This window comes from Mus musculus, chromosome 12 (genome assembly GCF_000001635.26).
Source record: "Mus musculus strain C57BL/6J chromosome 12, GRCm38.p6 C57BL/6J".
Classification (NCBI taxonomy): Eukaryota; Metazoa; Chordata; class Mammalia; order Rodentia; family Muridae; genus Mus; species Mus musculus.
Window position 1 is genome coordinate 82035849 of NC_000078.6, and position 144179 is coordinate 82180027.

At 45.8% G+C, this 144179-nt stretch overlaps 1 protein-coding gene and 1 long non-coding RNA gene across 23 annotated transcripts in view; both read left to right on the forward strand.

Moving 5' to 3' along the window:
- Positions 1–33679: 33679 nt before the first annotated feature.
- Gm30799 lies at positions 33680–87222 on the forward strand. Of its 5 annotated transcripts, none has more exons than XR_001780654.1 (7): positions 33867–34179; positions 34580–34674; positions 37633–37779; positions 53185–53272; positions 55941–56051; positions 57817–57965; positions 86668–87222. It is a non-coding gene; the product is annotated as a predicted gene, 30799 (long non-coding RNA). The 5 variants fall into 5 exon arrangements; XR_001780653.2 differs by lacking the exon at positions 86668–87222 and adding an exon at positions 64049–67903; XR_381760.3 differs by lacking the exon at positions 86668–87222 and adding an exon at positions 64753–67903.
- A 46306-nt stretch (positions 87223–133528) lies between these two features.
- The window catches only part of Sipa1l1 (signal-induced proliferation-associated 1 like 1), a 282410-nt gene continuing 271759 nt past the window's right edge, over positions 133529–144179 (forward strand). For 4 of the 18 annotated variants that reach the window (XM_011244060.3, XM_011244067.3, XM_011244068.3 and 1 more), the window contains exons 1-2: positions 133529–133655; positions 134168–134228. The gene's annotated coding sequence lies outside the window, so the exon portion shown is untranslated. Of the gene's footprint in view, positions 133656–134167; positions 134229–134267; positions 134578–144179 lie in introns of those variants that run through there. The other 14 variants (NM_001167983.1, XM_030246652.1, XM_030246656.1 and 11 more) reach the window with 8 other exon arrangements.

A 144179-nucleotide genomic window follows, 5' to 3' on the forward strand; every position in this document is an offset into this window, starting at 1 on the left:
TTAATGGATTGAGCTGCTGCTGCTAATCTGTGAACTGCCACTCCCTGCCCCCCACCCAGTACCCTTTCTTTCCCACTACCTCTGGTAGGTGGTGGGCTAAAAGGGAGGTTAAAGTGTTTAAGAACCATCATTAAAATTAGGGTTTGAAAAAATTAACGTTACACATACAGTGGCCCAGTTCCATCAGGATGGAAGGTTTCTGACTGAATTCACAGATTTAGTTTTAAATCCAAAAAGAGGAACATTAGGCAGGGGTAGGTGATCTATATCTCATTAATGGGTTCTATCTCTGGGGGTCTGGGTGACAGTGACTCAGACTTCATGCCTAGGAGGGGTAGCTCTTGACCTTTTGGCCACAAGCTTGACTAACAGTCCTTTTGCAAGCTGGGGAGTAGTCCCTTTTACTGCAGTTGTTCCAGTAACTGACTTGCCCAATTCTGGAAAATAGAAACTCAGGCCTGGTCTCCTGAACTGCTAGTTTGCAGCCTGTCATGGAATCAGCCTGTCTCAAGCCAATTCCCTCCTTTCAATATCTTCCTGAACATAACAGTGAGTCTTCACTGGAGGAGAAGGCTGGTAGAAGAGGAGTTGTTTCCTGATACTGAGAGCCCTACTAGCCTTACCTGCACAGTGATGAGCAATTCCAGACATCCCCAGCCCCTCTAGCATCGCCTAGGAAAAAGCTGGGGAAATATCTACCTACTCTAATTTATTTTGTTGTTGTTGTTGTTGTTGTTGTTGTTGCTTATGATTTTTGGTGTTGTTGTGGGGATGTTGTTGTTTTGGGGTTTTTTGTTTTGGGGTGTTTTGTTTTGCTTTGCCTTTAGATTCTACTTTGCTACCCAGGTAAGTCTTAAACTTGTAAGCCTCCCGCTTTATCCCCCAGAGTCCTGAGATTACAGTAGTGCATCCCTGTGCCCAGCTACACTCCTTCTCTTTAAGCCCCCAACTCTGGAGCTCCTAAATCCCCTTGACTAAAATACAATCACATGGCCATATGGATGCTGGGAAATGTAGTCTTTACTCTGTGTAGCCTGTGCCTACTAAAATGTAGGGTCTGCAGGACTAGAGAAAGCACAAGAGGCTGATTGCCAAGAACCATTGAGCCGCTCCCAATAAACAAACACAAGGAGATATGTGGCTATCAGGATGCTAGCTTGCATCCTTTGTTGTCTCTGAAGAGTCTGACTGACACCTATCAAAAGCAGTGATTATAGGATGCTGCACTTGTTCTGTGAATTAATATGCAATCAGAAAGAAAGAAAGAAAGAGAGAGAGAGAGAGAGAGAGAGAGAGAGAGAGAGAGAAAGAAAGAAAGAAAGAAAGAAAGAAAGAAAGAAAGAAAGAAAAGGAATGAAGGGGAGAGAGAGAGGGGGGAGAGGAGAGGAGAGGAGAGGAGAGGAGAGGAGAGGAGAGGAGAGGAGAGGAGAGGAGAGGAGAGGAGAGGAGAGGAGAGGAGAGGAGAGGAGAGGAGAGGAGAGGAGAGGAGAGGAGAGGAGAGAAATGTGGTGGTGGTGGTATGGTGGTAGTGGTAAAGATGGAGGGTAGAGAGATGTCCCAGTGGTTAGGAGTAACTATTGCTCTTCCAGATGATCCAACTTCAGTCCCCAGCACTCCCATCAGGCAACTCACAACTACCTGTAATTCTAGCTCCAGGAGATCTGACACCTGACCTCTGAGGGCACCTGCCCTCATGAGCACATAGACACACACAGATCTGTACATACACACATAACTTTAAAATAATAAATCTTTTTTTATTTAAAGAACGTGGCCACGCATGTGAGTTTATGGCCAGCCTGATCTTTGTAATAAGCTTCTGACCAGTCAGGGATGTATAATAAGAGCTTGTATTTAAAAAAAAAAAAAAAAAAAAGAATGTGATGTGGTAGATATTTATTTATATTTGAGTATTGTATTGGTTTAAGTAAGAATGGATCCCATAGGCTTATATGTTTAAATACTTGATCACTAGTTGGTGAAACTGTTTGGAAAGGATTAAGAGGTGTGGCCTTGTTGGAGGAGGTGTATCACTGGGGGATGGGCTTTGAGGTTTTAAAAGAGGAATGCCATTCCCTGTGTGCTCTCTGCCTTGTGCTTGTGGTTTTGAGATGTGAGTTCTCAACTGTTCTTGCTGCCATGGCTTTGCGCTGCCATCATGGGCTCTGTTAAGGCCTAGATGGAATGTTAAGACCTAGGTAAAATGTTTAGGCCTAGGTAAAATGTTAAGGCCTAGGTAACTGTTAGCTGGCTGGCCTGCCATTTTGTGCTGTTTCTAATATTATAAGCAAACTTCCTCATATGTTGTTTCTGTTCTTACTAGGAAACTTTCTCATACCCAAGTTGATTCCATATTCTGCTCTGTTCTGTGCCCTGGAAAACCAATCATGATAGACGTCAGTAGAACTGCTTTGTATAGCAACCCATACTAAGCAAGGACTGAACCAACCACCCAGCAGCACACACTGCTCCTGTTTATAAATTTTTATGGTGTTTGATTTTGTAAGCTGACCCTAGGCTGTATCCCAACATAAGACCTGCATTTATTTAAAATAAGACTTCCATTTTGAATGGGGGTTGAGTAAAGTTTGAGTTCCCAAGACCTTCCTAGGAACTGACATCCTCCTACCTAGCAGAGAGGGACATGTATGTGGGAAACTGACGTCGTGGTTGGCAAGTTAAGACATGAATGTTAAACAAGTCCCCTGGCACAGTTGAATACCCCAACCAATAAGAGCAGGACAAGTGTACAACAAAGACATGCTCTTAAGCAAATCCCCTGGCTCTTATTCCTGATTGGTGGAGTAACTTGGCCCAGATGTTTGTAGTAGCTCAGGCTTATTAAGTCCTATAGGATTCTGATTCGAGGTCACAGTTGAGCTCCCAAGTCCAGAACGTGGCCCTGATTGATCAGTCTTAGGGTGTGGCATTCAATAAACCATCCCTGTTTGACTAAGATTGATGTTTGAGTGGTTTCTGTGGTGATTTCCTGACCCCAACAGACTCTAACCCTCTGGAACCATAATCCTAATTGAATGCTCCCCTTTATAAGTTACCTTGGTCATGGTGTTTGTCCCAGTAGAAAAGTAAGCAATACAGGTGTCTAGGGTATATGATATGAGAAAGTACAGTGATAATACTGATTTATAAAAGTTAAAACTATAGGGAGACATGAATGAAGTGCCTAGACAATGGAAGCATACTTCAGCGCAAAATGAAGCCAGCAGGCAGGAAATGTCACCGTCTGTTCCCCGTGTTCCCCCTGGAGTCTTACCAGATGCAGGCACTACTTTTTAAACTGTAGAATAAATTTTTAGAAAAGGAGACAGACTTATAAGTACTCATTTAGAAAAAACTCCCAATACGTATCAAGCAAAAAGCAAGTTTGAAAATTTAGTGGCATTCAAGGGTGCGTCTTTGTGTCTGTGTGTAAATGTGAAAAATTAGTGGCATTCAAGGGTGCGTCTTTGTGTCTGTGCGTAAATGCAGATTAACACCTGCACCTAGTAGGCACAGGTATGTGGTCTGCTATTATTCCATGCCTATAACTGCGTGGGACGGTCTGAAAGCACACAGCAGACTGTTTATCACAAGACAGGGTCCCACAAGGAAGGACAGGGAGTTGCTGGCAGAAGATGGTGGGTCATGTCAAAGGTGTTTCCCTCTTTGTTAAAACATTTGCAGTGTTTTAATTTGTACAGACATGCATTGATTGTTTGATTGAATGGTTTTGGGTTTTGGTGGTGGTGGTGGGATTTGGTTTTAGTTTTGGTTTTAAGGTGGTCTCATGTAGCCCAGGATCACCTCAAAATCACTAACTAGCCAGGGCTGAGTTTGAACTTCTGGTCCTTCTGTTTCTGCTTCCAGAGTCCTAGGATTGCAGTCTCATACCACCACACCAGGCTTATGCTAGGGATTGAACCCAGGGCTTCCTGAATATTAGTGAGCACTCTGATGATTAAGCTACATTCCCCAGCCCTTGTCTTATATTTTAATGGAAAACAAAAAACACCTGGTAATATGTGCAAAGCTCATGACATTCCACTTACTTGGGACAAGTGCATACAACTCAGGATCTTATTTGCCTCTTACCATCCTTGGTGGCCATGTATCCCCTGGACATCTAGATAGCCAGCATTGAACTCTGCCTGCATCCCTGGAACTTTGGATGCTTTTCCTACGTTCCTCTGGGTGTCCTTTATCACCCAGGCCCTGCACAGTGGGACTCAGCTGCTACCTCCTCTGCCATCACCCTGTCCTGTCAGAGCTGAGTCACTGGCTGGCTCTTGCTGAGTGAAGCCTGGGTTGAGAGAATCAGAATGAGGAGGAAGAAGACCTAGAACTCCTGAGATCAAAGAGATATGATGAGGGCAACGTACCGTTTCGTCCCCTGATCCCTTGGATGGAAGATGGGTTAGCAGCACCACTTCCTAAGCTGTGAGGCACTAGGAACCATGGGGTGCAGCATCGCGTTCTGTCTTGCAGGATAGACATACAGACATGTTCCCTTTACTGTTCAAAATGCATGGCTCACAGCCTGTCCTGATCATGACACGGACTGTCTCTTGATACATCTACTTGAACACGGACTTAAAGCAGAATTGGCTGCAGGCATTGGGCCCGCTGCAGTTTCCCTTGGGAAGGTGGCATCAGGATATACTTGTTGGCTTGGAGGAGGAACCTGCTGTCAGCCAGGGTCTTACTAGAACATAGAGTGCCCTAGTACTGTCTTCCTTTCTCCTGCCTTATGGGTTTGTGGAAAGCAAAAGTGGCATCTGAGAGGCACAGTCTCCCACTGGATGCTGTAAGCCCTGATCACCCCAGTCTCAGAGCTCTCAGAGATGTGAAGGGAGGTAGCCATGACTGAAGAGTATGCCACTGCACATTCTATTGGCCCCCATTTACATGACCTCCAACAGGGGCCCTGGTCAAAGCAAGATGTGTCTCCTACTTGGCTCTCCTCCCTCTCTCTCTCTCTCTCTCTCTCTCTCTCTCTCACACACACACACACACACACACACACCCCTCTGGTCCTTTTCTACTGTGCAGTAAACTAGATATAAAGGTTTCTAGTCTAAGTCACCACATTCTCTCCTTCCCAAGCCCCTGAATTTTACCTCTGTGCTTGTGTTGCTGTTGTCGCTGGTTTGGTTCGTTCTGTTTTGAGACAGTCTCAGGCTGTTAGAGAGGAAGCTGCATCCCCAGCCAAGTCTCTGATTTCTGGCCAGTGATATCCTCCTTCCGTGGAAGCCATGTTGCTGTCAAGGCTCACTGGAATTCTCCCAGGTGATCTATTCCTGTTCCAGGAACAGCACCGTCCTTGTCTCCTGTGTATATAAAGCATGTAATATGTCTAATATATAAGTGGGGCTCGCCAGTGGGGTTCATAACTGTGGTTGCTTGATTTCTGATTATCCAAGCCTCGTCATTAATGCTTTCTCCATCCTCCAAGGGCTGGCGGTTCAATATGGTAAAATTGTCCTTGGTAATTGTTGACATTGTCGCAGTAAATATGGGGCATACAGTGAGACCAACTTGACATGTTGCGGGGGCCCCGTGTGTCATGCTGCAATTAAGCTGATCTGCAGCATACCCCGAGTAAAGGAGTGGAACAGGGCCGTTTTTATGGCAGTCTGAAATGGCTTTGGATGCAATTAGAATGCTCTCAAGGGTAGGGAGAGGTGAAAGGTGAGGGGAAGCCTCTGCTTTGAGCAGCCTAGTGACCTCCCTCCAGTCAAAGAGCCAGATCCCCCGGGAGAGGATGCTGCTGAGACTAAAAACTGGGAAGGCGTGCAGACTGGGAAGGCGTGCGGGGTGGGCGGTACTTCAGCATAGCTAAATCTGGGCTTTTTAGGTAAATGACTAGCCCCAACCCCTCACTCCTCCCTGGGTCCAAACCCTTGCCTTGGCCAAGTGATAAAGTGATAACTTTATGTGTCTTTGTGTCTGTGTGTAAATGCAAAATAACACCTGCACCTAGTAGGCACAGGTATGTACCTTGTGCCTAGTAGGCACAGGTATATTTTTGACCTTGACCTTGGCTGTGTGTGTTGAGTTAGCAAATGGTTCAGGGTTGTAAAAATTCCTTCCCTGAGAAGACAAAACAGTCTTCCATCTTTATGTCCCCCAGACAAAGCAAGGTTCATTCTGGCTTATTTACAGAACAATGAGTGGGGAGTTATAAGCAGGAACTGGGATGACCCCAAAGCAGCCATTCAGGAAGATGGGCACTCAGCATGAATGGTGGCCTTCCCATGGCTACACAGTCAGAACTTCCTCAGCTTATATACTCCAGCACCTTCCAGACTCCAGGGCCACATGCAATTTAACTGCAGGTAAATGACTGAGAGAACCTCATGTGAGGGTCTGACCCTTTCTCTTTCACTGAGGGAAATCAGCAGTCCACAGGCCTGCTGCTGATTGCAAGCAGGCATCTGATCTCATGAAGGTGGCAGCTGTTTCACACAGAGGATCAAACTGTACAACACATGAACTGGGGGTAACAGTGTGTCAGAGGCTTGGCTTGCCACTGCTGCATAAGTAACTACATCTGGCAGCAAAGGCTCCAACTGATTACAAAGCATCGTCACTGCAGCTGCCACGGTGTGAGCCTAACCTGGGAGAGGCATCCCCTTAGCCAGAATTAGCAAATCAAGCAATAATAAATTTCCCTAGAAGACCAAGGAGTTGCACGTTTTGGCACAGTTTTGAAAAGGACATAAGGTGTGTCCTGTTAGCCTGCTTTGAGGCTTTAGGGTAGGGTTTTTGTTTCATTGTCTGCTTTTGAATACTTGTAAGCTAAAGCCTATAGCCATGGTGGCTAGACTAGGGTACATCCTCAGAGGCCAGCCTTAGGGAGCATCAGGCAGGAGCTGGGAAAATGCTGCAGTGGAGATAGGGTGCCAGTGAAGAAGGACCAGACTCCCCAGTTGTCCTGTTGTGTGTCAAAGGCCAGTTCCTGGCTGATCAGATGCTGGCCTGCTCTCTGCCTCTTGATTTGTTTTGGTTTTGGTACCCACACTTGTCCAAAGACAAGGCCCAGAGCAATATGCCTCTCGACTGAATACCTACACTGCTCCAAACTTCCCTCAGGGCCCTTTCTGCCACCCACCTCTGGCACAATGTCATTGCCATCTTAGGCAGATGTGTTCTTCTGCCACACTGTAGCACACAGTAGATGCCTGATGGACAGACATGACCAGCTGCTTCTTGGGACTTTATCAGAGCGTGCGGAGCAGGCCTCCCTTATATGTGTGTAGTAGGTCCTCCTTATTTATGGCTTCCCTTACCTGCTGCCAACTATGGTCTGGAAGCACTAAGTGGAAAATTCCAGAAATGAGCAATGTGTGCCTTTTATCTTATGAGCCACTCTGGGCAGCCTGCTGAAGTTTCACATTGTCCTTCCCAGGACATCCCTTTCCCAGTACATTCACACCATGATGTTATCCACCCATGATAGAAACCAATTAATAGCTATCTTGGTTAACACACCACCCAAGGCAGTATGATAGCATAGACTTGTGTTCTAGTTGCATTTTGTGCAGACCTGTGTTCCTTGTGTTCTATCTAGTCTCCTCGTGACCTTCACTCTACTTAATAAAGGCCTCCAGCCAGGCAAGGTAGCCCCCGCCCACAATCCAAGCAAAAAATAAAGTCCCTACCCCCCAAAAGAAAATCGAGCGATGATCAACAGCGCAGATACCAGCAGCAGGAACAGTGTGACCGTTTGTGGTTGATCTCCTAGGAGCTATTGTTATTTACCCCTTTATCCCTTGACTAATGAATACATTAAAGTTTGTCACTGGTATGCCTGTGTGAGAAAAATGTGTCATATATACATATATATTATATGCATATATATGCATGCATACATACATATATACATACATATACACATGCATACAAACAGATGGTTTGGTACTTGGGGCAGCTTCAGGGGGACCAAACCATCTACTGGGGTCTTAGAGCTGGTGGATGTGGATGCTAAGGCGCAGACTGAGCCCGTGGATAGAGGCTCCATATAGCATGGGCTCTCACCAGTGGATAGAGGCTCTGTATGGCATGAGCTCTCACCAGTATTCCTTTGGCCTCCTTTGTCCATCTTCCCCACGCAAACTCCCTCCACACTGACCGCCCTTCACCCACCCTTTGGTCGCAGTTCTCTTGCCACCTCCCCAAGGGGACATGCTCTTCCCACGGTCCCACTCTCTGTAGCTCTCCAGGAGCTGTTCTCTGCACCTGGGCTTCTTCTCCACCCCATGTAGGTTACATGTCACTTATTCTTCATGGAGCCCGGCAGGAGTGTGCTCTGTCACTGGGCTCGCAGGTGTTGAGAACAAGGAGTTCAGAGGCGGCTGCTTCTGCAGATGGCTGCACACTCTAGCTTATCTGTTGCTGGCATCGTGCCAGGGTTAGTCCTCCCCAGGGTCTCCTCAAACCCCCTCCTTCACCCACCATAGGTGTCAGGCCTCAGAGGTGCTGAGCAGGAGACATATGGCACCTGTCCTCTCCCAACAGTGGGGGGTCCACTGTGAACAGCTGACCTCAGCCAGAGTGTGACCTTCCCACTTAATCAGCAACTCATGGGCTTCTCTTTGGGAGCAGGGGTGCAGGTGATGGCAGAATTGCTGCTTTTGCAGGACCAGGGCTCTGAATCGAAAGAAGCTTAGAGTCCTGTCTTAGTTACTGTTCTGTTGTTGTGAAGAGATACAATGACCAAGACAAGTTAGAAAAAGAAGCATTTAATTGGAGGCTTGTGTACAGTTTCAGAGGGTGAATCTATGGTCACATGGAATTGGAGCATGGTAGCAGGAGCAAGATAGATAGATAGACAGACAGACAGACAGACAGACAGACAGACAGACAGACACACAGACAGACACACAGATAGATTGCCCTGGAGCAAGATAGATAGATAGACAGATAGACAGACAGACAGGCAGACACATGTGCCGTTGCAGGGTGGCGCTGGCCACCACGCATACATAGGCAGTAAAGTTTTTTTTGCCAAGATGAGGTTTTGAGAATTAACCAATCAGATGAGAGACAAGTTAACCAATTAGATGAGAGACAAGTTAACCAATCAGATGAGAGACAAGTTAACCAATCAGATGAGAGACATGTTAACCAATCAGATGTGAGACATGCAAATGAGGTGGTAAGCATAACCCATGCATAACTAATCCGGGTGTGAGACACGCCTCTCCTAGGCCTATATAAGCAGCACCAGTTCTGGGCTTGGGGTCTCTTCACCTCTGCAATCAAGCTCTCCCAATAAACGTGTGCAGAAGGATCCTGTTGCAGCGTTGTTCTTGCTGGTGAGTAGGGCGCGTGCAAGAACAGATAGACAGACTGGGCCTAGGGTGGGCTTTTGAAACCCCAAAGCCCATCACCTCTGCTGACACACATCCTCCAACAAGGTCCTATCTCCTATTCCTTCCTAAACCATCCACAAACTGAGAAACAAACTTACAAATATATGAGTCTATGGGGCCATTCTCATTCAAACCACCACAAATTCTTCAGCATGACTACCTCTCTCTCTCTCTGTCTCTCTCTCTGTCTCTCTCTCTGTCTCTCTCTCTCTCTCTCTATCTCTCTCTCTCCCACCTTCTGCTTGGAGATGAGTTGTAATCCCTCAGCTATTGTTCCAGTGCCATGCCTGTCTGCCTGCTACCAGACTCCTGCTTCATGATGATAATAGATTTGCCCCTGAAACTATAAGCAACTCCTTCCCCTGGAGGCACCCACTCCAGGAGCACCAGTCAAGGTTTTCTAACCAGGGCAGAAAGGTCTAGGTACAACCAGTTGATGGATCAGTGTGAGAACACCACCCCACAGAGTTTATTAGACATTCAGGATTGGGGGTCCCCCTCCCCTCCTGGATCATGCTGTGCATTTGAGAGAAGCTCCAGCTGTGCACTGATACGGAGGTAGGATCAACATTTCACCCGTGACCACTCAGGGTTCTGGTTCCTCCCAGTGTCTGATCCTGCAGCACCAGGCAGGCAATGTGCCAGCAGGTCAAGGCAGAATGTTTGAGGGAGGGAGCATCCTCGAAGTTTGCTGACTGCTTTATGGTCAGAACCCAGAGGTGTTCAAATACAATCTCATTTCTCTGCCCAGAAAAAAAAAGGGGGGGGGAGTGGGGACAGGGGGTTCAGCAATTCAGAGCACTTGTTACGTGAGCACAGGAGCCTGAGTTCAGCTCCACAGTGTCCACATAGGAAGGCACGCGTGACTCCTCACACCTCCAACTCCAGCATTGGGGTAGGCAGAGTTAGGATGGCTGCAGCTTGCTGGCCACCAGTCTAAGTGAGGGACCTGCACATTCACACAGGCACACACACACACACACACACACACACACACACACGCACACACACACGCGCACACACACACACACACACACACACACATACACATACACACATATACACATACACACCACACATGCACACACACAGGCACAGAGGAACAAGTAATATAGGAATGCCTCATTTTTTATTATCACTTTTTTTTTTGTTTTTTGTTTTTTGTTTTTTTCCGAGACAGTGTTTCTCTGTATAGCCCTGGCTGTCCTGGAACTCACTTTGTAGACCAGGCTGGCCTCGAACTCAGAAATCCACCTGCCTCTGCCTCCCGAGTGCTGGAATTAAAGGCGTGCGCCACCACGCCCGGCTTATTATCACTTTTTAAAAATTATTTTAAATACATTTTATCCTCTCTTACATTGCATCTAAAACACAGTTACCCCTACCTCTGCTCTTCCTAGTCCTTCCCCACAACTCCCCTTTCCCCCAGATTCACTCCTCCATTTGTCTTTCTAAAAAGAAAGAGAGAGAGAGAGAGCAGATCTCTCGGGGATATTAACTAAACATGGTATAACAAGTTACAGTAAGACTAGGCACAAACCCTCATACTAAGACTGGATGAGGTGACTCAGTAGGAGAAGAAGGATCCCAAGGGGAGGCAAGAGAGCTAGAGAACCCCACTCCCACTCTTAGGGGTCTCAAAAGAACACCAAGCTACACAACCATAACATATATGCAGAGGACCCATGCTCAGACCCATGCATGGTCTCTGTGAGCCCCATGAGCTCTGCTTAGTTGATTCTGTGGACTGTGTTTTCATGGATCCTTGACCCCTCTGGGTCCATGTGGAGCCCAAGCTCCAATACTCGCCCCCTCTTCTGTGGAGTTCCCCTGGCTCTGTGTGCTTCATTTTCGTAGCACCTGAGTGGCAGCTGGTGATCCCTTTGCAGGTGGGGGAACCTAAGCAGGAGGAATGCACAGCTGCTGTCTCTCACCCTCCCCACCCCCACCCCACCCCCAGTCTCTCATAGCAGAGACACAGAGCTGGGGACAGAGACCCATGCCAATCCCCATCCCAGGGTGATCCAAAGTCCCAGTGCCCTTGCCATATAAAAATAGTCTTAGTTAGGGTTTTACTGCTATGAACAGACGCCATGACCAAGGCAACTCTTATAAGGGCAACATTTAATTGGGTCTGGCCTACAGGTTTGGAGTTTCAGTCCATTATCAAGGGAAGAGCATGGCAGTGTCCAGGAAGGCATGGTGTAAGAGGAGCAGACAGTTCTACATCTTGTTCTGAAGGCACAGGCATCTGGGACAAGGGTCTTAAAGCCCATGCCCACAGTGACACACCTACTCCAACAAGGCCACACCTTCTCCAACAAGGCCACACCTCCTAATAGTGCCACTCCCTGGGCTAAGCATATGCAAACCATCACATTCTACTCCCAAGCCCCCATAGGCTTGCTTAAACATATGAGTCTAGGGGACCATACCTAGTCATAGCATAATACAAAAAGGTATGTTTAGAGGAACTCTCAGAGTCCCCATAGTCTATAGCGGTCTCAAGAGTGTTAAAGTCCAAAGTCACTTCTGAGATTCATCAAATCACTTAACTGTAATCCCCAAAGCAAGACAGGAAACCTGCTGGGCAAACTCCAAACTCTGCATCTCCATGTCTGATGTCAAAGTGGTTTTCAGATCTCCACTCCTTTTTCATCTTTGTTGACTGCAACAAACTTTTTTCTCCTGGGCTGGTTCTACTCCCTGTTAGAAGATGGCCCATGGTTTTGGCATAATTAACATCATGGGATCTTCAAGTCAACTTCAGCCTCACAACTTCTTGTACCTATAGCTAGAATCCACACATGATCTTCTGGGCTCCTCCAAAGGGCTGGCATCACTTCTCCAGCTCTGCCCTCAGTAGCACTCTAGGTTCTGGTTGACTCCACTCCATTGCTGATGCTGTTCTTGGTGATCATCCCATGGTACTGGCATCTCCAATATGCTGGGGTCTTCTGCTGCAACTAGGCTTCACCAATAGCTGCTCATAGGCACTTTTCATGATGCTAAGCCTCAACTTCTATCAATGACTCCTTCAGTCCTGGGCTGTCAATTGTACCTGAGGCTGCACCTTCACTAATGAATGGCCTTTCATGGCCTCTTACAGTGCCAAGCCTCAGCTGCTCTTCATGACCCCTTCATACCTTCAAAACCAGGACCACTTAGGTGACTCTTACACATTACCAAGTACAACTGCAGCATGAGGTACAACTACAGCTATCTCTGGAAAACAGCTTCTTTGTGGTCTCAGAAAACACTTCCCAGATTTCACCTCAGTGGTGATGCTCTCTAACTAATCACTGCTAATTTCTTAGCTCCAGCTAACCAGCATCAGTTGTCCCAGTAGTCCCTTCTGTTCTTGACTCTGAAGCAGAGTCACATGACTGAAGCTGCCAAGTTCTGCTGCTTGGGAACATGGCTCCCTTGTCCTATTACATTACCACCAGACTTCTGTTTTCCAACTCCTTCACTGCTTAAGCTAGTTGTCCTGGAACTTGTTCTGTAGATTGACCTTGAACTCAGAGATTTCCATCGCTCTGTCTCCTAGGATAAATGTGTGTACCACCACACTTGGACTTAAGCTTTTCTTTACCTAAAACTTAATCTGTCTCAGACTGACCTTGTACTCAGTGATCTGCTTGCCTTTGTCTCCTGAGATTAAAGGTGTGAACCACCATGCCTGGGCCTAAGGTTTTCATGGCCACTATGCCTCAGGATCCGGATCAAAAAGCTGTGTCCTCCAACCTCAAGATCTGGATCACAACTATGCCCTCCAAACTGTTTCTTCTTCAACTGCAAACACAATAAGAAACTGGGATCTTGCCCTGAGATCACCACTTCCTTAATCTCTTTATCTCCTTGAACATAGGATTCAGCTACATTTCCATTCCTGGTGCCCTTTAATACTTGAACCATATATTTTATATTTTTCCTTTCTAAGCTCACTATACTTATCCAAAATGCTCTTCATGAGACTTAACCAGAGAACAAAGTCTATGCTGGGCGTTTCTGAGACTTCCTTTGTCAATGCAGTTAATCTGAGTCTCTTCACCTTAGCTTCAGGCAGGTCCTTCAGAAGGACAAAAAGTAGCCACATTCTTCACCAAAATATCACAAGAACAGTCTCTAGGCCACATATTAAGTTTCTTCTCCCCTGAAACCTCTAGAGCCAGACTTCCACAGTTCAAATCACCCTCAGCCACGAAGTCTTCCATATTCTACTAAGATAGTCCAGTAAGCCCCACTTAAAGTGTTCCGTTGCCTTCCATTTCCAAACCCCGCAAATCCACATTCTTCCAAACAAAAGCACGGTCAGGCCTATCACAGCAATACCTGAGTCCCTGGTACCAACTTCTATCTTAGTTAGGGTTTTACTGCTGTGAAGAAACACCATGAGCAAGGCTATGCTTATATGCACAGTATTTAATTGGGCACTGGCTTACAGGTTCAGAGGTTCCGTCCCAGATGGGAAAAATTGCACAGAGAGGTCAATAAGAATGCCAAAACAGACCAGCTGAATTTACCACCTGGCATGTCAACAGTCATGGCCATGCCACGAAGTCTTCATAGACACTCCAGAGGTCAGGTCTCAGAGAGCTTCCAAGACAGCAGAGCACTGGAGGCTCCTGGCGGGTGATATTCCCAGAGGCGCCTCTTTCTGTGTGCCTCATCTCCCGTAGCCTTCACAATATCCTTTCTGTCTCTATAATATCCTGTAGCTTTCCTTGAGGCACTGGAGCAAAGGAATGAGAGCCAAGGAGATGAGTTGGGGGACTCAAATGTGTAGGATCAGAGCGTTGAGACTACAACCTGGGGCTTCAGACCGGTGTTGAAAGTTGGGCGAGAACTGAACCTGCCTTTGGGATCAGGTGCTCTCTTTATCTCCAAGTACAGTGTCAGGACCCAGTTAGCAAATACCAGGCTGGTGCCAGTGTTTTGTAACTGGTCGCTGCTGGCTAGAGCTAGCCTCATACCTTGCAGGGTCTCAGCTCCTGTGTTGGTGGAACCTGGATTCTCCTAGATACGTGGGATAACGGAACACAGTTCTTCCTGTACTTTCTCTGTGTTCTTTTGAATGTTGTTGTTGTTGTTGTTGTTGTTGTTGTTGAGACACTGCTTTATGTAGCCCAGGCTGACTGCAGCCTCATTGTGTTACCAAGGATGACCTTGAACTCCCGATGTTCCAGCCTCTGCTTCCGGAGTGCTGGGGTTACAGACAGGCATCGCTGGGCCAGTGAATGAACTTCTAGGGATTCAAACTCAGGGCCTTGTACACGCTAGACAAGCATTCTGCCCATCAAACCACAGCCTCAGCCCTTCGTTGCCATTTTGAAGTTATTTCTTTCTAAAGCTTTGCTGAGTTAGAATCTACCTAGCCCAGAACCCACCTGTATTAGTCAGGGTTTTCTAGAGTCACAGAATGTGACTTGCAATCCACTTGCAATAGGCTGTCTCAGTTAGGGTTTTACTGCTGTGAACAGACACCATGACCAAGGCAAGTCTTATAAAAACAACATTTAATTGGGGCTGGCTTACAGGTTCAGAGGTTCAGTCTATTATCATCAAGGTGGGAGCATGGCAGTATCCAGGCAGGCATGGCGCAGGCAGAGCTCAGAGTTCTACATCTTCATCCAAAGGTTGCTAGTGGAAGACTGACTTTCAGGCAACTAGGGTGAGGATCTTAAGCCCATACCCACATTGGCACATCTACTCCAGCCAGGTCACACCTATTCCAACAAGGCCACACCTCCAAATGGTGCCACTCCCTGGTCCAAGAATATACAAACCATCACACCACCCTTTGACATGTGCCACTTAGGTTGTGCGACCATAATTCCAGGTCTACCTGACAGCATTTCTGTCACTCTCGGGAAGCCTGTGTCCACTAGCGGTCAGTCAGTTGCCCAGCAGCCCCACCCTAACAACCACCAAGCTACCTGCCGTCTGTATAGATTTGCCTCCTCTGCATGTCTCGTTAAAATGACAGCACACAATCTGAGTGTCCTTGTGTCTGATGCCTCTCACTTGGCAGCAGATATTTGAGGCTCCTCCATGTACTGGCACAAGTCAACATCTTCTTCTTTTTGTTGGTGTATAGTGCTCCATTGTATGGACATACCATATTTGCTTTACCCAACTGCTGCAATGCCTGTGGCAGCAGCTGAGATTCAGTGCGCAGTCTTCCCACTGTACTGACTTCTTGGCATCTGTCTCAGGAACAACAGCTAAAACATCCTCCTTAAAAATCTGGCTCTCCCTTAAACCTCCAAGCAGGAACTATTGCAGCCTTATGCCCTTCATATCCATCGCCCCGGGCAGGTGCTAATTCTGAACTGCAAGTCCCCTTGCCTTCCCAGTTGTTCAATAGATTAATCAATATTAGAAATAAGTGAATCTATAATTAGAATATCTTTATGCTGGTTTCACTCTGTATAATGGGCACGATTTCCTGTTGCTCACTAGTCCTGATTCGGATGTGCAGGCAAACTTTCTGTAACTCCGCCTCCTTGGAACTGGATGGCCCAGAGTCAACAGTACTTTCTCTGTTGGTGAAGGTGGCCACTGGGAGCTGCCAGATCTCTAGCTCCAACTGCTTGGGCAAGCTGCCCTAGAGGACAGCTGGCAGCGAGAGCAGAGGTGACACCCCCTCACTCAGAGCATCTTCACAGCCTGGAGGGCTCCCCGTAGAGATTCCTGATGCAACCTTGTTCTGCCTTCCCTGGCCTGATTGTGTGAGCATGTCTCTCTCTTTCTAATAAATGCTACCCCCTTCCTCACATGCTGACTCAGCTGAGTTGGGGTGCTATCTCTCAATGGAAAGTAATGCACTGAGAACTGGAGATGGCTTGAATCTTCCCAGTGCCCATCCTCAGCCCATTGGCACTGCACCACTTTCTCTGGTTTGTGTCTGGATGACAGCGTCCCCTCAGGTCCACAACTGGCTGGAATGGCAGCCCCAGGGCGTACCTAGACTGTCACCTGACAGATGTGTGTTATCTCTTCCTAGTGCAAAGATGTGGCTGGCATGAGGGGTCCATCTTGGTGGCTACTACAGGAATCAAATTAGAGGCTTCAGACCTGGTCCGTCTCTTGTCTTTCCTCCATGACACTGTGGCACTCAGCTCTGTAGAGGAAGACTGCAGCTGAAAGCCCTGCCCAGGAGACTTTCTCCTGGGGGGTTCCAGGGTGGGGGGTAGTGGGAGGTGTACTGATGGCTCCGTGCAGACAGCAAGCTCAATGCTGACCATGGCTCTGATTGGTAGAATGGATGTCACTATCTCCTCCACCCAGTGACCTGCAGGTTTCACGGATATCTATTTTTTATTTTTTATTTATTTTTTATTTTTTTATTTTTTTTGGTTTTTTGAGACAGGGTTTCTCTGTGTAGCCCTGGCTGTCCCTGGAACTCACTCAGTAGACCAGGCTGGCCTCAAACTCAGAAATCCACCTGCCTCTGCCTCCCAAGTGCTGGGATTAAAGGAGTGCGCCACCAACACCCGGCTTTCACGGATATCTAAATTCTACTACAGTCCTGTCTGTCACATGTGGAAGCCCTTCCTCTTCTATGGTGTAGAAAGGACGTTGAAGCCAGAACCTGGACTGAGTCATTGTTTACTCCAGAACACACAGCCCAGCACATGCTGACTGTGGTACTGAAGACGGTGGAGTTGCCCTTTAGTGAATGGTCACCACCTGCTGTCCGCTGGGCTATGCACCTCCTGTGCATTTTAATTTGAGAAGCAGGTAACCTTTTCAATCAATCTTACATTTATATCAGTTTTAGATTTAAAGAGGAATTACAATGACAGTGCAACGTGTTCAAATACACCACACAATCAATTTCCCCCTTAGGGACATCTCATGCTACTATGTTACTTGTCACAACTGAACATTCAATAGTGACACATCGTTATTGAAGGTCCATTCTTTCCCCATATTTCCTCAGCTTTGATAGTTTTCCATCATGACCTTCTCATGATTTTTGTTTGTTTGTATGGTTTGTTTTGTTTTCAGGATAGGGTCTCCCTATGTAGCTCTGACTCCTGTAGACCAGGCTAGCCTTGAGCTCACAGAGGTCTGCCTGTCTCTGCCTCCTGAGCACTGGGATTCAAGGCATAAGGAACTCTTTGGTTTTGAGGCGTCCCAGTCAGGATGTTTCTGTAAAATGGTCTTGAGCTGTAATTTCACTGGTGTTCCTCTTGTTATCAGACTGGTTGTGTCTAAAACGGGAAGACCCCAGAGGCAAAGCATCTTTTCATTGCATCTTGTCAGGAGCACACACTAGGAATATGATCACTCACCGTGTTTACTGACCTGAGCGTGTGCCTGAGAAAGCCGGCTTCAGGACTCCACCCCAGAGCTCTTCCCCTCATTCCTTCTGCACTCCCAAAAGAAATCATTGCATGTGGTGTACCTTTAAGGAACACCGAGTAATGCTTGACCTTCTTGAGGGAAGGTGAATCTATCCATCCATCTACCCATCCATCCATCTTCCTTCCTATCTGGTATATCATCTATCTAGTATCTATTGATCATTGTTTCTGTTACTTTTCTATTGCTATAATAACATACCATGATCAATGCAACTTATAAAAGAAAGTGGTTTGGGGTTTTTTTTGTTTTTGTTTTTTTGTTTGTTTGTTTGTTTTTAGGTTCATTTTGGCTGGTATGATTGGTGCTAGGGCAGTAGCTAAAAGCACACATCTTTATCCACAAGCATGAGGCAGAGAGCTAACTGAGAATGGCAAGGGGTTTTGGCACAAAACAGTTTCTCCTACTGGGGGGGGGGACCAAGCATTCAAATATATGAGCCTTGAGAGTCATTCTCATTCAAACCACCACAGTCATCTATCACCTAACCACTATCTATTACCTAACTACTATCTATCATCTATCTATCTATCTATCTATCTATCTATCTATCTATCTACCTATCCATCCATCTATCTATCTATCTACCTACCTACCTATCTATCTACCTATCTACCATCTAGCTATCTACCTATCTATCGTCTGTCTATCTATCTATCTATCTATCTACCATCTATCTACCTATCATCTATCTATCTGTCTATCTATCTACCATCTATCAATGAATCTATGAATGTATTTATGCATGCATCTATCTATCTATCTATCTATCTTTCTATCTATAGTTTAATTTCCTTTTTTTTCAAATAGTGACTCACTATATACCTCAGGTTAAACTTGAACTCAAAATCCTCATGCTTTTAGTTTTCTGATGCTAGGACAATAGGCAGGGGTCACTACACCCAGCAAATTCTTTGGAATTCTTTGAAATTCTTTTTTTGTTTGGATTTTTTGTTTGTTTGTGTGTGTGTGTGTGTGTGTGTGTGTGTGTGTGTGTGTTTTCAAGATAGGGTTTCTCTGTATAGCCCTGGCTGTCCTGGAACTCACTTTGTAGACCAGGCTGGCCTCAAACTCAGAAATCTGCCTGCCTCTGCCTCCTGAATGCTGGGATTAAAGGCGTATGCCACCACCGCCTGGCTTCTTTGGAATTCTTATGTGAGTTTATTTGTTTATTTGCTTGCTTGCTTGCTTACTTACTTGCTTGCTTGCTTGCTTGCTTGCTTGCTTGCTTGCTTAGTGTGTGTGTGTGTGTGTGTGTGTGTGTGTGTGTATGTGTGTGTGTGTGCGCGGGCGCGCGCGCGCACATACTATTAGCAGGCATGTGGAAGTCAGAAGACAACTTATGGACATTGGCCTCTCTTTCCACTGCATGGAACTGGAACTCTGGAATCAAACACAGATCCTCAGGTGTAGTAACAAGAGTCTTTACCTACTGAGCCACCTGCCTGTCTCTAGTTTGGAATTCTTTTTATTTTTTTCTGAAAAAATATTGCATATATATGAGTATTTGACTTCATGGATGTATATGTACCATGTGAGTAGCTGGGGCAAGTGCTCAGAAGAAGGCATCAGATTCCCTGAAATCGGAATCACGGATGGTTGTGAACCATCAGATGGGTCTAGGAGCTGGACCTGTGTTTTCTATAAGAGCAGCCAGTGCTCTTAACTGCCCTTAATTCAAAATTCTTGTGCATGGAAGATTTAACTCTTCTTGCCTACTTATTGACTCCTGTAATTATTTCTTTATATTAATATGAGCTGGTGGATGTGTACTTTGTATTTGGGGTCATAATCTAGCACCCCTTCACTCAGTTACAAACGATTCCAACACTGGCTCCTGGCTCTTCCTCTTTTATCATGGACCTGGTGTTTTCTTTAAAATGATGTTTTCCTGCCACAACCCTAGAATCAGCCATTTCTTCCAGGAGCCACGTTGTTCCTTATACTGGAGAAAGTCCTAGAAAGTCTGACCTGGGCTAGAAGTGTGCTCTGGGAAGGAGCATGCTCTCTCTCACTCTCTCCATCTTATGAAGAAGGAACCAGAATCTTGGAAAGCTTCAACAACTGACCCAAAGTCCCACAGCCCTTATGCTTAACTTGGCTCATTTTGTTAATAAACGTAATCTGTCTACCTCGTCCCTCAATTATTAATCTCACACTAACCACAGTGTGTTCAGGTTGCAGGAAGAGAGAGACCGTGTCCATAGTACCTCCTCCTTATGAACTCTAAGGCACCATAGATGAGAATTGTGCCTCTCATACTCCCTGCTTCAAGTTCTCCTTGGATAATGGAAACACTGTGTACAGGCCTAGGGTCTCCCAGGCCTTAATCATATGCCATGAGCTGCCAAATCAAATGGGAAGTTGCCCAGCCTCCTGGGAACTCAGACCCAAGTAGGGCATCACCTACAGAAGAACTGAGTGTTCTCTGAGAGTCTCTGCCAGGACCCCTGCAGTCCTGGGGCACAGAGATAGGTCGGCCATACCAACAGCACCTATATCTGCCAGCTGGTACCCCTCTGCCACACAATCAGAAGCTACCAATGGGAAGAAAGAGATTCATTTCTGGAAATTACCAGAACTTAGCCTATAATGTAAACAAGAGCTGAGCTATGAAAGATAGAGCCAGCCAGAGGCTAAGGGGAAACTACAGGCCTCTGTGGAGCCTTTTGGTCTCTGCTCCCTCTCCTGACTCTGATGGCTATCCAAGGTTGGTGGCTGAACAGGGACAGTGAGACCTGTGACATGCTGGCTTGGGGTCCTTGAGCAAGACCTCATCTTCAGTCCTTTGCCAATCCTCCTGCAGCCAGGCAGGTCTTCTCCAATGGGCCATTTCCTTCCCTTTGCCTTTGAAGTTTCACATAGGAGAGGGCCAAGGGAAAACTGTTGTGGCTTATGACACCAGGAGACTCTGGGTGATTTCCTCTACTACCCACATTGCCCCTGCACTCAGCAGGATGTCCCATGGCTTTAGGTGTCCCTGTGGGGGGCCTGAGTGGTAGCAAAGAGTCCAGTGCAAGGAGATCTTGGGATTCCTGAGTGCTGTGTCAATTGCTATTTATCGCTTGTGAAGGCAAACAGACCCAGGACTCTGAGCCATGAGTCGAGCAGGCAGTACAGGAGACAGCTTTGTCCCTTCTCTAGTCCTCTAACAAAGAGCATGGCCCCAAGGAACAAACCCAGCACATCATGGCAGGCTCATTCGTGATGTGGCTCAAGTGTTCACCTCCCTTCTCACTTGGCACTGGCTGAGCTCAAAAGAGACCACAAAGCTGCTACTGCAGGAGCTCTGGGGGTGGGGGGAGGGCAGTCTGCTTGGCAGCCTCCCACTCTGCCTGGGCTCTGTCTGGGTAGCTCACCCTTTTTCTTCCTTTTGGAATGGATCTGCCTCTGCAGCTGCCTGGGATATTGTCCCACATCCCAGCAGCCACATTGGCACCCAGCACCCCAGCACTGGCACGGCTCCTGCAGACCTGAGGTTGGAACGCTAAGCACACTAGCATCCAGCAAGACACACCCTTGGCTCTCCTGGGGCCTCTCACTCAGCAGGAAGGCCTGAGCAGAACTTGTCTTCTGTCATGCACCAATGTTCTCCTTCCACAAGAAGTTTCTGAAGAGCCTACCACGTGCCAGGTGCCCTGCTAGGCACTGGGCTAGGCACCAATACGTGCATAAGAATGAAGCTTGCCAAGGAAGGGCATGACTGGTGGCTTTCCTCTGACACATAAGGGTGTCTCGCATCTGCATTGCAAAGAACTCTGCCAGAGCTCTGCAGATGGAAAAGAAAAGACTTGGTCCAAGGGCTTCCTAAGCAACAAAAAGACCAGGGTTTGCCTGGGGTGGGCAGCAGCAAGGCTGGCATTGACAAAGTAATTGTGGGGGTAGGGGGGTGGGGTAGGGGGGTGGGAATAAAGTGCCTGGGCTGGTGGCCACTGGGGGAAGACTGTCTGCTTAGATTCATCAAGCTGTGCATGTTACAACTTTGTGCTGTATGTCAATTCCTCAAGAAAGCAACATCCCCATCGAAAAACAAACAAACAAACAAACAAACAAAAAGCAAGGACTCTCTCAATAAGGTAGCAGTTTCTCTCTTCTGAAAACCTATTCTAGATGGACAGACAGGTCACCATCTGTGTATCCAAAGTGAGCCACTAACTCCCAGGGCCAGCCAGTGAAGCATGAGTGCAGTTCTCAGAGACAGCACGCTGAGCAGCGTCTTCAGAGCCATACCTAGGAGTGGTGGCCACAGCTTCTGCTCGCATTCAGTGGGCTCCACCCCTCTGTCATCAATGAATTGTCACTCTCCAGCTAGTGAAAGATGGGATGGGTTTGGGTGGCAGATGTTATCAGTTTCTACAGTGGCTCTATTAATTCACACTCCAATGGATCCCTTTCCCTCAAACCTTTATGGATGTTTGTTTGTTTGTATTCTTGACAATAGCCATCCTGGCTAGGGTGAGATGAATTCTTTCTTTTTTTTAAGATTTATTTTTGATTTATGTGTATGTGTCCCTGTGAATGTATGCCGTGCCAGTGTGCAGGTGCTGGTGGAGGCCCAAAGAAGACATGAGATCACCTGGAGCTGGAGTCACTGGGAATCATGATTGGCCCAGTGTGAGTGCTGGGAACAGAACTCAGGTTGGTAGAGCTGTAGTCTTAACCACTGAGCCAGCCCCCCAGCTCCCTGGTGTAGTCTTGATTTGCATTTCCCTAATGACTACTGGACCTGGGTTATTTTTTCATATAGTTATTGGCAATTTGAACTTCTTTTATAGTCAGTTTGTTCGGTATCTTTGCTTATTCATTGATTGAATTACTTATTGATTTGCTGCTGCTGCTGCGGCTGCTGTTGTTGTTGCTATTTAGCTCTTTATATATTCTGGATGTTAATCACCTATCAGAAGACAGAAAGCAGGTTTTCTGATTCTGCATACTCTCTTTGTCCTATTGATTGTTGTGAAGAGCTTTTAATTGGATGAGGCCCCATTGTCAATTCTTGCATAGTTTCTTAAAAATTGGAGCACTGTTCAGGGAAGATGTTGTCTATTCTTGTATCTTGAAAGATTTCTCTTATGCATGAGAGAGAGAGAGAGAGAGAGAGAGAGAGAGAGAGAGAGAGAGAGAGGAGCTTTTACATGTTGATATTCAGTTCTTTCAGAAACCACATGTTAAAGGGGATTTTTAGTCAATGTATGATATTTTGGCACAACCGGGGGTGACTATAGATGTATGAGTTTGTCCTTGGATCCCCTACTATTGATCTATCCCGTCTATTGATTCTGTCTGTTCGGCATTATGCTGGTTTTATATACCATGATACATTTGAAACTGGGTATTGTGATAAAGTTTCTCTTGGTCAAGGTTGCGCTGGCTATTCAGGCTCTTGGTTATTTTGGGGTCTGTCTGTCCCTTCATGTACAGTTTGACTTATTTAGTAAAATAGGACTTCAACAATATATGGTGCACATATATTTGCAGTTACATCTTCCTGGTGGGTTATTCTATTCATAGATCTATAACAGCCCCTGGGTCATTTCTGATATATGTTGACTTAGAATACACTTTGATGGATGGACTTAAGCCACTCTAGCTTGCTACTGAGCTCACTCTGCGTGGGATGCAATCTCTTATCCCTTCACTTTCAGTTTGTATGTCAGGGGGGTAAGGCTCTTGCTGTGTTTTATTTTTCAATCCAGCCTGCCAGGGAATCCTTAAGTCAGAGAATTAGCTAGTTTCATTTAAATAATGGTTTTTAAATTCATCAATGTTGTTATCATGAGTCTATTTTATTACTGTTGCATAGAATTTCAATATATGAAAACCACCTGTTGTTTATCCATTCTGCTTGTATTCGCTTCTTGGCTATTAGAAAGAGTGGCTACTGACTGTGTCTCTGTATTATAAAGGTATTCTATTGACATGTATATAAATATATAATATATATGATTGTATATTAATCTATAATTAACTGGTTGTGGATGAAGGTGCCAAAATCATACATTGACTAGAATCCCTGTTAACATGTATCTGGAGAAACTGGATATCAACATGTAAAAGGTTCTCTTTCATTCATATATATATATATATATATATATATATATATATATATACACACACATATATATATATTCTCTCACACACATATAAATATATATATATATATACATACATACATATAGATACACACAAACACACACACACATGCATACATACACATACACACACACACACATATAAAATCTTTCTCAGCTAATTTCTGGGAGTGGATCAGCCATGTCACAGCTTAGCATAATTAGAAATTGTTACACCATGCTCCAACATTCACCCCGGCGGTGCACGAGATGGTCTTTTGCTCTTCATCAGCACTCGGCATTGCCTCTCACTCCTGTTCCATTTTAGCCAATCAACTCAGTAGTAAGGAGTCCTCTCATTTTCGGGACATCGTTACATCAATTCTGTCGTTACCCTACTGCAAGAGAAGGTGGAAAGGCGGGTACTTAAAGAACTCTATTCATTTCTTATCCTCATCCAGCCAAGCCGTGGGCTCTCTGAGGAGCCCTGGGCAGGCAACACTGGTGACGTCTCTAGAACAGAGCTCTGTGCTGTTTGCCAGATGCTTATGTGCAATGCTTCATTTCATTCTCAGAGCAGCTCCAGGGGACTTACACGTTTGTTTGTTTATTTACTTTAAAGAGAGAGGCCTAGAGGGGGTGGAAAAGATGCTCCAGCAAGGTAAAGCAGGGCTAGGCGTTGAGCTCGGCAGTCTGAACCTGGTGCTCACCGTGACTGTCACCATGCCATGTGACAGGCAGAAGCTCTGGCAAGTGTCGTGACCAATGCTAGTGGTCAGAACAGAGGCCACCACTGCAATTTCTCTGTGGCAAGCATTTAAGACGGCGCCATGACACAGTCCTGTGAGTGAGTCCTGCAGAGTTTCTAAGACTCTGGCTCGGGTAGTTAACAGGTTGTGTGGGAAATAAACAGCCTTACCCACAAGGAGCTCTCCCTGAGACAGTTCACAGGAACTCTAGGTTCTTGCAGATGCAGAATCCTCTGAGAGATCACAGAGGAAGCACAAAGCGAGGCAACCCAGGGGGTCAGAAAGAATCCCAGAGGAGGTCGCATTGTCCAAGTGAGGATCCAGGGAGTCCTGACAAGAGGCGACAGACAGACAGAACTTGCAAGCTTGTGTCAAGCTTATGTGTGGATCCGTGTGGATCCTGTGGAGGGTGGAGAGAGCCAGTGCCCCTGGGGGCCTTTTGATGAGACACACCAGCTTCCATCACAGAGGCTAGGTAAGGGTTAAGTAAGTCTTCAGTTGGCTGGTGACTGGTCACCTGGGACGCTGCTGGCTCTGACTAGAACTCTTGTGGCATTCCCAGGGAAAGAACTTCCCACAATCCTCTCTACCTGCAGCTCACCAGGCTGGCCCTACTCTGCTGGGATAGGTTCCTGGGGAAATAGTCCTGGCCAGAGAGGCACGTGGGCTTTTTTTTTTTTTTTTTAGATATCTTCTTTGTATACATTTCAAATTTCAAATGCTATCCCGAAAGTTCCCTATACTCTCCCCCTGCCCTGCTCCCCTACCCACCCACTCCTGCTTCTTGGCCCTGGCATTTCCCTGTACTGGGGCATATAAAGTTTGCAATACCAAGGGGCCTCTCTTCCCAGTGATGGCCGACGGGGCCTCTCTTCCCAGTGATGGCCGACTAGGCCATCTTCTGCTACATATGCAGCTAGAGACACGAGCTCTGGGGGTACTGGTTAGTTCATATTGTTGTTCCACCTATAGGGTTGCAGACAGACCCCTTCAGCTCCTTGGGTGCTTTCTCCCTTGGGGGCCCTGTGTTCCATCTTATAGATGACTGTGAGCATCTACTTCTGTATTTGCCAGGCACTGGCATAGCCTCATACAAGACAGCTATACCAGGGTCCCTTCATTGAAATCTTGCTGGCATATGGAATAGTGTCTGGGTTTAGTGGCTGATTATGGGATGGATCCCTGGGTGGGGTAGTCTCTGGATAGTCCAGTCTTTCAGCTTAGCTCCAAACTTTGTCTCTGTAACTCCTTTCATGGGTATTTTGTTCCCTATTCTAAGCAGGAATGAAGTATCCACCCATTGGTCTTCCCTCTTCTTGATTTTCTTGTGTTTTGCAAATTGTATCTTGGGTTTTCTATGTTTCTGGGCTAATATCCACTTATCAGTGAGTGCATATCTAATGACTTCTTTTGTGATTGGGTTACCTCACTCAGGATGATATCCTCTAGATACATCCATTTGTCCAAGAATTTCATAAATTCATTGTTTTTAATAGCTGAGTAGTACCCCATTGTATAAATGTACCACATTTTTTGTATCCATTCTTCTGTTGAGGGACATCTGGGCTCTTTACAGTTTCTGGTTATTATAAATAAGGCTGCTATGAACATAGTGGAGCATGTGTTCTTATTACCAGTTGGAACTTCTTCTAGGTATATGCCCAGGAGAGGTATTACTGGATCTTCTGATAGTATTATGTCCAATTTTCTGAGGAACCTCCAGACTGACTTCCAGAGTGGTTGTACAAGCTTGCAATCCCACCAGCAATGGAGGAGTGTTCCTCTTTCTCCTTTTATCAGCTGCCAAATTGAGTTATTTTAGTTTTTTTTTTAAATGTTGTTTCAGGCAAGCCCTATCATTCTAGGATGACACTGTCCAGTAGAAGATTCAATGATGGTGATGATGATGGTGGTGGTGGTGGTGGTGGTAGTGGAATGTTCTATAATCCACTCTGCTCCCAGTATGACAACCACTAGTAGCCATACAGCTATCATATATTTCAAACATAGCGAGTGCAACTGGGAGACTGATTTAAGTTTTGGTTAATATACATAGCAGCACGTGGCTAGTGGCCACCATGTTGGGGTAGGGATAGAGAGTCTTGGGTGGAAGGCAGAACCCCACCACGGAGCCCACACATAAACAGGTTCTCAACTCTTACTTGGCATTTTTCAGGACCCTGACGAAATGGATGGATATAGACAATGTTTCGTGAGAGTGGACAAGGAAACGAAATCTCTCATTAATGTGCATGGAGCTCTCTACAGCTTGGGATCCGTTATCAGAATCAGATGGTCAGCCATCTTGGATGTGGAAAACAATGGGCACCAGAGAAAGCTGTAACCATAGGCAGAGTGCCCGCTTTCATCATTTCCGTCTCATGTAAGGCTCCACCTCCTATCCCCCTAAGACTATCAAGTTTCATCTTTTCTTTTTCTTTTGAGGCAGGGTTTCTCTGTGTAGCCCTGGCTGTCCTGGAACTCACTCTGTAGACCAGGCTGGCCTTCAACTCAGAGATTAGCCTGCTTTTGTCTCCCAAGTGGTAGGATTAAAGGTGCTCTACCACCAACCCATTGGTACAAAACTTTTTGTTGTTGTTGTTCAGACTAATAATGACTTCCTCTCATTGAGACCTGTGGTGTGCCACTCCCTTAACCTAAATAATCTCCACTACCCAGCCAACAGCTCAAGCTGGGAGTTATGGAGTCCATTTGTACTGAGATAATTGAAGTGGAGAGGATTGGCCTCAAGAGCTAGAGGTAGCATCACAGTGGGCGGTGTTTGTTTGTTGTTGGTTTTTTGTTTTTTTTTGTTTTTTTTCCATGCTCTGAGCTGTCCCATCCTCTGGAACACAGTGAAGTGACAGCCCAGACACCCACAGGTGCAAAAGGTAGCTGGATGTTTACCCCATCATGTTTTGATTGGGAGAGCTGGGTGGCAACTCTCTGATGCTTTAATTTAGATGCTTTCCATGGGAGATGCTACAGACTGTGCTAGCTTCCAGGCACGAGTTAGCACTGCTTGCCAGCAAGTGGGCTTCCAGGGAAGGGGTTGGGATGAGATTTATCATGAATCTATTGATTGGCTGAGTTCTGGAGTGGAGACAAGGTCTCCTGAGCAACCAGGCACCAGTTTGGTTTATTTGGATTTTTCTAAGCCTGTGATAAGGATTGTAATTTCAGGCCCCCAGACACTCCTTTTCAGAAGCCTTGGGGAAGGAAACTGCATGACCTGCAGCCAGGCCTTCCGAATTCTGCTCCTTTTCCCTCCCCTTCCTCTCATTCTATCAGATTTTTTCAAGGTACATTGGCACACCTTCGCCATAAACTCTTCCCTGCCCCTCCCATCTTTTAATTTGTTCCTGATTGCTCATTACAAAACTCAAAACGGTTTTGTGTATGTAGGTTCCTTCTTGAAGAGGCCGGGATATTGGAGAGAGAACAATAACCCTTGTTAGTAATGCTGGGTTCTGTGCAGGCCACTTCAGATGCAGGGAGAAGGGGGATGCCCACAGGGAGCCTCAGACATTTGGTCAATATCTGCACCTGGGAGGTACCTCTGGCTTTGGTGCTAACACGGCTTTTACTCATGTCCTTGGAGGCCACAAGCAGAGTGTGTACAGCTGTCTCTTGCGGACAAGCTCGAAAACATTGGGACACAGAGCCCTCAGGTAGCTACATAGGGATGTGACAGGGCTTTCTCCAAGCCGTGGGGATAGTAATCTATCTCTACAACATGCTGGCTGCATGAGGCCCAAAGATGACCCGCTGCAGGGGGTGGGGAGTTGTCTAAATGTTAAATAGACTATGTTGGGGTTGGAGAGATGGCCCAGTGGCTGTTGACATTCCTTCTACCCTCTGCCCAACAGTTACTTAGCAACAGCCAGGTAGGCCTGGCTTGCTATAAAATGGACTGTTTGGTCTCTCTGACTCTTGCTTTCTGCCCCCTTTCTCTCCCCCACCCCTTTTTCCTTCTCTCCCCTTCTCCCTCTCTCCATGTGTTCCTGACCAGTCTCTTCTCTCTCTCTCTCTCTCTCTCTCTCTCTCTCTCTCTCTCCCTCCTTCTTTTTCCTTCCTCCCCTTCCTCCTCCTCCTTCTTCTCTGCCCCCTCTCTTCCTCTGCCTCAACTCTCTTCTCAACTCCCCTTCCCATGTCCCCAAATAAACTCTATTCTATACTAGACTCATTGAATGGTTGATACCTGGAAGGGGAAGAGAATGACTCTTCATGGGTCCGCTAAGGTTCCCCCTCCCACCGAACCATACAGTGCTCTATAAAACACAGCAGTGGCTGCTGTGAATAAGGCAGCTGTGAGCATCCATGAATAAGGTTTTGTGTGCCATCATGGCTTTCAAGCAAACTGTGAAGGTAAGGGAATCAGTCACGTGCAGAAGCGTACCAGCTCGAGTCTGGGTGGTGTGTCTGAGGGCAGCTGAGGGCTCTCTGTGGCTAGAGTGGCATGAGGCAGAAAGGGGCAGATAAAGACTGAGAGATGTAGGACCTGAGGCACGTAAGGCCTGGGAAGCCAGGTAAAGATCTTGGCTCCTCACCCCCACCCCCACCCCACCCCCCCTACCCAGCACCCCCACCCCCACCCTGGAACCTTGAGAGAACCAGTGGAGGGTTCCAACTCAAACCAAATCTTCTGGTTTGCCTCAAAGGTTATCAGAGGTAGCGAGAGGAGCGAAAAGGGGTTTGGCCAAGAAAAACAAGAAGGAAGGAAAGTTTGCAGAGTTCCTAAGAGGCTAGGAACTCCAGTGAGCAGAGGGTGAGTCATGATGCTTGGGACCCACAAGGCAGAGACAGTTCATGCTGAGAAGAGGTGACCACCGGGCACCCACACTCCTGTCCTTGTGACCACTGGTGTGTATTTATCGAGCAGTCTCCCTGTGACATCCCTAGGAGGGGAGGTGGGCAGGTTCCATAGCTCACTCCAAGCTCCAGATTCTGTCATCTGCTTCCCCCTCCCTCAACTGCCCAACCCCACCCCCAGCTCTCTGTAATTTGGCTTTCACCCCAGGAAGTAGCTCTTTTGATTACCAAAGATCTAAATTGCCTAGCTCCTCCTCCTCCTCAGCCTGCAAATATCTTTCTGTGAGTTTGTTCAACAGAACCTTGCTATGGAAATGGAGGCCTAAATCCAGCAGCCTCCATTGGGGGCCAAGTCGAAATGCACCTGTGGCCTAACCCATGGAATCAGTGCGTGCCTTAGCAAGATGCTGGGGTCTGAGGGGCATAGTTCTGACTGCCCACATTTAGGGAATGGGACTTCCTTTACTTTGTCACATTGAGGAGTAAGGGCTGCTATCTTCCTAGAGACGACCACCCCACAAGCCTCAGTGACTATCAAGCCGTGGATTCAGAGTTTAACTCTCAGGCTTCCCATTTAGGGCAGGTCCTGATGGATGAGGAAGTCAGGATTGTGGACAACAAGCCAAGCACCATGGGATAGAAGAAGTATGTCTCACACTGGGTTTGAGTTGGGATTCCCTGGTCATAGGCAGCCTTACTCAAAATCTGTTTGGGATGAGGAAGGTGGCTTAGTTGGTAATACGTTATGTGTGCAAACATAAAGACCTGAGTTGGATCCCGAGTACCCGAATAAGAGCTAGGCAGTAATAGTGTTTGTCTGTCATCCCAGGCCTGCAGGGACAGGAGAGCTCAGGCCCAGCCAGCCTAACTGAACCAACCCGTGAGCTCCAGGGTCAATGTGAGAGCCTGCCTCACAAACTAAGGTGTAGAGTTGACACCTGATATCAACCTCTGGCCTCTACACACATGTGTATGTGTGTGTTCATGTGCACACACACACACACACACACACACACACACACACACATTGATATGAAGTGAGACCTAGAGGTCTGAAGAGCTATGTTGGAAACAGGGAATCTGGGCTACTTCAAGGCCCACAGATTCAAGGCCCACATTGCAGGGTAGCCGAGCAGAGGGTCTCCGAGAGAATGGTTGGCTCAGGTGGAGTGCTAGCGATACTGGAACTGCCCTGTGCTTTGTTTGTTTGTTTGTTTGTTTGTTTGTTTAATGCCATCCTGTCATATTTCATCAGGGGTTTGGAGGAACACCAGCCTGATCCTTGGTGCAAGATACCCACCTGACTACCAAAGAAAGCTAAAGGGGCTGAAATAGTGGAAGGACAGAGAGCAACCGACATCACCTCAGCCAATATCTAGTCCACAGCCACACAAGCGTGCCCCCAACCCGACTTTTCTTCTACTGTTTTCCATTGTTTTTCAGTCCCTGCAGGCAGGGCCTGACTGACATGTGCACCCTCGTTCTGAAGCATCTTCCTCTGCATCAGGACCATTCTTCTCTGTCCCCACCCTGCAGACCAAGACTTCTCTGCCTTCTGCTGGGTCCATCTTTCCTTCCTTTGAACTTGCACTTGTGTCTGCCTTTGGTTGTTTTTCAAGTCCTTTTTTAGTTTATAACCCTTTCTTTCCAGAGTTTTATGTTCACTGAGTGTGGCGGCACACATGTTTAATCTTAGCACTTGGGAAACAGAAAGATCTCTGAATTTGAGACTAGTCTGGTCCAGATAGCAAGTTTCAGGCCTGCTACTGTGTGATTTGAATATATTTGCATACTCAGTCCCCATTGGTGAACTGCTTGAAAAGATTAGGAGGCGTGTTCTTGGGGTTGGCTTTGATGTTTCAAAAGCCCACATAAGGTTCCAGATCCTGCAAGCAGCACAACTCAGCAGCTTCGACCATGTGTTTCTGGCTTTATAGTCAAAAGGAGAAGGAGAATACTGGAACAATTAGCGGTGATTAAGAAGAGACCAGCTTCACTGAGGTGAAATCTCCTGAGAAGTGTTTTCTGAGAGCACAAAAAAGCTGTGTTCCAGAAATAGCTAAGGTTGTACCTCCTGCTGCAGCTGGACTTGCTGATGTGTAAGAGTCTCCCAGATGGTACTGGTTTTGAAGGCATGAAGGGGTCATGAAGAGCAGCTGAGGCTTGGCCACTGTGAGAGACCACAGAAGGCCATTGGAGAAGGTGCAGCCTCAGGTGTAGTTGATAGCCCAGGACTGAAGGGGTCATGCAAAGGAGCTGAGGCTTGGCACCATGAAGAGAGCCTATGAGAGGCTATTGGTGAAGCCTAGTTGTAGTGGAAGACCCCAGTGTATTGGAGATGCCAGTACCGTGGCATCAGAACATCAGCAGCAGTGGAATGGATCAACCTGAGCTTAGAGTGCTACAGAGGGCAGAGCTGGAAAAGTGACACCAGCCCTTATGAGGAACCCAGAAGGTCATGTGTGGACCCTAGACATTGAAACAAGAAGCTGTAACATTGGGGATTACAGTTAAGTGGTTGGATGAATCTCAGAAGAGACCTTGAACTTTGAATTTATATCACTGTTGAGACTGCTATAGATTATGGGGACTTTTGAAATTGGACTAAATGTATTTTTTATTATGCTATGTTTAGGTATGGCCCCCATAGACTCATATGTTTGAACAAACCTATGGTGGTCAGAGAGTGGAATGTAATGGTTTGTATATGCTTAGCCCAGGGAGTGACAATATTTGGAGGTGTGGCCTTGGAGTAGGTGTGACCTGGTTGGAGTAGGTGTGTCACTGTGGGCTTGGGCTTTAATACCTTAGTCCTAGCTGCCTGGAAGTGAGTATTCTGCTAGCAGCCTCCAGATGAAGATGTAGAACTCTCAGCTCCTCCTGCACCATGCCTGCCTGGATACTGCCATGCTCCTACCTTGATGACAATTGACTGAACCTCTGAACCTGTAAGCCAGCCTTCAATTAAATGCTTCCTTTTATAAAGTTGCCTTGGCTGTGGTGTCTCCTCACAGCATTAGAACAGTGCCTAAGACAGCTACATAGTGAGACCTTGTCTCAAACCAAACCAATCAACCAACCAACCAAACAAACAAACAAACAAAAAGTATCTTAGGCTCTACTGTCTGAGCTAGGTGGGGACCCATGTGTCCACTCTTTTAAAATATGGCGTCTCTATGGCTTTGTGGGGGCACCGGGTAAGGGTGTCTCTAAGCTACTCCTCCTACAGCAGGTCTGTGTTCATGGAGGCTGGACTGAAGATGATGAGGCTGGAGCCCAGACCTCAGTCTCCAGAGTCAAACCTGCATGCGTCCATCCTGCTCCACAAACACGCTCCACTCTCATTTCCAGTTTGGAAACTACATTAATCCTATTGGTATCACCATCTTCCCTGTCACAAACATAAATCTTAATCGCCTTCCATTTTGCCCTCTTGTCTAATTCTGATATTTAACCCATCACAAACTATTATTGATTCTGTTTTCATGGGTTTTTTTCCCCCAAATCTTTTTTGAAAATACTTTACTTTTCTGTACTTGTATGTGTGTGTGCACTTGTGGGTCCAGAAGAGGGCAGCAGATCACCTAGAACAGTTAACAGGCCACTGTGAGCTGCCCAATCATGGGTGCTGAGAACTGAACTCAGGCCCTCCGCAAGAGCAAGCAAGCACTCTTAATGCCTGAGCCATCTCTCCAGCCTCCCCAGTCGATTATTCTGATATTGTCTAGCATACGCATCTCTGCGCCAGTTAAGACTAGTTGAGGTCTCTGTTACTTTTAGTACGTTTTGTTTGTTTGTTTGTTTGGTTGGTTGGTTTGGTTTGTTTTTCAAGACAGGGTTCCTCTGTGTAGTCCTGGCTGTCCTGGAACTCACTCTGTAGACCAGGCTGGCCTCGAACTCAGAAATCTGCCTGCCTTTGCCTCCCGAGTGCTGGGATTAAAGGTGTGCGCCACCATGCCCAGCTTAGTAAGTTTTATTTGTTTGTCTAGGGCTTTGTTGTTGTTTGTTTTATTTTAGCCAGGGTATCACAGGCAGCTAGCTATGTATTCACTGTGTAGCTAAGGATAACCTTGAACTGCTAATGCGTTTACCTCTTGAGTACTGGGCTCACAGGTATGAGGCTAGTCCCATCCCCTAAACGTGCGCAGTCAGAACTATGCCCCTCAGACCCCAGTATCTTGCTAAGGCGCGCATTGATTCCATGGGTTAGGCCCATGGGTGGGCAGGCACATTTCTACTTGGCCGCCAGTGAAGGCTGCTGCATTTAGGTCTCCGTTTTCTTTCTCCTTTACAGCTCTCTTTCTCCAGATCTGGGAGCCCAAGATTCTGACACTGAGAGATCCTGAGTCACAGAGCTGAGGGCTCCAGACATCAGATCCTGGGTTTCTCTGTGCCCAAGTGCTTCGGGGAATAAATTCGACCGTCCAGGAGAAGAGTCTGAGACCTGGCTCACTGAGCAGTCGAGGTACATCTCTGGGGTAGGGCCAGGTCTCTGGAAGTAACTAGGGTCTGCCTGCCTTGGTGCAAACCCGGCCCTTGCCTTTCAGGTTTGCAATTTTGGCACCTGCTCACTCCTTCCTGCCGCTGCCACATGACTAAGCTTTGGCAACTCGAGAGCATGACAGGCTCCCACCTCCGTATCCCTCCCACCTTCTCCCACCTCCACAAGAATTCTCTACCTTCTCACTCAGCCTAGTGCTGACAGCCATGATTTTCAAACTGCTCTTCCGGCCTCTCTTCCTCAAGTTCAGGTTCTTCTCTAGCTTCTCTTTCCTACTGTGCTGGAGGGAACAACTGAAAGTAAGGCAGACACCGAGCTTTGTGGTGTGTGTGTGTGTGTGTGTGTGTGGTGTGTATGTGGTGGTGTGCAGTGTGCTATGTGTGTGTATGTGTGTGGTGTGCGTGGGTGTGTGTATGTGTGTGTGTGGTGTGTGTGTATGTGGTGGTATGTAGTATGCTCGTGTGTGTGTGTGTGTGTGTGTGTGTGTGTGTGTGTGTGTGTGTGTATGTGGTGGTATGTAGTATGCTCGTGTGTGTGTGTGTGTGTGTGTGTCTGTCTGTCTGTCTGTCTGTCTGTTGTGTCCATCCCCATCACCAAGCTGAATGGATAACTCCCTGGAGAGACACCCATGATCTCCTGTATCTCTAACACCCATCCACTATTTCATTTGCACACTGTAAATATGCGCTGCCTCTCAAGGATTATGAATGCAGAATGGAGGAAGCAGCTGAGAAGTGCTGGTCCATCTCCTATTCCTCCTGGGACTTGTTTCTCCGAGCCTTCAGCCTCCCCAGGTATCCGCAGACCTCACCAACTCCTGCTCCCATCAGACCCATTAGAGCAGTGGTCCTCAACTTCCTAATGCTGCAACCCTTAATACAGCTTCTCATGTTGTGGTGACCCCAACCATAACATTATTGCTGCTGCTAGTTTATAATTGTAATTCTGCCACTGTTAGGAATTGGAGTTGTAAGTATAGCTGTTTTCTGGTGGTCTTTGGCCTCTCCGGCAAAAAGATTGTTCCATTCCCAAAGGGTTGCAACCCAGAGGCTGAAAAACCACTAAATTAGACAGCGGATCAAAAATAATTTATTCCTGTGACCAGTGACTAGAAGGATGTTGAGTGGAAGCTACAAGGAAACAGTTTAAGATCAAAACTTAGAAGACATTCTTGCTGCTGTGGTGCATTCTAGAATCTTCACTTGTGTAGGGTGGGGGGCAGGGCAGGAGAGGCAGTAATGTACTTTAATCAGGCAACTGAATTAAATGTAATCTCATTCAGGAATACCTTCAAAGAAATACCCAGAATAATGGTTGACCTAGTGTCTGGGTATTCAATGGCCATTCAAACTGACATGTGAAATTAATCATTATAAGATAGGTCTGGGGCTGGAAAGTTGGCTCAGTGGTTAAGACCACTGACTGCTCTTCCAGAGGTCCTGAGTTCAATTCCTAGCAACCACATGGTGTCTCACAACCATCTGTAATGGGCTCTGATGCCCTCTTCTGGTATGTCTGAAGACAGAGACAGTGTACTCACATACATACATACATACATACATACATACATACATACATACACACATACATACATACATAAATCCTTTTTTAAAAAAATAAGAGGTCTGGAGCAATTCCGGAGTCCAGGCAGAGAGAATAAAAAATGAATAGTGGCTTAAAATAGGTGGTGGTGGCAGTGTTAGTAATGTGTAAAAAAATAGTCAAATAAGAGTCAAATAAAGCCGGGGCAGTGGTGGCGCATGCCTTTAATCCCAGCACTTGGGAGGCAGAGGCAGGCGGATTTCTGAGTTCGAGGCCAGCCTGGTCTACAAAGTGAGTTCCAGGACAGCCAGGGCTATACAGAGAAACCCTGTCTCGAAAACAAAACAAAACAAAACAAGCCAAAACAAAAACAAACAAACAAAAAGTCAAATAAAAAACAGTATGAAGGAAAGAACACTAGAGCTGACCCTGGGGACAGGAAAAGAGAGAACATAAGGAGATAGAGCAAGACAGTGAGGCTGGCTATCGGCAGTGCTGCTCAGCTGGTAGGGTCTGCCTAGCTGGGCCAGGTATGTGCTGAATTCATATGGTTTTCATAACAACCCTATGAAGAGAGTCTCATCGTATCCCCCTTTATGAGATGAATAAACTAAGCTTCAGAGAGATTCATAATGTCTCCGAGCATTTCTTCCCAGCTGGGAAGCCATGGGGAGAGATTTGAACCTCATGGGAGACGAGAGAGACAGGCAGACAATCCAGGGTTCTATCATAGAAAACCTCTCTCCCTCCCCTTCCCCCTTCCTCCCTCCTCCTTTTCTTCCGTCCTCTCCTCCCCTCTCCCTCCCTGCCTCCCCCTCCATCCTCCCTCACTCCCTTCTTCCTTCCTCTTTCCATGTGGGAGAATGTAAATACGTTTATGGCTGAGGAGGAGCTGCAGAAGATGAACGATTAGCAGAGGAACACCAGTGAAGCCAAGACCTGGGTGGAGAATGGCACTTAGTGGAGGGACTGCAGAGATGCCAGGCAGTGCAAATCCACCCTTGACCGATCTTCCTCCTCTGAGGGTCACTGCTGGTTGCCTCCATAAGGAGGGACCTGGATGGCTACTGGGGACAGAGAGAACCTCGGGACTTTTCCGTTATTGCTGGGGTCAGTTGTGAGCTCCAGTTAAAGGGACTTCTGTAGTAATGGCCTCCTTGTTCAGGGGAGGGCTGCTCTGAAAACCCATGAGGCCAAATTCTGGTTCTGTTTGCAAGCCTGTAATGGTGGGTTTCTAGGCTACTCTTGGGTTTCCTACTGCCTGATAGCGGAGCCCGTGGCGACTTGTTCTACTAGTGTAGGGGGTGAAGGTGCCTGGCTGGAGGCTCCCTGTGGCTCTTGGGGACAGCACAGTGTATTGCTAAGGACGCTACCCCCAATATTAAACATAAAAGCCCCACGGATTTCAGAACGGGGGTCCATGTGAACTCATCAACCTGCAACTCTGCGATATCGCCAGACACTGTGCCTTGTGTTCGTCCTTTATCACACAGTCCCGTTACTAGAAACGCCTGTGGTGCCGCTGATCTCCACCTGGGTCTCCAGCCAGCTCCAATGCTGAGGACTCCCGGCAGGCTGTACACTCATCACACTGGAAGAACCCAGAACCCATCCGGAGCAGCCTGGCGTACTGGCTGCAGGCAGCTTGTTCTCTGCCCTCTCCAAGGATCTGGGATTTATTTAGCCCGTTTCCGTGGCAGCACTGGTGGCAGCAGCAGCATCTGCTTCCCCACGAGTCTGAATGAATCACGGCCACCCACGCTAACCCTTGGCACAGCACAACCCTGCTGGAGACCACAGATAATAAGGCAGCGGGGAGACGATATGCACTTTCCACTGCCTCGTGGCTTTCTGCCCTGGGTCAGACCCGGTAAAGATAATGCACCAGGCAGAGCTCTAGGAAGGACTTACCTACCCAGAAGACTGGAAGGTTCTCTCAAGAGCTGTCAGATCTGCTTCTGCTAACTTCTGGGTGGCTTATCTTGGCCACTGCCAGCAGCACCATGGCTTAATGGCTGTAGGACTTTGGTCTCTGAGTCCTGACTCTGTAAGATGTTCCCTCCCTACAGTTGCCATTGAACCCATATTGACCGCTGGGTTCTCTGGCTCTCAGTGCAGCCCTTCCTCTCTGAGCAGCAGGCTCTCAAACTGGTTTCTTTCTCAGATTCTCCTCTTGAAAATATACCTTTCCTTCATCCTTCTTGTTGCAGATTTCTGGCGGAAAAATGAGCTTCCCCATCTCATCGGTGGCTAAAGGAAGCATAAGGCTAATCTTAGAGGTGTGCTCCCCTTACCGTCTCAGCAGGCAAGCATCACCTTGGAGTTTGCTGGAATCCACATTCCCCACCAGACCCCAGGTAAATTACATTGGAAATTCTGGGGTGCTATGACCATCTGTAAGTAAGTGTCCGGGGAGACTCAGAGGCATGGCAGAGTTTGTGGTCCAAAGAAAGAGTAGCACCTGTGCCTTCTCTATCTTGGGGATCTGGTTCGTGTTTCTGCTTGGGCTCCCAGTACGGCTGCAAATGTCTCCTGTGTGTGAGGCACGCTGAGGGAAGGGGCTTGAGAAGTCAAAGATTCCATGTGTCCTGACTCTGGGCCCAAGAGTCCTCCAGTGTCTCATCTCCAGATTACCGGAGTCACATGGAAAGGAACCAGCGTAGTTTTCTTATATGGGAAGGGCAATATCTCTCCTGCTGTGGAAAGGGTCTTGAGGGAAAAAGAAAACCTTCTTTGGGAGCAAACAATCTGGCCTTTGAGTCTTCCCTGTGAGCTCTGCTAGAGGAAAAAGCCCTGGCAAGCCGTGCACATTCCTCTTGCTAGCTCTCTTTTTGCCATTCACTCCTTACCCTGTGCTAAGTCTAATAAATGGTCTCCACCTCGGAGATCTTACTGCAGGGGTGGGGTGGGAATGATCCCTAAGTCTGAGTTTCTTAAGAGAACCAAGGCGTATGCTCTAAACGCTTCCTGCCCTAAGAGGATGTCTTCTGCCTCATGCAAGCCTTCTTCTCTTTGGACACATGATGGAGAGACACCATCTTAGCCTTCTCTTTGGACACATGATGGAGAGACACCATCTTAGCCTTCTCTTTGGACACATGATGGAGAGACACCATCTTAGCCTTCTCTTTGGACACATGATGGAGAGACACCATCTTAAGCTCCTTTTGTCCCAATAGCAGTAGGAGTCATCCAAGAGCCTGGATGTGAACGCCAACACTTTTGCTTCCATCTTGTTGAACAGAATCAGTCTCAACCTTCTGACCTTCAGGGACCAGGAAATGCAGAGGGGAGAAGGACGGTGGTAGACTGTAAGGCTTTACCATGTAAAGACCACGCGTAGTGTTTCCATGTTTACCACATGTATGTTAGCATGAGTGGGTGGTGTTATATACTTGTGTACATGCTCATGTGCCTTCTCTGCCTTATTACTTGATATAAGAGCATTCACTGAACCTGGAACGTGCCAATCCAGCTAGACTGTCTGGTCAGCAAGTCCCAGGGGTCCCTTTGTCCGCCTCCCCAGCGCTGGAACTTCAAGTACATTAATTACACAGTACTGGCTTTTTATTGTGGTGCTGAGGATCCACACTCAGGTCTTCATGCTTGTATGGCAAATACTTTACCGAGGGAGCCAATGGAGCTGAGGGAAGCCATCTTCTCAGTGCTTACGCAATCTTTCTTAACACTTGCAGGATACTTATGGTAAAGGAGCTCCAGACATGGGATGGGGGTGGGGCATTCCCAGGGCAACTGACTTTGTCTCATTCTAGAGTATACCATTAACACTACCCACCATGAACAGTGCTCCCTGTCTTTTGTTTAAGCACATGCAGAGCAAATGCTTATGTATGTGTATGTATATGCATATGCGTATGTATATGTATATGTGTATGTGTATGTGTATGTGTATGTGTATGTGTATGTGTATGTGTACGTGTACGTGTACGTGTACGTATATGTATATGTATATGTATATGTATATTTTCAAGATGCCCCCTGCCATATTCCTGGAGTCTACAAACTCAGTAAGTGAACAGTGAATGACTGAAAAGGAATAGTTATTAACAATCTCTCTCTCTCTCTCTCTCTCTCTCTCTCTCTCTCTCTCACACACACACACACACACACACACACACACATACACACACACAAGTTCTCTGTCTTCAGAAAGTTTATCCTGTGCTGAGTTAGAAGTTATCCAAGTAGCTGGACAAAGAGGTTCACGCCCACAGTCCCAGCACTTGGGAGGTTGAAGCATATGTTCAAGGCCAGCTGGGCTCCAGAATGAGACTGTGTCTCAAAAACAAAACCAAACAAATATGTAAGTCATTATCTGAAATTTGGAAAATATGTCATATCGAGCAACATGCAAATCAAGTAAAAACCTGGGCCCCAGAGGAGCAAGGGATGGAAGGCTTCTGACTAGGCATGAGGCTGGGAAGCCCTTCTTGTTTGTTTTTACAAATGCAATGCGGGTCTCAAAAGGTCAGTGGCCTTTCCGGCACAGGCGCAGTGAAGCAAGCTGCTGGGTCTCTGTTCCTGATGTTTTTCTCCTCCCGTGCTAATAACTAACAGAGCTGTGCATCTACAGTTTACAGTTTTCAGCTGCCTTCATGGGTATCACGTCTCTGTAAGCCTGGCCGCCTGCACCGCCTCCAGCACCCAGCCTCAGAATCCAGGTTCCCTTGCCTCTGGTGGAAGATGTGGGATGTGTTTTGTCGAGGGTGGAACATCCAGTTCTCCCTGCCAGGCCCTGCCTTCCAGCATTTTCTCACATCCACTCCCTACCTGTTCAAGGGCTCCCTTTCTGGAAGGCGTCTGCAAGACCATGGGAGGGCCCATCCAGTAGCGCTGGACCAGATGAGGCAGAGGGCAGATGAGCCAGCACCTTCTTGCCCTGCAGGCAGAGACAGGCATCCTTACTTTTCACTGGAGCTCGCAAGTACAAACAGTTACATAAGCCTCCCACTGACTTCCAGGGCGCTTTTGAGCAGATTCCATCCCAAGTCCATTAGTTCTATGGGCCCCCCAAAGGCAGGGCAAAGTTGGGGTTTATCATGTGGAATCTCCACCATTTAGGCATTGGCACTCTCTGTCCTTTGTTCCCTCCTCCCTCTCCCTCCTCCCTCTCCCTCCTCCCTCTCCCTCCTCCCCTCTCTCTCCTGCCTTCCTTCCCCTTCCCCAAGTTCTTCTCCACTAAGGTTGTACTCTGCTTCAGGCATCTCCTGAGAGCCAGTTCTGAACCAAGCCCACAAAGCCCGAGCCCTAGAAGCTTGCTTCATCCTGGTCTCTCCTGTCCTCGCTCTTGCAACCGTCTTCCTTGGGCTCCTCGGTGTACCACACAATGAGCTAAGGGTTTACTGAAATTCTTTAGTCTAACTTTCTCTCTCTCTCTCCCTCTCTCTCTCTCATTCGCCCTGTTTTTGTTTTTTGAGATAGGGTCTTACTGTAGCCCAGGCCAGCCTCTCACTTTAGGGACTACCTCATCACCTTCTAAGTTTTTACACCTGGCTTTATCATCCCATTATTACACTCTACCTGATAGACAGTATTATGTTCCACTATGCCTTCTATATTATATGTCACATACTATATATATTTTCCCATATAAGGACATAGGGATCAAGAGGTATTTAAATCATTGGAACTTGCACAGCTGGGAACAGCTTGCACAGTCAGTCGACCCGATTGCCCCCAGATAGCTGGCTGCCGACACCATTCCTCAACACGTAGCAGCTGACATCTACTCTCAGCCTCAGTGCACAAAGAAAAGGAGCCTTTAACACAATGTCTTCAGTGCCACATTTTCCCTTTGAGACTCCGTGCTTTTTTCAAAATCGGTAACGTAAAAATGATGCGTGCCTTTATGGTGTTCATATTTTAATTCATGCACACAGTGTGGGATAGCTAGTTGTTTAACATATGCATTGCTTCACACCCATTTCTTTGTGTTGTGAACACTTAAAATCCACTCTGCAATGTTCAAGTGTATAGACTGCTGTTAACGCTGAGTTACAAAAAAAAAAAAAAACCCAAAAAACCAACTGAGTGACAGAGTAAGGACCATGGTGTGTACATCTTGGGCATCACTATTTCCTCATTTCCTGGGAGTTTGGAAAACGATGTGATTTTTCAATCATTTCTCTAGTCCACAGAGCATGGAGAGCTTTTCTCCTTCTCCCGTAGAGGGTCTCAGGTCCATGCTGGCCTCGAACTCCCTGTTTGTTTCCTTTTCTCTCCCTCCACCTCCTGAGTGCTGGGATCATGGACGTCTACGAACACACCCAGTCAATTCAGTGCTGGGGTTGACCCCAGAGTGAGGCAAGCTCTCTACCCACAGAGCTCCACCCACAGCCCTTGATTGCTTTCATTTTGAGCAAAGGTCTCACCTTGTTACTTGAGTTGGCTTGGAACTCACTAGGTAGCCTGGGCTGGCCTTGAACTTGCAGCAATCATTGTACCTCAACCTCCTGGTGCTGAGGTTGTTGGTATGAATCACCACGCCCAGCTGAGAAACCTTTTCTGATATCCCTGTAATGCGATGAACTGCCTGTCCCTAAGGTTGTCCCCTAAGGTTTGAGCTCATGAGCTGGTGACAAAGGCGAAAAGCAGTATACAGTGTCAGCAAGTGGGATAAGGATCTACTGACTCTCACCAACGGCTTTTGATTTTGTTTTTGTTATTTATTTATTTATAACTGGATCGTAGTCATAGAAGCAACCAAATGCCTAGTGACAGAAACATTAAAGTTGAGCTGCAGAAATGTCTCCAGCTAAGAGCAGGCATACAAGCAGGCATACAAACACGCCTTTTTCCAAGACAAATTCTCCTCTCTTCCCCCACTGGTACATGCTTCCCAGATCCCTCCCCACACACTTTTCCGCCTACAGGAATGACAACTACAGAACCATCAGCCTTTTGTATAACAGGAGCCTCCATCATGGCCCCGCTTGTCACCAGAGACCAGAGACCCAGTTGTTACAGCCTTGGTGGCTGTTTTCAGTGCCCCCCACTTTCTCTCACATCTCAGGGGGAGACAACCGTATGCTCTTGACAGCACCTTTCCTCCAGCGGATGCTTCTCCTCCTGATGGTGGAGGTGCTGCCCCTAGCCAGCATCCCTGTCTCCGTTCCATTTACACCCTGCTAGGTTAAAAGCCAAAGAATCAAAAGGAGTTGAGTAATTTTCTTCCTGGGGTTTCACACAGTTTCTTTCAGGGACGTCTTCAGTTTAGAGCAGGAGGGCTCCTCCCCAACCTTCCAGCTTCCTCCTCAGCCTCCGGAACTGACTCCACTGCCCACCACTTCACAGTGGGCCTTTTCCACCAGACACTTGGGATAGCCCTTAGGCCATTTCAGTAAAACCCCTCCAGCGCGTGAGCTTGCACACGGAGTCATTGTGCTACAGGCTGCATTTAGTTACCTCTGGGCTTCGCACTTAACTTCCTCCCCCAGACTCTAAAGTCTCAGAGAAGTTAGGGACAGGAGCATGCTCATATCTCTTGGCTCAGTACCTTTGCACTCAGAAACTAATCAATATGCTCAATGAATCTTTCAACCACCCTTCTTATATTAAACATAAAGGCAATGATTTAAGCACCATGAATCAAATAGTTAATCCCACTAGGATATAGTTTAAGGTGCATTGGCATGCCTTTGGGTGATTTTTGTCATTGTGTTGGCTAATCACAACTGTCAACTTGATGGAAATCACCTGGAAGAGCAGGCTCTTAAGGAGCTGCCTGGATTAGGTTGATGGAAACAAACCCTTTCTTCTTTAAATTGCTTTTATCAAGGTTTATTTTATCTTTTTAATTTTCTATGTCTGGGTGCTTTGTCTGCCTATAATATGTGAGCCATATGCATGCTGGGGGCCTGTGGAGGCCAGAAGAGGGCATCAGATCCCCTGGACCTGGGGTTAGGGATGGCTGTGAGCCACCATATGGATGTAAGGAATCAAACCCTGGTCCCTTGCAAGAGCAACCAGTGCTCTTGACCTCTGAGCCATCTCTCCAGCCCTGTGTCAGGGTATTTAATCAAAACAGTGGGGAAAGTAAAAGAGTAGTAAGCCTTGATGTGGATGGAGTTCAGCAGAACTAATTACTTCTTTGCATATAGCACAAGCAACGGCTAAGAGTCCAGTTTCTAAATATGTGTTCTATCTGGAGAAAAGCCCCTGTCTTCTCAACCAAAAATCACTTAACCCTTTGATGGACTGGAGAGGTCTCTCAGATCAAGCAGAACAGGACAAAAATCATCTAACATTGTGAAGACATACTGCGAATGGTCAGTGAATGTTCAGTCAGTCTGACATATGACAAGGCTCAGAAACAACTGTAATATGAAAGCCCTCCTCACCCGCCACCACTCAGGCCTGACCCAGAAAGCTGGAGTCAAGGTCTTCAGTGGTGAGGATGCACAGGATGGGAGTGGAGGAAGGTCCTGCCAGGTGGCAGGCCTGACAGATGTGACTGGGGATGGAACAACCCTAAGGGTGCATGAAGAAAACCAATAAAGTTCAGCGTGGATCCCCAAATCCGGGGCCCAGGGGGCAGGGGAGTTCTTGTTGCAAATAGACTCTATTCATGGCAGACAGAGCCTCCAGTGAGACGTCCTCAGATAGTCCCAGTAGTGAGGACAGTCTCTCCTGGAGGAACACGCAGACAAAAGCATAGAAATCCCAACCACCACCCTCTGAACCCAGAGAGTGACTTAGCTACTCCTGCATCGCTGTGAGCTAAAACGTGACAAGGCAACCTGAAGGAAGGAGAGGCTTAGCTCAGTTCAGAGGGTCAGATCTGTCAGTCAGTTATCCCAGAGAAGGTGTGATGGACCCAGCTCTTCCTACCACAGTGTCAAGAAACCAAGAACGAGACAGGAAGGGGGTCATGGGCTCCTTCCTTCTTCCTTGTTCCTCCCTTCCTTGTTCCTTTTTTGTTCCTTTCCTTCCAGCCTGGTCAGTAAACAAGAAACAAAATATCTGCCTGCGAGTTCCAACAGCCAGTGTACTGGGCTTTCTGCTCTCTCTCCTCCCCCTCGCTCACTAGTGTCTGGTATAGGGGTGGGGTTTCTATGAATGCCCTGAGCTACCTTTGTGCTGTTTTTAGGCTTTCTATTCTATAGACCAGAAAAAAAAATTGCTGAAATTAGGAGACATTTGAATGTTCCTCCTCAAGCCCAGAAAAGCTCTCTGCTGTTGCTATGTTTAAGAGCCCAGCATCGAGCTGTTTGGGCTTATGTCTTGCTGTTATGTAATAAATATGTTTTTCAGCTTTGGAAATCTGAGTACCTCTTGCAAGGATGAAAATGGTGGTCTCACAATGCTGTGCACCCCGGGGACACTTGGAAGAGGGTGGGAGAAGACAACAGAATACCTTGGGAGTATTCAAAGAGGGATGTGTGCAGAGGCGATATGAATGACTACTGAATTCCCAAAGAAACAGCAGAGGGGAGAAGAGAAGGGAGAAGAGGGGAGGGATGCTATGTATGCACTGGTGCCAGGGAATGCGTCATCAGAAACCACACTAAAGCTGCTGCAGAAGTCAAAGAGACACAGGAGAGGTGGACTGGTCTATTGGAGAAAGGAGATTTTATTAGCTCCTTCTATTATATAACAATTTACCCTGGTCTCTGCTGCTTAAAATAGAGTGCATTTATTATCAGGCAGTTGTGCGGTTCAGAAGTGTGGCAGTTATGGCTTGAATGTATGTCCCCCATAGGCTCCTGTGCTTGCACACTTACTCCCCTACTGGGGTGCTGATCAGGGAGGTTGTGGAGCTTCACGGAGGAAGTGGCTCATTCCAGGTAGGCCACGAGACCTGATAGCCCAGCCCCATTTCCTGTTCTCTCTCCACCCTTAAGTGTGGATTCAGGGTGACCAGACAGCCTCTTGCACTTGCTAATGTTCCCTCCTCATATACAGCCACGACCCTACCCCCTGCACGCTTCCCCCCTCCAGGAAAGGCATCCCTATAAAACTATAAACCAAAATCCACCCTTTCTTTCTTAAGATGCCTTTGTCAGGGTATTTATCAAAGAAAGAATCAAGAGCTGAAGATGGGCAGCGTAGCCAGTTCTCTGCTTGGTTAGGATCTCACGAAGTAAGGAGTTCACGTCCCCACTCCTACACCATTACCAGCAGAATATGGTTGCCCTTGGTCACAGGACCAAGGTTCAGTGCCCTTGCTGGATGTTGCTCAATTAATTACAATTCCTTACCTTGTGGCTCTCTTGCACAGTCGAGGCAGGGGTATCAGGAGTTCAAAGTCAGCCTTAGCTACATATACTGAGTTCAAGGCCAACCTGGGCTACATGATGCTCAGGTCACATTCTTCCGCCCTGTAATCAGGGTCCCCGAGTTCTACTACTTGATTTTCAGGTTGCTGATTATGAGAGCGGTTCTGTTACCAGGAGTCAGGTCTGGGCTCCAGGTGCGCCTCCAGGATTTTGGCCTCTTATTGAAATGAGGCTCCCACAGATTTGCAGAAGTAACAAGAGAACTTTATTCAAAGTAAAGAGCTTGGACAGATCAGATCCACTGTTGAGAGTGACAATAGGCCACAAGAGGAAAGGTACTCAAGGGCCCCCAGTTATTGCCTCGATCTTCCTTTTATTATTATGGGGGTTTGAAAGAGAACAGACCCCATAGGCTCGTACATTTGAATGTTTGGTCCTCAGTTGGTAGAACTATTTGGGAAGGATTGGGAGATGTGGCCTTGTTAAAGGAGATGTGCCACTGGAGGTAGGCTTTGAGGTTTCAAAAGGCCACACTAGGTGTCTCCCCCTCTCTCCTCACCAGGTCCCCACTCCCCCCTACCAGGTCTCCCCCATCCCCCTCCCCCCACCAGGTCTCCCCCCACCAGATCTCCCCACCTCCCCCTCCCTACTAGGTCTCCCCTCCCCTTGCCTGCTTCCTGTGGATCGTGATGTAAAGCCCTCAGCTACTGCTCCAGCACCATACCTGCCTGCCAGCTGCCATGAGCCCCACACCATGGTAGTCATACATTAGCCCTCTGAAACTGTAAGCAAGTTCCCATTTAAATATTTTCTTTTATAACTTGCCTTGGTCATGGTGTCTTATCACATAAAAAAAAATCTATAAAAAAGGAGGGATTCGGTTACTGGTGGTATGGTTTAGGTGGTTGCCTATTTTGATAGATAGATTCTGTTATATAACCATTTTTCTGTTCTGTGTATCCCAAGGTGGGGCAGTCTCTGGATGGCCTTTCTTTCAGTCTCTGTTCCATTTGTTTGTTTGTTTGTTTGTTTGTTTGTTTTTGTTTTTCGAGACAGGGTTTCTCTGTGTAGCCCTGGCTGTCCTGGAACTCACTTTGTAGACCAGGCTGGCCTCGAACTCAGAAACCCGCCTGCCTCTGCCTCCCAAGTGCTGGGATTAAAGGCGTACACCACCACTGCCCAGCTCTCTGTTCCATTTTTGTCCTTGCGTTTTCTTTAGACAGGGACAATTCTGGGTTAAAAATTTTTAGATGGGTAGGTGGCCCCATCCCTCCACCAGGGGGCTGTGCTTATCTACTGGAGGTGGTCTCTTCAGGTCCCATTTCCCCTCTGTTAGGTATTTGGCTAATGTCATCCCTGTTGGGTCCTGGGAACCTCTTGCTTCTCTGGTGTCTGGGACTTTTTAGTGGCTAACCCCAGTTCTCCACCCCCCCCCACCCCCCACTACATATTTCTATTCATTTTCCTGACTTCTTTTCTGTCTCTTCGCATACCTGATCTTGCCCCCCCCCTCCTTTCCCTCTCACGTCCCTCCCTCCCTCTACCTCCCATGATTATTTTGCTCACCCTTCTAAGTAGGATTGAAGCATCCTCACTTTGGTCTTCCTTCTTGTTAGGCTTCATATGGTCTGTGAGTTGTACCATGGGCATTCCAAGCTTTTGAGGGGGCTAATGTCCACTTATCAGTGAGAACATACCACTTGTGTGCTTTTTACCTCACTCAATATGATATTTTCTAGTTCCATCCATTTTCCTGCAAAATTCATGAAGTCATCATTTTTATTAGCTGAGTAGTACTCTATTGTGTAAATGTATCACATTTTCTGTATCCATTCCTCTGCTGAGGGACATCTGGGTTCTTTCCAGCTTCTGGCTATTATAAATAAGGCAGTTATGAACATAGCAGAGCATGTATCCTTGTTATATGTTGTTGGAACATCCTTTGTGTATATGCCCAGGAGAGGTATAGCTGGGTCCTCAGATAGTACTATTTCCAATTTTCTGAGGAACCTCCAGATTGATTTCCAGAGTGGTTGTACCAGCTTGCAATCTCACCAGCAATGGAGGAGTGTTCCTCTTTTCCCACATCCTTGCCAGCTTCTGCTATCACCTGAGTTTTTGATCTTAGCCATTCTGATTGGTGTGAGGTGGAATCTCAGGGCTGTTTTGATTTGCATTTCCCTGATGACTGAGGATGCTGAACATTTCTTTAGGTGCTTCTCGGCCATTTGAGATTCCTCTGCTGAGAATTCTTTGTTTAGCTCTGTACCTCATTTTTAAATTGGGTTATTTGGTTTTCTGGGGGAAAGGTCTTAGTTAGCCCAGGTATTGGGGCAGGGGAGGGGGCTCACCTGTGAGCCTGGGGTCAATTATCTCTGGGTGGGGTGGGGGTGGGGGGCTGGATGACAGGATCTGCTCCCCCAGGTTACACATTTTAATAAATGAAAATGCAGATTACACTCCACTGTCTTCAACCTTGACTGGCATCTTCATAAGAGCACAAGATGTCCCCTAGGAAGGGCAGTGGACTGTAACTGGAAAGTTGAGCAGTCCTTTTTTGGCATGTGATCATTTAAAACTCTAAAGCCTGAAATGACATTATAAAAATAATGTTGATGTTAATATAAACCAAACACTATTTTTTAGGGAGTCATAATTCTGGTGATAATTCTGTCTTCTCTGCCACATCATCAGAATGTCTATGTGGCTTTCTGCATTCCATGGGGAAACCGTATGTTCTGGGTATATCGTGTGTGTGGTTTAGTAGGATATGTGTGTGGTATATACATCTGTGTATGTGTAGTGTATTTATGTGTGTATGTGTGTGGTGTGTGAACGTGTGTATGTATGGGGGGTTAGTAATATATGTGTGTGGTGTATGCACATGTGTATGTATGGGGGTTAGTAGTATATGTGTGTGCATGTGTGTGTATGTGTAGTATATGTGTAGTATATTCATGTGTAGTGTAATATATATGTGTATGGTATGTGCATGTGTATATGTATTGTAGCATTAGTAATATATGTGTATGGTGTATACACATGTGTATGTATAGGGGGTCAGCAGTATATTATGTAATGTGTGCAGTATGCATGTGTATATGTATGGGGCTTAGTAATATTTGTATGCTATGTACATGTGTGTATGTATAGGGGGATTAGTAGTATATGTGTAGGGGCCAGAGAGGGAAGCCGGGCATCCTGCTTTATTACTTTTGGTCCCTTTGGGACAGATTCTCTCATTGAACCTGGAGCAATCCTCCTGTCTCTGCCTCCATGGTGCTGGCATTACAGGAGTGTGCATACTCAGCCACATGGCTTTTAAATGGACACTGAGGATTTGAACTCAGGTTTTCATGCTTACACAGCAAACGCTCACTGAGCCACCTCCCTGCTCCTCACCACCACAGTCTCTCTCCTTATTCGCTAGTTTAGCATCGTTGGGCCACTTGTTGAAAGAAACCAAGAATTCATTTATACCCAACTTCCTTTCATACAGGAGCGTGGAGGTAAACACTAGCATCCCAGAATCGCCCTTCTCTGATAAGAAGCCCTTGGTTTTATTCTGAGTGTCCCCAGCATCTTGCTGGTCATTAGCTCAAAGGCCCAGGCTGAAGCAGAGCCTAGGAAAGCCCACCCCAAAGGCTCCTTGCTAACACCTTCCAGAACCTTCTAGTAAAAACTCTTCCACTCACCTCTTGCCCCAAGTGAATAGAGCCCTGGATGTACTGCTGTAAGGGACCAGGATTAGACAAAGAACGGACTCAAATAGTATGTAAACCCAAAAACTGTTTTATTTTACAGAAGTCCAGCATGCTGGGGTCCCCCCCCCAATTACCAAGATAGAGAGACACCCCAAGTGAGCTTGCAGGCCTGATTTAAAGTACACTAGGGAATTCTGGAGTAGGTGACCTCTATGTTAATCTGTTGGGTCCATCTCTAAGGACATTCCATTATCAGGGTGTGGGGGCTGGAAACTTGCTGGGGAAGTCTGGAAACTGTTACTGAGGAAGTAGCTGACAAGTCTGGAAACTGCTGCTGACCCATCATTGTCCTTGCCTCAGGCCAGGTGGCAGGGCTGCTTCTGAGGCCTGAACTCGCCTGGGATTGCCCAGTTCTTGAAGAAAGAGATTTAGGCCTAGTCTCCTTCAATGCTAATTTGAAGCCTGTCATGGAATCAGCCTAGCCTTCTCACTGTTGTGTTCAGATTGGGCTCTTCAGTAACAGAGAACCGACCTAAATTAGATCCCTAGGTTCTTTTCTGTTTTCTGAGTGCTTAATCAGGGAAAATGCTAATAAGCTGATAGTAGATGGTGTGACCAGTCCCCTGTCTCAGCTACAGGAGGGATTGATTGGGTGAGGTAGGCCCCGGAGGGCCCTAGGTGTTGCCAGAGCCTAACTTTGGGATTCTTGGCTTAACTGCAGACCTCGTGTGTAGTTTTCCTCTCCCTTTCCCCAGCCTCCAGCAAATCAGACCTTTGTTCCCATTTCCAGGAGGGAGAGGATGTGGGAAGGACTGGAGGGATTGTCAAGCATAGCTAACCTAAGTCAGATCTCCAGGCCACAGCCGAAAGGCAGCTCTGCCATGTCCTCTATGTCCTTAACGTAAGCAAGAAGCTGGGTCTTAGCGTCCTGTTCTGAAGGTTAATGTTCTGACTCAGGGCTTAGTCATCCCTTTTCTGTGCCTCTCTGCCCCTCGTCGTTGTTTCACTCTGGTGCCATTATTTGCCCAATCCCTTGAGTAAGAGGTGACAGCCAGGGCCAGAGCAAACAGCTGGAAACTGTACCCCCTGGGGAACTGGCAGACCTGACAAAGTCAGTTGATTCCTTTCAACCTTTGACCAGCTGAAAAAGTGGAGATCACTATACCTGGCTTGAAGGTTGTTTTGTTTTGGCTGGGTGAACTGGAAATGCTTAGAACCCCCACCAACTCACCCTACCCCATCCTATCCCCATCTCCTCATGCCCCCAGCCCCCCTGCTACTGTTGTCTCTGTCCACTGTGGTTCTGGGTAGCTGTTACTACCTGTCTCCTGATTTATCAGGCTGAGAATAAGAGGGCAGGGTTGCATCTTCTTGCAGCTGGTAATTACAATGTTGGACAGAGAGGAAGGGCTCTCTCTGTTCAGAAGCATTGAGCAGATTTGAGCAAGAGCCTGAGTCACCACAGTGTGAGAGCCTTATATGTCTTGAGTCAGTGGTTCTCATATATATTTTTTTTTGTTGAGGATATATCTGAAGGGGCTGGCATCATGAAACAAGAATCAATAATAATTGTGACTTAATTTTCCTTGCTGGAGAACCATGTCTTACCTTGTGGGCAAAAATAACCACTGTGGGCCCACCACCTATTGGGAAGTCCTCCAGCACTGGGGCAGGGTGGGGAAAGTTTCTATCCTGATCTCCCACCATCGTCATACAAACATACATTCTGTGTGTAACTCATCACCAGGCTTCTTGGTTATTGGCTGGACTGCTCATCTCATGTATCACAGTACTTCAGGTTGTAACTACAGTCTGCTGGCCTGCAGCTCTCAGACAGGCCCTTCAGCTTTGCCCTGGAACCCAGGCTCTGCAGTCTCAACTTATCAACAGTCCCAATTGTCACTAACATGTAGTAACTGATAATTTTGCTAAGAAGTCAATTATTTTTTTAATTAACTTAGAAGTAACTCATAAGCATGTGTGTATTGCAAATGTACAGACTGTAGAGAAAGTTTCTCTTTTTTTGTATCAGTCAGGGTAGGACACATTGTGATACTGAAACAAGCAGCTCCAAATCTTAGTGACTTTTTGATAACAACTGTTCAACTGTTTATTGCCTTAACACACTACCTTTCAGTCTCCTTATGCCCTTGGGTATGGATATATCCATATATATGCATGTAGTGTGTGTATGTATGTGTGTGTCTAGATATACATATGACTCCAGCTCCTTGTGTACATTATTCATACTGTTCTGTGGTGGCTTATAGTGCCTTAGAAAGTGTTTACTGGCATGTATAAGTCTCCCCAACTCTTTCTAACAATTCCATGGCATTTCAATATACTTAAATTCTGGAAATCTGTATCCGTCGAGTTTTTCTAAGGAACAAAACTGATAGAATTAATTAATTAATTAATTAATACCCATATATTATTTAAGGGATTTATTAGAGAAGCTACAAGATGTGGTCTGAGGACCAACAATGTCTGTCTCCTGACAGAAAGTACCAAGATTTGGTTGTTGTTCAGTCTAGGAGAAAGGATTTCTCAGCCGTTCTGACCTGGTGCTGGAGTCCCCGGGAAGCTCTACCGAGCTGGCGGTTTACAGCCCACATTGGAATCCTGAAGAGGTAGATTCTAACTCCAGGGAAGGAACGGCTCAGGGACAGGAGAGATGAATTTGCCAGTAAGAGTGAGGGCAGGCAGTCAAAAGCAGACACTTCCTTCTTCCTTTTATGTGGGCAGCCATCAGTGGGTGTGGCCCAGATTTAGGGTGGGTCTTCCCACTCAAATGATCCAACTGAGAAGAATCCTTCATAGTTGTGCCCAACTGCTTCGGCTTTGGTTCATTTCAGGTGTAGTCAAGTTGGCAACCAAGATTAGCCATCACACAAAACCTTACACAGAATACCATTTGTAGCCGGGTGTGGTGGCGCACGCCTTTAATCCCAGCAATCGGGAGGCAGAGGCAGGCAGATTTCTGAGTTCGAGGCTAGCCTGGTCTACAAAGTGAGTTCCAGGACAGCCAAGGCTATACAGAGAAACCTTGATTCGAAAAAAAAACAAACAAAAAAACAAGAATAATTTTCCTTTTTTATAATTAGTTAATAATGAATTTATTACGCGCATGTGTGTGTGTGCCGAGTCTATGCACCATGTTCATACGGTTCTAGAAGAGGCCAGAAGAGGGCGTCAGATCCCCTGGATCTGGAGGTACAGAGGGTTGAGAGCTTCTAAATGAGATGTGCTGAGAATCCAGCCACAGTCTTCTGGAAGAGCAGCAAGTGCTCTGAACTAAGCCATCTCTCCACCAACTATTGATTTATAATTTTTGAAAATCAATTGTTTGCTTTCTTTTTCACTCCTCTTTCAACCGATCATCTTATCCTTTCTGTGTTTTGCCTTTTTTTCCCAGTCATGAAGTGATTTTATAAATTTTCCTTCTTTTTGCTTTTTTTTTTTTTTGAAACAGGGTCTCACTTTGTATCCACAGCTTGCCTTGAACTCACAGAGATTCTATTGCCTCTGCCTCCCAAATGCTGGGATTAAAGGTGTGTACTACCATGCCTGGCCCCATTTTATTTTACATATATCTTAATAGCAGTTTTTTTGCAGCTGTAGCTGTGAATGCAAGTATCCCTCAGTTACATCAGAAAGCCATCCACCTGACTGGACACTCAGTGACAGCAAGAAGCCCCTTCCTTCCCTTCAGCTGACTCTGGTGACCAATTCCCTAAAACAGAATCAGATGTTCACAGATGTAACTAACTAGGTAGGACTAGGACCTCGTCCCTGATCACCAGTTTGTGTCGGTCTTCAGACATGCTGCACTCGGGCCGCCTCTCACTGCCTGCAGCATCCAGATACACAGCGCACTCAGAGTTGTTGGAAACATCTGCCAGAGGAAAGTAAGTGGAAGAGCCCTTCCCCCTCCCTCTCATATATACTCCTCTGATTTAAAATGTTGCATCAAGTTTGAGGACAGACAAAGTATATGTAAACTTTGCTCCCCACGTTCCCGTCCCCGCCCCTGCCAAAGTTTGTGGCACCGCGGAGAGAGCTTATATCTGTGTAGAAGCAAACACCTGCTGTGAAAAGCTCTCCTGGAGGGGCTGTGTGGCGTGGAGGCGTTCCTCTCTTTGAGTCGAGTCTAGCCACCTTGTTTTAATTTTAATCATGGCATCTTTCAAATTGTTTTTCATGTTTAAATTTCATGTGTACGGGTATTTTGACCTCATGTATGTACCTGTGTACCAGGTGCATGCAGTGCCTGTGGAAGCCAGAAGAGGGCGTCAGGTTTCCTTGGGTGAGTCAACCATCTGTGACTCACCAGGAAAGTGCTGGGAACCAAACCCAGATCCTCTGCAAGAACAGCAAGTGGCTTTAATCACCAAAGAGCCATCTCTGCATCCCTCACGGCATCTTTTCAGATGAATAATTTGCCAGTTCATGTAGACACATCTGTCAATTATTTTATTTAAAATTTCTAGATTAGTGGTCTTTCTTTAGGAGACCTTACCTATTCCATGATCATTTAAAAATTCTGCCATATATATTAAAGTTAGTTTCTGTGTTAATTTATAAATTAGTTTTGTTCTGGTCTTAGCTCTTTAAGCATTAGGATGAATGCTTAGGTAAGCTGTGAGGTGTGGAGCATCCGTCTTTACTCTGTACCTGAATGGGCATCAACACCAGCCAGCCGTTGACCTTCCCATAATTCCTTTAACTGGTTAGAAATACAATGTTTCTTAGACTGTTTTGTAATGCTATAACAGAGTACCTAAGACTGGGTCCTTTCTTTCTTTCTTTCTTTCTTTCTTTCTTTCTTTCTTTCTTTCTTTCTTTCTCTCTCTCTCTCTCTCTCTCTCTCTCTCTCTCTCTCTCTCTTTCTTTCTTTCTTTCTTAAAAATTTGTTTATTTATTTTATATGAGTACACTGTAGCTGTGCTCCAGACACACCTGTTGCTGTAGTTGAATAACCTGCTCCAATCTCCCTGCTGGCTGTGGTGTGCATTCCTCATTTCCCACACCAGTGTTCTGGATTCTTGAATGAAAGACACACACACACACACACACACACACACACACACACACACACACACATGCGCGTGCAGCCCTATATTTAATATGCCATTCCCAAACTTCCACATTGCTAACACCTCCCCTCTGATACTCCTGAGTTTTTACTTACTAAAATCTATATTCTGTCTTTGCTACTCTAGACCCAGTGGGGCAGGAGAGCCCTTGGGCCATCTTCCCTGGCTCTTGCATGATAGGTCTGCTCTCTCTTCTGTAGCTTTCAAGCCTGGATCTTATTCCTTTCTGAGCATGGCAATTCTGCTTCTTCCTTGGCCCACAAATCCTGAAGTCCTACCTCTGTCTTTCTGCCCAGCCATTGGCCACCAGCAACTTTATTTACCAATCAGAACCAGCTGAGGGCAAGGACCCTCAGTGTCTCACATGCGGGACTATTGTGCAATTTTGGGAATCTAAATAACATAATTCAAGCAATAAACCAAATCTACAACACACACCAGAGAGGGCATTGGAGCCGAGTACAGATCCACCATGTGGTGGCTGGGAATTGAACTCAGGATCTCTGGAAGAGCAGTCGGTGCTCTTAACCACTGAACCATCTCTCCAGCCTGAGACCAGGTTCTTTATAGAACAGAAAGTAATTTCAGAATTCTAGAAGGTGATAGTCTTAAGATCAAGGTACCTTTGTGCAGTATCTTTACATGGCAGAAAGAGGAAGGGTGACCCTTTTACATGAGAATGACCCCTTAAGACAGCCCTGTGGTGGTTAATCTGATTGTCAGCTTGACCAGACAGAGACTTCTGGCTTGACTGTGAGAGGGTTTCTAGAATGGGTTAACTAGGGTTGGAAAGATGGCTCAGTAGTTCAGAATGCTCACAGCTCTTCTGATCTTCTAACCTGAGTTTGAATCTCAGCACCCATGCCAGGCTGCTTATAACCACCTATAACTTCAGCTCCAGGCTATCCAATACTCTCTCCTGGTGTCTAGGGGGACCCACGCACAGGTGGCATATAGACAGATACTTATATGATTTAGCCACTCCTCCCACAACCATTGTTATTGGGTTAACCAGGCTGGGTAACCAGACCAAATAAAAACAAACCAAGTGAGAGGCTAGAGAGAGGGCTCTGTGGTGAAGAACCCTGGCTGTTCTTGCAGAGGACCCAGGTTCAGTTCCCAGCATTCCATGGTGGCTCACAACAGACTCGGGTTCCAGGGAATCTGAGGTCCTCTGTGAGCAACACACACACAGAGGCAAAATACTAATATGCATAAAATATAAAAATAAATATGTATATTTTAAGTGTGCTAAGTACCTCTTCAAGTGAGCATTCGCCTCTCTCTGTCTCTCTCTCTGTCTCTCTGTCTCTCTCTGTCTCTGTCTCTCTCTGTCTCTGTCTCTCTCTCTCTCCCTCCTAACTATTTACAGTATGACTGGCTGTCCACTGCTGTGCCTTCCTCGCTGTGATAAGCCTTCAATCTGTGCGCCAAGATCAGCTTTCCTTCCTAAAGACGCTTTCTCTGGTGTTTTGTCCAGCAAGAAGACAAGTGACTGATGCAGGCCCCTTTCTATAATGCACTAACTTATGAATGACAGTGTCTCTCCTGTGAGCTAAGCTCCAATCAAGGTCCTTCCAGTGCTGTCAAGGTAGGGATCCTATTTCCAGTACATAAATTCTCAGAGGCGCAGCCTAACTTCTGTAGGCCATAAAAATGTGTGCTTTGTGTCTTAGGGCATCAAGTTTTATGGTGGTGCCATAGACGTGCCAGCCTTAGGGATCAGATCAATGGCTGGTGTCACGCGTGGACACTGCCTTCTCTGCTCACTATAGTTATTTGTACAGAGGTAAAACGTTCTTTGTAACAAACCGTTCTGATACTAAGAGAATGGCTCAGAGACTGATGTGCTTTTCAAACAATCAGAGTCCCATAATAAAAGAATTATTCAGGATTCGAAGAGGCCATTTAAATGTCTGGCTGCCCGCTCTGTTTTACTTCATGCCTTTCTAGGTTTGGCGGTGCTTAAGCAATCCAGGGTTCATGGTTTGGCGAGTCCCCTGGAGCATTCAGCTTGCGATGTGATTGGAGTCTCCTGGTTTGCCTGCCATGGGCACCGGCACCGTTGTGGCCTCATGCATTCTGCTTTTTGTCTCCTGCTCATCAGCTGTTCTTCACTTCCTCTCCGCACCCCTTCTCATGCTCAGAAACACCGGTGCCATACAGGCTAGGCACAGTTTGCAGACACTGGACTCTGGGACGGAGGGAGGCCCAAATGGTGGCTGCAGGGACTTGGGCAATGTGGTCTTAAAATCAAATAGATTGCTCCCAAAGGTAAATGAGCAGAGTACAGCAGAAAACGAGATTAGCTGATGATATTGGAGGTCTCTTCTCCTCTCCCCTCCCCTCTCCGCTCTCTAATCCCCAAGTTGTCTCCAGCTTCATCAGGGTCTTGAAGGAAAACTTCATAGCAATATAAAACTAGATGGACCCCCGAGCAGCTGAGCAGACACTGCACTGTGGGAACAGTCAGGAGAGGTACAGGGGTGCCGTGCAGGGGACGGTGGCTGCCAGTCTGGGCCAGGGGTCTCTTCCCTGGATGCTGGTCTCCAGCCATGAAGCAGCCATCTTCCCACTGTGTTACCGGACCTTATCCCAGAAAATGCTGCTGTTGGAGCCTAGTCCCCCTCCCCCATTCCCAGGTCAAAGTCTTCCTACATAGCCCCTCTAGGAACCAGAAGACAACACCGCCTCTGTGGGGAGGAAGAGGTGTCTCCATCCAATCTCACCCAGGGCAAATGGGTGGGGCTTTGTCTTTCCCCCACCCACTTTGTTCTTTGCACCTGGCAAAGTTTGGGTACCACATCATCTATCTGTGTTTGTTTCCATGTAAAAGTCTTTTTGTGGTTTCATGCCTAACCTTCCCTACTCGCCACTAGGTCCAATGTAAAAGCCAGGATTCGTTTGTGCTTCCCCGAATTCCTACAGCGTCTCCAATTCATGTTTGCGTGTGGTATTGGCAGATCAGGAAGTCTGAGGCTCTGCCTGTCAGCCTCCCTAACATCCTGGGCCAACACTTTTAGTAGGGCCTGGGGCTTTGAGCCTTCTTGCTTAGACCCCTCTGAGAAATACAGTAAGAAGTGGGAATTTCAATCCTTATGTAGATCAGGCTACTGGTCCCTTTCCCAAGCTGACTGGCTGGCCTGCGATCTCACAATGGGGTTATTGTTCGTGGAGGGTCCAGGTGAGAGGCACAATCCATCACTGCTGGGGCTCAGTCCAACTGAACCTCGAATCCCAATGACAGCGAGACAATGACATCACCAGAGAGTCCATACAAAGAGCCCACTATTCTTCCGTGTTCTCTAAGGAGAATTACCTTTTAAGTTCTTTTTTTTTCTTTTTTGCTGCGTTAGGCGTATAATGTCATTATCCAGACTCTCCTCAATTCAGTTCAAGGGCACAGATGATTTGTAGACGTTCTCTCAAGTGAAAGCAGAAGCTGAAGCCTGGCTTGCTGAGGGGAAGAGAACAACTCAATTTGGAAGAAGAGCTGATTTCCCAGGTAATTGAAGGTTATATTGACCTCGCTCCCCCGTGGGTCTAGTTTCTGCATCTCTTACACAGATTCCCAGTGACAACCTCTCTCCTTATCATTGTTAATATCCACAGAGCATTGCGCTGAGGATTTATTGGTTTAAAAAAGGGTGCTGATTTCCCAAAATAGCAAAGGGCTGTCTTCAAGTCTCATGTAAGACCGTGATCCAGTGAATTTTAGTCTGCACAATGTGAAGACAGGGGTAAGGAATGTGAACTGTGGGGTAGCTATTATCATACTTGTTTACATGAAAAGAGGTTTCTGTGGATCAGGCAGTAGACTGGGCTCTTGGCATGAATTAGCTCATTCCATCCTTTACAGCAAACATCCAAGGGAAAGAGAATTTTTCAACGTTTGTTCTGGTAGTTGTCTGGTCCATGCGTGCATGCGTGTATGTGCGTGGGTGTGCACACATGAGGGTCTGCACTCATGCACATATGTGCAGATGCCAGAACAGACATTAGTTGCCTTCTGTTCTTTTCTGTTTTATTGACTTGCAACAGGGTCTCAGGGTCTCTCTCAGACTGAACTGAGGCTGGCTGGCCAGAGGGCTTTCAGAATCCTTCCACACACAGCCATTCCTGGCTTTTTTTTTTTTTTTTTTTGGTAGGCTCTGGGAATTCAAAGCCATGTCTTCTCTGGTACTTGAAAAGTGCACACTCTTACCCACGGAGCCTCTCCTCAACCCTGAGAGGATTGTTAAGAACTCTTTAGAGCTGAGGGAAGCAGCCCCCGGGGAGGTCTGGAACTCGTGAGGCTACCTGGGGAACAGAACCAGGATTCGAATGCTGACCTGTAGCATTCCATGGTCCAGGCTCTTACCACGGGCCGTAGACTAGCAATGGCCATCAGTAAACTGGGATTTCAAGCTCTGGTAGTTCAGGGCCTACCACACTTGTGAGGATTCACAACTTTATCAAGCGCTTTTGTGAGAAGCACGTGTTGACTTATTTTAGGGGAGTAAAATGTGTTATTTAGGTGGGGAAGTAGCTCAGTCTATAGCACGAGGACTTGGGCTTGATCCCCAGCACCCACACAAAAGATGCCAAGTGTGGGGAACATGTTTGTGATTCCAGCATTAGGGAGGCAGAGATAGGGAGACTTCTGAGGCTTGCTGGCCGGCCAACCTATTTAGTAGTTCCAGAACAAGTTCCTGTCTCAATTAAAAACAAAAACAAAAAAACCAAACAACAACAAAACCAAGTTGGATGGGGGCTGGAGAGCCAACTCATTGCTTAAGAGCACTGGCTGCTCTTTAGGAGGACCTGGGTTGGATTCCTAGCACCCACATAGCAGCTCGCTACCAACTCCAGTTCCAGGAGCTTGTTGCCCACTTCTGGCCTCCTCTGGTACTGCATTCTCGAAGTGCACAGACATGTAGGCAAAATACTCACACACATAAAATAAAAGTAAAGGTTTAAAAACAAAAAGTAGATGGTACCTAGGGAATGACATTGAGGTTGTCTCCACATACATATCCACTTGCGACTGAACACATATGTGCATCCCACCTCATAGGCACAATGTGTTATTCTCTTGGCAATGTTCCATCCAACCCCATTAGAATCCACCTTGTCTGAAAGTCTCTGTCTACCCCAAACACCTATGTTCTAACCCTCAAAGTGAGGGGTGGAGGAGATAGGAGTTTGGGTGGCAATTAAGTCCCAATGTCTTTTTCAGATCTCTCAATGGCCACTCTCTCCTCATGCTTTCCACCATGTGAAGACACTGTGTGGGGGTAGCCATTGAGGAATGAGGAAGTGGGTCTGACTAGACACTGAATATAGCAGAACCTTAACCCTAGTCACCCTTGCCTCCAAAACTCTGAGAAGTGCATTTCTACTATTTATTAGCTATTTGGACCGTGAGATTTTGTTACAGTAGATGGACTGAAGCAACACCTAAGAAATAAAATTCTCACACAGGAGAATCCAGCCCAATTCTGAATGATCTAAATGCTCGAGCTGGTATCAAACAGAAAGCTGTGACTACCCGTGCTCTTGGGACCTGAGCTAACACACAGTCGCAGTTTCTGATCAGTGGGACCTGAGCTAACATGCAGTCGAGGTTCTTGATCAGGTTTTGACTCTGATAACAGCTGCCCCAGGGGCTCCCTCTGCCAATCATTCCACTGGTTGGTTTTATGTGTTTCCTGCACGTTAATGGAGAACTCACCCAGCTTGTTTTCAAACAGAGACTCACCTACTGTGTGTGACCTTACCGGAGAGCCACTGGTTTTCCCAGCCCAACCTGTGTCTAGTCTGGAATTATTTTAAATTCTCATCTGTTCAGCCTAAGAGGGATGGGTGGGGGTTGGAGCGACGACTCAGCACTAAGAGTTATTACTGCTCCTTCAGACGATCTGAGTTCCATTCCAGCATCCACATCTGGAGGCTCATGGCAGCCTGTAACTCCAGATCACAGAGACCTGGTGCCTTTTTCTGGTCTCCATGCTTGACTGCACTCACATGTGCACATAACTATGCACGCACGAGCATTCGTGCCCAGAGTGATGTGGAAAGATCCTGGGGAACTCAAAACAGCTGAGGTCAGTTGTCAACTTGGAGTCAGGTACTGTGCTAGGCACTCTGCTACCTTATCTTGTCTCAGTCCTTGTTACTCTTGGTCTCATTGTTTTAGAGGAGGAACCGAGAGGTTGGGGTGGGCAATGATCCCATCCCCAGCTACACAGCCAGCACACAGATCTGAGAGGACTGTAGTCTGCCTGGCTTCACTTCTGATGTCCATTGCATTGCTCTCCAATGGATGCCTGGGAGCTAAAGACTAGAAAAATTCAGGATGTTTCATGGGAAGAACAGAAGTTGCACTGAATATTGAGAATCACGAGGAGGGGGAGCTGAGGAGACCACCCGAGCTGGCGAGGCGCTTCTGCGCTCTCCACAGTGGCAGAGAAAGGTGAAGTAGACAGTTCTGTGGGAGGCACTGCTGAGCAATTTAAATTCAGCACTTGCCTTGCCATTTGAGCCTAATCTTATTATAGCGTATCTCTTCGTGTTTCTTTTGTTTGTGAAGATTTTACAGGCAGGGATTCCAAGTCAATCAAAGTGCATCTGTGCTAAGAGAAATTATTTTTGTTATGGATTAAGACAACCGGTCCAATTCTGTGATCTCTGAACCAACAAGCAAAATCAATTTAGCCCCTGTTGCAAAGGTGAAGACTGATGAGCTAGGGGAAGGAAGGCGTGCATATACCCCTGCCTCCCTTTCAGTTCCCAAACATGGTATGGTGTCCAGAAGAATACATTTGCAGTGTTTGGAGAAATAGCTGAGAACAGCACTTCCAGCTTGAACTTGGCACAGGGACAGCACCCTTGACTTATGGCTTGCCCGGCCTGGTAAGTTGCAAGTATTTCCCGAACCCGTAGCTAACAGCCAGAGAAATAAGCCTGGCTTGAGATATTCCACCTCTAGCCATAGGGCACACCATCTCTCTTACTCTGCTTGGCACACCTCACTCTGAGATTGCCTCTTGTAAAATCCTGTTTCTGAACTTTGCTCCAGAGCTGTTGAATTTCCTCCAGCTTCTTGAACCTGTGTCCTTCTTAGTCATTCTCCCCGTTCCCGCTTTCAATCTTGTTTTTTTATTCCTCTCTGAAAGTAATTTTCCCAAAGACATAGTTCAGTCCGTGTAAGAGGGAAATGACTTCATTTTTCTTTAGCATCTCCAAAAGAACTTTTTCTATTTCAAGAAAGCTGAGACCAAGTGATTTCGCCTTTGTACATCTGGCAACCCATCCTCTGTCCTCTTGAGAAAAGCATCACTGTCAGCAACCATGCAGTTTGTGTGGACGCAGCCTAGCTTACCACTCAAATGCCAAACGGTCCAGGCCTTTGGGGTCACAGATTTGTGGCATGCGACAGTCAGCAGAGAGCCTTGAGTTGTTGCTGGTTGATGTGGAAAACACACAACTTCCTATGGCACAGAACAGGAAGCAGGTAGGCCTGCTGTAGGCAGTCCTCTGATCATGTGACAGCAAGTCTTGGGGTGGAGCCAGCGTTGGTGCAGAGTAGAGACAGAAAGAAACCAATTCTGTATGCTATCACTGTGACTCTGGTCTCCTTGTTATCCAATCAAGTTGCAAACCAGCAACTAAACCACCTCAGTCTGGGTGTATTGACTACAGCTTGAGTATTGACTACAGCAGGCTAGACTATTGGAACCAGAGAAAAAGTGCGTCTCACCAACTCACTTTTGTATAGTAGTGTAAAGTCAGTGCCACGGTTGGTCAGATGGCTGTCTTCCATATGGCTCCGTTGAGTTTGTGGAAACCTAAGCTTTGGGTTCAAGCATGGTGCCATCTGCTTGAATCCCAGGACTCAGGAGACTGAAGCAGGAGGATCACGAGTTTGAAGCCATCCTGGACTACATAGCAAGACCTTGTCCCCGAGGCTTTGCCGTGTCCCGCATGAAGCTGACAGGGAACAAGGACAGTGAGGGGCATCCTTGCCTCTCAAAAACTTTGGTCTGGAAATCACCGAAATCCAAATCCATTCTTCCCTCACTAAAACGCAGTCCCAAGGTCACGTGAGCATAAAAGAGCCCGGAAAGAAAGTGCGAAATGTTGGTAACTCTCAGCCACAGATAGGAAGCTGGCAAAAATTAGTAACACAGCATGGGGTTCATAGTAACAGAGCACATGGTGTCAGTGCCCGCCCTTAGGTACCTAAACCTCTAGCTCATTCTCCAGCCTTCTCCAACCTCTGGCACGCTCACCACATTCCCAGCGAGCAAACTCATTCCACGAGGCACCAGTGAGCAGTGAAGATTTCACTAGAGATCTCCAGACGTCTGTTCTTCCCTCCAAAGCGCTTTTCCCTTGCCAGAGACTGCGCCTCACCTGTCACCGTCTCTGGCCAACCATTTCCCTTCCAACACTGACAGCTCCTAAACACTCCAAAGTTCTTAGTCTTTTGCCCACTCTGCAAAACAGAGACCCGCTAGGAAACCACAACCTAATGACACATTCCCCCGACACCCGCACGGCCCACTGACCGAGAAAGCTCTCTACTTAGAACTTAGAACAGCGTTGGATAGAAGTTTCTACTAAGACTTTTTTTTTTTTTTTTTTTGCCAGAAAGAATTATTTCTGTGGGGGTGGGGGGGGGGAGAGATCAGAAGGGTATTCTGAAGTATTTGTCTCTAAGAAATCAAAATAAAATGCTTTTTTTCCTAGGATTTAATTTTTGTTTCTATACATTTGAAATGTTTTTTTAAGTACATGATTTATTTCCTTAATAGTCTAAAATATATATTGTTGAAGGCTTTTGGTCTTTTCCCAACATCATTGATCATCACAGAAATGCATGCCTTTAATTCCACCACTTGTGAGGCAGAGGCACACAGATCTCTGTGAGTTCAAGGTCAGCCTGGTCTACAAAGCAAGTTCCAACGCTACACAGAGAAACCCTGTCTCAAAAGAACCAAGAACATAAATAAATAAATAAATAAATAAATAAAAAATTTAAAAAGCTTCAGTAATAAACTAATTCACTAATTCACACTCATTAGGAGCACTATTATAAACACACACATATCAGACAACAAGAATCACTATTAACTATATTAGTCCATTTTCTGTTACCATGGCAAAAATAACTGAAGTTGGGTATTTTCTAAGGGAATTGAAGCTATTTACTTCTCAATTTGGTAGGCTGAAGTCCAAGGTCAAGTGTCCTATCTATTTGGCTTCTGGTACAGGGTCCCCTTTGTCTGAGAAACATCATGGCCAATGGTGAGAGTTCATGCACAAGGCAGGGACCACATCTCAAGGCAGGAAGTGAGAGAGACAGAGAGAGAGAGAGAGGGAGAGAGAGAGAGAGAGAGAGAGACCAGCCAGCTGGGATCAGTTCTGCTCATTGTTTTCATAACCACTGGGGAAGGTATGTACCCCCGTATCTGTTAGCTCATAGGAAGTAGCCAAGACCCAAAGAGAACTACCTTAATCTTTCTGAGAGCAATGCCTAATGACCCAATCGCCCCTACTCAGCCCCACCTCCCAAAGTCTCCCCCATTTTCAATATTACCACAGGGAGAAGCAGACATCACTTGTGAACCACTGGGAGCCACACCCAAGCTTTATCCTGCGAGAAGTCCAAGGCTATGGAGAGAAAGACGTCTTTGCCTCTCCAATGAATTAGTGCCACATTGGGAAACAATACGGAGACCAGCAAAAACCAAACAGAGAATTGCTGGAAGACTTGGAGTTCTGTGTACATACCCTAAAGAGTTAGGAGTTTAAGCAGATGTTTGCACACCTATGTTCACTGGCAGCGCCTTGCAGTAACCGGATGGTGGAAACTGCTGGGGATTTGTTTAGAGACGAGTGCACAAGGTAAAGATAGCTTAGGCAAATGGGACATGTGTTAGCCTTGATCAGGAAGAAGGCGCTGTAGCTTGCTGGGTCCAGGAATGAGCCTTAAAGGGACTATGCTAAGCGAAATAAGCCAGTTATAAAAGTACAAGAAATGCGAGGTTGCTCTTACCTGGGCTTCCTAGAGGACTGACATTGCAGGGACGTAATTTACAGGACAGCACGGGGGCTGGGAGACGAGAGAGATCGGAGTTACTACTTAATGAGCATAGAGTAAGGCGAGCTGAAAAGTTCTGGATACAGGTGGAGGTCACTGCTGCACAGCCACGCGAAGGTGTCAGGCCACAACCTGTGCACTTAGGAATGGGCCTATGTGCTATGTGTATTTTACGATTTTTGTTTGTTTTTGTTTATCGAGACAGGATTTCTCTGGGTGTCTTGGAATTTGCTCTGAAGACCAACCAGGCTTGACTCAAACTCAGAAATCCATCTTTGCCTCCCAAACACTGGGATCAAAGAAAGGTGTGTACCCCCATATCTGTTAAGTTTTTTGTTGGTCTTTTTGGTAATTAAAAGGCAGGCAGTTTTACCTCAGGTTTTGTTTTATTTAAAAAAAAAAAACTTATGACCTCTAGAAACCATATATTTGGGGGACATGGTCAAAGGACGTTATCAACTTGTATGAAAATATTCTTATGAAACTCAGTACTATCTATGTTCAGCATATATGAGTCCAATAATAATGGTGATAAGGGTAATACTGAAAAAATGGCTCAGCAGCTATGAACTACCCATTCTTCCAGAGGACCTGTATTAGATTTCCAGCACTTACACAGTGGCTCACAACAGTCTGACTCTGGTGCCCCCTTCAGGGCTCCTTCGAGAATCAGGCATACAAGTGGTACACAGACATACATGCAGGCAAAACACCCATACACATAAAAATAAAAAAAATTAAAATGAAAAACAAGTTAGAAAAACAGATATAATTTAGTCATTCCATCTGCTCATTATTCATTTTTAAACTGAATTTGTAAATGACATTAAGAGCGTTCCACCTGTATTTACACAGGCTTAGGGATTTAATAGATATGGCTCCTGCTCTTGGGGGATTTCCTATCCAATGAGTGAAGAGGAACTAATTACGGTACACAGTGAGATGAAACAGTAGGCCACGTGTTGAGGAGCAAGCTGCCTGGGATTCAGAGGCGTCCTCTATAATCCCTCCAAGCTAAACCTGTGAGCGATGTGGGTAAACACAGAAAGTGGGTGTGAAGAGAGATGGGGGGGGGGCTGGGATATGAGCAAGCCAAGGAAGCCACTAGCTCTACCCTGTGAAGTCCCCAATTGGTCACAGGGCATCGCAGGACAGTGACCATGAAGGCTGAATGTGGACAGGAAAGCAATGTCACACCACGATATGATGGTGTTGTCTTTACTGGGAGGATGACCCAGAAATGGGGCTGAACTCAGAAAGCCAAAGCCAAAGCCAACAGTGCATCGGAGCCAGAGGTAAGACCTGTGCCGGCTCAGTAGTGGCATTCTAGATCAGAAAACAGCCTACCAGAACTTTCCATGCAAGCTGGGCACTGACCTCGTCTGCCAGTGCCTGATCCTGGGCAGCAGTTGGGTTTACTGTCTGACAATAAAAAGAGTAGAAGACATTTTTATTCAACACAAAAGCTTAGGCAGTGTTTCTTGTCCGTGTCTTGGACTCAGCCAATTTGCAGCATAATTGTTTCCTACCCTAATGTGTATGCAGTAGAATTAGTTCTAGAGGCTGCCATGAGACTAGTCCACAGCAGAGTAATATCTCTGGGGCCCAGGTAGTGAGGAGAATAGAATGTGCCCGGGGTTGGGAGTTGGGGGTGGGGCAGAAGTCCATGGCAGTCATTCTGTGTGGTAGGAGCAGGGAAGACCATGTGCAGGAGTCAGGCTTCGTAAGTTGGTGTGCTGACCTTCAGGTCAAGGACAATTCAGCGGCCATCTTGTCAACAAGCAAATAGTTCTTGTCTCTTGGTGTCTCTGTTCTTTGAAGCCCCCACCACATCCTCCTTCCTGCTTTGTCCTGGGTACCTTTTCCCTAGGTCCTCGAGACTCCTTTCCACATCAGATGCATCTCTTAAAGAACCTTTGTCCCGACTCTGAAAGGCACACAGCGTCTAAGATCCACAAGCCTCCACGGCCACCCTTCATCTGTCCATGGCTGGGGCATAAAGAGTAAGGAGACATCCCTTTGCCTTTTTGTGGAAAATCCCACAACTCTACCCCCCTGTGTTCCAAGTTCCCAGCAAGCAGCCACCTTTAGTAAGTCAGGCCCTGACAGGATCTTACACACAAGGTAGTAATAACCTTTACCTCTTCCCTGCTTGGAAGGCTCCTTAATTTCCTCAGGTGGACTAGATTCACAAAGAACTGGGAATCCCCTGCCTGGTGTCAGGGCACCCAGGTCTTGAAACACAAAGCCTTGGTTGCTTTTCCTGGAAAGAAAAGGAGGCAATTATCTCTCTGTCCTCCGTTCCTCAGATTAGGAAAACAGAAACTAAAGCCGTTTCTCAACCACTTGGGTAACCTCCTTGTCTTTTGAGAGTCTTGCTTTCTGATACCCACCGACAGATCAGCTGGCACCCTAGTCTGGCACCTTGAAGTCTGTCAGAGCCACGGATCCTAACCCCTTTAGTCTACTCATAGATCTTTCCTGAGCCCCGACTCTGTAACTCATAGGCACCCCTGCCTGAGAAAAGATGGCTGCCATGGAATGGCACCTCCCACTGTCTTCTCATGAACTCCTGGTGTTCTCCTCACCACCCCAAGGCGCCTGATCTGGTTGAAGGTGACATGAAGGTGACATGGTGACACAGAATGTGAATGGCTGAAGGCTAGAAATCTGAGCTGTCTGGGAACCCCCTCACCTCTCGTGTTTCTAAAATGACTTCGGAATTAGGGTGCAGGCATGCAAAGCCCAAGGGAACGCCATCATTTTCGAGGAGGCCAGCTGTCCCCAGATCCAGGCCAAGAAATCCTAGGATCTGATGGCCCACACTCAGCTATGTGGCCAAACCGCTTCACGTCTGTGCTTCAGAAGTGACTGGGTAGTTCCATTGCTGGTCTTAAAGGAAGGGCCTCTGACTTTTCCCAGAGATGATGGAGTTCTTGGTCCTACCTCCTTCTTGTCTGCTTAGGAATCTTTCTCGGCTCCCTTAGGTGCCTAAACTCCAGTTCACACGAGTGGGACATTTCTACATAATTTCCTTACATACAGTTGTTTCAGGGGGTTCCCAACCCACAGAGTCTCTTTCTGTGTCTCTCTGTGTCTCTCTGTCTCTCTCTCTCTGTCTCTCTGTCTCTCTCCCTCTCCCTCTGTTGCATTTTCTACCTGGTGTGGAGTGAAAGCAAAGCCAAGTTCTCTCTGAAGCCCAAACTAAGGGACTTGGTCCAAGTTCTTCACAGAACATTCTCAGCCAGCCTTGGTGGGAGCACATTTGTAATTTTAGTTCCTGAGGAGGCTGAGGCAGGAAGACAGCAAATCCACCGGTTATGTAGCAAGTTTGAAAGGCCTGGGCAACTTAGTGAGACCTTAAATAAAATAAAAACATAAATAAAATTATATAACCCATTAAAATGTTATTTATTATTATTATTGGGAGCGGTCATGTGCGCGCACACACACACTGGTATGTGCATGCTACGTATGGTGTGCCTGGGAGAATGGGGGCACTCCTTTGAGCAGTTGGTTCTCTCCTTCCACTTAGGATCTAGGACGGAAACTCAGCTCTCTAGGCTTATGTGGCTCCTGCTTTTACCCACTGAACCATCCCACAAACCTTAAGATAAACCTATTAAAGGGCCAGGTATACCTAACTCAGTGAGACAGTCCTTTGCCAGCATGCTCTGGGTCAATACCTAGTGATATGCCTACACAGAGTGTATCAAGATTCTCCAACACTGGGGTCACCCTTTCCAGCCTAGCCCTGTGGACTCAGGCTAAGCCTCCGTCCATCCTTATACCTGGTGCCTGGAATGTTCAGTGATAGTTTTAAGAGCATTAAAACTGCATGCCTGCTCCTGCCCGCCTTACCCACCCATCAGTCTAGAAGCCGTATCCGTTCCCCTCCTCCTGGTTGTGGTTCACATCTCCATCCTGCTGCTGTTCTCGCACATGCTCAGAACAGCTGATGATCTGATTTGTGTTTTCCAGATCTGTTGCCTCGCCCGCATCCCCAGGCTGGCAGATATTTTAAGCACATGAATCAGGGTATCTGGCATGGCTTCCTCTGCAGCAGAGCTCCGGCTGCAGGCATAATGAAGTTGGGAGGGGGAACAGTTCAACTTATCAGGGAGGAGCTTTGCGTTGGTAACTAGTCTGCCTGGCAACAGCACAGGCAAAGAAAGATACCGGGCCCCTTAGTATCAGAGTCAAAGCGTGCACCCCCAAAGATCAGCATCTTTATACAGTTTCCCTTTGCTGCGGGGGAGGGGGAGAGTATGCTCCTTTTTAAAAAAAAGGAAGATAAATTTTGTCTGTGCATGTTCCAAACGATCGATGTTCCCTACCAAGCCACAAGATAGGGAGATGTGATGGGCAGCAATGTCATCGGTCCGTGGCGATCCATGGGTCATAAGAACTCCATTTCTGAAGTAAAATGGGTGGCTGGAAAAGAATTGGCACCAGGCAGTGACCTCCATGATTCTGTGTGGGCATCTTGTTTGCAGAATGGGGCTGGAGACAGGAGAGAAGCTAGCATTCTTTTCCATTTCTAGTCTCCTGAGCATGCACGCATGCCTGATACCGGTCTATTTCATGAGGAATTCATGCAGAATGAGGGGCAAAGCAGATAAAGGATGGCATGGACTTCCCAGTACTTGGGGTGACTTCAAGACCTCTCAATGTATAGGACGGACAGTGACTGACACAGTCGAAGCGGAACCAGGGTGTGTTGGATACGACTTGGCCCTGGCTCTGTTGATACTGGAGGCATCCTGAAATTGTCTCTCCTTTCCCCTTCCCAGTTTCCTTTCCACCATGTGGAGAATGAGCCAATGATTCCACAGAAGTCTTCCCAGGTCTGGCATTCTAGAATTCCAAAGTCAAAGATAGTTTTACCATTCTGAAGCAGAACGTTTAAAATGTTCCTGTAAATGTTTATAAATCAGACACCTGAATCGTTAGCTTCTCCCTTCTCATCTCAGTGTGCATACAAGCCTTCAGGCTTCAGTGTCTCCGAGCATACACAGGCCATGGGATCTGGGATGCATTTACATTTTTAGCATCAGTGTAATTCTATTTGGCTTCGAGCCACAGGAAGTTCAAGCCTGATTCAATTAAAAGTTTTATAAAATGAGATTTTAAAAATGAAAGACAACGCATTGCATATGCGAACCCATTGTACTTTATATTGGTATCCAGTCAGGCACATTAGGGGCGACTTGTGCTCAGGCCAAGAATCTGTTAACAATCCACAGAGTCGAATATTTTACTGTCTTATTTGGAAGCATGGAATTTAGGAGCTGGCAGGGGCTTAGAAGGTAGGCAGGCATGGCCTGTCCAACAAGGGCGAGAGGACTTTGAGTTCGGCTCCTCCTGATGCAGTCTTCACGGTATGGGCCGGAAAGGCAAGCAGATGAAAAGCCATCTGTTAAACCTGGTGACGAGAAGGCCGTCAACCACATAAAACAGAATTGGATTCAGTCTGCTTCTCTTTCCGTGGAAAGCTTCCAGAGCAGGGGCGAAATTCCTGCAAGTCAGTGAAGGGGTGGAGACAACAGGGCAGATGACAGGCAGAGGGAGAAACAGCCCAGGTAGCAGCTGCAGCTGGGTTTTCCCCGTCCAGCCCACACTGCAGAGAGGCAATCCTCCTTGGGAACAGAATGGAAGACAACTCAAGACTCAGAAGGGAACTTTGAGCCACTGTAAACGGAGAAACCAAAGAGCCTCAGTAATTGGTCAAAACTCCAGGTCTGGGTAGACAGGCATATGTCGGTGGAGCCTTGAAGAGAAACTCAGACAAAACCCATGGGGACAAAGATCCCGAGATGAGCCAGATTTGAGTAGCTGGGGACAGTCCCAAGCTACAGAATGGGAAGGCATTGTTCAAAGGTGAACGGTTCTCCACCGGTTCCTGCTGAAATCTCGGATCCCAGCTGGTGTCACTATTTTGGGAGGTATTGGAGACTCTCAGGAGTGTGGCCAAGGCCCGCCCCTCTCCCCCAGGAAGGGGGCATGCCTTTGAAGGGTGGATCTTGCACATCCCTCTCTTCTCCTCCTCTTCCCTCTTCCTCACTACCGTGAACCAAGCAACTTCTCTCAGGCCTGTTGTTTCTCTGTTGCGGTAGGTCTAAAGACAACGGAGCTGAAACCCTCCAATCTGTGCCAAAGTAAAGAGTGCTCATGGTCACTCCTGAGGAGAAGGTTGAGAATTCAGTTGAAATCAGGAGAAGAGGGTTTTTGGAGGTCAAGGCACCGGATTCAAAACAGTGACTCTGAAATGTCTAGAGCTCTTTTTGTTTACGTAACTGTGGCTGGGTAACTGTTTAAAGAAGCTACACAGCAGTTTTGGCGCAGCCAACAGAGTGGGAGAATAGAGAGCAATCAGGACAGAATTATTATTCTCTTTAGTCATCAGATATCAGAACTGAATACAAGGTCAGTTTGTCTCCCCTGTGCTCACAAGCCATTAAAAACACAGCAGAAAGGAGTTAGAGCCATCTGAATACGTTTACCAAAAATTACAGGAATACTTCCTGTCTTACAGAACAGGATGAGATAGTTAGGGAGGGGTGTTTGTATCAGGACTGATGCCGAGAGCTGCTCCCAGGTTCTCCTGTCTACTGCTTCCCATTTTTCCCATGATGCTCACGTAGGGTGGCTCTCCTCACACCATTTTAGGCATTGATCTGGGCATTGATATTTAACATAGTGAAAGCAGAAGACTCTCACTTGCATAAGTTCTTAGGAGCAAGGAATTCCCTCCCAGGAGCACCTCCCTCAACTCTCCCTCACAGCTTGTCTGTCAGGATTTCAACACAGACTCCCGAGGCCAAACCAATGGAAACGTCAAGAGATTAAGGGAAGTGATAAGGCTTAGGCCTTCCCCCAGGGCACATGGTCACCAGCCTCAGGTGAAAAGACTGTGTAGGCATCACAAGGAACGAACGTAGATCTGAGCAGCACATGGGGTTACGATGGCTAATGGCCACAGGGAATGGAGGTTGAGACACCCTCTTCATTGGGTCTTTGCTCTCTTCTTCAGGGACAGTAATAACACCCAACTAGCCAATAGCCAACAGAGGTGACACACCCAAGGCTTCTTAAAGAGAGAGTTCTCAATTCTCACTGCTCTGGCTCAGCTTGGTGGCTTTTCTGGCACACCATTTTGCCCTTGTCTGGTAGCTGAGGCTCAGTGCGGGTCGCCAGAAATTAGACATGACCACATTGGTGACGAGTCAGAGCCTTTTTTGGTGGAAGCAGGAAGAGTTTCAGAATCAGATCTGGTTTGATTGTTGAGCTTTGAGATAAGGGGAACTTTCTCTAGGCCCACCTCCACCACACTTCTTTTGGCACGTGAATCCCATCAAGGGAGACAATATTCTGAGAGCTATCATAACAATGAATTCTGTAAGTCCATGAAAAAAAATGGTGGCATTCCAGGGGCTATGGAAAAGGAGAAATGAGTAGCAGAAACCCTATTTTGCTCTTACAACCATCCTCTCAATTCAACACAACCCAAAAGAAGCCAAAGAAAAGCTGAAGAGTGGGAGAGAAGCCTGGAAGGAGAATGATCAAACCTGCTGCTGTGTCTAGGATGGACCAGATGCACATGGATACTATTCACATTATTTTATTGTCAGAATCCTAAAGTCAAGTTCTGGAAAAAATGTCACAGAGACAAGAGGCAAGCAACACACTCTAGATCTTGTGTTGGGGACCATTGCTTCCGGTTTCCCTGTTCCTCTCTTTCGTCTTCCCGACAGCATTATGAGTCCCCTCGTAGGGTTTCCAAGTCCAGTGTGTTCTTATACTCTAACTAAACTGACTGCCATGTCCCAGATACTCAGCAAAGAAATCTAGCAGAAGCGGACGATGATGCAAGAAGGCAGTGCATTTCATCATGACAACACCAACAAACAAAGATCTCCAGTCATTTCTCTATGATGGTGAAGCCAGCTAGGCAGTTAACACACCAACCATCTCTACCCTGGACTTACTATTGACTACCATGTGACTGATGACAGGCTACAAGTCTATTCTAAACTCAAGAGCCAACTTCTGTGGTCTGTGGAGGCTCCCCTTACCTCAGAGATGAGCCAGCAACACAAAGAATCACAAACAGATCTGAGAATCAGGGACCCCTGCGTGCTCACCAGCTTCCACTCCTTAGCTCTCTCCATCTCCTTTCACTGTTTCCTGTATTTGCCTTCGCCACTTTCTCCTTGCTGCAGCACCGCGAGCTCTGTGGTCCCCACTTATGGGACCCAGATACATGGAACCAGCAATCCCGAAAGGGTGGAGCCCTTTCCTCCTCTCGGAAGGAAAAGCAGCTTAACTTCAGCAGCAGCAGCAGGCCAGTGCTCCAAGCTCCCCATTCACCTTGATAGAAACTGCATATGGCCCCTTCTTGTCCCCTTCTTGTCCCCGCATATGGTTCCCGCTTGTTTGTTTCTCCTCTAGTGGCTTGACTCAACACAGGTCTGTCAGATGTTGGCCAATCTGCTAGGCAGGAACTACTCCATAAAATCCTCTCTGACTTGGGTATGGTGGCTCATGCCTTCAATCAGAGCTCTAGGGAGGCAGAGCCGGGGGAATCTGTGAGTTTGAGGCTAACCTAGTTTACATAGTGAGTTCCCAGGCAGCCAGCACTTCATAGAGAGACCCTGTCTCACAAACACGCAAACAAAAAACAAAACAGCAAAAAAAAAAACAAACAAACAAAACCAAAATCCTTCCTATTATGTCTCCCAGTCGGTTTTTGAATGAACAAGAGAGAAAGTGTGTTTCAGATTCCTGGTTTGATGAGATTTCTCATCCCCACCCCCACCCCACCCCCTTTACCCTTTAAACACACCAAGTACTCTCATTCTTCATGGTCTACTAACTTGCTCAGAGAGTGGTGCGCACCTTAAATCCCAGCACCTGGGATCTCTGTGAGTGTGATACCAGTCTGGTTTACAGAGCAAGTTCCAGGACAGCCAGGGCTACACAGAGAAACCCGGTTTCAACAACAACAACCAACAACAACACAAAGAAAAGAAGGAAGGAAGGATGGATGAGACTATTGGAGGAAGGAGACTGTTCTCTCAATAACAAGACATGTGTCAGCAAATACGAATTAATTTGGAAACTTCTAGATAAAGGCAGAGGGGAAGATTCAGTACACGTTGTTTCTTTTAGAAGTAAGGCTTGCTTTTATTTACTGCATATGGAGAAGAACTGCATGTGTCAGAGACTAGAGTTATTTACTTCAATTATCTTGGCTTTCAATCCTGCCTCCTCCTCTTCCCTCGAAAGAGAGAACATTTTTATTAAAAAGGAAACCCACATATCTTTCTGTGGATCACCTACCTGTGATGTCATGGAAGTGCTTATCAACAGCCTCCTCCAGGGGAGTGGGTGTAGAATCTTGGCTCAGATAATATTACTGAGTTCTAGTGTCACCTCCAGAGGGACAAGCCTGAGCATACTCTTAGATTAGTGCTTCACAGGTCAAGTCATGTGTCCAAAACACCTGGGGAGGGAAGCATGCCTTGGGCTCCGGCCTGGAGACTCCAATTCAATCTGGTATAAGGTAGGGCCCAGGCCTTGGTGGGTTTTTAAAGCTCTCTAGCAATACTTGCATGCATTGAGGTTGAAACCTACTGACTGGAATACTGAAAAGTTTACCCGTGCCTGGCTTTATGATTGGTCCTCTAGGCTAAAAACTTTCTGAAATTTCCTTCTGAAATTCCAAAGGCAATTCTTCAAATTGATTGGCTGTCTGCAGCCAATGATGCCCAGCTCTGGAAGTGAAGAAAAATCTTCACACACACATACACACACACACACACACACACACACACACACACACACACACACACACACACACTGTGAGTGATGTAGCTCTACACACAAACTTCTGCTTCATCTCACCCACTACAAAGTACAAAGCACTGTAGCAGCTACTTTGTCACGTTAGAGACAAGGTGTGTGTTAGTCATTGCAACAAATACAGTAAACGACTTAAAAGCAAAAGAAAGGAGAAAGTTTATTTTGCCTTAGGTTTCAGAGTCAGTCATGCTTGCCTGGATCTGTTACTTTGGGCTTGAAGGAAGACTGACAACCACCGAGTGGTGACAGCATGGAGGAGACACTATTTGCCACATGGTGACCAAGAAGCAGAAAAACACAGGTGGAAGCTGGAGGAGGACAGCTGATGGCCTCTCCTGACTTCTGCATGTTCATGCACAGGTATACACACAGACGCACAGACACACACACACACACACACACACACTCCTTAATAATTGACAAGCTGCCCTTGTAGCTCTGTGAAAGACACAATTAAAAGTATGAAAAGACAAACCATAGATTAGAGGAAAATGTTTGCATGATACATATCCAACAAAGCATTTACAATCTAAAATATGTAAAGAAGTTTAATGTGTGTGTGTGTGTGTGTGTGTGTGTGTGTGTGTGTGTAACCTAAGCAAAAAACTGGACTAAAGGTCTAAACAGGTTCTTCCACAGATGGCCAATAATCACATATCATAAGGGAACTGCAAATTAAAACAATAATGCCTAAATGAATAACTAAAATTAATATATGCACTCATATTAGCGTCAAGCCCTGCTGAGGGTGTAGGACATTAGGAACGCCATTCATTATCTAGAGGACGCCAAATGGTTCAGCTGATTTGGAAGACAGTTTGGCAGTTTGCTAAAAAGCTTAGCATTGGCTTTCCATATGATCCAGCAAGCAAAAGCCTACGTATTTGCCAAAGAGAAGTGAAAAATGCATGCTTATGCAATAGCATACAACTGTCTATAGTAACTTTTTTGTTCTCCCAAACTAGAAACTACCTAGATATCTTTCAGTAGGTTTTCCACACTGATAATCTCTGTGTAACCTGTTCAGTGGAATTACTCAACTCGAGAAAGAAAGGAGCTATCGGCCACAAAAAAGAAAGAATTTAAATGTATTTTGTTCGGTGGAAGAATCCAATCTAAGACGGCTGCATAATTTATGATTCTAGCTATATAACTTCCTAGAAAAAGGCAGAATTATAGACAATGTCTTACTTTTCTACTGCAGTGATGAAACACCATGGCCAAGGCAACTTATGGAAGAAAGTATTTAATTTTGGGCTCTTGGTTCCAGAGGATAGTAGAATTTATGACCATCATAACTGGAAATTTGGGATCACAGCAGCAGGCTGGCAGGCATGGCGCTGGAGCAGAAGCTGAGAGCTTACCTGCTGAGATAACAACCATGAGGCACCCTCAATGACATACACCTTTCAAAAAGGCCATCTTTCCCAGTCCTTCCCAAACAGTTCCACTAACTTCAGATCAAGCATTCAAATATATTAACCCATGGAGGCCATTCTCGTTCAAACCATCACAGACAGAAAGCAGAGGCAGGAAGATCAAGAACTCAAGGGACCATTGGTTGCCAGGGATCCTGGGGGAAAGATGAATAGGCAGAGCACAGAGGATCTCAGAGCACAAGACTAGTCTGTGAAGTCCTAATGGTAGATACAAGGTATCAGATATGTGTCAAATCTCACTGAGTATATAACCCAAAGGGCAGACCCTGAGGTTAAGTGCACATTCTCATCTATAAAAATAGGTTCTTCCAAATATTGATAACCAATATGTTTTTCTTGCTATCTTATAAGCTGATACTGAGCCCACAAACATAGATGGAACAGGTAACTTCCATAAAGACCTTGGGTTTTCCCTTCTTAGATTCGAAAATGGTATCAAAGCTGTGCTGAGGTGTGAGGAGGGTCAGCCAGGTGTTCTTAACCACAGTGATCATTCCTGAGTACCTGATGGCTCCTAAAGTTCATGACTTGTGAACCTCCTAGACTGCTATCACAGGCTCAAGTCCTGGATGATAATAGCCTAGTACATTGCTGTTCCAGATTAAAGGCATGACTGAGAGCTGGGGATATGGCTCAGTTGGTAGTGTTTGCTTAGTACATTTGACCCATCCTCCAGCACAGCCTAAAACTGTAATCCCAATAGGCTGGAGGAAGAAGAGAGAAGATCAAGAATTCAAGGTCATCTTTGGATATATAGAGAATTTGAGGCTAACTTGGGCTACGAGGGATCCTGGGTCTGATATCTAGATTGGTAAGTAGGTAAGTAGAGAGATGGATGAGTAGGTGGGTGGTAGGTGGATGGATAGATAAATAGGTAGGTGGGTAGGAGGAGAGGAAAGGGAGGGAGGGAGGGAGAGAGAGAGAGGAGAGAGAGAAGGAGAGAAAGAGACAGACAGACAGTTTAGAGGTGAGTTAGTGACAAAGGGAGGCAGAGGAGGAACTAGTGGGGACCAGGATTTAGTTCAGTGGAGAAGTGGAGATTTATAGATGGAAAAGTGTAAGTGCCAACGCTTGCTTACTGATCCAGGCTCTCCTGATATGGTGGATAGAAATTAAAGCCAGGTTGGGCTGGAGGGGTCTGAGACAAGTTTACAGCAAGCAGGCAGACTTTTATAGCCTTATCAGAAACTCAATACAATGGCAGTTGCAGGGGTGGGGGTGGGGGGGACACAAAGGGTGTTGCCAGGGTACAATGGCATTTGCAATCTATACAAGGTACACAAGATTAACATCTAAGACTTATTGTGCTGCCAAGCTTCTGTGCTTCCTGACTTCTAGGGAATGCAGAGAGATGCAGGTGGCCTGAATGTCCCACTGCCCAAGGGGGTGCCTCGGTTTCTCAGGACCTGAAAGGCACACAGTGCCCCAGGAACCATGGGTTCTAATCTGAAAAAACCTATGGCACCTGCCTCCCAAGGCAGCCTGGCCGGGGCTGCTCCATGATTCTGCAGAAAAGGAGGCTAAGTTATTTGACAAAGATTATCTTCAAAGACGTTTTAAAATAGTGTGAGACATTATTTTTCTTTTTTTCTTCTTTTGCTTTTTAAGAAAGAAGCTACTAACTGCAGTAATGTACAAATTAGTTCACAGTTGATGTAACATACTAAGTGCTTCTCATCTCTCATGTGCAATAAACTCCTTGTGTACTGCCTGCACTTTTGGGCTCTGCTCTAAGAAGTTGGGAGAAACAGAAAGGTTAATGACATTTGCAGTTGGGTAAGAGGAGATGAACACACACACACAAACGCACACATGAGTAAGTAGACTTGCAGGAGACAGTCACAAAGGAGAATTTTCTATACAGAAAGAGAACCTGGTATCTTATGAAGGACAGAGAAGTCTTTGAGGAAGATGAAGGAAATGTCTTGAAGGATTGATAGGATTTTTTTCTACAAGGGCCAAACAAGATGACAAGCCAGGACATTTCACACAATGCTCTAGCAAGGACAAATATCAAGTGACACAATTTGGCTGGAGTGGGACTTGCAGAGGGTCACGGCCAGAGTGACAGGCAGGTGAGATTCAGACAGCCTGTGGAGAGGTTTGAACATCAGACTAGAGCATCTGCCTTAGCTCAGTGGACACTTGTCAAGCATCAAGCAGTGCTGGGACCTCTTTGCTGTCTGAGGGCTTGACAGGTGCTGGTAGACATTTCCTTTCTTCCTCTGTACCTCTGTCTTTGTTCTGTTTTCCATTTCTTTATTAGGAACATTTCTTTTCATTATTTTTAACTACCTGTGTGTGCATGAGAGAGAAGGAGAGAGAGAGAAAGGGGGGGAGGGAGAGAGGGAAGAGAAAGGGAGAATGTGTGTGTGGGTAAAGTTGCCTTTAGAGGTAGAGGTATCTGATCCTACTGGAGCTGGGGATTTATACAGTCATCAACCACCAGACATGGGTGCCAGGAACTGAACCTGGGTCTTCTAGAAAAGCAGCAAGCTCTCTTAGCTGCTGAGCCTCTCTGTGAGCCCCGTCTCCCACCCTTGTCATTTTTCCCCTTTTGAATTTTCCCTTTCAACTTAGTCCCTGATAAGAATTTGTCCCCTTCCACCTCCCTCTGCAAGGAGACATGGCTGTGGTCTAATCCAGTTCCATTCTCTTTGGCCCTGCTTTTAAGTATTTTCTGGGATGTTTCCAATATCCTAACCTAAATAAGCCATCAAATAAATTGCTAACTTCTTAAAAATCACAGCTTCATCAAAAGAAGAAAGATCTTATGCTGCCTGTATTGACATGGCTCAGTGCTGGTAAGACCGAACACTTCAATACTAGCAAGGATGAAGGTTAAGGCAAAACTGGGGGTGAAACTAGTTCTGGAGGTGTGGCTTTTGGGAGCCGAGTTAAGACAAAGCATTAGATCTGCTTCCCAACAAGGAAATCCACTGATCCTTTAGATATGTGTGTAGGTAGACTACCCTCTGAAGTCTTTAGGGGCAGATCTAGATTTCAGCCTTTATTTTTCAGATGTTAGGATATTTACATATACATGATAAGGTGTCTTAGGGATGCGATCAAGTCTGAACAGGAAATTCAGTGTTTCATGTGCACTTTAGATCTAGAGCCCGAAGGGAACTTTACACAATCTTTTCAAAGCACCTGTATTTTGACTGTGAATTATCAACAAGAGATCAGGTGTGGAATTTTTGTTTGTTTCAAATATTATCATCATCATTACTGTTGTTGTTCTATTGTGTGTATGAGAGACGAAGAGACAGAGAGAGAAATATTGAGAATGGGTGTAGATATGGACACAGAAGAGGCCTAGAACACGGTGATTGTACTGGTGTGGTAGGCACATGCCCTGGGTTGAAACTCCAAACACTGCAAACAAAAAGATCATGATAACGTTTATAAAAGCCAAGGTTATAAATATGGTTTGAAAGTGAGTTTCAAACACAATCTGAATTAATTGCTTACTACAGTAAAGTTCAACCCTCTTTGTTTGTTTGCAAGGAGTGGTTAGACAGAGTCTACGTAGCCTTGGCTGTCCTAGAACTCAGTCTGCAGACCGAGCCGGCCCCACACTCAGAGACCTGCCTGCCTCTGCCTCTCAAGTGCTGGGATTGAAGGTGTGCCACCATGCCAGTAATAGGTCTCTCGTCTAGATTCCTCTGGAAGAGCACCCAAAGTTCTTAACACTGAGCCATCTCTCCAGCTCCCAATATTATTATTTTTTAATCCTTCAATTGTTTAAAAAGATTAAATAATGTGTGTGTATGTGTGTGAGTGTGTTACATTTGTACATGTAGGCATGCATGTGCCATGACATATGCCTGAGGCTCAGAGGATAGCTTGTGGGAATCTGATCTCTTCTTCCAGGGCGTGGAGACGAGAGATGAAACTCTTCAGGCTTGACTATACAAACAGAGCCATCTCGCTGGTCCTAATCCTCCGATCTTCTGGTTCCTATGATCAACACAGGGATCCAACTTTTCACCCCTTCATAACTGAAAGGCCACGAAAGATGGTATATCCAGGGTGCTGGCAGTTGTGACCATGGGGCACTACGCAGCATCCTGGTAACCTGCAGGCACGGCAAAGACAAGTTCTTTAAGAGACCACCCCAGAGTGGAGTCTTAAAGAATATATAGGAGCTAACCAAACAAATAGCTAGAGAATTGAAACAGTAGCAAAGTTCAACTAGAGGTTAGAGTGGAGGGGATGGTAGTGGGAAGGGGGAGGGGCGCACAGAGAAGGACTCTAATGGGGTCAAGGGGCACATGCTCAGGCTTAGGCTTTAGCAAGCTGTCAGTGGGCACAAGTGGACACGGATTGGACTCGAGCCACCCCAGGCTAGCAGAGCTCTTTGAACCGAAAGCCCTTTCCTTGTGAGGATCGCTGGCCTCACACCACAAGGCTTATAACTGGTTACTAACTTTGAAACCGAGTAACCCTCTTTTAATTGTTTCTCCACAATTTAGACTAAAATAGCAGCAAAAGTTCCAGGCAAGGATGAAAGCTGCCAGTGCCTGGTGCTAAGTGGGACTATTTTAAAGCCCAGATCCAGAGTTCTTGAACCTCAATCAGCTCCTCTGAAACCTGAGAGTGCAGCGAACTCCAGGCCTGGCAGTTCAGTGAGAGACGCTTGTGGCTGGAAGGAAGCCCAGAGGTCTCTTTCCCACCCAGAACAGGGATCTTTCCCAAACACACCCAACAGGTGGCCCAAGGGCTCCTGCTCACCACTCTACCTTCAAAGCGAAGTTCGAAGGCCTCCGTTCCCTTGGATCAGAAAGTTCTTTCTCATGTTGAGCCAATTTTTTTCCTCCCAGGGATTTCTACCCATTAGTCAGCAGTGTCTCCTTCTGAGTCCTCTTTCTTCAAGGGAAAACCATTAGCCGCAGAGACCACAGGCGTTAGGAAATGCTACCCTCTAAATACCATGTTTAAACTATACCAGTGGCGGTAAGCGGTGTGAATATATTAATGCACGGCAATACTTAAACATACTTCCACTGATAAATTTTGTGTTATGTACATTTTAATACAATTATTTTTTTCACTTAAAATGTGCAAGAAATAATGATCGTTTGGTCTGTAAAGTGCTTCTCTTTGAAGCATAAGGACCCCACGAGCTCCCAATATCCACATCAAAAAGGTGGGCATGGTAGCATATATCATCCCAGCCTGGAGAGACCTGCACACATAGATCCCTGGAGCTCACTGGCCGGCTGGCCTACCCTAATTGATAGGCTCCAGGCCAAGTGAGAGACTGCCTCAAAAAACAAGATGGATTGCACCTGAGGAATGATGTTCAGGTGTCACACACACTTACACATACATGCTCACACGCATACCCAATATGCAAGGAACAATACATTGACCAATATTAAAATAACATGACATGGTGATTTGAAATGTCAATGTTTGTGGCTCTTCAAAACAACACTGAATCTTTATTTGCTACCCTTTGTAACACTGTCTCACCTCACCTCACAGTGTTTCCAACATTTCCTGCAACAGTTAGGGTCTCCATTTGTCTTCAGCAGTAAAGGTTGCATGTCTTGGCTCCCTCTCTTGATTCACTGGATCATCTGAATTTAAATTAGGTTTGCTCACTCAGTTACATTGGAACAAAAAAAATATGAATCCCTTAATTGCTTTAAAGCATGGTTCTCATGGAGGAGAGATTACAAATATGTTTTCATTTCAATATGCTAAGACCTTAACTTTTGTAGAAGTCACATTATTTTTAAAAGAGGAGCCCAACATTGCACACATGACATTATTAAGGAATTGATATTTTTTAAAGAATTTATTTATTTTATGTATATGAGTACACTGTAGCTGTTCTCAAACACACCAGAAGAAGGCAACAGATCCCATTACAGATGGTCATGAGCCACCATGCAGTTGTTGGGAATTGAACTCAGGACTTCTGGAAGGGCAGTCAGTGCTCTTAACTGCTGAGCCATCTCTCCAGCCCAAGAATTGATTTTTTTAAAAATATATTAAAATGGGAGGGGTCTGAGAGAGAACACTGACAACCCAAAGGACTCTATGACAACTGGTTGGTTTTCTACTTGGAGTTTCTACTTCACCCTGGTTAGAATGGCTGCTGTCAAGAAAGCAGGCAGAGAATGCTGGCAAACATAAACAGAAACCATGACAAATGGGGAGAAGAAATGAAAGCTCAGGCTGTATGATGTGAGGCAAATAATTATCATGTGTTGCCTCCTACCTATGTAGAATCTAGGTTTTAAGGATGTGTGTGGCAGAAGCGGAAAGGGAACTGAGAGAAGGGAGACAGAGATCTCAAGGGATGGGGGAACAGAGAGCAGTGGAATCTGTGAGATGCAAAGGCAGAGGGGTGGGCTGTTTAGGAGGAGGGAGGGAACCAGCAAGAGGTGGGGGGGGTGGGAGTGGGAGATGCCATTGGGAGAGGGGATGTGTACAAAGTACAGTGACACATATGTAATAACACTTCCTGTGACCTAGTTAACCTGGTGGAAGCACCAGGCTCTGCCTCCTGAAGAGTCTACTAACTCAGTGCCATCTCACTAGGGACCAACTTGCCAGCATATGAGATGGGGGTGAGAGACCATAGCTAAGTCACAGTTCTGTGTCATTGCATGTTGTCACTGCTCATCAGGGCTCCCTATGTTCTGTAATGGCCTCTTCAGCCTGCCCTTTTCCATTAGTCTTTGTTAGTTAAAAAGTCCCAAACAGGGAGGTTAGGGTATATATAACTCAGTAACAACATGGATCCTTAGATGCAGAAATCCTGGCTTTAAAACCCAGCACACACACACACACCCCTCTGAAAACTACCCAGGTGAAATTCTGGACATCTTGTGCAGGCCATTTCTGGCTTGGGCTTCCAAGAACCAGTTGGGGGCTAATAGCTACTACCTTTGTAGTCTTTGTTAAAACAAACCCTTTTCTGTGAGCCCTGTCTGTACCATTCACTGACTTCTTTCCCTCCCACAGTGCCTGTGTATTACAACACAAGGAAGTCCAGTGCCTGGCTGGGCAGCAGGAAACACATGCAGTAAGGTCACACAGGCATGGACTGGAACCTGTAGGAAGCCCACTACAGTTCTGCAACAATGGATGAGAAGACCTGGTGTGTATGTGTGTGTGTGTGTGTGTGTGTGTGTGTGTGTGTGTGTGTGTGTAGCTGGAAGACTTTGTTAGCTCCTACTTATGAAAGGGGAGGAAGGGGACATTGTTCTGTTTTACTCCTGTCTTGAGCTTGCTTCTGAGAACCAGGAAAGGGAGCCCTTTGGGATCCCGGAAGGTCACGGTCGTGGATGGCATAACACTGTGGGCCCCAAGTGTATTCTGAGAAATAGGGCTCTCTAGTCCTGAGGTGTGCAGGGTTAAGGCTCTGGGCAGGATCTTGAAGCATGATAGAGAAGCTGCATGTAGGCTAACAGCTGAGTGGGTGGTAAAGGAGAGGTGGGAAGAAAAGTGGGGGTGCTGTCAGACAAGCCTAAGCAGACTCTCCATTTTGTTGGTAATTAAACCCACAGCCCTGGGCAAGCTATGCAGCCTTTCCCAGGCTTCATCTCTTCATGCCTAAGATGGGCATCATAAATCAACACTGCACAGGGTGACCAGGAGAACTACAGACAAGACTGGTGACAAAGAGAACCCCTCAAACCATTTTTCCTTCATTCTTCATGTTGATGGAGGCTTTCTATTAGGGAAAGTGGCACTCTGCTATGCTGCCAGTGAGAGAGTATGCAGATTTTTAAAAGGGCAATCTGATCATTTCTCTTAACTATTTTAGTTCCATGGTTTTCAAATCTGCAGTCCACTTCTAAGTGTGTGTGTGTGTGTGTGTGTGTGTGTGTGTGTGTGTGTGTGTGTGTGTGTGTTAGAGCCATTTATAAGCAAGGGAATCACTTCAGTAAACCAGAGCCCGGGCAACATAGTGAGAACCTGTCTAAGACAACACAATAACAACAACAAACAACAACAAAACCCAACAGAATGTCCTAGTTAGGACTTCTGTTGGTGTGATGGACACCCTGACCAAAAGCAGCTTGGAAAAGAAAAGGGTTTATTATCATTGAAGGAAGTCAGGATAGGAACTCAAACAGGTTAGGAACCTGGAAGCAGGAGTGGATACAAAGGCCATAGAGGGATGCTGCTTACTGGCTTGTTTCTCATGGCTTGCTCTGCCTGCTTTCTTATAGAACCATCAGCCCAGGGTTGGCACCACCCACAATGGTCTGGACCCTTTCATATTAATTGTTAAATAATAAAATAACCTACAGGCTCACCTATGGCCTGATCTTACAGAGGCATTTTCTCAGGAGAGGTCTGATGTCGACCATAGCTTGTCAAGGTGACAGGAAACTAGCCAACAGAGTCCCCAGGCATCATGCCTACGGACAACATTTCCTGTCATTCTGCACTATCAGCTGGGACCGAAGAGGTCTGGCTCTACTTAAAAAACCATCAACATTTTTCTAAAGCCTCCAGTTGCCCTCTTGGCATCATAGAAATAGATGTCGTATAAGCCTTAGAGCTGCAGATTATAGAATTAAAAAAAATCTTAGAAAAAGTGTGGCTTGTTATATCTTGTTATGGATGAAAACTATTTAGGTTTGTGAAGGTAACCCTGTCTCCCAGTGAGAAGATGACAGCACCCCACTGCACATTAGCTAAATTTATGAGTTTGAATTCTCCAAACTTAGCTGTGTCCTTCCCAGTGTGGCAGTAAGAGTTGTTTATCCATCATCTAGTCTCCTTTTCTGTTTTAAAACTACTTTTCCTTCCTAAGAATTAAGAATATTCACCTGCAAGCTGTGGGGTAGCTCAGTAGGTTAGAGTGCTCGTCCATCGTGCCTGATGGCAGGAATTCGATCCCCTGGAGCTGCCTAAATCGTTTCTTTTATTGAGAAAGAGAGGAGAAGCTGGCACACAACTTCTTTACCCTTGCTCCTGTCCGCTCCTAACGTGAAGCCATACTCTCTGTAGTGTCAGCCCCATGCTGCTCTATGTGGCAAAGCCACATCCAGGCAGGTAGTACAGGAGGGAGTCTAGGAGCTCAGACATGGTGATAGCACAGGCCCTACTCCAGCCTTGAACCCGAGGCCCTGTCGTTTTGGTATGTCTTCTCCAGGTTTAGCCACACATTGTGTCCATTTCCCTATCACCTACAGGTCCCTGCTACTCCTTACTCTAGAGTCGTCTGTTAATTTTGCTTTCAAATTTTTTTTAAAAAAATATTTATTTATTTATTTATTTATTTATTTATTTTATGTCTATGAGTACACTGTAGCTGTACAGATGGTTGTGAGCCTTCATGTGGTTATTGGGAATTGAATTTAGGACCTCTGCTTTCTCTGGTCAACCCCACTCGCTCCAGCCCAGAGATTTATTATTATAAATTAGAACACTGTCGCTGTCTTCAAACACACCAGAAGAGGGCGTCAGATCTCACTATGGATCATTGTGAGCCACCATGGGATTGCTGGGATTTGAACTCAGGACCTCTGGAAGAGCAGTCAGTGCTCTTATCCACTGAGCCATCTCGCCAGTCCTTGCTTTCAATTTTTATTCCCTGAGAAATTGACAGTCATGTCCCTTTGTCATGTCCCATTTAAAAGTCTAAATCTGTCTCCTTACTGCAGAAATGTCTCACACAAGTCCAGCCTGACAAACACTTGTCGTTGTTCACTCATCTGCCCTTCACAGCCTTTTGCCTTGCTCACCTACCCTTCCTCTCTTGACCTCTGACCTCTGACCTCTGCTGACAGTAACCTCATTCTTACCTGCCAGTTCCAACCCAGGCTCTGACCCAGGTACCTCCTGCTGCCTCTACCTGCCTTACCACTCTATTTTTTACTTTTATTTGTTTCTCTATGTAGTCCTTGTTGGCATTTTGTCTAGGCTCTGCCCCATGGTTACCTGGCAACAGCCAGGTGTGCCTGAATCACTATAAAAGGGGCTGCTTGCCCCCTCCTCCTTCTCCTTTCTCTCTCTCTCTCTCTCTCTCTCTCTCTCTCTCTCTCTCTCTCTCTCTGCCTTTCTCTGTCTCTACTATCCCCTCAATTCCCCTCCCCATGCTCTGAATAAACTCTATTCTATACTATACCATCGTGTAGCTAATCCCTCAAGGGGAAAGGATGCCTTCGTCTGGGCCCGCTGAGACACCCCCTTCCCCCATACCTGACTACACCTCCATAGAACATATCCCCCCTCTTTATTTTTATAAAACACAACAGTTAAGTGCTCTTAACCACTGAACCAACCATTTGGCATACTGGAGCGGCTGGCTGAGCCTCGTTTGGTGGGTTTGCTGGAGTGGGGCTTCTGTCCTAAAACCTCTGGTTACCAGGCCATCCGGAAGATCATCCTTGCATCCGCCAGCACTGCCAGTGTCGTGGGCAAGGCTGTCCCTTCGCTGAGTAGGAAGCTCTGCTGTAGCCTTCTTCTTGGCAAAAGCCCAGCTTTGCTTCTGGGAAAGGATGCTAAAATCTGATACAGTCGAGAAAGTAGTAGAGCGATGACTCCGTAGTTAAGAGCACTTACTGTTCTCCCACAGGTACTGGGTTCAGTTCTAAGCACCAATTTGGGGGCTCACAAACGCCTGTAACATGGCCTCTGCAGGTCTATGGTGCACACACATATACTCAGCCACATAAATGTAAAACAGAAGAAATAAGAAAAAACACTAGGTTGTAAAGTAGACATTAGCGAGCACCCTAAAGGCCATCCTTAGGTATCCTGTCCCTCATCAGCCCACGACAACGCATGCACACGATGATTGGTCAGTTGTTTAATGCCGGTCTCTCCTGTTCTTGCAGGCAAGCTCCTTGAGACTAGAGGATTTCATCTGCTCTGGACACTGTCCCAAACAGCGCTTGGATGCACAGTGCTTCCTTTAGAAGAACTTGTTTAGTTTCTGAACCGGAAACTTGTGGGAGAATCTTGAAATAGCCCCGGCTCAAGCTGTTTATTTTTAGAAGCGTCCGTCGTCACTCCTGGGCGATGCTTTGACTTGGATTCTCTGGTGACATCTTTTTAGCATTGGTCATTCCAGCCTGGGCTGTGGTTTCAGCACACTCCAAGTGTAAAGCTGACGGCAGCATTTGAGCAGAGGGAAGTTAGGAGAGCTTTTAAAACTTGGAGAGCTTATAAAAAAAAAATCTACCAGTGCTGAGAAGATATAAAGGCACGTTAATACCAAAGGTCAAATGTATGGCTTCTCTTATCTTCTTCCTGACGAAGAAATCACTTTTAATCTAAAGAACATGCCCCAGTAATTTCCAAATGTAAACAGATGGGATTTGAAAGCGGACGGATTGACGTGCCTGTGTTTGCTCAACACAAACCAATAAAAGAGAGCGGTCGTTCCCTTTGTTCTTTTGCAATGCACTTAAGTAAAGGATAGTATCGTGGAGGGGGAGGGGGAGGGGCGGAGCAGGAGCCTTCTGGGGTTCCTGGGGTGCCTGAGTCAGGTCTGTGACACCTGCAAGGGTTAAAAAGGCAATTCACACCTGTGAGACAGAGAAGAAAAGAAGGTAAGCAGAGACCCGGAAGGAAAGCGAATGGAGGCCGATTATTTTATTTTTTATTTTTTTAATTTAATTTTATTTTTTTAACACTCGATATTTTATCCCCCCTCCCCATCTACCCTCCGACTGTTCCACATCCCACACCTCCTCCCCACCCTCCTGTCTCCACGTGGATGTCTCCACCCTCCACCCCACCTGATCTCTAAACTCCCTGGGGCCTCCATCTCTTCAGGGTTAGGTGCATCATCTCTGAATGAACACAGACCCAGAAGTCCTCTACTGTATGTGTGTTGGGGGCCTCATATCAGCTGGTGTATGCTGTCTGTTTTGGTGGTCTAGTGTTTGAGAAATCTTGGGGGTCCAGATTAATTGAGACTGCTGGTCCTCCTACAGGATCACCCTTCTTCTCAGCTTCTTCCAGCCTTCCCTAACTCAACAATAGGGGTCAGCTGCTTTTGTCCATTGGTTGGATGCAAATATCTGCATCTGACTCTTTCAGCTGCTTGTTGTGTCTTTCAGAGGGCAATCGTGATAGGTCCCTTTTTGTTAGTGCTTCATAGCCTCAGTAATAGTGTCAGGCCTTGGGCCTCCCCTTGATCTGGATCCCACTTTGGGTCTGTTCTTTTCCTCAGGCTCCTCTCCATTTCTATCCCTGTAATTCTTTCAGACAGGAACAATTATGGGACAGAAATATGACTGTGGGATGGCAACCCCATCTCTCACTTGATGTTCTGTCTTCTTGCTGGAGGTGGGCTCTATAAGTTCCCTCTCCCTACTGTGGGGCATTTCATCTAAGGTCCCTCCCTTTGAGTCCTGAGAGTCTCTCACCTCCCAGGTCTCTGGTGCACTCTGGAGGGTCCCCCCAACCCAACCTTGGGAGAGAGAAGAAAGCAATCACAAGTGGGGAGGGAGGGAGGGACCTGGGAGGGAAACTGGAGGTGGGGTAGTGGGGGGGGGGGACCTGATCTGGTATTGGGTGAGGGAAAAGGACTGAAGAAAGAATGGAAACAGGCAACCGTCGGGGCGGGGGGGTGGGGGGGGGTGGGGGGGTGGGGGGGGGAGCAGGAATAGGAGACTGATTTTAACATTCTTCCATTCCCAAGTCAGGGATGGACTAGGCCCATCTCTTGAGACTGCCACCAGGTCTTCTTGCATGACTTCAGGCTTCTGCTTGGAGGAGTTCATTAACTTCCTTGAGGCTCTGCTTTCTTGAAAAACAACAACAACAACAACAACATAACCTGTGATCGAACAGTAACCTGATGGCCAAGTGCACAGCATAGGGATCAATCAGATTGCCAGGTTCCTGGTCTGATTATGCCCTACATTAGTTTGCTGATCAGGGGACAAATTAACATGATCCCTGGGGCCCAAAAGATTTTGCTTTGGTTCTTCAGTCTTTTGTTGTTTGAAGAGAGTCTTGTGTATCTCAGGCTGGATTCAAACGTGCTGTGTCGCTGAGGCTGACCTTGAACTCCTGGATGCTTCTGTTTCCACCTCCCAAGTGTTGATATTATAGGCGTGCCCCTCCACGCCTGAGTATCTGACTCATATGTGGTCCTGAGGCTGAGATGAAGACCTGGAACAAAGTCTGACACATTGTTATCCTCTTAGGGAATCAAGATGCTTCGTGCTTCAGGTCACAGCAGACAGACTCAGGAACGGTTTAAAACAAATTGATCTGAATTTTTGCAATCACATATTCTTACTGAAAAAAATGTATTTTCTGAGCATACTGTCTACAATGTGCATTTATTTTAAAGTGAAAAGAGCTTGGCACACTTGTATAAGCCTGTAACCCAGCAGTGGGGGAGCAAGCAGGAGGATCCTGGGGGCCTATAGTAGCCTCGATGAAAGGGCTGGTTCTAGGTTCACAGAGATCCTATCTCAAGAAACGAGGTGGAGAGAAAGAAACTCAGTGTTTACCTCTGGCTTACACACACACACACATACACACATGCACAAAATAAAAATAAACTAGAATCATGTTACTAGATTAGTTACCATAACTAGTTTAAATAAAAGCAAAGACTCCCTTCCCCATGGTGTAAAAAAGTCTGGAGGCTGGAAATGGGATCTGTAAGCCGTGTCAACATTCCACCAGGGAAATGTGGGCCTGGGCTCTTAGCAAGCTCAGTGGTTAGTACCTGACAAAGATGAGGGAGATGTAAATGTTTGTTACGTCTGTGGGAACACGAAGATCAAGAAGCAAAGCTCTCTGGTATTTCCCAAACCAAACCACGCAAGGGACTGTTAGGTGGCCCCAGATTTCCCCTCTGGTAAGTTTGGTTCCCAGGATGATGTCTGTGGGAAGCCTCCTCCTGTAAGGAGACTGCTGAGGCTCAAGGAAGGGTGAGCTGCCAGCAGCCCTTTGGGCTTTGATTTTGTCAATTTCAAACTAGAAATATTTTGAGGGAAAGAAAAAAAGAAGTTAGAAGTTTTACTTCCTTCTTCCTATAACCAAATATAGAAAACACTTTGTCCTTCTATTATCTATCTATCTATCTATCTATCTATCTATCTATCTATCTATCTATCATCTATCAATCTGCCTATCTCTATTTCTTTTTCAGTTTTGTTGTTGTTTCATCTTTTGAGACAGGTCTTGCTATCCAGCCCCAGTTATCATGGAAATTGTATAGAGTAAGTTAGCCTTAGATTTGTGGCCATTCCCCTTCTCATGCCTCCTGAGATCTCTGACCTTCGTCATGTGCCACCACACCCAGCTTGGCACATCAGCTTTTGTACAGTATGGGTTGGAGACCACAAGCCTAAAGTAATGGTTCTCTTTAGGTTGCCTTTATTCTCACCAGGGAGATTTGGAATGCCTGGAGACTTTTTAGGTTGTCACAGTGTGGTAAGGGAGGGAGTGCTGCTGGAATGCAGAGATCAAGGATTCTGCTAAAATGCACAGAGGGCTCCCACCCCCAATTCAGCCTCAAAAATCAATCGTGTGGGAATGGAGAGACTGTGCTACATATACAACAAGGAAAAAGTTGGTGTTTTGCTTGATCTTAAAGCTTTGGGGTCCAGCTGGGGCGCTTGTACAAGCATGGGGGCATGAGTTTGGACCCCCAGCACCCACAGAAAAACCGAGTGTGGTGGTGAGTACTTGTAATTCCAGTGTTGAAGAGAGAGCTGAGACAGGAGGACACCTAGTACTTCTGGCCAGCCAGGTTAGTGAGAGAGATGAGCTCCAGGTTCCGTGAGAGACCCTGTCTGACAGAGTAAGGTAGAGAATAATTGAGGAAGACACCTGATCAACCTCTGGTCTCTGCACAGATGCTCAGACAGTCACACACATCTGTGTACACACAAATGAAAACACACACACACATACCTTAGGTGGGTTGTCCTGAGACTGGGGCATTCAAGGGTCCAATGATGGCTTTCATTTCTTCTTCTCTATCATCCCATGCATTTGGTTTTTTGTCTTTGACTTGTTCCTTTCTATATAAGCTTCAAATGTCACCTCTGCCTATACACTACCTATAGGTGCCATAGAAGAGCTTTTTCCTATAGACTATCCATTAGACATAGTACCCGTAGTCACACAGCCTCCAAGTGCACCCTACACCAGTCAGGGCTAGCAGTGGGACCAACATACATTTGGGGGTGGATGCTAAGCTCTGAGGCAAGCTGCCTGGCTTCAAATTCCAGCTGTGCTGCTAATTGCTGGGTGGTATCTCTGTGCTTGATTTCCCCTCACACCAAATGGGAATATTATTAGACCTTAATTCCTGGGCTTACGCAAAGGCTAATCCCTCCCCAGAAGGTTAATCCATGTAACAGCTTGCAGAACAGTGCCTGGTCTGTGTGAAGTACTCCAGTAATGATATCTGAGTTACAAGGGTGCAGAATACACCCTAGACATCCAGATTGCTAGGGCAGACATAAACAGAGACAAGGCGAGGACAGCCAGAGCCAGATTCCCAGCAGTCACATGTATGGTCCTGCTTACACGCCCAGTGCCCCCAAGCACATTTACTGGCCATTGTTATTTCTACATCTCATCTATTATCTATCTGTCCATCTCTCTCTCTCTTTCTTTCTTTCTTTCTTTCTTTCTTTCTTTCTTTCTTTCTTTCTTTCTCTCTCTCTCTCTCTCCCTCCCTCCCTCCCTCCCTCCCTCCCTCCCTCCCTCTCTCTCTCTCTCTCTCTCTCTCTCTCTCTCTCTTTCTTTCTTTCTTTCTTTCCTTCTCTCCTTCTCTCCTTCCTTCCTTCTTTCTCTCTTTCTTTCTTTGTTTTGTTTTAATTTTTTTGAGACAGTGTGTCTCTGTGGCTGTCCTGGACCTCACAGAAATCAACCTGTCTCTGCCTCAGAGTGCAAAGACCCATCTCATTTTGTTTGTTTGTTTCTTTCTTTCTTTTGAGATAGGTCTTACTATCTAGTCCCAGCTGGCTTAGACATTGTTGTATAGAGTAAATTAGCCTCAGACGTATGGCCGGCCACCCTCCAGCCCATGCCTCTTGAGATCTAGAAGTTCAGTCATGGGCCACTATATTCAGCTCACCACAACAGCTTGGGTACAGTTCAGCTGGGACACCGAGAGCCTAAACTAATGGTTCTCATTAGGTTGCTTTTCTTCCAACCAGGGAAATTACTTTCTCTGGAAATCCCTCCTTTCTTTCTCTGGTGCCCACTGTCAACACATCTGTCAGGAAGAGGATCACCTGGCAGGTGCAGAGAATGACAAGGAGGCTTGGCAGCTTGGCTAGTCGATCATGCTGAGCCCTGCCCTGTGCCAACTCTTTAGTCCAGCTTAGGCACCACAGCAGTGCTGATGTACAAAGGTTTAAGGAGCTCTGAACACATGTCAGACATAAATGACCTACAGACCGCAGCTGGGATAGATGCACTCTGCTAAGTCAAGAGGAGAAAAAAATTACAGGTCCACATCCTCCTGCCCCAATACCTGCTTTCTAACTATGTAAGCACTTCGTCTGGAGTGGTGGTTATAGAAACTGTGGATTATCCATTAGGCAATGTCTGAGAGATGTGAATGGGGGAAAAGGGAGAGTGGAAAAAAGCTAGTAGGTTTCCTAGGAAAACACCATATGGGTCAAGAATGACTCAAATGTTCTTACTTCAGGTAGATAACTCTGGGGCTGACTGTAGATCTGGGAGAATAGCCAGAGACCAGCAGAACACAGGTGTGCTGCTGCTCCCGCGGATGGTGATGATGATGGTGGTGGTGGTGGTGGTGATGGCAATGCTGCTGTTGTTGTTGTTGTTGTTGTTATTGTTGTTGTTGCTGCTGCTGCAGCAGGTTGTCAGAAACCAGAACAAGGAGAAAGACGAACAATGAGCAGTGTTCTCAGAAGAGTGCACTTGTATGAAAGGAAAGAAATGAGCAGGCTCGACTCCATCACACATTAGGAGCCTCTATGAAGGGTGTATAGTACCAGAAAAGCCCTATGGAAACAACTTCTGGAGATGTTTTCTATTTATTTGGCATCTACGTTTTAGATACTCGGGGGAACTGAGAAAGGCTAAAGATCCATAGATAAATGGAGAGGAATTCTGAAGAACAATGGAGTAGAAAATGAAAAGGGGGAAGAGGGAAACTGTATCTCCTGGGCTAATGTCACATAACTGTAATCCCAGCAGAGGCAGGAGGAGGATGGTGAGTTTGAGGCCAGCCTGGACTATAGAAGTTTCAGCCCAGCCTGGATTTCCTAAGGCCCTGTTACAAAACAAATGCCTGGAGATGATTAGGATACATAATGTGTATACTCAGATACCTGTGCCAGAGGTGGGACAAGCTCAGCTTTGCAGGAGTCGGCAGCTTAGAAAAACCAATTACACAGAAATGGAATGAAGCCAAACAGCCATGAAGCAAAGTAATGGAAAATCTAAGTCTGGGATGGCATAGAATTCAAGAATAGTTTGCGTGTTTAGTGAAGACGGCTGGAAGAATGGAGTTCTGAGCCAGACTGGGTTTAGAAAGGCAGAGGAACTGTTGACTGACTATTAGAGCGAGGGCAGGGGGGTGTCAAGAGCACTATGTCAAAGGAGACCAAGTTGTGGAACATGATGGTGAGTGACTTACACGGATCTCAAAGTCTTGGGTTCTGGCTGCATCCCCTTTGGGTTCTCTATGTCTCTTAAAATCTCAGCTCCTTTTAGGGGACCTGTGGTGCATACCATGCTGTATTCCAGCAGACCCAGCATTTGGCACGCAGTCATCACTCAGTACATACTAACCCCCTTTCTCTTTCCAGTCTTCGATGCAAACCCTATTTTGATCAGTATAGATTTGTTGATTCGCAGCTGGTCAAGGTCATTCCTTGACTTCCAGTGGCATCCCTGTCTCAGGTTCTAAAAGAGATAGCACATATTGATAGTAGAATTGTGACAGTGCTTTCATTGTGCCATAACTGGTCATTTATCTATGTTTTCCTGGCTCCTTGAGATAGTTACAAGCTGAACCCCCAAGGCTCTGTGGCATGCCCCTGAAGCTTGATAAATATTTTCTAAATGGATGAAAGTGACCTGGGAGGAAAGACAGGGACTAGGAAAAGGTCAGTTACTACTGCACAGAGTGCATTCAGAAAAACCTGGTGTGGGACAAAAGACTAAGGGAGAAAATGGTCTACACATCCAAAGTGGAGTTAGAGAAACCCTCACAGTTAATTAAGGGAGAAAGAAAGCTGTGTTACCAACAATACAGAAAAAGAGTAAGGGTAGGAGAGTCTGATTGTGTGTGTGTGTGTGTGTGTGTGTGTGTGTGTGTGTGTGTGTGTGTGTAAGAGAGAAAGAGAGACAGAAAGACAGAGAGACAGAGAGAGAGTGTGTGTGTGAGCGCATGCATGTGTGAGTGTGCATGTGTAAGAGAGGGGGGAAAGAGAGAAAGAAGGAAGAAAAAGGGGAAAACAAAAGAGGAGAAGAGAGATTGACTCAAGACCGAGAAAAGCCACCTGACTCTAAAGCCCAAACACTTGTTTTCTGTGTAACACACTTAGGGTCATTGAAAAGGGGATTTCCATTGTAAAAACAAAGCAGGAACCAGGACTTATGCTTTGAATAAGATGCATAATATCCCCCACACAGATGCATAATAAGATGCATAATAAGATGCATAATATCCCCCACACAGAGGAAAACTCCTCAACCCAAGGTGGGCGTTACACAAGTCGACAAGCACGCAGGGAAGCCTTGAGGTAGTGTGGTCTTTGCACACGTGCTAAGCCTCTCAGGATTCCAGGCTCTTAGACCAAGTTCATTTCATTCCAAAGGGCAGAAAAGAACCTGTTATGCATGCTTTTGTTGCCCTATTCTGATATCTTTGGCAGGCCGTGGAAAACTAGAATGCTGTTCTTGAAGAATGGAAGCCAAGACAAAAAGCAGAGTCTCAAAGTAGGAAGAGGATTGGTTCTCAAAAGGAGGACTAGAGAATCCTTCTGATGCCTATTGAAAAGAAATGCATTGTGAAGCTAAATGTGGCAGTGTGTGCCCACAGTGCCAATACTTGGGAGGTGGAGGCAAGAGGATCAGGGGCTTGAACTCATCGTTGGCTAAATGGCACACTGGAAGCCACCTAGGTTTTGGGAGACCCTGTCTCACCAAATCACCAAAATGCATTCTGATGCATTCTATATCTAGGTATGTATCTACGTTGAACTCAAAGATAGAAAGTTGGCCAATAAAGAGATATTCTGGGTAAGATGGGTGTGGAAAGGCAAATAACAGCCCCCACACGCATACATATTGACCTTCCCCATGGTAGAGCATTCCCTGAGATACTGTGTTGAACCCTAACATGAAAATACCCCTCTATATTAGTTTAGTTTAAAAATGTATGGAATGTATTATTCATTAGCTCCTGTAAAGAAAAGCAGAGAAGAGCAAGCAAGAGAGTTCCCAGAAGAGAGCTGGACCAGACCAACCTCCCTTCCTTCTGTGTGAATGATAGAAGGCTATAGCAGCACTCAATTGGCAATATATATATGACACTGTCCCTGAGTATAACCTTCCAATTAAGATTCTGAATGGCATATGGCAGATGTGAAACTCAGAGGATTTCTCATGGCTTCTCTATCACTGTGTCCCTCTTGGCATTTTAATCAGTAATGCTACTGGGGAGCAGGTGGAGTCGTAGTGAATGTACCTTATTGGCATGAGAACAGCCATGTCGAGGACCACAGTGCCTCAGACCCAGGGGAATGTCAAAACCTGGTCCAAGCACTGATGTTGACAATGGCTTGGCCTTTAGCTAACACCAGTGTGCTCGGACAGTGTCAGCTGCAGCTTCCTCACCGTGGATGTTGACTCTGTTCACAGAGACTCTTAACCTCCTCCTCCTCAAGGATAACTGTGACCCAAGGCTGCCCCATACAAAGACCTTCCACTGAGATTAGCTACCCTACCTCTCCCTCTTTTGTGTTATATACAGAAAGTGCTGATTTTCTGGGCTGCTGTTGGGTATTGCCATCAGAGTCCATGACCTAGCAGATCTGCCGTGTGTGTGTGTGTGTGTGTGTGTGTGTGTGTGTGTGTACATGTGTGAGGTAACTATGGTGGTCAGCGATGTTGGAGTCTCCTGGAACTGGACTCATGGGTGTCCATGAGCCCCCAGATGTGGGTGCAGGGAACTGAACTAGATATTGCACAAGAACAGCAAATACCCCTCACCACTGAGCCATCTTCCCATCTTGTCAAGATTTCTTTTTATGATTTGAAATTATGTACTGCGTAGGAGGTGGTATGCATGGATGGATGCCTGAAGAAGCCAGAAGTTTGGTATCCCCTGGAGCTGGAATTATAGGCAGTTGTGAGCAACCTGGTGTGAACTGTTGGGAACTGAACTTGGGTCCTCTGCAAGGGCAGTAGTGTATGTTCTTAACCACTGAACCAGCTTACAACCTGAATAGCTAGTTTTAAGGAAGTTATTGACGTATGTTCTGTACTGTGCAAGATACACCTTATTGTTGTTGTTGTTATCACTATTATTATTGAGAGAGTTTGACTGTGTAGCCTTGGACAGCCTGGAAGTCAATATGTAGACCAGGCTGGCCTCTAAGTCACAGAGGTCTGCCTAGCTCTGTCTTCCAAGTGTTGGCATGAAAGGTATGTGCTCAGCTAGTAAGGATAAATTTTATCACTACTTCCTAAATGAGAAAATGAGGGCTGACAATGGAAAAATTAGTATGTACAGCATCATACATCCAGTAAGTTGGTAAGCAAAGACTTAAATATAGGCTCTGTAGGCTTCCAAAATCATTGCTGTTAGGCAGGTAAACCCATTTTACGATGCTCTTATGACATGAAGCTATCAGGACTTGCTGATGCATTAGACAATTATCCAAAATATCAATAGTTCGCCGTCCACACAGAAGTTAAAATAATGAACTGAAGTAGAGTCGATAACTGGAGGCCCAAAAATAAAACAAAGGACAGGAGGAAACAGTAGTTACATAAAAACAAGATGGGAGAGAGATCGGCCAGCAGCAACATGACAGGAGACTTGCTGGTTTCCCTTACAGAGCATACTGAAGAAATAGTGTAACATGGCTGCCGACTAACAAGAATTCAACTTGTCTTAATAGACTTAGAGGACCCCAGACAAAGAAAGGCTTGTGCTGTGCCAGGCCCTGCTTTAATGGCACTCACCCTGCAGAGTGTCCTGGAATCATGTTTTGAGAGGGATGGTGAGAAAAAGAACCTCAAAGAAGATGGGAATTGTGGGAAGCATCTGGGAGCGTTCAGCCACAAAGGAGAAGACAGAGGGACTGGGAAAGCTATTTTCAAATGTATAAAGGCCATTTCTCAAGCTGCTACTTGTAACCAGAATGCATTCTGCTTGAGCAGAGACAGCCAGTCTATGGGGACACCAGCTTTGTCTGCCTTCAATAGTTATGACCAATAGGGGCCCTAGGACCTGGCTATCAAATTGTGCATCAGACACTGATCTTCCAAAATAGTCCTTAGAGAGCTGTGGTAAAGAATGCAGGAACACTGGATCTGGGGTTAATAATCAAATGTGCTGTCTCCTGAACAAAACAGCACAAATTAAAACAAACAAACAAACAAACAAACAAAAACTATTAGGGTCTGGAGGGGTGGCTCAGCACTTAAGAGCACCAGCTGTTCCTCCAGAGGTACTGGGTTCAATTCTGAGGAACCACATGGTGGCTCACAACCATCTGTTATGGAATCTGGTTCCCTCTTTTAGTGTGCTTGAAAACAGAGCACTCATGTACAATCAATCAATCAATCAATCAATAAATCTTAAAAAAAAAAAAAAAAAAAGAACAACCTAACCAACAGACACACAAACAAGATTGACTATTGGCAACCAAACCAGAAAAACTTAAAAGGCTTAAGGACAAGCAGTAAGTGGGTAGTGTAGGGGTTTTTGTTTGTTTTCAAAATACAACAAAGATCAAAACAAATAATATAACCCAACACAGGAACAATACTTACCATGTTCTGGGGGAAAGACTTAGAACTTTTGAATTTTATCTGGAGCATTCAGTTGAAAGACAGGCAGGTGATGTGAATTTGGGGATTATAGTATGGGAATAAGTCCATGGAATTTACTATGGTAATATTTCATTTTAAAAGTTGTTGATGAGGGGTTGGAGAGATTGTCCAGTGGTTAAGCTGCTCTTCCAGAGGGTCCTGAGTTCAAATCCCAGCACCCACATAACAACTCACAATTGTCTGTAGTCCCAGTTCTAGGAGGTCTGACACCATCACAGAAACATACGTGCAGGCAAAACACCAATGCACTTAAAATAGATAGATAGATAGATAGATAGATAGATAGATAGATAGACAGACAGACAGACAGATAGATGGACAGGAATCATTAACTTTAAAAAAAGTTGTTTTGAGGGCTGAAGAGACGGCTCAGCAGTTACTATATACTGTTGCTGCAGAGGACCTGAGTTCGGTTCCCAGCACCCTGTTACTCCAGCTGCAGGGGATCTGACGCCCCCTTCAGGAGTCTGTGGATATTGCTCTCATGCACAAACCTCAGCACCACCACCAAACAGCTAAAAATAAAATAAGTCCTTTTTAAAAAGTTACTGGTGGTTTTGAAATGTAGCAACTAGTGGATATATCAAAATGTATCAAAAAAAATGACAAAATGGAAAGAATATGTAGAAGATTCAGACATTACTGCCAAATCCCATGGGATGTAGGCCGTGGGAGTGATGTAAATATTACAATCCTGAGGTAAGGTTAACCGGGTCAAAATTAGTGCATAGCTATAATTCCCCCCACCCAGGAGAACTGAGGCAGGAAGATCAGGAGTTTGAGAGAAGTTCACCCTACTTTGTGAGACTTAGGAAGGCAGACAGGCAGTGTCTTAGTTTTCTATTGCTTCAATGAAACATCATAACCAAAAAGCAACTTGGGGAGAAATTGTTTATTTTGTTGAACTGTGGTTTCATATAACAGATCATCATCAAAAGCAGTGAGGGCAAGAAGTCAAGCAGGACAGGAACCTGGAGCCAGAGGCCACGGAGGAGTGCTGCTAATTTGCTTGCTCCTCATGGCTTGCTCAGCCTGTCTCCTTATAGAACCCAGGACCACCAGCTCAGGGATGGCACCACCCACCACGGGCTGGACTTTCCCCTATCAATCACTCGTTAAGAAAATGTGTTACAGCTGGATCCTATGGAGGCATTTTCTCAGATGAGGTTCCCTCCTTTAAGATGACTCTAGCTGTGTCAAGTTGACATAAAACTAGGCAGGACAGGTCAGCAGGGTGAGAATAGGAAGTATTAGAAGAGATGGGAGCAGCCAGGCGGTGGTGGCGCACGCCTTTAATCCCAGCATTCGGGAGGCAGAGGCAGGCAGATTTCTGAGTTCGAGGCCAGCCTGGTCTACAAAGTGAGTTCCAGGACAGCCAGGGATACACAGAGAAACCCTGTCTAGAAACAAAACAAAACAAAAAAAAAAAAAAGAAAGAAAAGAAAATTGTCTTCTGTTCTACACACACACACAGAGAAACACACAGGGACATGGACACATATCAGTAAACACATGTCTATAGTCACACATATACATATACGCTAATAATAAATAACATTTATAATAACCTAGCAAATAAAACATCTTAATCTAATATCTTTCTGTTGTTGTTTTTTTAACGTTTTTTTAAAAAATAATCTTCTGACATTGTGGCTCACTCCTGCAACCTAGGCATTGAGGAATAGAGCACAAAGATTTCTGAACATTCAGAGCCATTGTGATTCACAGAGCAAGTTCCTGACGAACCTAATAAGACCCTGTCTCAAGAAATAAAATGAATAGAATTTAAAGGAAAAAAAATTCATGTGAAATACAGTGGCCCTTTCAGGAAGGATCTTGGGTGACAGAGCTGTAATTATGAGGTTCGGCATTTGAAGTAGAAACTTAAGGGTTCTTTGGAAAGCCGTTTGGATGGTGTTTTGCTGGGGCAAACATGTGAAGGAACGTTTCGCTGAAGTAGACACAGGAGAGAGGATGTTCTGCTAAAGCAAGCTCATGAAGTGACATGCGATGAAAGATTCGTTGCTAACGACATGCATGTAGTGGTCTGCCTTACATTGTGTAGTTGAGCTGCATTTGTCAGGACTCCATAGAGAGAAATGCACCAAAAACCTTCTGGTGATGTGCTGCTGTTTCTTGCTGCTTCTATGTACTTACACTGATTGGCAGAGTGATGTCAGCTGAGACAGACACGCACGCTGAGGCAAGGCACATGCTCAGCAAGGCATGTGGAGGACATGTGATGTTTGGAGAGTATACAAAGGATTTGACAGACGGTGATGGGGGCTAAGATAGGCTTGCTTATATAGCTAGTTGTGCAACACTTGTTGGTCTCAAGTCTCCGCTGATCTTCGCTTTCCTGAGAGAGGCACAGCCAAGAGTTTTTGCTGTTGTTCTTGCTGATCCTGATTCTACTGAACTGGACTGCTGGTGTATCTATGAAGTGACTCCATCTGCCACTGCTAACCTGTGAATTGATCTGTGGAGTTCCAGACAACACAGATGGGAATTGCTCCAAAGAACTTTTCTAAACAGGTCCACTTCCCCCATATCCTTTCTTTCCCCACTACCTCTGGAGAGTGGTGGGCTACAAGAATCATCATTAAAAACAAGGTTTGAAAAAAATTAAAGTTACAGGCATTTCCTCGTCTTCAGTTTTTGTTTTGGAATAGTAATGAGTTCCATCACTTCCAGAAAATGGCAGGAAACAGCATGCTAGCTCAACAGGAAGGTTTGTTTTACCTGACTCTATTGTGCTTTCCTCTGGGGCCTGGTATGGTTAAATCCGTATCTTACCATCCTAGCAGAAGGGACCAAGGCACCAGTAGCCAGATGCACATGTGTGACTCTTGAATTCCTTGAGTTTAGTGAGACTACCATGGTATAAGCATGGCACTGTGTTGAAATACCAACAGTCACACAGGGAAATTACATTAACTTGCTAATTAATCAAATTAGGAAGTATGAGGGAACCTAAAGCAAATATACAGTATGTTTTGGAGCTTAAAGGTCCAGACATTATCACTGGGCAGGAAATCAAGGTTTTAGGAGGGTTAGTCTCCAGGGGATCCCTGGGAAACCCATTCTGTCTCTTCTGTGTTCTCATCTCTGGGAGCTTTCCTTGATTTTGGGGACACAATATCTGCAACATCTCCTTCTGTCTTTACTTATACACCCTTTGCAGTCTTATTTTAAGGATACGTATGATTGGCCATAGAGTCCATACTCCAAGTCTAGGATAGTCCTGTCTCTGGAAGCTCTCCTATCTCATTTGTAAAGACCACTTCTGGTCTGACATGATGTGGGCATCTTTGCGGGGATATGTCCAGCCTCTCTTGGGCAGCATCATCCTGGAGCATGGATGTGGGACGGTAGCTCCCACTTCTCAGGTTCCTGACCATTCAAGAGTAGACATTACCTAATACACTAGTTCTGAGTCAATTCTAAAAGCCCGAGCAACGCTTTTCAGTCTTCTTGTGCCCAATTCCCTGTGTGCTCAGCCTACAAGAGAGTTTCTATTCTGTGCAACTAAATCTCCTATCGCTCAAATCCAGTCTCCAGTTCAAGTCCACACATTGACACATCTGATTCTGTTTATCCCATAGACCTTTATTACATGAATATCTGTGTAGCCAGACAACACACTTACTATGCCAACTTCTCAAATTATTTATTTAGAAACAGGGCCTGGCAGTCATTCAGCTCTTTGAGCCATGTGGTTATTGTGATGGGTGGAACACAGCGAAGGTGGTCTATGGGTATAATGTGAATCTAACCAATACAATGAAATAACTTGAGAGGTTTATTCCAGTAAATCTTGACTCTACCCCCTGTCCTTCTCCCCACTCCTATGTACGGCAAAGTCTGTGCATATATAGTGAAATGGATTGTATGACCCCATGGTGGCTTCAGTGGGGGAAGGAAAGACAAGTCCTCAGACACCTACCCGTTCAACACCCTGCTGTCACCACGGCTCTCCCCTGTGACTGGATGCTCCGGGCTGTCTCTTCTGAGATGTCCACCACTGGACTTGATGTCCCACACATTCCGGCATCAGCACCTCTGCCTTCCTGCCCTTAGACAGTCAGGCAACTCTGGGTCCCTGAGGGCCCACACTAGCCAGCAGGGATGAGAGTCACTGCCTCTCGCCGGACAACCGGTCTACCTGAGCCTCTCCTGCTCATTAGATGTGGAGGAAAGCCAGAGAGAACCAGGTTGGGACTTTTTTATTGGGTTTTGTTTTTATTTTTGCCTATAGCACATCCTACTGACATGATCATTCTGGAGAAGACAACTTCATGGCATGACCAGGCCTAAGAGAGAAGACATTCTATGCTGGAGAGAAACTCTATGGTCTCCCTCCTACAGATCTTGCCTTGATGACTAAAGGGAAGCTATTATAACTCGAGAAGTCTTTTCTTTCTGTAACATTTTATTGACATCAAGGAATTTGGCTGTGATCAATATTCTCAGTTCTAGGCAATACTCATTCTTCACTCCTATAACAATAAGTCCTATAACTCTGTAACTCAAGCCCAGCGACAGAAGGTTTCTGGGAACCAATTAAGGAGATGAGAGTACATCTGTGGAGCATTTGACAATAGTTCCTGTTACCCATTGCAATTGACTGGAATGATATTCATTACAGTTCAGTCATAGCTACTTTTAGATTTAGACAATTCACTCTCTGTGCTCTTGGTTACCGCCTACATCTAATAAAAGGTCCTTAGCAATTTGGTTTTAAGTTTTTCCTTCTGAAAAATGTTCTCTTCTATACCAAGAAGCATAATGTAGATCGACCACAGTTGCACGTTCAGTCATTCTATGATTTATTGAGCAATTACTATACTTCAGATCATGTGTTAGGCATTGAGGATCCAAAAATCAGAAAGTTTTCTATGTTCCTTTTAACTATCATTCAGTGGTGTACACTAAACATACAGATCTAGCATATGCTGATCATTATAATCCTATGACCTTATGACTTCACATATCATAAAGCACTAATCGAATTTCACAAACTACCCTCCTTTTTGTTTTCTTTTTAAAAAGACTTACTTGTTTTTATTTATTAATTAATTTATTTATTTTGTTTTTTTCTGAGACAGAGTTTCTCTGTATAGCCCTGGCTGTCCTGGAGCTCACTATGTAGACCAGGCTGGCCTCAAACTCAGAAATCCGCTTGCCTCTGCCTCCCGAGTGCTGGGATTAAAGGCGTGTGCCACCACGCCTGGCTCTTTTTTTTTTTTTTTTCCCCTGCAGGGACATCTGTGCATCCATGCAGGAAGTACCTTGGAAGGCCAGAAGAGAGTATCAGATATACTGGCACTGGAGTTACAGATAGTTGTAAGCTGTCATGTGGGTGCTAGGAACCAAACATGGGTCCTCTGCAAGAGCTACAAGGGCTCTTCAGTGCTGAGCCATCTCTCCGGCCTCACAACACACTCTTAATAGCATCCATGTATGAGCTGGGCCCTACACTGTCGCTAAGGCGAGAAGTAGATCATTTTCTCTGGGCGGTGTTTCATCCTGAGCCTCACGGGCCGTTAAGCCAACAAGACAAATCTCCTTCAAAGACAGCAGCACCAAGTTTGCAAGCTTGGACTTCTTTTCTTTTAACTTGGTCTACCCACAGGAAGCAGCAGCTGTCGTAAGAAGAATAAAGTAATAGAGCCAAACGTTCTATTTGACCGGCAGCTGCATAAAGTTAGGTCGAGGCTCTGCGGACCCCAAGGAGGAAGTGACTAAGGCACGAAGTCAGAGTTCTGAAGTGTTCCACACAGCAGGCCTCTTCAAACCCAGGCTCCACACTGGGCCGAATCACTGAATCTCTTCCAACTGCACTGCCGAGCAAACACAGAAATTTTATGTATCTCAAGGTAGATGGTTGAAAATGCTTTTCGTTCCTCACCCCTGTGTGCAAGGCTTTGTCAATGACCTGCTGAGTCATATTTGGCAAGTTCAGAGTCTCTCTTGTTCCCCTGGGAAAAAATATGGGTTGTGCAAGGCTTGAAGACATTTTACTTGCAAAAGCCATGTAGGCATATGAATACAATAAAAAACTATGTAGTCATATGAATACAGAGGGCATTTATATATACACATAATTCAATTTTAAAATTCTTTAAATTTCTAAACTTTAATTATCATTGTGTAAGTGATGTGGAATGGAGCACACATGCCACCATGCATGTATGGAAGGCAGAGGGGAAATACCTCCGGATTGCCTCAGCCCGCCGGTCGCTCCAGCAATGTCAAGGAGACCTTTTTAACTATTATGAAAGCTTGGCTGTAGCTTGGCAGACTCTCAACTAGCTCATCTAAGTAAATCTTACCATTTCCTCGTTCTTGCATGCGGTTTGTTACCTACCACTCCTCAGTACCAGCACCTATTCCTTCCTCTGAGTCTGGCTGGTGATCTTCTTTTCCAGAGAAAAGGGCTGGTGAAGGCTCTTTCCCAGAGTTCCTCTCTGTGCCTGGATGTCCCGCCTTTCTCCTTCTGCCTTGCTATAGGCCGTTCAGCTCTTCCTTAAGCCAATAAGAGGGTGATGAAGAAGATATTTACAGAACACTGAGACAGGCGATACCTCACATACAGTGCACGTGAGATTTTCCCAACAGGAAACTTTGTAAGATTGGTTCTCTCCTTCCATTTTTATGAAGGCTTTAGATGTTGTTGAAGTCAGGTAGCTAGGACTACTCCACCAAGAGCCTTTACTGGCTAAGCCATCCCACCAATCCAAAAACATTCTTTCCTTTAAAATAATTCAGTTTTAAGTTTTCATTTTTACTAATTTGTGTGCATGTGTTTATGTACATGTGTGTGCAGTGCCCACAGAGCACACAAAATACTTTGTTGCTAGGAACTGAATTCTAACTCTGTGAAAGAATGGTAAGTACTCGTAACCATTGATTCATCTCTGCAGTCTCCCAGAATATATTTTTATTGGAGGTTTGTGGGGTCCAGTGGTGGACACCTTTAATCCTAACACACAGGAGGGAGAGGCAGGAATATCTCTGTGACTTCAAGACCATCCTGATCTACATAGTGTGTTCTAATTCAGTCAGGGCTATATAATGAGACCCACTTTTTAAAAATTCAATCTGGGGGTGGCTAACACGTTGGCTCAGTGGCTAGAAGCACTTGATACTCTTGTAGCAGGCAAGGGTTCAAGTTTCAAAACCCATATGACAGTTCACAAGTGTCTGAAATTCCACTCCCAGAGAATGTGATGTTCTCTTCTGGCCTCCAAAGGTACTGCATGCACATGGGGCATATACCCACACAGAGGCAAAATGTACACATAAAATCAATCAATAAAAAACATTTTGTTATAACTTGTTCTTCACTAGCACAAAAAGCTCTTGGAAAAGGATTATTTACACCATTCTAATACCTACCATGGAAGTTATAACAAGGCTGTCTATTCTCCCCCACCCCCCGAGAATTCTTGCTCACAGTAGGAAGTGCACATGTGGGGCCAAGCATCCTGGCAGCATCGTGAAGTCTCAGGAGTGCATTTGGACTTTTAGGGGGTAGGGGGGATGCGAATTTATATCCTTCACCAGATTGTTAAAGGTATGTGCCAACAGAAATACCAGGAACCACTGAAGTCCCTTCCTTTTTCTCTGAGTTTAGCTAACAGCTCTAGTCATGCCCCAGAGTCGAGAGAACTTATATAATTTTATGGTAACTATATGGGCTTCATTAGCGCCAAGTGCAAAGAACAGAAATGAAAAGGAAAGTCAGACATAGAGATTCTGCTGGCACCTCTCTCTCTCTTTCTCTCTCTCTCTCTCTCTCTCTCTCTCTCTCACCAGTCAGCACAATATGCTCAGGCTTAAATTTACGTCACTATTTTATAACTTAAAAAAAAACAAAACCCACCTCATTTTCTTCAATAAACCAACACTGCCTTGGGGTGGGGGGTGGGGGTGCTTTGTTCTGTTTTCTCTTTGTGAGCCCTCACACACTGCACAGTGCATGTGGTTTAGAGACATTGTCATTGACAACAGCGTGGGGAATGTTAATGCTCAGAGAGGACTCTCTCCAGGTGAGATTGTCTCACTTCTCGGTGACTTATTTCTGTAGCAGAGCTAGGATCCAGAGTGTGTAAAAAGCATGGACACAGACTCCTTGGTGTAACACGGTCCCAGACCTAGCAGCTCCCCAGAACTTTAGCCTAACTGACTCCATGACAGATGTTCCATTTGGGCCGCAGCACTCAACACACCTCCTACCAAAACAGAGGCTGACACCAACAAAGTGCATAGCTCTGGGAAAGTCTCTAAATGGACTGACCTTGCTTTTCGGCTTCTGCTGTTCTGCTTCTGGCTAACTGTTCTTGTTAACTAAAATGTGATGACTCAGAACATGGTTTTTTGTGCTTAAAAGCTCACCCTGAGAAAGGCTTGGTGCTACCCTGAGGTCCCAAACACCCATTGGAGTCACTGGCTGGTCAATAGAGACTTTCTATTGGCTTAAAGCGTGTCCAAACAATCTTCTCTGCGAGATACCCCCAACAATACTCATACCTACTTCCTGGTTTGAGAACAAGAAGACATTCCCTCAACTGAACTCTAAAACAGAAACTCTGATCCTGGGGGTGTAGCTCAGTGGTAGAGCTCTTGGCTAGCTGGGGTTTAATTTACAATGCTATAAATAATTACAATAATAATTAATGACAACAATTATTTGTTTAATCCTACGGACTTTTATTTTTTAAAAAATGTATGTATTTTTGTCTTATGTTTAATTGTGTGGATTTATGTGCATCATGCATCTATCTGGTACCTGTCGAGGTCATAAGAGGGCGTTGGATCCCTCAGAACTAGAGATACAGTTGTGAGCTGCCATGTGGGTGTTGAGAATTGGACAGAGATCATCTACAACAGCAATAAATGCTCTTAAATGCTGAGCCTTACATTTTCTCTCAAGCCTAAATTTTAATTTTTGATTAGTATTTTAAAATAGAAGCAGTACCAAATAAAAACACATAAACAAATGTAGATTTTAATTAATTATTATGGGGATAACCTTCTTATAACCTATATCAAAATCAAGAAGTACTATCTGGCCATGCAGTCCAGAGCTCCCGGCATGCATCCTGGCCCTATTATAATGCCCTCCTGTCCTAAGAAACTACTATCTTGACTCTTAGTGGTTCTCAAAAGTGGTCCCTGACTAAAGCTGCACCATCACCTTGGATTTGTTAGCAATGTGAATTCTCGGGCTCTGTCAAGGACTACTTAGCAGAAACTTAGTGTGTTGGGGTGTAGAGCCAGGAATCCATATGTTAAGAAATTTAACAGGCGATTCTTTTTTTTTTTTAAAGATTTATTTATTTATTACATGTAAGTACACTGTAGCTGTCCTCAGACACTCCAGAAGAGGGAGTCAGATCTCCTTACAGATGGTTGTGAGCAACCATGTGGTTGCTGGGATTTGAACTCTGGACCTTCGGAAGAGCAGTCGAATGCTCTTACCCACTGAGCCATCTCACCAGCCCTAACAGGTGATTCTTATGCATCCTTAAAGTTTGAGAGCCACTATTGGTAGTAATCAATCCCTCGTGTTTTTATATTTTTAATATAACTATATTAAAAGATTAAAATAAAAGGTTTCTCAAATATAATCTTCTAAATACTTTAGTCTGTTCTTGCTTTGTTTTTAAATTAGACATGCCTTTGCATCTCTATGACCTTAACGGTCTCTGTGCCAGCCTCCTCTTTCCTTATGGAGTCTGTCGCTGCCCAAGTTCCCCCAGTTCAGATGTTGCTGATTGTTGACTCACAGTTCGGTTCAACAGATTCTTCTGTCCTCTGTGTTCCCTGCAAATTGGCAACTGGGTCCAGAGACTTAATTGGATTTCAGTTTGGCCTCATTGGCAAGACCACAGCTGTGTGTTCTCTCATGGGGAGGTACACTAACTAGACCTACTTGTCACTCTTGGGAGATGAAAAGTCCTAGACAAGTGCTTGGATACATGACAGTGACAGCCAAACCTGCCATTGGCTTTTCCTTTATCACCTAAACTGTTTCATAGAGAACTCTTTCCCCATCCGTGTGCACATACAAGTTATCTAGTGCTTGATTGTTTCCTAGTTTTAATCAGTTTTCCAGATAATTGAGTTAGTTCCCCCATCAACTTCCAAAAGTGGCTGATGATTTTTTAAAATGTAAGTAGAGACTCAAAGACTTACACATATTTGATATGTAAGGACTGTCATTTTCACCATCCAGGTTCTTCCCTCTTGAGTTAACACCACTTTAAGTTGGTTTCTGAACCTTCCTAGAAGCTATCTAGGATGGTAATGGCCTCCAGATTTGTTTTGCATGTTTCCTTCCCCAAATCACTTCTTCTAGAAACCATGGCTTCTTTTAGATCTGGCTTCTCCAGATCACGATGGGCGCTCTAGTGGAGCTCATTTTGATTAGGTAAACACTGGTTTTAGACATTAAAAACAGATTGATTTTATTCTATGTTGTGTATATGAGTGTTTGCCTGTGTGTATGTATGTCTGTATACCATGCGTTTGCAGAGCCTTTGGAGTTCAGAAAAAGGGTGTTGGATTGCCTGGACTTACAGGTGCCTGTGAGCCATAGTATGGTGTTGGGTATCAAACCTGAGTCCTTTGGAAGAACAACCAGTTCTCTTATCTGCTGGGCATCTCCCCAGAACCCCCTTTTAGGGTCTTTTAATGAATAAAATTTGAAGTGGGTGGGTGGGTGGGAGGTGTGGTACTGTGTAACAAATTACTTCAAAGTAATTTCTTTCTTTTTTTTCAAGATAGGGTTTCTCTGAATAACTTTGGCTGTCCTGGAACTCTCTGAAGGACAGACTGGTCTCGAACTCAGGGACATCCACCGGTCTCTGCTTCCTGAATCGTGCATGGCCACCACCATCTGGCTAGGAATAGCTTTCTAAAACACTATTGTCTCAAGCAGTTTCTATGGGTCAAGAATCCCAGAGTGGCATCCATTGATGGCTTAGATTAGGCTCTCTTGTGAGGTTATGGTCAGGCCAGGCAGCAGTCACCTGATGGCTTGGCAGGCCTGGAAGATTAGTCTTCTAATCCTAGCCAGTTGGTGCTGGCTGTTTGGCAGGCCCTCATGGACCTTCCCACAAGGTTACTTGAACGTCCTAATGACATTGCACTGGCTTCCCCAAGAGCAAGTGAGTCAAGAGAGCACGACAGAAGCCTTAGTGTTTTTGATGATAGTCTTGGAAATCTATAAATTGCACGATATTCTATGGCTTATATGAATCAGAGGAGGAGAGGATGCTATAAAAGTGTATGTATGTCTGAAGAAAGGGTTACTAGTGACCAAATAAACCCTTTTCTTTTCTGTAACAGCTACGTTTCTATTACTATGATAAAAACACCATGACCAAGGCAACTTATAGCCAAAGGGTTTATTTGAGGTTATGGTCCTAGAGAGATAAGGGTCCATCACCATCACTGACAAAGTGGCAAACAGGTTCAGAGAGTCAGTCCATTATCAAGGCAGGAAGGATGGCAGCATCCAGGCAGGCATGGTGCTGAAGGAGCTGAGAGTTCTACATCTTGTTCTAAAGGCAAACAGAAGGCTGGCTCCTTAGGCAGCTAGGAGGAAGGTCTCAAAGTCCACCCCCACAGTGACAATCTTCCTCCAACAAGGCCACACCTACTCCAACAAGGCCATACCTATTCCAACAAGACCACACCTATTCCCTATGGGCCAAGCATATTCAAACCAGCACAAATAGCAACCATGAAGCAGAGAACAAACTGGGAAGAGGTGAGGGTTTAAGCTCTCAAAACCTGCTGCTACTTCCTCAATACTTCCTTTAGCAAGGTCACACCTCTGAAGCCTCCCCAAACAGTGCCCCAACCATAGGTCAAGTATTCATATATCTGAGGCTATAGGATATTTATCTCTCAAAGCATTACATTTTCTAAGTTGCTTTTCGTTGTGGTGTTATCACGGCGACAGAGAGCAAACATGAACAGTGTACTCCATGTGCTTCTTCTGGTCATAGGATGGGGTTTGGCTTCTGGTTAGTTTACTTTCAACTGTATCAGAGGTTCTTCCTTCCACAATTAGGATTTTAGGAATTAGACTATCTCACAAATGTCCGGTCATTTTAATATTAGCTCAGAACTTCAGAGAAGCAAGCATCAAGACCGGGTTAAACATGTGGTAGACTTTGAGTGGGAAACCTCTGCAGCACGTAAGGGGAGGGGCACAGAGTCACAGGGATACAAGGCAAATCTCACAAAGGGAACCGAAAGGGGGTTGGATAGGCAGAGCCTCAAATTGCGGCTCAGTTCTTAGGCTGCTTTTGTCTAGACAAAGGCAGACTCCTCCAGCCAAGGCTGCCTGTTGTACGAGTCCTAAAGCCAACAGGAAAAGCTCTGCAGTGAAGTACCCCCACTGTGCTGATTGCAGCAGTGGGAGCCAACTCTAGAGTGGGAGGTAGATCTAGAAGATGCAGGTTGAGGCTGTCAATCAATTATGGCACTGGAAGGTGGAGGTCAGAGGCACTTTTCCCTGTGTCCTACAATTGCTAGGATGCACAGCAGAGTCCTACTAAGAGTACCCATATTACCACAAGGATGGACACTGGCGAGCCAGACGATTCTTCACGGGCTCTCCCCATTGCCCCACATCCACATTTACAGCATCAGAATATAGTGATTGCATGCAGTTGTATTCTGTTTCTTTATTCTTCATTCAGGAAGTCCATATCTTATCAGGTTAAGATTACACACAGCTATCCTCTCTGTTGTGTCACTTGCCCTCATCATAATCCATTACCTGACTTCAGCACATCCCTTCATATTTGAGAGAGTGTCAGACAGCTGACAATTAGAACACAGTCTAGTTACTTACACACACTGCCGTAAGTAAAATGTGAAGACCTATTTCCCTGAGCTTGTTAGCCCGCCAGTGGGTTGACTCGATAAGCTCCAGGCCAGTGAGAGGCCCTGCCTCAGAAGACAACGTGCACAGGTCCCAAGGATGACATTTAATGTCGTCCTCTGGCCTCCACACATACATGCACATGTCTGTGCTCTTGTCTGCTCCCCCATGAATATGCACACAGAGATCTATGATGCTGAGGGATTTGACTTCATTTGGGACTCCAGAGCCCAAGGTAGTGAGAGCTCAGGGAGTGGAAGAGGCGACAATCCTCCAACCCAGTGCTGAGGTCATTTATATCCTCTGATCCAACGTGGGCCCAATGTGGAGTTTTAAAGCTTGTTTAAAAGACTCCCAAAATGTACCTTGGAGGAGGTTTGTTGTTTGTTTGTTTGTATGACCCAGAATATCAGGAGAGCGTGGGGCCTGGGGCAAAGTGTGGGTCAACCCTTCTGCTGTTAGAGATACTTCAGTGGGAATTCTCGAGAAGCAGTAACCCATATACAACTCGGGCACTGAGGGGGAAATTTCCAGCTTTTAAAAAACCTAATTTAAATAACAATAGGTGCAGATTCATAAAGAAGCTGGGGCCGCAGAGCGATTGTGCCGAAAACACATGCTTTCATCTGAGCTATGTCTTCCCTCGCCTTTCCCATTCACAGCCCTGGAGTTGTCGCAATACAAAATGGCTCTGTAAATTAGTTAAGTACACAGGGACAAATCCAGGCAAACACAGATCCGTGAGGAGAATCCCGTTAGGTTCCCAAGATGAAGGCTAAGATTCTCTCTGTGAGAAAGTGCTATGTGACCTTCTGATAACTCACCCATGATGAATCTATGCAAAGATTACAAAGGATTTCTTTGCTCTGCTCTAGGAGGGCCTCTGATCAGTCCTCCCCCATTTCCTCCACCTTTACCACACCCCCTGGAAGCGTGGTGCTGGCCTTATAGATGCTGGGGGCCTGGGGTTTTTTTGTGCTCACCAGGGAACTATGGTGAGCACTGTGGGAAAGTTCTGGTGGGTAGGCAGGGCAACTCTCCACCTTGCAGAGAAGTCTGTGTTGAGTGTGTCCGTGACTATTCCTGGTCCAAATCCCCATCTTGGCCCTTAGGTTCAAGGAGAAGGATAAGAAGCAAATGGCCAAGTGCCTTTGCCTCTTGATTTCTCCCTGGGCTATACTCTTCCTACTCAAAGCAAACACCTCCCACCTGTCAAGGAAAAAAAAAATTCTAGTGTTAAAATATAATCAGACTTGTAAAACAGAACATGGGGTGATTATTTTAATTACAAGAAGGTTTTTTTTTTATTTTTCCTTTTCTAAAAGGAGCATTTGCCAATGGGTTCCTTTAAATAACCAATCCCTTGCATGTTTAAGAGGAGTCATGATTGACAGCGGCATGACGCAGAGCAGAGCTTTTTTGGAAGTACATCCCATAAGTGTCATTTGGGTGGCCTTGCTGGATGAGGACAGTGGGGATCCAAGAGAACCAATGCCAGATGAAAATAGCATTTCTGGAAGCAAAGCAGAGCAGAGTCACCTTTGAACGTCCCCTGTCTGGCTCAGGTGACCTAAAGCTGAGTCCCTTCGGTCTCTTCTGCAGTCAATGCTTGCTTGGTTCGCTGTTTCCAGCAATACTGAGCTAAGGGTTAGGCTCCAGGGGTCAGATGCCTGGATTAGGTCTTAGGGACGAGATTCTCCTATTACCTTGGAGGAGTCATAATTTCATCTCTCGAAGAGTCTGCTTTCTCATCAGGAAGAGGGACTGATGTGAATATTAAGTACAATAACATATTAAATGTGATCTGTAACATGCCGCCTGCCTGCTACACACTAAGTTGTTAACTGCGACTAATAATTGCTAGATGAACAGGATGCCGTTCCAATGCCCAGGAAATAAGAGAACAGATGTCTTGTTCTATTCTAATTACAAGATCCACAAACCAGGCGAAGACTCAACACACAGCTTCTAATTATCTAGTTAGCTCGGAAGAACAATCTACATTAGATTAAATTCCAAGCAGCTTCTTTCAGCTGATATACCCTTACATTTCAAACATTCCTTCTCCTGTCTCTCATCCAGCTTGTCCTTTTCTACTGGGTACAAAGGGCAGGAAATTCCTGTCAGTGACTCAGTGGATATGTTCGTTAATTAAAATCAGAATATCCCCTTTAAGTGTGGTATCAAGAGGTTATTTTTTTTTTTTGGCTTGGAACAGTTGGAAACAATTGTAAACTTTTGCCCTTTAAAGATGAATCCTGCTATAACACACAGCAGTGGTTCTGATCAGCAGCTCGGCTCCCATTAAAAACCTGCAAGGAATGCAGAGTCCCAGGTCCCAACCAGCATTGTAGAGCACAATAATCAGTGTTTGAAGAAACCCTTGGAAGAGGAGATCTATCTTATGGATGGCACATCACCCACTATGTTCCTAGCAGACATTGCTAATGAGATCTCAACAACTCTTTGCCACACAGTGCCCAGAGTCACCACAAATCAATCAGCATTGGCATGGCTGGCAAGCGCTTACTGCTGGAAGGTCTCAATTAACCAGTCCTTCAGTTTCTTGAATTTCCCCTGAAGAAAGATTATGGCAAAATCTTTGAGAGGATGAGAGCCCTCAGGACAATAAGAAAACAGGTTGGTTTCTAAACCTGAGCACCATCCCTGACTTATACAAACCTTCTTGCCATAGCACATGGAATTGCCCTCAAAAGTTCAGGCTTAAAGTCTTCAGGGAAGGCTCTGACCAGCAAGCTCAACCTCAATATAATTGTCAATCAAACCCTGTAACACTATGCTCACTGCCCAAGTAAGACAGCACAACAGGCTCCTGCGAGCCACCTAGCTATCCCCTAGCTATCCCAATATAAAAAACTAGATCCCACCAAACTTTACAGCCTGTCAGCTGGTTAACTTTATCTTTTCTGGTCTGTTGCTCTTTCCATAAACTATGTATCTTGTGTGTGTGTGTGTGTGTGTGTGTGTGTGTGTGTGCAGGGGTGGGTGGGTGGGGTGTTGGAGATTGAAATGATTTTCAATAGAACACATGTTCAACAATCCAACTAAGGAAAGTAAAGAGAAAACATTAAAAATTTGCAAAATTCCACCAATGTACAAACATCAGGACCCCAGGAGAACTGACCGTTGTGATCAATCATGTTCCATAGCGCTGAGCTATAGAGAAATACGCTGGATGGCAGGATCCTTATTTTCTTTATGTCATTGGTAAGAAAATGGATGGAATTGAAGATCACCATGTTGAACAAGAATAGTTAGACTTAGAAAGGCAGATGCTACCTGTTTTCTATCGTGAGAAATCTAGTTTTCCAAAAAAGATGTAAGGGGCTGGCTCAGTAGCTAACGTGCTCACCTTGCAAGCATGAAGACCTATTCAAGCTCATGTTTAAGATGCTAAGGGTCATGACATTGCACTTGTAATCCAAACTTGGGAGAAGCAGAGACTTGTGGATTCCTGGAGCTTTCTTTCCAGGTGGTATAGACTATTGACAAGTTCCAGGCCAATAAAAGAGATCCTGTTTCAAAATAAATAGGCAGGGGGCTAGAAAGATGTTATATAAAGATATAAAGGACAGAAGTGACTCCACGAAATTTTCTTTTGGCCTCCATATATGCACAATGCCGTGTGCTCCTTTCTTATATCATACAGACAATAAAATATTAATAATGTCAATATTTTTTAATGTGGCTAGCACTTGAGGAATGACGCAAATGGTTATCTTCTGGCCTCCTTAGGCACATATATTCACGTGTGGGCATCTGTAAATACAAATCATACACACATAACACCAGATCAGCACACATAAACATATGTAAGAAAGAAAAGAGTCTACGTTCATACCACTCTGAACACACCTGATCTCGGAAGCTAAGCAGGGTCAGGCCTGGTTAGTACTTGGATAGGAGACCACCTACTGTAGGCTGAAAAACAAAAGACCTGAAGGGGAGTCTGTTTGGGAGGACGAAGAGAGAGAAAAAGGAGTAATGGGGTTGAATATAATAAAATGTATGCAATGTCATAATCAAATTGGTTAACTAGCATATAGCAAAGGGAAGAAAATTAATTCTCATCTGTTGGGTGAAAGGAAGTACTCTCACTCTTTCAGACAGACTGTTCCTTGGTCTGTGGGCACCAGGGCTTGTGCAGGACATTACCATACTGCCTGTTTCCTTCTGACTGCATTTCTCCGTTTACTTCTTTTTGTTTCAAGTTTTGGTGAAGTGTGTGTGTGTGTGTGTGTGTGTGTGTGTGTGTATTATTTTTGGTCTGGAGATAGGGTTTCAAGAAGCTTAGACTAGCCTCCAACTTGCTGTGACTTTGAACATGGAAGCTCCTGCCCCCATCTACCAAATCCTGGGGTTATAGGTGTGCGCTCGATGCCCAGCTTCCTTTTCTATGGAATTTTAGTCATCAACACATCAACATCATAGAGCATGGGATCAACCTATGATCAGGTTTGCACTGCTTCTTTTTTTCTTCACTATCTGTTGTGGAGTTTCATTATTCAATATCTGAAATGTGCGAAAGTTTCTTATCTAAAAATAGAACTTGAAAAAATGGGAACTTCCTTTATTTCCACCCATATTCTCTCTAATACATTGAAGTTCACTTGTACAAATCTTCAGTGAATGAGGTTACTTCCTCAATAGCATTTCTGACAGATGGCCACTGCTATTAGTGACAGCAGCTGATTATCTTGGGACTTTAAATATTCAAAGGCATTCAACATAAATTCATAACCAGTGTTTGAGCTTCAACGCCTGCTGGGAGTTCTCAGCTAGAAAGAAGTCTTGTGCTGAAATTAGCTGGGACTATAACTCAGTCCAAGCTCCCACTCCAAAGCCAAGAAACAAGTCTAAAGCAGAGCACTGGAGGGGTTGCAGAGGGCATCTCAGCAACAGGCAGTGTCTCTCCTTGGGGGTTATGAGTGAATGCTAAGGAGAGGACATCTGTTTAGATTGTTGCAATCTATGACTGGAATGCTGTTCAAAGAATGAGGCTGGCAAACACTAAGTGCATTCATGGTTCTACTCACGGGTTGACTTCAGTTCTAGTGGGAATCTGGACTGGAAATCTTAGCTGTCTGAAGGTAGAGATGGCAGCTGTGGAGGTATGCATGTGATGCTGCCTGAAGACTAATTTAACTCCTAAGCAAATCAGACTTTGGGTCTAGGATATAGATGAGTGATTCAGGCTTGACCATGAATATCCCTCCAGTGTCCTGGCTCTTTTTCTTTCTTGTCCTGGCCAGTCAATACGCCCAGGAGTGAACCCTCAAAATAACTAAGCTAATCACAGCTGATCATGATCCAGGCATTTTGTCTCCTTTGCAGTCATTGACAACAAGTGACACAGCTATAACAACGAGGCAGAATGGAAGTGTTTTGGGAAAGCACTTGATTTTCTGTTAAAGGGCAGAATAGGCATAGCGCTTCATTGTTCCTTGACTGGCTCGGAATCTTGGAACCAGTGGCAAGGACCAACCAAAGCACAGAAATTGCAGCTCTGGCTTCACCGATCCATGAAACTAATCTCAAAAGCAATGTATGTCTAACTGTTGCTATGGAAGAATCAGAAGGCCTGCTCCATCACTCGCCATGGAATGCAATGTCCCCCACCCATGATGGAAGTGAACATCCTAACTGGTATCACACTGAGAGAACAGAGCTCAACATGTGTGTGCAGAAGACACAGTGGACAGGTCTCACTGTAATAGCATTCACACAAGCAGACTGACAGCCTGGTCTGTCTGATCGCATCTAAAGACTGTTCAGGGATTAAGGTTATCTGAGGGTGACTAGGACATTAGAAACTAAGAGACACGATGCTGAAGCAATAGAGTCTTAGCAAGGAATATTGGTGTATGGACAGTGCTTCTGCAGCGGGCTAAGGAGCCCTCATACTCCACCTTTACTATTCTAGGCAGCAGTTTGGGGCTCTACACTGAGTCAGAGCTAATCCCAGTCTGTGTTCTAGCTCCTAGCTGTATCATCTTCACAAAGCTCTTAAACTATATTACTTCCTAATCTCTTTATCCTTAAGATATAGTTTTAGCACACACCGTGTAAATATGTGTACAAATAAATGCACTAACACACGAAATGAATTCTACTCAATATTATACATACTGTGGTGATCGAATGAGAATACCTCCCCATAGGCTAATATATTTGAATGCTTGGCCCCTATTTGATGGACCATTTTGGAAGGATTAGGAGAGGGGATGTTTTGGAGGAGGTGTGTCATGGGGGCAGCGGGCTTTGAGGTTAAAAATGTCCACACCAGGCCTGGTCTCTTCATCTATGCTTCCATCTTTCAGATAAGATGTAAGGTCTCAGCTACTGCCAGTGCCATGCCCTGCCTGCCTGCCTGCCTGCCTGCCTGCCTGCCTGCTACCATACTTTCCACCATACTTACTGCCATGATGGTTGTGAACTAACCCTCTGGAACTGGAAGCAAGCCCCAGTTAAATGTTTTCTTTGATAAGTTGCCTCGGTCATGGTGTCTCTTCACAGAAATAAAAACAGTAAGATACGCAGTAAATATTCAATATAAGATAAAGCCAGGTGTGGTGGCACAGGCCTTTAATCCCAGCTCTTGGGAGGCAGAGGCAGAGAGAACTCTGTGAGTTCAAAGCCATCCTGGTCTACATAGTGAGCTTCAGGATAGCCAGGAGCTACATAGAGAAACCCTGTCTTAAAACAAACAAAAACATTAGTAAAGGATATTTGTTTTATTTTGAAAAATAGCCAAGTACATGGACTCAAAGGTCAGAATACCTGGGTTCAAATCTTCCATTTATTATTTACGGACTATTAAATGTAGGTAATGCTCAGTCTCTTTATCTGCGAAGTAGAGAGAGACAGCAGTATCACCATCCTTAAAAGATAGTTGTGAGAACTTAAGCGAATGGCATGCATAGAACACTCAGCGATAACAAATAAATACTGCCTCATGCTATTAGTCATTGTATACTGAGCACCATAAAGAGTGTTTTAGACTTATCTCTTGTTATTTTAGCTTCTAAATAGCAAGTCAAGTCCAGTGGCATGCACATAGTTCCAGCTACTGCATAGGTTGGAACAGGAGGATCATTTTCAGTCGTGAGTTTGAGACCAGCTTGTACAGTGTAAAAAGACCCTGTTCCAAAAATAGTTAAAAGAGAGGGAGAATTATGAGTTAAGAAGAGATGACGTGTGTGTGTGTGGGGGGGGGACCACTGGATGAGGGGTGGTGGGAAGTGTAGACAGAACACTACCGAGGAAGTTGAATTAAAGACAGCAGTGCCGGGCGGTGGTGGTGCACGCCTTTAATCTCAGCAGTTGGGAGGCAGAGGCAAGCGAATTTCTGAGTTTGAGGCCAGCCTGGTCTACAAAGTGAGTTCTAGGACAGCCAGGGCTATACAGAGAAACCCTATCTCAAAAAAAAAAAAAACAACAAAACAAAACAAAACAAAAAAGACAGCAATAAGAGAGCAGTCGAATGGGGGTGCTGGGGAGAATGTAGAAGGTAAGGAGACACCATTATATTCCATTTATAGGAGACCGATTTATACAGACTATTCTTTCTTTCCCAGCTAACCTCATGATTCTAGGGCAAATCAAGTATTTCAACAATGTAACTGAAGAAAGTTTACCATGTGGAATAGCGTTAGCCCTTGTTTCCTAACTGCCCATCCCAACAAATCTAATGTTATCGAAGGATCATCTGTATAGTGCGCAGTTCAGATAATACCTAACCCAACATACATAAAAACAAAAGCTTACAAGATGGTACCAGAAGCCACTCGGCACTGGATGTTGCATATAATGTGCGCCATGTAGATGCTATCATGGATGTTTTTGGTTTTGTTTTTCCTATGAAATGTAGTTTCTGCTTTTGGAAAGGAATGTATTAAGAGTTCTTTGAAACAAACAAAGACATTTCTGTTGCTAGAATGAGAAAAACTAGCTTCCAAGACGTTAATGAGAGACTGTCTAGACTTGTCCAAGTTGGCCATCAAATGCTGCCAAGCTCATGGCCCACCATCCCCCAAGTGCCCATAGGCATGGGCACTGGGCCAGGCCTCTTGAGGTCTCCTGGTTGTGCCCAGCTCCCGTAGCAGGCTCATTATCATCCAATAATGACCACAGAGTAGATGCTTAGACCAGGGACTGTCCCCACATCCCCTGCTTACATGCCCTGTCAGCAGCCTGGAATCTGGTTTTTTGACATCTCTGTTTAGTCAAAGCTTACTCATCACCAACGCTGCTTCTCCCCGACCAACCCCCCAACATTTGTCCTCACAGATCAGTCCCTCCACTCCACTACAGCATCGTCACTAGTGTCATTGTTGGGGACACATACCTTCCAACTGTTAGGCTCCTAGGGCCCCAACTTCTCAGGTCCCAAATACCTTATTTATTTATTTATTTATTTATTTATTTATTTACTTACTTACTTACTTATTTCCTAGCATGACTCAGGTGTCCCTGATAAAGAGAGCAACAGGGCAGAGCCCATAGACGCACGAGAATATGGAATTCTGGGAATGACCTGGAGGTCAGCGATCTGAATGACACATCCCTGGGGGAAACACCCTCCAAAGTAACTCTAACCAACTTCCCCACAGTCAAAACCTTTATGGTGCTTCTGCCTCGAGAATCAAGTTGTCTGTTAAAATGCGGGCATATCTTCTCAGACTCTCACTAGAAATCTTAGCCTGTAAACTGTTGTGTCCTATCTGTTTATGATGCTAAGTGGCTTCATGGCTCATGGCTGGGCTTCATGGCAAGGCAGTGGTCTTTGCTGGAAGGCTTCTGAGCTAGAAGTAACACTTTCTTTCACTTGAGTGTGTCCCACCTTTCCACTACAATCCTGACGCTCTGTTGCAGAGGCAAGCTCTCTCGCCTGTGTGATTGACAGGTTTTCTAAGCGTGGTAATAGCACACTGGCTCACCTGGGGTCCCTTGGGATTTAGCTCACTATCACGAAACCCCCAGCTATGACTTCGTAGCTCTCCCTCAAGGTCACCCCTGACATTTACTTCTCCCTGTGACATCACAGCTCCGTCTCATAATTCATTTTCATGCTGTCAGAGAGACAGATATGAATTATGAGTGACTACAGAGATCATCAGACAGTGGATTCTAATCTTTTTTTAAAATTTAAATTATTTTCCAAAAATGTCTTCTGCATTTTACAAGTATGCTGATTTGGGGTAGGAGTATGGAAAGCTTGCGTACAAAACTCTATTGTATACTGGCTTCTCCTTCAGACTGTGCATTCCCTAGTGTCCAGGAGTGTGTTAACCTCTCTGGCCCTATATTCTTTACTAGACAGACAGGTGACAGACAGGTGACCAGTAAAATGCGGAAGAAGTGGGATGTGCGGATGTCAGAGCTCAGGCCTCGAGAGACACAACTTCCACCTCCTGTCCCTGTCTGGAACCCTACCTTTTAGTTCCCGTAAATCCCAAGACTGCCTGGCTGGAAAAGCTGGCCTGCAGCCTGGCAGCTCTCAGCCTTCTGTCCCTAGCTGCTAAGGTGCTGGTGTCTGTCTGACTGAAGCCTCCAGAGTCCTAGCAAGATGCTCGTGGAGCAGGAGGCCCTCCTGGCTAGGCTCCCTTGCGGGATCACAGGTTCTACTAGATGGTTGTTTTAAACCTATGAGATTTACAGTGATTTGTCACACGAGATAAACAGAACAAAATCCACGGGAGAGTAGTATCATGTACACGGCTCCCACTCTCTCCCCAGAGATTGGCTTGTATCCTAACAGCTATTCTCGCCTGAATAGGGCTCGATAGCGCACGTGTAAGCAAGGTTTATTTTTTATTTTAAAATTATGGCCAGCAGTAGCTAGGAATGCCGTGGCCCATCCTGTGTGTGCTCTCAGGCAGAGCAGACCAGAGGGCCAGAGCAACCTCAGGACATGAAGCTTGCAAAGAGAATTGTCTTTAGCATTCAGAACCTGTAGAAGATAAAACCCATATTTCTTTCTTTCTTTTTTTTTTAAATATTTGTTTATTTATTTATTATATGTAAGTACACTGTAGCTGTCTTCAGACACTCCAGAAGAGGGCGTCAGATCTCATTACAGATGGTTGTGAGCCACCATGTGGTTGCTGGGACTTGAACTCAGGACCTTAGCAAGAGCAGTCGATGCTTTTAACCGCTGAGCCATCTCTCCAGCCCCCCATAGTTCTTTCTTCTGATCAGTGGAGGGTTCTACCGGCAGCTAGAGGTGATAGAATGGGCTTAGATGGAAATGAGATATAAATCGAGTCACCCGTGGCTGTGACAGTTAGAACCATGAGATTGAATGAAAATTACACAAGATAGATACATTCTCCTTCTTTGTCACCTTCATGGTCGATCCATAAATGCAGCTGCAAAAGAAAAGAAAGACATATGGGGGAGATGAAGACAAAGGAATCTGATCAACAGGAAAGATGGCTGTGAAAAGTTAGCCGTTCATATGCATTAGAAATTTGGATTTAGGGACCTGGAAATCATGTTACTAGTGTTTTATGGATTTCCCCCAAATAACTAACGAGAAGAACTTAATAATAAACTAACGACAAAATAATGGGCTAGTGTGAAAATTCTTGGGCAAGATGGGAAGAAATCGCAGTACCCATCCTAACAAGTGATTTGACTTATTTTAAAGGTTTTCTTGTTGTAAAGTGGGATCTGTTTCTTCCATGAAATAACCTGAGTTTGCAGGAGGGACAGAAAAGTCGTGTAGAAAGGAGAGAAAGGATAAGCAGCCATTAAGTAATGCCATCTTTTGAGAAATTTAGAATAATCTTGCTCTTTCAATGCAACCTCTTTGTAAAAATTTAAGCAAGTCGCTCTTTTATTTCTGCTTCATATGCAGGGATGATTAAGTGTGTATAAATAGCTCCCACCTGTGAGATGGCTCAGCAGTTAACGGTGCTTGCCACTAAGCTAAAAAAATCTGGGTTTGAGCGTTGGAACCTGCATGACAAAATGAAAGAGCCGACTCCAGCAAGTGGTCCTTTGACCTCTCCACAAGTCATGGAACACCTGCCCTTACCACACCACGCACTCTTACACAATAATAATTAAATGAAAACCTCACACATACAGATAAATAAATGCAACTTTTAAATAAAAAAACAAACAATTGTGGCTACATCGTAAAAGGGGAATAAATGTACCGGCGAGCTATACAAACAGAAATACTGTCTAAGAATTCAACATCTGGCCTGATTCCGTTGCTTCCGAGACTGGAAATAGTCCCACCCAAAGACTTCAGATGTGCATATAAGAGACTTCTCTTACTGCTGTGACAAAAAACAGCTTGTGACAGAACACCGCACAAAATCAGCTTGGTGGAGGCAGGGTCTACCCTCACAGTTTGTGGATACAGTCGGTCACAGCAGGGCAAGGGCTTGAGGCGGGAGTGTGGGCGTCTGGTCACGTGGCATCCACAATCAGGAAGCAAGGAGAGATGAAAGCTGGAGCTCAGCGGGTTTCTGCCTATTTCTCTTTTCGTTCAGGCTAAGCCCCCAGCCTATGGTCTCCTACCCCCTAGTGTTAGGATGGACCTTCTCACCTCAAATACTCCAAAGTAGAAACTCCCCCAAAGACATGCCCACAGATCTGTCTCCGCGGGGGTTTTAGATTCTGTCAGGTTGATGATCAGTATTAGCCCTCCTTAGAGCTTAGTGAGTCAGTCAGGCAGTCCAGAGGAATATGTTTCGTAGAGAGCCCTGAACCGTCAACCCACCATTGCTACCACTTCTTGGGCTCCATCCGTTGCGCCATAAGAAGCACTGATTCCATTAATCATTATTGGTCATTTTTCCTTAGTATTGAAGATACTATTTCTCTCTTCCTAACTATATGACAGTCTCAGGAGCAGAAACTTCGTCGTATGTAATTCCTCCACACTGCATCTTTATTATGTTTCTCCCTTCTTCTATCTTGGGAACTATCACCCTGCCATCTCCCCACACTTTTGTCCAGGCTCCTCTGTGCCACTTTCTAGAACTTGCCCCCAGACTTCCGGTTGCAGCTGACGGAGGTGGGCGGGCCCCTCTCTTACAGCTGGTACGGTAGGACGCTTTTCCTTCAGAGATTTTGCGGACGTGGGAGATGTTGTTTGGAATGGGTTCACGAGGTATTCTCCCACGTGGACCAGAAAGATGGAGGAGACTGTTCTAGCGAAAGAGGGAAGAGCAAGATGAAGACAGCTACAGAGAGTCCTGAGAGTAGCGGAGGTGTGTTCGTGGGGCTCGCTCCCCACCGAGGCTATTTTGGAAATCATTTTTGTTCTTTGCTTTTTATAATAAAGTTCATGTTTTGTGTAAAGGTAGTTCTGGTGGCCCCACAGATTCTGAAAAACAAAACGAAAACCAAAAAAATCCGAAGAGGCAAAGGGGGTTGTGGATGGTTTCTAGGCCAGCAGTCCAATTCACAGGGCCTAACAAAACGCATACTATTTCGCTTAGGGTTTTTGTTTTTGTTTTTGTTTTTTTACCTCAAAGTCAAGTGTGGTAACACACACCTTTAATTACAGCACTTGAAAGGTAGAATCGGGTGGATCTCTATGAATTGGAAGCCAGACTGTTCTTCACAGTGAGTTCCAGGCTAGCTAGAGCCACAAAGTATGACCTTATAACATAAAAACTTGATCACCACCACCATCATCATCTTAAATAAAACAAATTTGCAGAGGTTAAAAAAACTTTCCCCAAAGCTGGACAGCTACTAAGTCTAGAGGTAGAGGCGGGACTTGTGACCAGGTTAGAATGAATCCAATATGGTGGCCTGTATATTCTTTGGTGGGACACTGGTCTCTTTATTCTTGCTCCTGTACTGAAGAGCCAGGCTATGGGGATTTGAATGAGTTCTGTTAGCCAGTCAAGCATCATGGAGTTGGTCTTAGCTTATTGGTGGGATTGTGTTTTGTGCTGCCCTCTAGAGACAGTATGGAACAAGTAAAGTATAACTGCCCATCAGGTCTACCAGGAAGCTGGATATAGTTCTAAGAGGGAGCCACTGGATGCATTGGTCTTCAGGGTTCCCCATCACAAAAACTAGTGTGGGCTGGCCAAATCGGTGCAATGACTAAGATCCACTTGAGCCATCATGGCTGCCAGAAAAGCATCGAGGATGTACACCACACCTACTCAAGGTCTTCATACCTGGTCATCCTGCCAACATGAGCTGTGGTCATGCTTGATAGCCAAGGTTGGGGGTTTAAGAGACAATGATGGAAGACAGGAGTGATAAAGGGAAGAGAGAAATCATATTAAGAAAGTGGAAACTGGGCTTGGGGAGGTAGCTCAGTGGGTAGGGTGCTTAGGGCTTGAGTTTAAATCCCACATATAAAAATCTAGGAATGGCTGGTTCACTGAAAGACCCTACCAGGAGGCAATAAGGCAGAAAGCAATAAAGGAAGACACCCTCTTGTGGCCTTTGCATATGCATGCATAGGCACACATAATTGAATACAGTGTAATACTCGCCTGAGTATGCACACATGTGTACACACACACACACACACACACACACACACACACGAAAGGAGAGACCTTCAGAAACTCTGATCAAAAGTCCAAATGTCAGATTCTCAGATTTTTGACCAGGAACAAATAGATTGCAACTCCCCCCCCCCCCCCCACCAAGGTAATTTATCAGCATTTTGTCTAAATGGGTGCAGTCTTGATTTTCTAAAAAAGAAAAACAGAAAACAAAACAAAACAAACCAAAAAAAACAAAAAAACAAAAAACCCCAAACTATCCCATCTGAAATTACTCAGATAGTTGGCTAAAGAGAGAACCAGAACTACAGAACTACAGTTCAGAAATGAAGTCTTCCTTGAGGTTTTGAGATTTTCCTGTAAGTTCACACTGCATACCCACCTCCACAGTGTGTGTGTGTTACAGGGCACACACGCACAAACAAATAGTATGGAATTGTATGTTGTGAATGTAGGTACACAACACACTGGTAGACCATATATTTAACATGTACAAGACCCTGGGGATCAATCCTCAGCATGGAGGGAAAATTACATGTAGTGGCCTTGGCTCTTTCTCACACCCAGCGGATCATGATCAACTCCCAAGTAAAATAAGCAAGTAAATGAAATGAGACTTTATTTGTGGACAGTGACTTTGTGATGTGCTGGAGAAGCGGGTGCCAAGCTGTTGTGCAGTCCTAAATATAGCCGAACCATTGGCCCGTGCAGTCTTCCCTCTTTTCCCTTAAAAACTCCTTGCTGTAAGAGCTCCCCAGTGAGCTCTCAGACAGAAATACTCACCAGTTCCTGCACTCGGAAAGACACAGCCTCTCGAAGTGCTCTCCTTGGATGCTACCGTGCAGGGGCAACTCCAGAGCTTCTGACTTCTTGTGAGTGTCGTCTCTATTGGCTGACAATGTTACAAGGCAGATGAGCCTTGGGAGGCCTCAGCTGACCACATCTGTGTCATGAGCAAGGCTCTTTTCATTTCTATGCATTTAGAAAAGACAAGGAACTAAAGAGGGAAGCCTTTCCCAACATCTTGTCTACCGTGAAATCAGACTCAGAGGGGATTGCCAACCTTGAAGAGAATAGTCAAATTATTTCAAACAGAGCAAAGCGCTCCCTGAAAGAAAGTACTATTGGAGAGATAAATAAAGGCACCGTTCAGAGAGATGCCTTCTTTTAAACATAACTGGAACAACATGCCCTGATGGCTACACAGAAATAAGTGGTGGAGGATTGGTGGGCCAGAAATTTCAGTCCTGCTGGGATTTTTATTGAATCCATATTTACAAGAAAATGATCTGAACACAATAATGTCATGAACAACTTGACAGGACAATGCTTTGTGAGAAGACCGCTATAGTACGAAAAGAAAGTTTGCGTGAGTGCTTTAAATGAAAACGTGAGCTCAGTGCAGTGTATGAGCAACAAACAGTGGTTGTTTTTTCATTTGCACACCGCCCTCTTCTGCACCATCTCCGCATCTGTAAATTCCTCACCTTTCAGAGTTCTCTGCATCCTGAATGTAAATTTGAGTACAAGTCCACCTTGCCACAGATCTTTCAGCAGCTCTTTAGTATATGGAAGAGAAAGCCCAAGGACCTTGCAATGTTGGCCCTTGGCATTTTGACGTCATTCTCTCAAGCTGACATTGGTGCCTAAGACCTGGGATGCTTCCCAGACCCTGCTCCTCTATCTCCGTGGCACTAAAAGCTCCTGGAGACTTCCTAAGAGGAGGTAAAGGCAGATAGACTGCCACTCCACTAGGATGACAGCTCTCTTCCTGCTTTGCTGTTGAACATCATTCATTCATTCATTCATTCGTCCGTTCATTCATTCATTCAAAAGGCATTTCTTTGGTGTCTTCCTTGTGCAGAAACTGCTAGACCGTAGGGATCAGGTGACATAAGTCTATTACCTAACATTTCTTCTGGCGGTCAGAAATCCCATGTGTGTATAGAGTGTAGAGAGGCTTGCGGGTTGCATTCCTGCTGAAGACACCTCAGGAGAGTCTGATTTGCCCACGTTTTCATTCCCTGGGGGTGGTCCATATTTGTTGGTTCATGATCTTCTTCCTCCATGGTCAGCGATAGCTCTGAAAGCATCTTCATCTGTCTCCATGGCTTTGTCTCTTTCTTTTGATTCTGATTGTCTGTCCACTGCCTGTGAGAACCTTGTGACCTCATTGGCTCCCTTGAGTAGTTCAGAGTTAGACCCTTTCTACTTCAAGATCATTACTGTGAGCACACCTTCACAGTCAGTCCCCTTTGCCACGGAGGGGAAGATGACATCGATTCTGAGGATCTTGGGAGCAGCTGACTTTGTTTACTACCCTCTGTTAACTCTTCTCTGTTGTTAAATCAGAGGAGCTGGGAGCCATGGCACATGCATACAGTCCCCGGTACTTAAGATTCTGACTCTGGAAGATCCCTTGGCCAAAGGAAGTTGAGGCCAGTAAAGGCAATATAGTGAGACCTGAAATCAAACAAAGAACCACCTGCAAACCAACCAAACAAGAGAAAACAGAAGCATCTAGAATTCTAATTCTATTTCAAGGTGTTGGAATCCTGCAGTGACTATGGATGTGCCGACAGGGGCTCCAAACTGTAGGTAGGAGACAAATGATAAGCTGACCAACAGTTAAATAACAGAAAGCAACAGGAAGTTAAGGAAAAGGGAAGCTGGCGGGAGCCTGGAAGTGGGAGGTTGAGACGACTGCTGTTATGTCCTGGTGGTCACAGCAATCATTATAGAGAAGTGGCCAAGGTGGCTCTGGAATTCCAACAAGAAGGAGCGGAACACAAAGAAACAGGAGGGGAAGGCTCAGAAGTCAGCCAGGATGATGAGACCACTTAACATGCAGAGATTTTAAAAATTGTGCTGCTAGCGAGGAACCCACCTCCTGTACCTTGGGAACACTGTCCCACATGGCCAGCTACACTTCAGCCCAGTTTAGTGATCACTATCCTCAGCCTGAAAAAGTTACAGCGTGTGGAGATGGTTGTGACTCAGTGGGACCTGGGGCAATGGGGGAAAGTACATTGCTAAGATACCACCTGATCCAGAGAAGGGGCTTGTGGGGAGAGAGGTTTGGCTTGCCTTTGCCTCTGTCCAAACTTGTTTTTTCTTCCCGGGGTTGAACCCAGCTGGAATCCCCTGGTTAAGGGAGGCTCAGAAATGTGGGGGTCAGATCTCCTGTGAGAGAGAGCACCGGGGCTCCTGCGAGTGAACAGGCAGATGATCAACCTAGTCACCTTTGTACAGACTAAGGGAGCTCAGGGACTGAGCCAAACAGTGCTTGGGGAAAGAGTGCTCCTGGAAGAGGGCTTAGCAGATGTGAGGCCTGAGGCAGGAGAGTACCTGGTTAATGTATTTAAGGACAGGGGGGTTATCACTGCGGCTGCAAAGGAGGAGGTTGGAGAACAGAGTTCACCTTCTATGCTTGTTGGTTCTACATCCTCATAGATTCAAACAACCATGGATGAAAGATATACTTGCACACACACACACACACACCACACACACACACACACACACACACACACACACACACACACACACCACACACACACACACCACACACACACACACACCACACACACACACACACACACACACACACCACACACACACACACCACACACACACACACACACACACACACACACCACACACACACACACACACACACACCACACACACACCACACACACACACACACACACCACACACACACACACACACACACACCACACACACACACACACCACACACACACACATACACACCACACACACACATACATACACCACACACACACACACACACCACACACACACACACACACACACACACACACCACACACACACACACACACCACACACACACACACACACACACACACACACCACACACACACACACACACCACACACACACACACACACACACACCACACACACACACACACACACCACACACACACACACACACACACCACACACACACACACGACACACACACACACACACACACACACACACACACACACACCTAACTAGTGCTTGGGGAACTGAGGAAAGAAGGGGACTGTGATCAGGATGTAAAGTGAAAAAATAATTAATTGAAAAGAAATTAAAATGAGAAAAAACTAACCAGTGTCTTAGCCATATACAGACTTTGGTGTGTGAGGGGAGTCACTATTTCCTGAACAATTCTGTATGACACTGTTATGTATTGTAGGTAATATGAAGAGGATAATAATAATTTAACGTATTCTGGAGGATATGTGCAGGTTATATGCAAATTCCATGCCATGTTTACTACAGGACTAAGAGTTTGTGTGTTTGTGACAGGGGAATAAGGGTGGTGGGTAGGTAGGTCCTGGCCACAGGCCCTCTGGTGTACTGAATGGCAACTCAATATAATTTTTTAGATTGAAACGGGAACTTGTGTTTTAATATTATTATTTTCTTCAAGTTTCATGAGAATCTCTGGGAAGTCTCTGAGCAGCAAGGTGAGATGATCTGACTTATGTAAGCTCCACACGCTACATCAAACATGCAGATTAGATATTAGTGGCAGAGTGCAGAGTAGGTAGACTACATGGAGACTAAGAGGGGGCACCATTGTGACAATCGGGTGGGGAATGGCTTGAAGCAGAGAGGAAGAGTTACCACGGGTGGACACGTTCTGAAGGAAGGGCCAACAGTATGGATTCATGGTTTGGATGTGTGCTGTGAGAAAACAGAGAAGTTAAGAATGGCATTAAGAAGTTTCCTCTGGGTTTCTGGAACTCTGGGAGGGCAGCATTCACTGAAGTGGAGGAGATCATAGCACACTGGTTTTGGGGTGGAGGATACCTTGAGCATTCTAGTTTTAGATGTGAGATGTTTGCATATTGGGGTGCTGAGTAAGGATATGGATGGACAGTCTGGAGTTTGTGGGATGTGATGACTGGCCTGGATGTGTAAAATGGGTAGCGGTCAGTTTGCCATAGTCACCAGACTGCTAAGGTCTTGAAAGTCATCACCAGCGTGGTAAGGTCACCATGAGGTGAGAGAGGATGGCATGAGGGGAAGACAGATGTCCATGGAGGTGTGAGACTAAAAGGCTGAATGGTAGGACTGACTCTTCATCAGAGGTAAGGAGCAGAAAGAGTTTCCAAAGGTGAGTCTGCTTGGCTTCGTCCCTGCTGCCAAGAGGTCCAGCCAGGTGAGGACACACAGAGTTTAGGATGAGATTTCATTGCTGTTTTTGAGGATACCAGTTCCCACGGAGTAGCCAGTGAGAGGCTGCTCCCAGTGGCTGCAGGAGAATGGAAGGGAAGGGAGGGAAGACAGCAGGGCCTCAACACGCTCTCCCCAAAGACTCTAGATTTGAAATGAAGCAAGGGCAGATGTGGAATGTAGAAAATGCCTTACTTTTACCATGGTACATGTCTTAGCTAGGGTTTCCATTGTTGTGAAGAGACACCATGACCAAGGCGACTCTTAGAAAGGACAACATTTAATTGGGGTTAGCTTACAGGTTCAGAGGTCCAGTCCTTCATCATCAAGGCAGGAAACATGGCAGCATCTGGGCAGGCACGGTGCAAGAGGGGGAGCTGAGAGTTCTGCATCTTGTTCTGAAGGCAAACAGGAAGACTGCTGTCTTCCAGGTAGCTAGGAGGGGGGCTCTCTCACTCTCACAGTCACATACTTCCTCTAACAAGGCCACACCTCTTAATAGTGTCACTCCCTGGGCCAAACATATTTGAACCATCACAGTGCATATTACAGAATGCCTATAAGTCCATGGAAGAAAAAGCTTCAGGAGCCGGGGAATGGCTCAGTGGGTGAGGTGCTCTCTGTAGTTCCGATCCCAAGAACCTATACGGTAGTGTTTATCTGCAATCCAGGTGCTCCTATGGGAGGCAGAGATGGGAGGATCCTGGAAGCTCCAGGGCAGGGCAGCCTGGAGGGTGTAGCTCAGCCATAAATGACAAAGAGAGAGACCTTGCTTTAAACCCGGTCAAAAGAAGGTGGGGACTGATCCCAAGTGTGTCCTCTGAACTCTATACACAGCGAATGAAAGCATCCCGTTCATACGCATGTGCAAAAGAGAGATGGTTCACTAGAGAGGGAAACTTCTCTGCTCTACGCCAGTAACGTACAGTTACAGAGTCGATGTCCCTCAGTTGGAGAGGATCAGGGTAGGACACAGAGCAGGAAGTTAATCTCAGCTAAGATCTGAGAGGTTGCTGTCAGTGGCAGAAAGCAAAGCAGAGAGCCTGTGTCCCGGCAGGGTAAATCAGATAGAGTGTGCAGGCACACGCAGACAGGCGGAGTGTCCAGGAAGGGGGTGTGTTCAGCTTCTTTTTTTCCTGTCCTCTTTGTTTCACAGATGAAAGGAGCAGGGGCGCTTTCAGTAACGCGCAGTGGTTTGGTGAAGGGGACCTCGTGACATTTGTCTTTATAGAGTGGAGAGGGAAGCATGGTGGCTCCTCTGTAATTTAACACAGGAAGCTAATTGATTATAAAGCAATTGCTGTTTCAGATGTATAACGAGTACTGTTCTGTAGCTGGGAGAATAAGGAATCCCACGTTAGGGCAGAGTTAAACTACATGGAGCTGAAGTAACAAACTCGTCACTTTTAACCAACACTGGATTTTGGAATCCGGCGTCCTTCATCAGGGCCTCATAAAAAGTGCTGAAAAAAGTTAATAGATTTGGCTAACACTTGGGTGGACCGTTTCAAAGAGCTCTTTGGGATTCGTAAAACAGGTGGCCTTCAGAATAGTGCAGTGTTGGTCAGCCATTGTTTAAGGGCCAAACTGTTACATTACTGAGTAAGAACTGATTTATAATATCCAGGGGTGTTAGGAAGGTCTGATCCGTAAATAGATGCATGGGCTGATGGTGACATGAGATGACTTGGTGGGTAAAGGGACCTGAGGATTGGAGTTCAGTTCCCAGAATCTACAGGATTGGAGGTGAGAACAGGTTGTGTGCTATATGCCTCTGACCTCCACATGTGCAACGTGGCATATAAATGTCCACACCCACATATGTGCAAATAAAGACATTTTTAAAAACATGGTTCAGTTCCTGATAAACTGTGAACACAATGCCATTCTATCTTCCTTCCTTTCTTTCTTCCTTCCTTCCTTCCTTCCTTTCTCTTTCTTTCTTTCTTTCTTTCTTTCTTTCTTTCTTTCTTTCTTTCTTTCTTCCTCTCTTTCTTTCTTTCTTTCTTTCTTTCTTTCTTTCTTTCTTTCTTTCTTTCTTTCTTTCTTTCTTTCTTTCCTTTCTTCCCAGTCGCCTTGGTGTAAGTACACATTAATTCGGTTTCTCTTTTACTTGAATTGACATGTTTATTTATACAACAAGGAATGTGCTCTAAGTTAGTATACAAACCAACTGCCAATAGCACATGCCTTTTAAAATTATTATTACAGGACAAGTATTTTTGTTGTCTGTGTTGTTGAGACAAAAGAAGCTTGGATATAAAATTATCAACCTGTAGCAAAATATAGTGAGAATGGCCTCCTACAAATGAAACGCTCATTTGCCTTTTTACTGTTCAGTGTAAAAGGAGAATATCTGTCATTTACTGGAAACTTTTATAGGTCTGAGTGCTACAGAATTGTAAAGCTGCAATAACTTAACATGTGGGCTACCCCTTGGTTTTTACAGTCTTAGTGTAAGAGACAGTAAATTTCTCAAGGAGCCTCAATTATTAGTGGCACAGAACCCAAGCCCCACTCTCTTGGCTCTAGCTACTATTTTTAATCACTGTGCCACTTAGGTTCCTAAAACAAAAATTTTCAGGCATTTAAGATGGCTCAGCAGGTAGAGGCACTTGTTTCGCAAGCCTTGTGACCGGAGGTTGATCTCCAAAGCCCACATGGAAGTGGGAGAATGGCTAACACAGGTGCTTTCTTTCCTCTACACTCTTGTCCAGTCAGGCACCTCCTTCTCCCGTCACACGCACGCATGCACGCACACAGACCATTGCCATAGGTATCCTAGAAGTCTTAACTGTTTAGTTTTCATGTAGTTAGCTCCTTTAGGTTTCTGTGTGTATGGGATTGAGTTATCAGTTTACCCTTATTGATGATTAGGGGTTAATTCTTTTTTTAAATAGTGAGTTCTGTTAATACACTGTGAAATTTATACTTATTCATCTTTGTTGACATCCAAACTTCATGCTTCTATCAACACCAGCATATTACTTAGTAAAACAAAATCACCACAGAAAAGTTTCTCCCATTTAGAAAGGAGATTTCAAACAATAGCCTTTTGGACTTTTTATGGATATTTGGGCTTTGCATGCATGTCTGTGCCTGGTGTTCTTGGAGGGTGTCAGGTCTCCTGGAACTGGAATTATAGTTGTTGGCCCACCAAATGGATGCTGGAAATTGAACCTCAGTCATCTGGAAGAGCAGCTAGTGCTCTTAATTCCTGAGCCATCTCTCCAGTTCCTCAATAGTGTTTTGTAATTAGGTATAAAGGTATAGTCTGAGGATTCATAATTTAAGTTTTGTTTCCTGTTCTATGGTGAATCTGGTTTTTGCAAAGAGAAAAGGAACATTGTAACCACGGGGGTGGGGGTGGGGGTGGAGAGAGGCTGAAACAGTAAACCAGAGCAGAGTTTCACAGAGTAAAATACTTGAGTAGTGCAGAAACTGACATAAATTCCAGGTACTCTTTGGGTTTAGGCAAAGTAAAGGAACTGCGGACACAAAGACGACTATTACCTTCATTTTCAATAACAGACTTACAATACCTAGTAGGTACAAAGCCTGCGGAGGCGCTGAGAATACCAACATGAGTGAGCTACATGCTCAAGGAGCCATCTCGTGGGGGCGTTAGGATGGGGAAAAGAAAGCATCGTGCGGGGGCTGAAGATGAGATTACACAGGAGGGCTCAGAAACTGAGCACATGGTGGACATTTACAAGTAGAGAGATGCGCTGGCTTCTAAAGCCCCAGAGCCTCTCTGGCCAAATGCGCCCACCTCGGAGAGAAGCAGGTCTACGGAAGCCCTACGTTCTCCTCCCCAGCCTCCCCTTCCCCACCGCTAGGCTTGGGGCAGCGGAGGAGGCAGGTGAAAACTGCTCCCGGCTGTCGAGTCGTCATGGCAACCAGAAGTTCCTCGGTCCTCACTCTCCAGCTTCCACTTCCCCCGGCCCGAGTTGGGCTCTAATCTCGCGAGACTTGCCTGCGCGCAGAACCCCGCCGCGGTGATCTCACCCGAGACTGAAGGAGGGAGGAGAGGAGGGAGGGAGGAGAGGAGGGAGGGAAGGGATGGGGCGGGGAGAAGGGCCAGTGCAGCGCCGCCACCGCCGGCAACTTTGTGAGCGAGTTCAGTACGTGCGTGAGCGAGTGAGCGGAAAGTCAGTGCGGCGCCGTGTCCCGGGGGGGAAGGGTCGGGGAGGGAGGGAGGGTGGGCCTGGGAGACCGCCCGCAGCGTGCCTCTCGCCGCCACCGGGGCTCCCTTTCCGCGTCCCCCAGCCCCGGTGGGCAGTTACCTGTCCCCTCCCCCGCGGCCACGCAACTCCCCCCTCCTCCCACGGCGCCCAGCGCGGTGCTCCGCAGCCGGGACTCATCCCCCGGGCGCCGCGCGCTCGTCCCCGGGAGCCGGCGGGCGGGATGGGGGGCTCGGGGGCGCGAGCCGGACTCCGGGCTCCTGCACAATAGTTGATGCCCGGGGACCAGTCGCTTCGGCCTCCGCGGCGCAACGGAGCGCGGCAGCTGCGGGGACCCTCTCGGAGCGAGGCTGGTGGCGAGCCGCGCTGATCCCGCCCCGGCGGCCCCTAACGCCGGGCGCTCGGAGCCTCGGATCTCCGCAGAGGAGGCGGCGAGCGAGCGCGCCCCGACCGTCTGCACGCTTTCTCTTTCTCCCCAGGGAGAGCGCGCGGACGACGCGCCCGGGACGCGCGGCTGCACCGGGAAGCCCAGGCCAAGCGGTAAGTGGCCCGGGAGGGCAGGGCTGGGAGGGGGGCGGGGCGGCACTGCTGACAGTCCCCCCCCATCACCCCCAATGGGCTTGGGGATTCGCGGACCGGAGCTGGACGGTTACAGCCGCTGAAAGTTTGATTTCCGATTTGGTGGCGTGCTGGGGGATCGCGGTCCCGGCGGGGGCGAGTCTGCGCTTCACCGTGCACGGCGCGCGCGCACGTTCTCACCTCAGGATCCGGATCGGCTCCCCTAGAGGCCCGGAGCCCCGCATCCCTGCCTGGTGGCCGTGTTCACCCTGCGGCTCCGGGCTCCTCGGAGAGATCCTTCCCCACCCGACACTCGGTGAGCTCTTTGCAGGTGTGCTGCAGGGGGCCAAGGTCCAGGGGGTTAATGGTGGGGAAAGGAAAGATTTGGCTGCGGGCTCGGGGGTGTTAATTTCTCTCCTGGGGAGATACTGGGGACTGAGATCCGGGGATGCTCCAACCTGCGATCCTTGGAGGAAGGAAACCGTCATAGGGTTGGAGAGGCGTGAGGATTTCCTTTAAAGAACTTTTTCTCCCCTTGCCCTTTCCAACTTCGCTCCTGACCTTAAAGGCAACTTGCCAGGTTCATAAATCGCTCCATGGCATTTCAACGTGGGCAAGCAATCGCGTTGGGCAGATTGAAATTTCATCGGGGCTCACCGAGTCCAAAACCAGAGAGGCACGGGAAATAGCTAGCTTTCAAGGGAGGCGTTGTGCTAGATTGTTGGCATTCCTCTTGGAAGGGGAAGCGTTTGGGGACTGGTAACTCGGAGACTGCCTTGGAGCTTTATGGATTTAATTATTATTATTTTTTTCCTGACGACTAGTTGAGAGGGCAACCTTTACTGAAATTCATACTACCTTGTACACGATTATGTTTCTAAACGCGAGCCAGTGATGCGATGCAAATTTCAGAGGGAGGTGTCGACTTTCATCAGGTTCCAGGTCTATCTGGATGAACTGGGGTTGGCGTTTCCTCTATAAATCGAGCCTTTCATGTTGAAACTCTGACTCAGAGTCTTAAAGCCATTTTTTTTTTTTTATACTGCTACTCTGTGGGAGTTAAGTGTCAACTTTCTCCTGCTTTCTCGAATGGAGTATCTCCCAGTGCAAAGGTTCTCTGGCTGATTCTTTTGGACGGCCACAACATTAAATGAAGCCCTACCAAATTGCTCTAGCATCGTCGTTTAGGCACGGGAATGATTTTCTGTATCTTGGTTTAACGACTTTCTCCCTTGTCCTTTCTCAAACGCTGCAATTAAACTGCCTTTACCAGGATGGAAAAAAAGCTGATAGGATTATGCAGAGCAGTTAAAAGGTTTAAGCAAAGCAGTTTATGGCCACTGATGTGTCCACCTATGCGGTGACAACCCAGTTATTAACTAGAATATTATTACGGAGGTATTTTCCCATGAAATACGTTATTGGTACAAAGGCATTAACAACAGTGATCTAAAATAACCTGGGTGATGGCTGGAACAGAGATGGTTGGGGCAAATCCCACATTTGGGGTGGCGACGTGCTTCAGTGTCACAGAAGATATTGTACTTTTCCTCACTCTTAAAGGATTCTTGAAATCGACTATCATTAATTAGATTTTTCCAGTTGACCGAGAGAAGGAACGGGTTTAGCAAGTGGCTGGAGACAGACAGTAGGTGTAGCTGTTAGCCTCTCTGCAGTTCCCGTCGTCACAGTCCTGGCGCCCCGGACTTGCTAGATTTGACTGTCAGGCAGTTAGTAAGTCCTCAGCACGCCACTAAAATGACATTCTGAGGTTAACTCTTCTTTTGACTCAGTTTTTCAGTGGTATTTCCTTTTATATTTATTTCATATTTGCTTTGAATGAAGTTTGTAGTATTGGTGTAGTCTCATTTGAAGAAAAATTTAAAGCAACTTTTTGAAGGGCTTCCTAACAATGTATGAATGTACTGTAGTTTGAGGATGGCTTGAGATTAGCAGTTATGCAGACTCTGAGGTCTTGGTTAACTGAGGTAAGGTATGCATATGTTGTAGTTTCAGTCGCAGTGTAAATTTTTAGTCAGTGACTTTTCAAATGCTCTCTTAGGGCACAGAGAGCAGTGTTGAGTGGACCCCAACTCAGAGCAGCTTCTTGGCTGGCTGACTTAGTGGAAGATTTCTGTGGTAACGAGAAGGCTTGCTGGCTCTTGCCTGGCTGTATTTTTTTTTTTTTTTAAACCAAAGGTCTAGTCATTGCACAAATGGTATGACTATTAATGAAGCTTTTCAGGTTACTTTTTAGATTTGAACCTTTTGCTTCACTGGCCAGATTAGAATGGTACCCGGCCCCCTTCTTTAACTCTGATGGAGCAAGCCTCTTTGTTCTGTGATGTGAAACACACATCACAGAAGCTGAATCTCAAAATTGGAAAAATGAAATTTCCCTGTATTTGTAACCTTTTGAGCCTTGAGAGGCAAGCAGTGTCTACAGAGTACCACCAGCAGAGGTGTTTCTCTTGGCTTCTGGGACTCCAGTGGTTAGAAGAATCATTCTTGGGCATAGGGGGCTGGACTGGTGGTCCAGGGACCATGGGATCACACCCACATCTGAGGGTGAGAAGTTACTCCATGTCCACGGTTTTGCATATGAGGCAGTTTTGATTTTCCAACTTCCTTAGAGGATTCAGGTGACCTGTCTTCAGAGGTGTGGATTTCAGATACCGACCTGCCTTGCCGCTTTCTGCCAGGGTGACCTTAAAACTAGCTGTACCCTTTCACTGTCTTGACTGTGAGGCCTGAGCCAGCTTTGCTGCAGAAATCAACTAGAATTTATGTGTGTGTGAAAATACGTTGTAACTAAAGTCTCCTTTGTAGTTGCGGTTTCTTACCCTTCCACTGGAGGCTGAAACTAGAAGGGAGTTTGAGCTCAGTTCCTTTGGCCCAGCTTTCCCCAGTTGGCAGGTGAGGCCCTCCAAACCCAATGGTATCTTATAAAGTTAGATGTGGCCAGCACTCAGGGTAGTCGGCCTTCCTGATCTGAACATACGTGTTCCTGGGTTTCACCTTTGGTTCTTTTCCTGCGAACATGTTGAAGTTTTCTCATACTTAAGTATTCAGTGATTATTAAATAAAATAAGGGCAGGAATGATAGCTTCGTTAAGGTTGAAAAGGTATGGAAGTAGCATCAATGTCGTGTAGTACATAGCTAAGCTATGGAAAAAGGAATCCTAGATTAAAATTGTTGTTGTTAATATTATTTTAAATATAGCTTTATCACCCCAGTGTCCTGATACTCTCTCCCTTAAGTTTATTTGCAGAAGAAAGGAATGGGGCCCATGAGAGGGTGGGAACAATTCCCCTGGGTCCAGCTTCCTTAAACATAGGTGATTTGAGCAAGGGACAGAATGTCACAGGGTAGTCTAATTTGCAGCCAGGTCTGGAATGAAAATCTGAGTGTATCTTTTGAGGGGGAGAAAACTTCACCTTCTCATCTAATCTTCCATCCATCTTCTAAGGTGACCCAGCTGCAAGGAGATTTTCTTTTGGGACAGGGTTTTTCACCCATTGTGCCACCCTGGCTTGCCTGGAACTCACCATGTAGATCAGGCTGTCCTTGAACTCACAGGTCTGTCTTCCTCTTCTTCCTGAGTACGGGAATGAATGTGTGTGTGTTTCATAAAAAGAACTAGAGTGAGACCCCAGGTTGGCATGGAGGGGCATTAGGGTCCTGGTGGTGCACCATAAGGAAGGTGACAAGTTGTTTCTGCAGGTCTGAGATAAGAGCTTCCAGCTGATGGGTTCTAATTGGTTACTTACCATGCTGCAATTCTCTCTCATTAGATTTGTAGTATGCCTAACTTGAAGTTGTGGGAAACAGGTAATTACATAGTGTTTGATGAGACACTATGCTTCCTGAGGAATGCTGGCTTGGTGATAGAGACTTGCTGGCTTATAAACAAAGGGGTCACTCAGACTGCTGGGGCTGAAAGGGCATTGAGCGGTAGTTTCTTGAGGTTCCTTCTTACTTCCTTGAGCTGAGCCGTTTACCCAAGTGTGAACAGGTGCGGTTATTGATTGTTTTGTGGTTCATTCAGAGCCCTGCTTCCTTTTATAATGAGTTCTGATCTCAGAAGATAGCTATTGAGAAATTAAAAAGCAGAGGGCTTTGTGCCAATAGCTCATGTTCCTGCAGCCTGGGAGTCTACTATCATTGGGTTCTTTATTTCTTCTTAGGCCTTCACCTCCTACCTCCTCATTCAGGACAGGAGGCCCAGGGTCTCACTCTTGCTAGGCAGTGCTCTACCACTGCCTTATACCCTCAGCTCTGACTAGTATCTTTTACCTAAGCCTTCTATATTACCTTCCTGTGATAATGTTATCATATAATAAATGTAGATTTCAGCTTGGCATGCTGTAAGCCCCTTGCATTTCTTTTCATGCACTCAGAAGCAGTTTGCACTGAGCTGTCTTCAGGGAAGAGTCCCTTTCTTAAGAGTGCCGGGAAAAGGATGCTCAAGATGTTTGCTGTCCTACTGCTGTCACCTGTGTGTCCCTAGGACTAAGTGGGAAGTCAGTGTTTTCTTAGCCTCACAAAGCAGAGTTGAGGGCTCAGTGGTGTAGAGGACTTGCGTAGCATTTGTGAGGCCCTGGGGTCAGTCCCCAGCATTCCTATCCTCTCTCCCCCTGAAAAACAGCCTACTGTGACTGACTCCCAAACTGTATCCTGCTGTACTCCTTGTCACCCAAAGACTGAGGGAAACACCAGTCTGCTCTTGAAATGCAGCTCTGTTTGGGGCTGGTCATTTTCCCCTTCCCACGCTCCCCTGGAGACTTCAGAAGAGCTCACTAGTTAGCATACTGGGCTCTAACTTCTAAGTAGCCTGTGGTTGATGTGTGTGCATTTGTGTGTGGTGATGGGGGTGGGGGTGTGACCCCTAGCTCAGTTGTGTGGGAGAACTATACCTAGGCTTGAATGGAGTTCCTAACCCTGACTCCAGATAGAGAAATTCCTACACTACTTCACAGTTTATTGTCATTTTTAAAATTAGGCCCTCAGTGCTGATGTGCGTCGGTAAAGGAAGGATGCCAACTGTATAAGGAAATGATGTTTCAGTGGGTGAGAGTCCTGGAGTACTAGCAGGGTCACAGAAAGGCTTGTTACAGTCTAATGCTTGCTCTGTTGGGATTGCTCTGGATCTGGCTTCAACGTACCGTATAGCCTGAAGCCCCTTGGGTAGGGTGTGTGCTGGGGAGAGAGGCCGTGAGGAGGCCTGGTTACTGCAGCCAGGCACCAGGGAAGCCTGGTGGGTGTCTTGGTAGGTGGTTATATCTTGCTTCTTTCCAGAGTGACTTTGTATGATCTTTGGATCTGTGTTAGTAGCTCTCTGTGGTCATTGAGATTTCACTTTGGATACGTGAAAGGGACAGAGCCCCCAGATCTTCAACACAGTTCTGTTTATTGAAGAAAGGTAGTTTAGAAGGAATCTAGAACTGGTTGCCTACAGGTAAAGGTCAGGCAATTTTGCAGTGTGGCTGGGACATGTCAATTCAGTTTGGTAATTGTATGATCCACTAAAAACATTGTACGAGAAACACAAGTGTATATAGTTTGGTGGTTTTAAGCCTACTTACCGTTTTGTGAAATAGAGCTCTAAGATTGAAAAACAAACAAAAAACCCAAAAACTTTTGTATCTGAAACTGTACATCATACAACTTTTACTTTCTTCTCCCTCCTATCCCAGCCCCTGGTGACTGCCAACTTTCTGTCTCTTTGATTTGGTTATCCCCAGACATCACACATAAGAGGAGTTAGGCAGTGTTTGCCCTTAAGTGACTGGCTTATCTCACTAGGCATGTCCTCAAGGAAGCCGGCGTGTAGTACATGGCCGTAGGATGGCTGTGTGGGTGGGATGTGTTTACCCCTTGCTGACTCTTAGTGGTTTTTGAGACAAGGCTTCTCTGTGTCACAGAACCTTGACTGACCTGGACTCACTCTGTAGACCAGGCTGGCCTCAAACTCTTAGAGATCTGTCTGCCTCTGCCTGAGTCTGGTTGGAAGCAGTGACACACAGCTGTCCTCAGAGCTTGCATGCAGTTCTTCTGCATGCTGACTTAGCAGTGACAGTGTTGGGCCATGTGTGGTGCTCGCTTTAGTTTTTTGAGGAGCTTTTCATACCATAACGTTTTCCATGGTAGTTGCACTTCAACTCTATAGTCTCAGCAGTAGGTCACCAAACTTGCAGTTTGTCCACATTCTCACCAATGCTTGCCACCACCCCCTTCTGTATTGTGGCTATGCAGGTACTTGAGGTGGAATCTCATTGTGTTGATGGCTCCTGGTGGGTAGTGCTGTTGCATGCCCTCTGATGGTTCTTGGTCATCATCTGTTCCAAGTACTCTGCCCATTTTTCTTTACTTTCTATTTTTCTTTTTTTTTAATTTTAAGAGTTAATTTGTATATTCTAGCTATCAGACCTTTATCAGATACGTAATTTACAAGTACTTCCTCTGTAGGTTCTTTTTTTCTCTTGGTTGTGTTCGAGGCAAGGAAGTTTTGAAAACATTTTATTCTTTGTATTTTATATGTATGAGTGTTTTGCTTTCAGTATTTGTGGACTGCATGCATGCCAAGTGCCCATAGAGGCTAAAGAGGGTGGTGGAGTCCCTGACGTTGGAGTTCTAGATGGTCGTGAGCCGCCATGTGAGTGCTGAGAACCGAACCTGGATCCTCTGGAGCCTCTGATCTGCTGAGCCATTACTCCAACTCCATGTTCAAACAGTTTAAGAGTTTTAGACTTTATCTAGACTCTTGACCCACTTTTGAGCTAATTTTTAATAACCTATAAGATAAGCTATATTCTTTTGCCTGTGGACCTCACACAGTTCCTAGCACCGACTGTTGAGAAGGCAACACTTTCCTTCCCCAGTGACTGGTGCTCAAGCTCCTTTGACTGTGTACTGGGTTCGTTTCCACAGAGGTGATTCCGTTCTGTTGGTGTTGGTTCCTTAGGGGGTACTTTTCATTTCACAGGGCTAGACATTGAGTGATAGGCACATGAAAAGCTAAAATAACGTTTCTGGGTTTTTTCTTTCTTTTGTTTGTTTTTTGAGGAGACCAGACACATTTGAAGAAGGCAGTAAAGTGATTTAAATGGCAAAATGTGTGTGAGGCCGTCTATCATTTGCAGGTAGTATGGTAAGGGTCATGTGTCCAGCATTTCCTGATTTGCAAAGAATGTGTACAGAGTCAGCATCTAGAGGAAGTTTCAGAAAGAACCTTGATGTAGTCCTGAAGATTGCATTAATTCAGTGGGTATGCTGTGTGTGTTCAGGCACGATACTGAGTAGAGGCCAGAGGTCAGCGTTGGTAAAGGGCAGACGTTAGCATTGGGTGTTGTGCTTTGGGTATCAGTTCTTTTTGTTTCTATTTTATTTCTTTGTTTGTTGTTTATTTATATTTTTGAGACAGGTCTCTCATTAGCCTGGAACTCCTGGACGAGGTGAGGCTGGCTGGCTGGCAAGGCCTAGGCTTCTCCCTGTCTCTACCTCCCATCACACTAGGGTCTCATGTGGGTCCTGCTGCTTTATATGCGTCTTTAATGAAGTCTCTAGAAACAATTTGAAATTTTTTTTTGAAGATTTATTTTGTATGTATGGCTGTATGCATTTATGTGTACCAAATGCTTGCCTGGTGCCCACTGAGGCTAGAAGAGGCATTGGATCCCCTGAGACTGGACTTACAGTCCACCTGTGAGCTGCTGTGTGAATGTCAGGAACCCAGGTCCTCTAGAAGAACAGTTAGTTAGTGCTCCTACCACTGAGCCATCTCTCCAAGCCTGGGTTTATTCACTAGTGAAAGCTACCTGTTTTACTTCTGATACAAAACAGTTATAGCTGTTTATTATGAAAATAGTCCTTATTAAATGTTCTTTATGCAGAGGAGAAAAGAAACAGTTTTTGTTTCTTGGTTTCCAAGGAGATACATTTTGGCAAAATTTATTTCATCAAGTGCTTTTCTAATTAAGAAAACTAAGGAAACTGCCTGTAATATATCTTGGCTGCAGTTTTCCTAAGACCCAGGGAATTATCCAGTCTTGGTTTCTCCCACTCCCACATCCAGTTTATTTCAAGGGAACTGAGCAACCTCCCTGGTCCTGGATAACCCTGGGTCTCGCTGTCAGCTGTTGGAAGAGCCATAACCTTCTAGACCTTAGTTATTAGCCTTTCATTTGTTCATGTAACAAGTCTGCTGCTCATTGTTGAATATCTATACACCAAGCATCCTTTCCTTTGAAAAAGAGGTGGGGTTGAGCTGAGTGAAGTTTCCTTTAGAGCCTATTGTTAATATTGCTGGAGTTAATTGTTGTATCCAGTGAGATTTAAGGCTTTGAGTAGTTGATGCTGGAAACATTTTTGAAAGCTCTGGAGAAAGAGATTTAGAGTTTTTGTTGCTGCTGCTGGTGGTTTGTTTTTGTTTTTGTTTTTTCTTTTCTCTTAAGACACTTTAGCAAGAAAACTCTGCAATGGTTAATGCTTAAACATTAGTTTTATGCTGATCCAAAAACAATTCCTACTTAGACTTGGCTCTGGAAGGTTTTTCTCTTTCCAGGTCCTTTTGGTGCCTGGTGTTTTCGAGTCCAGTCTTTCTCCTGTTAGTAGTATCATCCAAGAGACCCATTCTTACACCATATGGGTGGTGGGCTCTAACGTGAGAACCTGACTCCTAGGTGCTCTGGTCTGAGTCTTGGAGAGCCCAGCTTGCTTGTGCATGGAGCTCTTGAAAGGTGCTTACCAAATGCAGCCACACTGGAGGTCTGAGTGCCGGGCTTTGCCAATCAGCCTGGCATTTGCCTGTGCTGCCAGCTGGTCCACGTTCAGAGTTTTTGTGTCTTTGTAAAGTTAGCATTTCCAGTTTAACTTGCTGAAACTCTAATGTAGTATTGATTATACATTAAAAGATTCAGTTATGCTAAGCAAAATATAAGGTTTTTTCCCCAAAGGGAGGGCTGTCCATTGGCTGCTGTAAATTTGGCCTCATAGTTGCCAAAGAACACTGGAAGATGTTCATTGGCTCTGCTACATGCTACACGTGATTCTGGCCGTTGTTCTTTCATTTACCTGTGAACCATACTCACCGAGTGCCCTGTAGATGGAAGACACTCTTTCTTTCAGAGAGGTGGGTGCATCAATAGGTAGTGCTGGGTGAGGTGAGACACCCTGGGAGGGTTTCTTTTCTTTCTTTCTTTCTTTTTTTTTTTTTTTTTTTTTTTTTTTTTTTTGGTTTTTCGAGACAGGGTTTCTCTATATAGCCCTGGCTGTCCTGGAACTCACTTTGTAGACCAGGCTGGCCTCGAACTCAGAAATCTGCCTGCCTCTGCCTCCCGAGTGCTGGGATTAAAGGCGTGCGCCACCACACCTGGCTCGTGGGAGGGTTTCTATATAAAGTTGTGTTATTGAAAAAAAAATGGGTGTTTTCTCTACATACGTCTGTGCATAAAGTGTATGTAGTACCTATGGAGGACAGAAAAGACTGTCAGATTCCCTGGGACTGGAGTTACATAGAGTTGTGAGCTGCCATTTAGGTGCTGGGAATTGAACCTGGGTCCTCGGGAAGAGTAGCCAGTGCTCTTAACCACTGAGCCACTGAACCATCTCTCCAGCCCCTAAAGTTGTGTTTTAAAAACCAGACTGGTTCACAGAACCCGAGCAGTGCTTGAAGAGGAACCTGGTAGCCTAAATCGGGCTGAGGAGAAGAGCCTGGGCTCTGGGTGTGTCCTTGGGGCTGACCTGGTTTACTGCACTGTGACTGTGCAGTCAGGGATGACACTGTTTTTGCCAGAGCAGCTGGTGTAATAGAGGTGCCATGGACCAAAGGAAGTGACTGGAGGAGCAGGTTTGGGTGGGGAGTTCAAGTTGGGAGTTGATTTGTACGTGTTGGGTATGCCATGCTTGTTGACATCAAGTAGGCAGTGGGCTGG